Source organism: Centropristis striata, chromosome 11 (assembly GCF_030273125.1).
Source record: "Centropristis striata isolate RG_2023a ecotype Rhode Island chromosome 11, C.striata_1.0, whole genome shotgun sequence".
Classification (NCBI taxonomy): Eukaryota; Metazoa; Chordata; class Actinopteri; order Perciformes; family Serranidae; genus Centropristis; species Centropristis striata.
In genome coordinates, this window is record NC_081527.1 from 24,636,648 (window position 1) to 24,780,826 (window position 144,179).

Sequence of the window (144,179 nt, forward strand, 5' to 3'; positions counted from 1 at the left end):
TAGACATAGTTCTCACTAGCCTACTGTAATAAAAATAATAATAAATAAAAATAATACATTTTATCTATATTGCACTTTTCAGGGTACTCAACAACCCATAAAGTAATATAAGACAAACAATCATGATTTCTTATGTCATCATCAAAATCAATTAGTATTATTATTGTTATTACCTCCAGATGCCCACAAATCTGTCCCGGGACATTTGTTTTGAGAACTGGGTCTTGAAAAGATCTTTTTTGTGTCGCCAGTAGTCTCTGCGAACCGGCGGCACAAGGAGCCCCATACCGATGCACTGCCCAATAAAAGTATTCAGCTCCGGCAAACTCACGTGAGCCCACCTTGCTGTCTTTGCCCCGGATGGAGTGCTTTGGGTCTGGTCGCTATAAATGTTTGTCTCGGTGTTATGCCCAGCACATTAGAGGGCACAACCAAAAAAGGGAGGACCACGCAGCTGCCAGGTAAAGTAATTCACACATTTATTAAAGTTAAGGAAAAACAACCAACTTTAAGTGTACAACAGTGATGAAAATCCTAAGGGAACCAAAAGAACCAAGCAAATATAACCAAAACCAAACAAAGCCATGGGAGCACCAGCCATCCCAGAGGGAGAGAGAGGCCGCCATCTTGGAACCACCAAGCCTATATAGGTGAGCAGCAGGTGAAGTAAATCCCCCCAACGAGGTGGGAGGAGCTGGCCAGCAGCATCTGCAAGAGAGAAACACAGGCAGGGCAAGCAACAGCAGCAGCCCAAGGGCCATCACATCGGTAACGAGATGCGACCAGAGTTCATCGGTGAATATATGTTGAAATACCTCCATCGGTGTTGCATCTGCAGGTATATTGACTTTCACCCATGGGGTGCAGTTGAATTGCCTTTTAGGATTAGGGTGGTAATTATTGGTCCTCCACTCAGTTTCAAAGCCTGCGAAATCATCTTCCTCATCTTCATTGTCTAAAAACATATGCCTCATCCATAAATCCTGGTCGATTGGTTCTGAGGGTTCAAAGTCCGGGTCAGCAAAAAAATCGTGGGTGCTCTTTTCATCAATATCACTTCCGTCACTTACTTCTGAGCTCCTTCTGCTATAGTCGTCTTCCGCCACTATTTCAAAGTTCTGGAAAATACCATGTTGCATTGCGACACTCCCACATGTATTCTTATTTATATACAGTCTATGATTCTGATGCATTTCATTGGCCAAGAAAAAACGACAAATACTACAAAACGACGTATCCGCTTTTATGTTGTTTAACAAGGGAAGACATTGTCGGTTGCCATGGTTCCCATGTTGTTTCCTCCTTGGGTCAGAAGGGTGCACAGTGCCCTCTTGTGGCCAGCAAGGTTGGTGGTATGCGTTGTAGCATGAGTAAGAACTCAAGTTCGAAATGAAGTAAAACTTTAGGGTTGTGCTACAACCCAGTGAAGTACGAGCGTTCTTACTATTTCAGCCTTGCTGTCCCGCTGTTGGGAGCAGGCTGAAGTAAAGCGAATGACATTGGCAGGTGCTCAGGGACTGTTATAGCCTCGGGGGAGGGCCTAGTATGGAAGAATTATCCTATCTTTATTCAAGAGCGTAGATTTTCAGTTTGAGAGCATAATTTGTCTTTCTCGTGCTCAGATTTGTTCTCCTCATGCTCACATTTTGCGCTCGCACTCAGATTTCTGCTGCTTTCTTTCAAAATGTGTGTGTGCACTTAAAAATCACATGCTTGTGCTCACATTTCTTCTTCTTGGACACAAACATTTTGCTCGCACTCAAATATGTCCTGTGCGCACTCAAATCTAAAGTCTACACGCTCAGATCTCAACTCTGCGCTCTCAAAACTTTTGTGCTCGCACCCAGAACACGCACGTCCTCTCAGGTTGAGGTGTCTGCTCAGACTGAACGATGTCCCGCCCTGCGCTTAAACTAGTGTGTTTCACCAGCCAATAGGGAGACAGCTAGATTGTGGCCCGGTCTTAGGTGCGTTCCCTAGCCTTTTTGAGCGATCCGTCGGGGCGGGTATATGGTCTGTTTGTAAAACTGCTTCTCTCTTAAAATACACCAATTTACCATATAAGCCAGCTATTTGAATCGTCACCTATTTAAAACGCAGCATATTTATGTAGAATTAATCTTAAGTAGTCCTAAAAAGAGTTATGGTAGTTTAGATTATATATATATATATTTTTTTTTTTTCTATTATTATTTATATATATATATATATATATATTTTTTTTTCATCTGTACAGTGGTGTCACGATAGTCCAGTGGTGAAGTACACTACCAACCGTTGCATTTTAAACCATGGGACGCCGGTTCGCATCCCGTCCGCCGCATTCTTGCTGCATGTCTTATTATGATTTAAAATTTTAATTGATAAATTAATGTAACAGTAATACAATCCGTGTAACCAGCTGATTCTCTTATTGCAACGTGTATCACCGTCCTATTTACGCGGTCAAAGCCAGGGGGCGCATAATTAGGCTAATGTTGGTAATACTTTCACTTTCACAAGAAGAAGACTTTGAGCAGGATTCGGAGCGCAGCAGCAAATGAATGGGAGACAGATGGATGGCCAAAGACCTCAAGTAAGGTCATTGCTAAATGTTGCTACAACTCAAAACACATCGATCATATACAGTAGTTTCAATAACAGTACAGTAATCATTTTGACACTCGTACTTATCAACATATATAGCGGGCCTTCATTGTAACATGTACAACGAAAGTACAATAATTGGCAACGTATGATCGTACCAGCGGCAGGTCGGCACACATAATGATGCGCAAGCTGAAGGGAATCCCCGCTGACGTCACTTCATTCATAATGAGTTTCTGTCCCTAGTGCCGACAAAGGCCCGCTATATATGTTGATAAGTACAAGTGTTTTGAGTTGTAGCAACATTTAGCAATGAATTTACTTGAGGTCTTTGGCCATCCATCTGTCTCCCATTCATTCGCTGCTGCGCTCCGAATCCTGCTCAAAGTCTTCTTCTTGTGAAAGTGAAAGTATTACCAACATTAGCCTAATTATGCGCCCCCTGGCTTTGACCGCGTAGATAGGACGGTGATACACGTTGCAATAAGAGAATCAGCTGGTTACACGGATTGTATTACTGTTACATTAATTTATCAATTAAAATTTTAAATCATAACAAGACATGCAGCAAGAGTTCGGCGGATGGGATGCGAACCGGCGTCCCATGGTTTAAAATGCAACAGTTGGTAGTGTACCTCACCACTGGACTATCGTGACACCACTGTGCAGATGAAAAGAAATTATATATATATATATATATATATAATCTAAACTACCATAACTCTTTTTAGGACTACTTAAGATTAATTCTACATAAATATGCTGCGTTTTAAATAGGTGACGATTCAAATAGCTGGCTAATATGGTAAATTGGTGTATTTTAAGAGAGAAGCAGTTTTACAAACAGACCATATACCCGCCCCGACGGATCGCTCAAAAAGGCTAGGGAACGCACCTAAGACCGGGCCACAATCTAGCTGTCTCCCTATTGGCTGGTGAAACACACTAGTTTAAGTGCAGGGCGGGACATCGTTCAGTCTGAGCAGACACCTCAACGTGAGAGGACGTGCGTGTTCTGGGTGCGAGCACAAAAGTTTTGAGAGCGCAGAGTTGAGATCTGAGCGCGTAGACTTTAGATTCGAGTGCGCACAGGACATATTTGAGTGTGAGCAAAATTTTTGTGTCCAAGAAGAAGAAATGTGAGCACAAGCATGTGATTTTTAAGTGCACGCATACATTTTGAAAGAAAGCAGCAGAAATCTGAGTGCGAGCGCAAAATGTGAGCATGAGGAGAACAAATCTGAGCATGAGAAAGACAAATTATGCTCTCAAACTGAAAATCTACGCTCTTGAATAAAGATAGGATAATTCTTCCATAGCCTAGGCGCGTAAGGACATGGTGGCCTATCACCTGCCATCCAGGCCAAGACGTCACTTGAATGGTGTTAAAGTTTTATAAATAATTTATTCAGCAGCGCTACCAATGACAGCTTGGTAGCAAGAGTAAGAACTCTAGTTCTTCACTCATAAAACCTGGGTTGTAGCACAACCCTAACGTTTTATGGCTTCATGGTGTAAGTTTAGCCTTTCTTGACAACACAGCAAATAGACTAGCCACTCCTACTTCAAATATCATTTACAGGCCATATGATAGGAGCTGAGGCAAAATAAAAAATAGCTATTGAGAGGAACGAGATTGTTATATTGTATTGTTACATTAAAAGTATTTATTTAATTATCGATAAATCATGATGTTGGCTTTTTTGGAACACACATGTGCTTAGAGTGTACATTTGATGTCCATGCCAGACTTTGGACATATTTCCTTACATTAGATTCTTAAATGATAAAAAAACATTAAAAAGTGGAATTTGGAATTATAAATTTCATTTCATCAATAATGATCTTACTTAAATTGTTGCAGTATATATTGCTAATTTCTGCAAACAGTCTCTACCATTGCTAAAAGAGACAACTGTCATGGCAGATTTATTGTTCAAGGCCTAAGGATGCACACTATTGCATGTGAAGTTCTTTGGCCGAGGACCTCTGCACAAAACTGCATGATGCACCTAATAATATATCTAGTTGTTTTAATTAGAAAATATTTATGGGGAGAACAGGCATCCTTTGGCCTCTGAAAGAAACCACCATAGGTTGAAATAGGGAGGAAGTTGCACTAATAAATATTTCTACAGAAACAATGAGTCAGATGGCTCATCAGTTATAGACTAGTTAGTTTGTTTGATCCAAAATGAAAGTTGCATTCTTTCTGGAAAAGGATGGTGCTCTTGAATCATTCCAGTTGAATTTTTCAGTACTATGAGTGATAGAAAAGAACTCAACTTCATTCTGTTGTGATATTTTAAAGCCTGGACAAATTAAATCAAAGCTATCTACATGGAGAGATACAGCCAGAGTAATACAATATTTCCATTTAATAAACTAGCTAATTACTTTCAACTATTAGTTAGAATGAAAAGTTGTTTCCAGTGAGTGTTTCTTCTGAATCTGTAAGTTAGTGCCTCGTGTGTACGCTGACATTGATCACTCTGTAGAGTTTCCAGGCTGCAGGCAGGGACAAGACAGAGGGCGTATGGCTGCCACCCTCTGACACACAGATGGCAAGACTAATTATTAGAGCACAGGCCTGCAGTGCGCACACACACTCACACAAAGCTAAAAGCATGCAGAGTATGAACACACCACATCCATCCACAAACCCTTTTCCTGGGGCATGGCCACAGAAGAAAGCGGGAAGCTTTAGTAGAGCAAGCAGAGAACACAGGGTCATAGAAATGGTTGTGCAGTCAGTAGTGCAGGAATGTTTAGTTAAGTTATTGATTATGACTTTCAAAAGTTAATCTGTGAAAAATCAAATCCATTTACTGTGGTTGTCATTAACAAGCAAACTGTATGCTCTTACATCTAATTTACAAATATTAGTTGTACTTTTTGTAATTGACATTGGCGGTGATGACATCAGACCACGAGTTGCTCATCAGGAAGAGAAATTTACCCATCAGCCTCTTGCTGACTCTTCGAACTTGGCTCATTACATCAGAGTAAACAGCTGCACGACCATCTCTGTGTTCATGTCTACATCAGAGTGAGCACCGAAGCAAGTGAGGAGGACGTAAACCCCTCCTGGGATCCTGGAGGTGTGGATCTTTTCTGCCTGCCCTTTTTCTCTACACAGTAGCCATGTTTGTTTTCCAGCGAAAATTTTAAATGGGTAATGAATGAATAAAAAAGAGGTGGCTAATCGGTGAAGAAGAAAATATGTCTTTTTTATTTAACCTTTATTTTATTTAACCTTTCTTTTACCAGGAAGTCCCTTGAGATTGCAATCTCTATTTCGAGGGAGACCTGGCCAAGATTGGTTGCCAGTTACAGATTAAAATGACAGTGACAAAACATGGGAACATATTAGCCTGGGTATACCCATCCTGCCTTGCACGCTCAATTTCATTTCGAACCTGCAGACAGTCTGGAATCTTCTTAGCCCTGTTTTAGGGATGCAATCACAGAATGGGGAGGGACGGCAAGACGATGACGCGTACTACTTGGGGGGGTCACAGATGGGGTGCCAACCAGGTCAGGTCAGGTTTTATATTGTTAATTTTTACCCTTCTCTTAGAGAAAGTAAAACCCCACACAATTTTATACCTGCAACACAAACCACACAAAGGTAATACCTCTCAGGGTATTCCTTTTATAATACCCAGAACCTCAACAAACAATAAAAGCACAAAAGCAATCTTTGTTAAAGAAAAATGTATTCACCAACACAAAGTCCAACAGTCCATCACATTATTCATTTATAGTTCATTTCTTTGTTTTTTTCAGTTCAGGTATTCAATAATGGGGAACAAAAAGAGAGAGGAAAAAAACCCTCTGTACCTTTAAATGAAAACCTCCTCAAGAGAAAAAAAAACCGAAACCCTTTTTCCGGAGAAACACAAAACCACCGAAGAAGAAAAAAAACTCTGTCAGCGAAAAGAAAAACAATGCGGTACCTTAAATTAGTGTCAGTCTGTGATTGCAATATGTCAACCAAGGGAAAAACTGCTCCGGGAGTTTTTAAGAATCTTATCCAGTGGACAAGATGCCAGCCACTGAGGAAATCTGCTCTGGGGAACTACCGGTATCCAGGGACAAGGTAACGTAGGTTTCGGCCGTTAGTGGGAGAACGAGGCGCATGAAGATTAAGCTATTCCACTGCCTCTATCCTATTAAGCTTGGGAGCTCCAACGTATTTAACCGGCATTCTCCATGACAGAGAGGGACGGGGATTTAAGAACTTCCGCCATTTTACGCCAGGGCGAATCGGCGCCGCACACATCTCTAGTGGGTGGATATGAGGGTGTGGACAGGCTGGCTGTCACGAGACGCTTATGATAGACATTCATAGCGCCCAATAAATGGCTCTGGAGGATCGTAAACCACGGCTCGTCTACGGAGAAATGAATGGTTGGTTTCCAGACTCGATCTCATTTGTGATATAGTCTGGTGTTAGCCAGGCTAGGAACATATAGTAAAAACAGCAGAAAAGAAAAATACAATGCAATGCAATACACACATTATATATATATATATATATACATATATATATACATACAGAAAGGTACTGAATCCAACTCAGGTAAAATAAGCGCACTTTTCAGTAAAATGGACCGTTTGAATTGCTTTAAATTTTCCCAGGGATACTAGGTTTGTAAAATGTAACAGTTTGCAGATTATTCCAAGACCATGGGGCAAATTAGGAGAAGGCTTTTTTGCCCGCCTCAGTGAGGACTCTTGCAACATGGTTGGTGATCCATTTAGAGGAACGAAGCCGAGCATTGCTGTTGATCTGTGTCATGAGGTTACATAAGTAAGACGGGAGGAGACGCAGTACGGCCTGTAGATGAAGATGTGCAAATGGAGTTTTCTGCCAGTTGACTAAGCTGTACAGCACACAGTGGTGAGTATGAGGACCAGAATTAATGATGAAACGTGGAGCACTTAGCAGCAATTCGATTAAATTGGGCAAATAATAATTGTTCTTTCATGTCAGAGTGGAAACAGCTGATTATGTGAGTTAATGTTGCTACGTCAGAACCTAAAGCAAAAAAAATGTCCATCTCCTTTTTAGTGCCTTTTTTCCCCGAATAAAGACAAAAACCACCTCAAGTGAATGTAAAAAATGTATACACATTTTCGAAAGTTTTATCGAATTTTGGTGTTTCCATCAAACTTTTCTCTTGAGAATCTTCAAAATGTGCATTGAAATTCAGTGATGAAAACAGAACTAGTGATCTTGCAGAATAAAGGACCCCAAAAAAGCAGGACGTGTGTGTTCAATGGTAAATAATGCACAAGCTGAAGGAGCTGTCTGGGTGTATATCAGTGAAGTTGAAGTTGTAAGTTTAACGATTTCATGTGACAAATAAAATGTAATTCCTGCTTTTCTTTGTTTCATATCTTTGCCCTTGATGTAATTGGTGTTGTTGAGCACTACGTCCATCTTCATGACAGTGAAAGACTTTTGCGCAGTCATTTATTACCGTTAGCAGCACTCGGGTCTCGGGGGTCTGGAGCCGATCCCAGCTGACATGTCTCCAGACTATGACACATAGAGACAGACAATCACGCTCTCATTCACACCTACAGACAATTTAGCAGTGGTGGGCCGTCAGGGCCAGCAAGGCCTTCTCTGCTGGCCTAACATAACCAGAAATCATGATCATGATAAAGGTTAATTTAATTTTTAATTTTCTTTCCCTAAATATCTAAAAGTATACATATTCTCTTCATGTCATATTATGCTCCTTCCAGTGCTGTTGTTTTTAGGTTAGAGTTTTTATCCAATCAGAATTCAGCTATCTTATGTTGCCAGGCTGTATGAAATCTGCCCGGGCCTTCAGAATCAACAATGCGGGCGTCTGTGCACTGGAAGTGAACGGGCAAATACAGTTGATAGATAGTTGCGATAGCCAATCAGATCACGAGTTGTGTCAGTAAGGCCCTCTAGCTCATAGACACATATATATATATATACAGTATATATATGTATATGTCTATGCTCTAGCTGGCATCACGTTGAACGTAACATTTACGCGTCCTGTGATTGGATATGGATACTTACTAGTTTGAGCCACGGCAGTGCTATGCAGATCAACAGAGTCACACCCGGGACTATTAACGGTATGTAAATTATCTGGCGCATTGGCGCAGCTGTGTGGTTGTACTCAAAGCAACAGGTCACAGAAAGTCAAGATACGTCACGTTTTGACATGAAAAAGTTTTTTCACAAAGAGACTTGTTTATTGTGTCGCTGTCGCCAAAGTATGGCCGTCTTGTTAGTGTCTTTCTGATATTAAACTGCGATTTTGCAATTTATTGTACAATCTTGTTAAAGCTTGCATATTCTTTGCAGACTCATTTAATAAAACTTTTTGGAAAGATAATTTTAAAGACCCTTTTATTTTTAAGTTTTGACAGTAGCATATCAGCTATGTTTTAATTGCTAATGTGGTATTGTTGATTTTTAAAATGCGCCGGATAATAGCCCATTTTGTACACAACTGAGGTGATGCAATGCCTAGTAGTGCTTAAGTGTGTTTCTAACTACTCTCCAGTCCTGGTGTTATGAATGCTGGCAAAATGAAAGGTATTTATTGACTAAGTTGGACATCACTGAAGGCCTAAGTGTGAAATGCACCGCCTGCCACTGCAATTTAGAGTCACCAATTGAGTGCATGTTTTTGGACTGTGGGAGGAAGCTGGAGGACCAGGTTGAGAACCCACACTGATACGGGGAGAACATCTTTTGCACATATTCACAGATATTTTATTTTAGGTTATATTGGTCAAAACTCCAGCAACACTGTGAATGTATAGATCTACAAGCTGACCATAATCAAGGATGACAGTGGTCTTGCAATAAATCTTTTCTTTATTCTACAAGTGTTACTGGAGTTCGACCTCTTCAAACCTTTTTTAGTGCAACTTGGAAAGAGGTGAAGGTATGCCATGCAGAAATGACTGCATATGATGATGTCCTCTGAAGGTCCACCTGTAGGGTGGCCATTTCCTTCACATCAAAAAGGAGGACACTTTGCATACATGGGACAAGCAAGCAGATATTTGTTTGGTATGATCCGGTTTTAAGCAGAGTTGTACTCCGATTAGCTCGATGCTAGTCAGTGCTAGCATGTCTCTCGATAGCTACAACGCTTCGACATATTGTACAACAAAAATGAAACTCATCCCTCTTACTTCTTGTAACAAACCCATGTTCTCTTGCCCATTATGGGTTAAAGGAGGTCTTTCGCTTTGGCATTTTCAGATTTTCAGTCGCTGAGAACTTGATTGACTGCCTGGTTGTAGCAACTGGCCTGAGTGCATGTTGTGGTGAATCAACACATGGCTCATTTGAATATTCAAATGAGCCATGTGTTGCTAGGTCACAACACGAAAATGTAACCAATGAAATTACTTATTTTGACACAGCTTTTTTGACACACATTTTTAGCCAAGTATTAAACTAACAAGGTAACAAAAGGCGGACCTTTTTTCTTATTTTCTTAAAAGGAGGACAAATGAGTGTCTGGCTTAAGGTATCCGGCTACAGGGCATTTAAAAGCCTAAAGCCGGACGGATGGCCACCCTATCCACCTGTGATGTCTAAAGGACATAGTTCAAAGTGTCCCCATACTTGTGAAGTGCTTCTTACAGCTGTTTACTAAAGACACATTTATGACGGACATTCAACAAAACACTGCTTAAACTGCTAATTAGAAAAACCTGCATCTGTAGTCAGCAAAGTAGTTATTCAGATTTTATCTTAAATTAGTCTGTATAAAGTCTGAAGTGTGTAAAGGATGACTGTCAGTTTTATTGTACCTGCTGAGCTGATAGTAAACCCCCTGTGCATTACTTTTTCTAACACGGACACACACACACACACACACACACACACGAGTCTCCAGAGACACATGACATGAAGGTGCATGATTGTGCTAAAAGTTGACTGGCCCTGTTAATTCATTGTAAATTGCATAGGCACACACACACACACACACACACACACACACGTTCACGTTGCCAAGCAACAAACAGTAATGCTGTTTTTTCGCGTGCTGTTCCAAGCTGCTGCTGCTTTTATTGGTCCTCCATCTGCGCTTCCTGTGATTTGGTTGGTATTTGGATTGATTGATTTCTAAAGTTTGTTTTTGAGTTTTTGACTGAGCAGAGGTAAGACTATTTAGTTGACGCCTCTGCTGGTAGGTAATGGTTAGAAATCGTGTTTGTTCCTTGTAAGCTTGATGACTCACCACTTTATGTAAGGGGGGACAAAGAGTTAGTAATAAGAAAGTAATGAGGAGCTATACGTTCTGGGTTATTTCGTGGCTTAAACAGAGTGAACCAAGAAGGAGTCATTATTGTAACAAAATAAAAGATGGAAATAGTCAGGCAGTTTAGGACCAGATTTGAGAAGAAAGGGGACATGCCGGACAAAAGCACCAATTTTTTTCCACATTCTCTCTATCACCATAGGTTTCAATTTTTGGTAGGAGCCACTTCATCAAGATTGTGGATTGGAGATGGCAACCATATAAAGTCTATGAGAACCAATATATCTTCCAAGCCACTTAGAAGGTCAATCTTGGTGTCAAAATCTACATTTTCTGGGTCAAAGAATCATTTAAAGCTATTGAGAATATCACTAGATGATTATTTGATCAAATAGATATGTTCATTCTCCACATGTTTTTACGCAATTCCAAGGTTCCTAAGTGGTCGGACATATATTGATATAGGTTTTTATTTATGTCATTTTGATCTCAACAAGTTATACAATGTACATCAGTAAAGATTCTCACTGTAAATAATTTGTTGATCAAGATCTGACATGAGATTAAAGCTTTCCCTTGATTTTATTTAGCAGTGTACATGGCAGCTAATCCACACTCCCGTGAATACAGATTCCAAACATTTCCAACTCAGGATTCCTGCTGCAGCACTTGAAGCGAGTTGTCTACCAGTCTGGGTGAAAATGAACATATCTATTTGATCAAATAATCATCTAGTGATATTCTCAATAGCTTTAAATGATTCCTTGACCCAGAAAATGTAGATTTTGACACCAAGATTGACCTTCTAAGTGGCTTAGAAGATATACTGGCTCTCATAGACTTTATATGGCTGACATCTCCCATCCACAATCTTGATGAAGTGGCTCCTACCAAAAATTGAAGCCTTTGGTGATAGAGAGCATATGGAAAAAAATTGGTGCTTTTGTCCGGCGTGTCCCCTTTATTTAGCTAAGCTGCCTGACTAAAAAGAACAACAGCAAACTTTATTACGAAGGTTCATATGAAATGGCACAAAGTCTAGTGTACATACGATCTAATTACAGAGTGCCTCTGTGAAACAGCTTATTACTAAACTACTAAAGCTCAACTGTACACGCTGTACGCTTCTTCTACTTTATTTTGGGTTAATACAGTACGTTATGTTTTATTTTACAGCAACTGACTTACTGTGACTGTTAATATATTTCATTGAAATCTGTGAAGTTTAACTGTCTGTCTGTCTGTCTGTCTGTCTGTCTGTCTGTCAGCATTGTCCTACCCTGATAACTTTTATTCAGACACACACACACACACAAACACACACACACACACACACACATATACCCTCTCCCATCTATTTTACAGAAGTACAGCTTTGAAGAGCTGATATCGAAATGCTGTTGGAAAATTAAATCCACCAGCCCCAAATGTGTGTTTCTGTGTTGATGTGGGTGAACCTAATTAAATGTACTAGCATCAAGTGTGTGTGTATGTGTGTACATATGTGCTTATGTGTGTGTACGTGCGTACTTTTTTAATTAAGTCAGTTGACACCCCTGAGATAGTGTTATTGCAGAGGTGACAGAGACCTCCTGGACAGTGACTGAACATGCTGCATTTTCATTTAGCCGCTCATGCGGCGCCTAAGTGTGTGTTCATTTACCTTGTGTGTGTGTGTGTGTGTGTGTGTGTGTGTGTGTGTAGCTGTTAGTGTGTGCGGGGGTGGGGGATAATGGCTTCAGGTGTCACACCATATCGCCTCGTCTTTTTATTAGACCCTGACTGTAAGGAGTAATTAACTTCCCGTCGAGAACATGTTTGTTCCTCCGTTGATGTCATAAAGAGAGATATTAACAAGCCACGGGTCAGAATTTACTTTTCCATACCAGAGGCAAGGGAAACTAAACTGTGTTACATTGTAAATCCATCAAATGTCTCCGCTGCAATTTCAATACAGATTTGAAGCTACAAACTGTATGCATGTATGCGTATTTGTGTGTGTGTGTGTGTGTGTGTGTGTGTGTCATGCATGCGTGCATTTGTGCCTACGTGTGTGTGTGGGAGTTAGCTGGAAAGACTAACCTGACAAGCGGCTCCTTTTCTTTTGCTTGTTGACTGGCAGGACTTTTAGTTGCGCAGCTCTAAGGTGGGAAGAATGATAGCGAGGTAAAATATAAAGAAACGAAGATTTTGAGACAGGCAAAGACAGAGAGCTGGCTTTCATCATGTTTCTAATCAAGAGGTGAACAAGTCAACCTGTGGAAACAGTCTGAGTCAATCATTCAGAAGACATTACTCATTTGATTATACTCATCGATCAGCTTTACTTACAAACAGGGTACAATGAAAGACACTATTAAGTTGCATACTGAAGCTTTTCCACCCCTGTAAAGGGTCAAGCTGCAGTTTGAAAATCTGTCCATCCCCCAATCAGAGAAGCAAATAATTTGAATAATTTGAATATCACTCCCTAATATATACTCGGTTTAGAGCCCACGCCCCTAGAGTTTGAAGTGCCATTGAAAGACCCTATAGCCGTGTTTCCACTAGGGGGAAAGTGGCCACCGGTAAAGTCTCAGGCCACGCCCTCTCAAAAGTCCTCTCACTCTGCGTGTTTCGACTACAAGTTAGCCCCCAGAGGGGTTTAGAGACTCTGGAGGTGACGTTTGGTTTTCACCGTCGCTAACTGTGCACAACGTCAGCAGCTGAAAGCAGCATGGCTAATTATGCACAGAGTCTCAACTGATCATAAATATAGTGATGGTGAATTAACGGCATCGCTAACTGTGCACAGAGTGTCTGGTGCTTGTTGTAAACAAACAGAGATCACTAAGTGAACACCTCCCACATACACACTGTACTGCTACAGAGCTAACTGTTAGCCTGTTAGCACATACACACTGTACTGCTACAGAGCTAACTGTTAGCCTGTTAGCACATACACACTGTACTGCTACAGAGCTAACTGTAGCTAACTGCCGCTAACGGCGGCTCTTCTTAACAAGCCGGCCTCCAGCTCGTTAGCACCTCGTTAAGAAGAGAGGAAGGAGTCGCTGGATTTCTCCAGTTGCTTTTTTGAAAAATAGTCTCTAAGGGGGTCTGTAAAGTCGCTAAATTTAGCAACAAAGTCGCTAAGTTGGCAACACTGCTTTGCTGGCTTTTACAAATGTGACGTACTACGTCACACCACTAAGAGATCTATCCAATCAGTAACCAGGCTGTTTTCAGGGGAGAAAAAAGACCCTGCTCTTCTACAGTGATGAAAAAAGTCCCAAGAAAAGCCAGCTCCAGACTGCTCGTAATCAAATTAATTGTAATTAGGTGTTTCGGAGAGTGAGACCTGCCTCATTTCGGGTATTGTCCAGATATTGCCTGGTAGTGGAAACAGCCCTAATATGGCCACAAGAGGAATTTGTCAGTGGTGGAATATGAAACAGAACCAACAGGTTTTGTTTGGCAGCCTAGTGGCATCAAAGGGAGACAGAAAAATGTAGAGTGGAAGGAAATCACTGCTGCGATCAATACTGCAGCAGTGGACAATGGAACTATTTCATTTATAAATCCTTGTGTATGCCCACTGTTCTGCAGTATGTTTGTTACATAAATGAGTCCCACTGTGTGGCATTAGTACTGCCTGAGTGGAACTCTGGCAGGAGAAAACACTCATTGACATATACAAGCATCTCCTTGGCTGCTATCATTATCCACTATATAGTACCTGCATCGACTCATCAAGTTCGCCTGAGTGACAATATACATAAAGATCCTCTTTCCACAATTGAGAGCATAAATGTCAACACCCCCACTCGCGCTCACATTGTTATCTTCTTAAACAAAACACAAAACAATTTTCTATCCTGTATCATCATTATTAGGGTGTTATCAACTGCATGGTCTCAACTTAGAGTTTTTTTGCAGGTTATGTCATCACATTTCCTCTGTTGAGCAAATGACCAAATTTATTTTCAAATTCATGGTTGACCTTACAAAATTATACTTTATGTCAGCATGCTTACACCTCTGTATTTCATGTAGAACCTTCTTTACAACATCAACCCATATAATCATGATCACTTCCTCATTTTCATTTGTGTCAACAGAATGCTCAATGCAGTGTCTTGTTCCAATTTCTGCCTGATTGTTTTAGTCAATATATTACCCTTTCTAGCTTATACTCCAATTTTTCATTTGTGCGGTTTTAACCCATAAGAACCTATGGTGACACCCGTGTAACAAACACTTTAAATCTTCTAGAATCTCCCATATTCAGCTTTATGCTTCACATTAACTCATTAAATCCCTAAGCGACGTATACTCAACACCCTGGTGTGGTGGTCACGTGACTTTGACAAGAAGTGACTTCTCCAAAAATGTTGCTGTGACTGGAAACAGAAATGTGAACATTTTCAAAAAGCTTATTTTTTGTTACGAGGCTGAGTTTAAACCCATTTAACAATTCTAATCCTTAAAAGGATGTCCTGTATTGCATTTAACTTGTTCTGACCATATTTCTTGAACAAATTAAAGTCAAAATTTTGATATTTGTTATGGAGATGCAAAAGAAAAAGGCAAATTTGTGTCTCTGTAGGCAGAAAATGTGTCTAGTTTTTTCCCATTTTTAAAATAAGAAATATCATAAACAATAAACTCACAATGTAACGTATATGACACATCACAGATCTTTGACATTTAGGGGTAGTATTTATTCATTTATTTTTTAAATATCAGAAATGTGTTCTATGCGGTTCACTTATAGAACACATCCTTTAAGGATAACTGGGTCTGGGTTCTTATGAGTTAAAATCCATATGATACAAAATCAGGTTTTCCTGTTTTTGTTCTTGCATCAACACTCAACAGAGGTGAGCATGAGAGAATGTCTCCTCATAGTCTGCATCCTGCATATTCTGACTCTATCCTTTGGTTACAAATCGTGCCTTGCATTTGTCTGATCTATCAACATTGTTCTTGATTGCATGAACCCATCTACCCCCCAGTGCTTTCATACCCTCAGGCAAGTTGGTTAGAGAACAGGTGTTTCTCTCAGCGAGTGCAATAGTGACTCACATAGATGTGAGTCTATGGGGAAAAGTCTTTCTGGGCCCAGTGGCTTCATGTGACGAAACCCAGAAATGTTCCAATTCCAAATTCCATTGCTATGTCAAATTGTCATCAACGCCCAGCGCTCTACAGCAGGGGTGTCAAACTCTGGCCCGTGGGCCAAATTTGGCCCGCAGTGTAATTTTATTTGGCCAGCGAGGCAATACCAAATTATTATCTTATTATTGTACTATAAAAGCTGACCCGCCGGTATTATGCGGCGCATTTACAGCTAATACAACAAATCCCACAATGCCCTGCTGTTGTTTTGGCGCGTCAATCAGGACAGGACCCAGAAACGCTCCTCTGTGACAGTCGTCATAGCAACCTCAAGCTAGAGCTGTCTCCGAGCTACCCCTTCCCAAAAATGGAGAAAAGAAAGGCAGAATTTATTAACCTGTTGAAAAAGTTTATTTTGATATTTAAATCAGAAGGATGCAAATAGAAAAGAGGCATACGATTTTTATTTAATTTTTATTTAATAAATTAATGACATTGATGTGTTTTTTATTTGAAATTTGATTTTGCTTGTCTGCACTATTTAGTTATATATTGTATGTTTATAAGCGTTGCTGGTTCCATATTTAATGTTAAAGCTAAACATGTTTGGTAGATATTAAAAGGTTTATTTGTTCAATGTTGGCCCGCGATTTTATTCAAGTTTTACATTTTGGCCCATTGTGTATTTGAGTTTGACACCCCTGCTCTACAGGGACTGATAGAGGTCGCAAATGATGCATAAATTATGGTGCTATCAGAAGCCACAAACTAGTCTTTGCACAGCACACTACTGAACCTTTTTTCTAATGAAGTGACAACGAAGCTTCGTGAACCATTTTCTTTATTTTCTGAGCCCACTAGATGGCGCTCCGTTTACACTTCACTACTTTTTTTCTCTCTAATCTAAATACACATGACATTAATAATGAACTGAAATTCAATTTTTAATTTACTCGCAACTTGAATCCATACTCAAATAAAAAAATTGCATAAATGACAACCCACTTGAATCTTCTGAAATAATTCACAACATAATTCTATTTACAATTTTAAATAAGCTTACTTCCAAACTATACAGACTAATATTAGCTTCAGATGACATAATAACTCTCCCAATAGACCACTGGAACACTGACCTGAATATCTCTCCTTCACGACTTTTGGATAGACATAGATAAAAATATATTTGCCATGACATCCAATACAAACCTTCAGCTAATCCAATACAAAACCATTCATCGAACACATATCACACTATACAAAATGCACAAAATGGAATTAGCAACCACAGACATCTGCACACAATGCACAAGAGGAACAACAGATAATTACCTTCACACATGCTGGGCTTGTCAACCGGTCTACTCTTTTTTTTTTTTTTTTTTTTGGCATTTTAATGCTTTATTGAAAGTGATAGAGTGAAAGGGGGTGATAGAGGGGAAGACATGCGGCAAAGGGAGCTCAGGCCGGATTCGAACCCGGCTCCGCCACAGCAAGGCTTCAGCCTTAGTGGTAAGCGCTCTACCAGTGTGAGCCACCGGGACGCCCCATGTTTACTCTTTTTGGGATTCTGTCACAGAAAACCTCTCCTCCATATTGGACTGCAGAATCTCTTCATCCCCACAGCTCTGCTTACTAGGAGACACGTCAGTAATCACCATACCCAACAAATACAAGAACAGCTTGCTCATTTCTCTAACTGTCGCTAAGAAAACAATTCTCCTAAATTGGAAATAAAAAAAACTCAATGAACATCAATCACTGGATCAACCTTCTCTTGGAACACATATCTATGGAAAAAAAACACTGCCCACAATAACAACAAAATAACAGCTTTCACAGAAAGATGGTCCCCATTCCTCTCCTCTATGGGCCTGTACCTACACCAGTGCCGCACACATTTAAAAAAAAAAAAAAAACATCACAATTTCAAACATGCGCACGCACACACACACACACACACACACACACACACACACATATATACCGTATTTCCTCAAATAGTAGCCGGGGCTTCTATTAATAAAAATCAGTTTGGGACCCGGCTAATAATAGGGGCAGGCTATTATTTGAAGGAGGCATTTATTAAAAAAAGAAAATCAGAGCAGCTCTGACCGGCACTTTTTAGAGTGTTTCACACAGCGCATTGTAGCCAGTTACCCGGATGTCAGCCATATTGGAAGTACTCGGATGTAAACAAACAATGAACAGCACGCTGAATGTTCATTTTAAGCAGGATTTAAAATGTCTAAACTACTAAGAAGCCCAGAAGAACGTGTGTAAACAGCTGGACTTTACAGAGAATGACTAGGACAGCGGGAGAAACAACCATATTTACCTACAGTACTAACTCGTGTGGCCAAACTTCAAAATACAGGTGTTGTGTTGAAATCTGTTACCGTCAAATGATGTTTGGAGTTAGGATTTAAATTTAAGGTTAGGCCTTGTAGAGAGAACTGTTCGGGGTTAAGGTAAACTTGGGCTCATGTTAACAACTTAAAGGAAGACTGGTTGGGGTCAGGGGTCAGGTTGGTGCAGGTTAAGGTAAGGGGGACACATATCGACCAGACGGCAATCTCCGTGTCTGAGCATGGAGGCCACCAGGAAGTGCATAAAACCTGCAATTCACCCAAATTTCCAGTAGGGGGTGCTAAGTTTGGCTCCAAAAGAAATCTGCCCATTCATTTCAGTGCTAAATTTGAAAACTTCTCACTTGATTTATTACCTCAGAAAAAATTTTCAGGGACAACACTATGGTCTCAATCGCTAGTAAAAAATCTTCTTCAATCTTCTTCAAGACAATTTGATGTCAATAGTTCTAATAAAGGCCCCATTTAGAAGAAAATAGAAGATAAAGAATCGTATGATTTGGGGCGGGGCTACCTTTGATTGACAGGTCACTGACAAGGCGAGCCGTCACCAGGAGAGAAGCAGAACAATGCGTATCCATGGAAACGTGTCAATAAAGTTATATATAACGTTATATAGATAGTAAAGAGGACGTTTACCGATTTGGTCTCATAACTTTGACCCTTTCACTGTATTTTCACTTAATGACAGTTTATTTGAACGTTTTGTTCATTAAAATGTCTTGTTCAGCGTTTGGTTGGACTAACAGACACTCCAAGGAGTCGCTCAGTTTTTTTTGAGGTAAGAAAGATACATTTTGTTTTTGTTTTTTGCTAGCCGAAACTAACATCCCAGTTAATGCTCCAGTTAATGCTAACCTGAATTAGCAGCGGCTTCTCTCAGTCAGGTTGAGGTGTAGAGAGGCTGTAGTCAGTGATCAGATCCCTCTCCTCCTCCACAGTCCAGATATGGTCTGCTCCCCGTATCGGAAACAAGATGGCGACGAGTGTAACGCTGAACTCGAGGCTTCCAACGGGCCACAAACCAATGGGTGACGTCACCGTGACTACGTCCATTATTTATATACAGTCTATGATATCGACGGGGGAACAGACACCCTGCTTACTAAAAATTGTTTTTACACCCGGTTACTAAATGAGGCCGGTCATTAATAGGGGCCCGGCTTTAAATTGAGGAAATACGGTATATATATATATATATATATATAATTTCTTCTTCATTTTTGGTTTCTTAATCTTGCAGGAGTTTTATCCATGCTTGATCTGTCAAAGCACTTTGTGAACACTGTTTTTAAAGGGGCTATATAAATAAAGGTATTATTATTATTATTATCAGTTTTATGAACTTTAGCAATTAAAATACAACCAGTCTGCATAGCCTGGGTGAGCCCAGAACAGAGCATAACCTCTGAGAGTGACTGAAAGCTTTATGTAGTAGAATACAGTGTTTCCATAGTGAATAGTCCATAACGGCTCTAAACAGGAGATTCAATCTGCTGCCTCTGCTCATCTCTAGAGCCTCTCTTTCACTCGGAGGCAATTGAAGGTGCATTCATGGCACAGAAGGAAGAAAAATAATGTTGTTCACCTCAATTCACAGTAGTCATGCTTTGCTGCACATGAAATTATTTTTCATTTGTTCCTCGTATGTGTCCTAATAGTCAGTTTTATCGCTGACTGGCCTCTTCACACTTTGTTTACATGCCCTTCAACCCGTCTGTCAGCTGTGAGCAGCAAAGGTGATCAGAGGAAACTCAATTTTCCAAAGAGTAAAATTTCCAAACAAGTAAAATTAACAAATAAGTGCTGTCTTATCAACTCAAAACTGCATGGGTATTTTGGTAACACTTTACAATAACCAATTAAATGATGTTTATAGATGGTTTATAAACCAATTATTAACCATTTACAAAGTGCTATACATATTTAATCTTTAAATGTTTTCAACCAATTTTTAAAGGTGTATGAATCATTTCAAAATCATTAACATACTTAATATGGTGTTAAGAATGTTATAATTTAATTGCAATTGTTTGTTAATGGTAAAGTAACTATACATTTACATTAATTTACCATCTATTTGCCATTTATAAATGATTTAGTTATTTAAAGATTAATAAATTATGTATTTACCATTCTAAATGGTCTATATATGGTTTATAAATGATGATTAAACATTAATAAACTATCTGTTTACCATTTATAAATGATGGTTATTGTAAAGTGTTACCGGTATTTTTAATCTCTGCATACTACCCAGGAGTCGTATAACACAGATTAAGCTGTATATTGAAATAATATTCTTGTATATCTTTCAGAGCATATTTTTAAAAATGTTTTTCTCATTCACTTTGGTACATTTCCCAACTCCTCTTTAGCATTTGCAAAATAATTAGTACTTTTCTCAAACCCATTCATACAAACAGCACCACACAATAGATGAACTGCAAAAGCTTGGAACTCTCAAAATAACAGTTTTTGTTAATGAACATTGTGCCGTCACAATGACGATAGTCCTTGTGCCATTGTTTTCAAATAAGATAGTCAAAAAATAAGATATGTAATAAGATATGTCATGTTGTCAGTATAACAGTGTACTGTAAACTATGGCTGAAGATGTTCTTTTTCACTTTCACCAGTCAAAAAGTTACACATAACTGTATAGTCTAGACGGATTTCAGAAAAAAGGCCTCCTATAAGAAGTGAGGAGCATTTATGCCGGCCTACCTTACATATCTCAAGGGTGCTGAGTCCAAAAAAAATGGTTCCCAAGCAAAATTTTGAGTTTTTGACCTGCTAACTTGTATCAAATGGCCACCAAATTGCCCATCTTGCTCAGTCGTTGGACCATTTCCCCTTAGTTTTTTTGTAAGTAGACAATCAAGATGAGGAAATTAAGTTTCTGGATCTATAGTCTCGGGTCAGAGCAAGGATATAGTGGAGGCTCAGTGTCTTTTTTATGTATGTATATATATGAAAATTACCAACTGAAACATTTAAAAGTGATATTGATTGAATATTTATGTCAGCCTTAAAAAAATGACACAAATAATGCTTAATTTCACCTTAAAAGTTTGTATTTTGCATATATAGATATATCTATACCTATATATATATATAGAAAAAAGACACTGAGCCTCCACTATATTCTTGCTCTGACTCTAGACTATAGATCCAGAAACAAAATTTCCTCATCTTTGATTGCCTACTTACAAAAACACTAAGGGGAAATGACCAATGACCAACGGCCGCCATTTTGATATGCAAATGAGAAGGTCAAAAACTCAAAATTTCGCTTGGGAACCATTTTTTTTTGATTCAGCACCCTTGAAATAAGTAAAGTAGGCCAGTTCCCGACTTGTACCCATAAATGCTCCTCACTTTCACTTTTTGGACAATTCCGTCTAGACTAGTACATGGGAGAGCAAAAGACAGGATTCACGTTTACACCTTTACTGTTTTTACTTTCACTTGTTGGCAGAACTTGTCAAAAGGAAAAAGACAAAACTGTTTCACAGCGCTGATATAACAAATGTAAATAAACCTTAGAAATAACTGTACAGATATGTTCCCATGCAATCCAGCTTTACTGTACTTCTTCCCAACTGTTGATCCTGTTCATTTCCATGTTGTTCTTCCATTGTTAGAAATTGTTACACTTTGTTATTCTAGAGCAGTAGTTCTCAACCTTTTTGAGTCGCGACCCCCAATTTAACATGCATGTTGTCCACGACCCCCGCTCACTGAACACAGTCTCATAAGCACAGTTCAGATCATACACACTCAGTTGATACAACAAATTTTGGACAAATAATGAAGCACAAAATGACACAAAAAAGAAACAAAATGACCAAAAAGACACAAAATGTCTAAAAGAAAAGACACAAATTGACCAAAAAAAGAAACAAAATGACCCAAAAAGACACAAAATGACCAGAAAAGACACAAAATGACTCAAAAAATTACCAAAATAATACACAAAATGACCAAAAAAAGACACAAAGTGACCAGAAAAACACTCAAAACGACCCAAAAAAAGACACTAAATGACTAAAACGCATTAATACATGAACACTTTAACACGATGGAGACAGAGCTGACTTCCAAAATGATTTGGCGACCCCCAGAAATCATCTCGGGACCCCAATTGGGGTCGGGACCCCAAGGTTGAGAATAGCTGTTCTAGAGCACTGTTTTTTGGGCAGAAACTTTGATAAATGTTTTTTAATATATGTCTTTTAATATAATGTAGCCGTTATTTAATCAAATTTGCATTGGGGTCCCTCCCCGAAGGCTAGGCTATATGGGGTTTCTTGGCCAACATTTGGGAAACCCTGTTCTAGATCAGTGGTTCTCAACCTTCTTTCAGTGATGTACCCCCTGTGAAATATTTTTTAAGTAACCCCTAACCAGGGCAAAGGATTTTTGTTTAAAAAAAAAAAAAAAAAAAAAAAACTTAAAAACAAACATTTATTAAACTTTGGAACTGATAAACACATACAAAATTCAAACATTTGAAGAAAAAAACAAACAATTTCAGACATTTTAAATGTTAATAATCCCTGACTAAATGTATTGCAAATATTTCTCGTTACTAAAATGTAGTGATTCAAACTAACAGTGACAGTGTAGTAACAGTGAACATATAACCATTTAAAACTATAACTGCTACGCTTCAACCACGACTCCATCTTTGAGTTTTCTAGTGATTGACAGGTGATGCCAGGTGTCATATGACAGGTTGGGTCGAACCATCCTGGTATGGGGGACACTCTGGGTTTTTAGGATCATGACATTGAATAGCCTACTGAATATAACATTCATTTTATGAACTTATACTGATATTTTCCTAAAATATTTATTAAATAATTATTTTTAAAGGAATTTTGCATGGATGCTACTTTTTAAATGCATATTTTAAAATCCCCAGAGGTACGCGTACCCCATTTGAGAACCACTGTTGTAGACAACTGGTTTCTCATTGGTTTATTTTAATGCTTCATACATTCGTGAAATATTAGATTTACCTGAGATCTTCCATCCATTCAGACACATTCACAAAAACAAGACTAGGTCAAAACCTAGAAAAAGGCTGTAGCCTGTCAGTGGCCCTCATTTATGTAACGAACCTAGAAACGAGGGTAGATCTGAGCGTATATATCATCTTACGACAGGGTTCACATGTGATTTATCAAAAGTTTGTATCTCGCCAATCACAGCGTGAGAATGATCGGATGTTGATAAATGTGCTGGCTGAAAACCAGCATCATATGAATGTCACGACTTAAAGATTACGACACCGAAGGACGCAATACGGCGAAAAAAGAGGATTTTTTATTCCTTTTGTCTTTTTTTTTTTTAAACTCACCTTTATTATCAAACTGCACCTTACAAATAACAACATGCGCTTAATAGACATTTTACAGAAATACGCAGCAATGGGGATTTATGAAAAAAAAAAAAAATTACATTTGGAGCACAGACTTAAATTTTCTACAGCTTTTTGGTTGCAGCCAGGAGGTGAGCAATGTTTTAAAGTAAGTTTTAATTCCAAAAGAAGAGGAATTTCTCAGAGACAGAAAGTGAAATGCTGACGTCCAACAGCTGCAACACAACAAACTGTCTTTTTTGGTCCTGCATAAAAACGATCGAACCTGGTCCCACAGGAATCCGTGAAATAGCCACGGATTTGCTTAACTCAAAATCCGTGGAATAGCCACGGAATCACTCAAATTTCCGTGAAACTGACACGGATTTCGCTACAATGCAAGTTAGTGACAGTCATATCCCGTGGCTATTCCATGGATATTTGTTCCTAAGTCACGTGACTTTCAAGGTCCCGGCGGTCAGAACAAAAAACATGGCGGACAGTTCTGTCATTTTTAGTGAAAAAAATCAATAGTTTGACTTAGTTTCTGCATAAAAATGGATTTTGATCACATTTCTAGCGAGAAATATATGTTTTATTTTCTAAATATTCACTCAGTGAATGTACATAATCACTTTGTATGTTAGAATAGCCACGGGGAGGGGCGTCCCGGTGGCTCACACTGGTAGAGCGCTTACCACTAAGGCTGAGCCCTTGCTGCGGCGGAGCCGGGTTCGAATCCGGCCTGAGCTCCCTTTGCCGCATGTCTTCCCCTCTATCACCCCCTTTCACTCTATCACTTTCAATAAAAGCATAAAAATGCCCAAAAAATAATCTTTAAAAAAAGGAATAGCCACGGGATATGACTGTCATTAACTTGCATTGTAGCAAAATCCGTGTCAGTTTCACGGAAATTTGAGTGATTCCGTGGCTATTTCACGGATTCCTGTGAGACCATGTTGAAATGATCATACACCCACTTTACACTTTCAGTCGTACGCTAGCTGATAAATGTGATAGTTTCAGTGATCGCCAACGGTGGTGTTTATGATGTTTAATTCCAGGATATTAAATGTTCATAGTAATTACAGTAATACTGAAGTTACTTATCACATGAAATTGTTAAGGTAGGTTTGAGACAAATAATTGAGGGTGATTGGCAATCATGGAGGTGAGGACGTTACTCAAAGGGCTCGTTTTCTTATGCCGGCTGCATATAAAATATTCATGACAGATTAAAACAACTTGTTCCACAATTTGGCATGTAATTAAAAAATACCTCAATTTATATTCTACAGAGAACCAGTATAGGAAAATAACAGCAGACAATTGTCCCAAAGCATTTGAAATTTGTTCAAAAGAGAAATACGAAATTGTTTTTATGACATGATGATGTAGAGGTTGAAGGAGTTTTGAGAATTTCATTTTTGATCTGAGAAATGTACAAAAGCATCTGAGAAAGGCTGTAACATTAACAATCAGCCCAAATATATGTCTGCTTTTAGTGAAATGTCCATTCATGCATCAGCAGTCACAAATCACAGTCACTTGCTTGTGGTCATTGCAACATGGTGATGTGCACTGTGCATACCACTCCACTGTTTTGCGGTTGAGTGTGGATGGACAGATGTGGTAACTCCAGCATTTTAGTGGGTGTTCAGTTTGTGGACAAAACCTTTTAGAACATCCATCAGTTTATGGAAGTTGTGGCACCTCTTTCTTTTCTCCAGCTATGGCCACAACAGCTGAGGAAATTGTGTTTGTGAGCTCTTCTACCTGTCTGAATCGGACCAGAGAAACTACTTGTGCATTTAACCCTTTGATGCACAACATAGGTCTAAAGTGACCCGACAGAGTTTTTATGTTCGATATCGTTGCAATAATTCATCATTCAGTATTCCAGGTTTTCCTCAATTAGTTTGTTTTTGATCATCATACATTCTAATTTTTATGTTTTCCTTTATTTATTTTGAATAGAATCCCTTTTTCTGTCACTACTCTTCTAATACACAACATGGGTGAAAAATGAGCCATATCCATTTTTTAGCTAAGTAGCTTGTTAAGCTAACTTCTTAGCTAACTCCTTGGCTAAGTATTTAGCTAAGTAGCTTGCTAAGCTAACTACTTAGCTAACTTCTTGGCTAAGTAGTTAGCTTAGCAAGCTACTTAGCCAAGTAGTTAGCTATGTAATAATACAAAAACTTTTTTTCTTTATAAATTATTAGAAGCAAAATGAAAATAATGATCTGTTTTTATCAAAAACAAGATATTTAAAGAATACTTAGAATATTCAATCATAAAATAAGTTGATATCAAAACAGATAGCACAGAAACACACAGCAAGCATTAAATAACAGGGGAAATAAACGCGGGTCCTTTTTTACCCATGTTGTGCATCAAACGGTTAAAGCAAGACAACTGAGATAATACAAGATTCAGCCATCAGTCCTAACTGTTACTTGGATTATTATTTAAGCTATTCAGTGCTCATGTCATCATTCACATGCTCCAGCTTCCATCTGATAACTGGCATAAACATAATTCCTCATCCTCAGTAGCCTGAGGTAAATCTTAATTTTCAGGAACCCTCCAATATGAAGAAGAGTCCACAGCCTTGTGCTGCACCATCATGTTCCTGCCGTAGTAAGTAAGAGCGAGACAACAGCACCACCATGAGACCGAACAATAAAACACAACATTTCCTTAACACTCTTAAGAACCTCTGGTGTCTAGCAACCGTACAAACATTTTAGAGGAAAACACTGAAAATCAAAGCATTGGATCGTGTTTTGGCCACTGTTTAAAACAAATGGCAAGTTGGAACAATAATTGAAAGAAGACCCTTGGTGTATTACATTTCTTCTAAGTTTTTCTCATTCAAGCCCATTTCCAGGCCTTCTACAGCCATCTCACACACCTCTCTCCATCATTTTTTCTCCCCTTGTCTTTTTCCACTCCAGATGGTTTGTTGCTGCCATCTAGTGTCCCAGTTTTACTACTACAACCAAACCAAATGAATGTAGTTTAGTTTAAAAAACAATTCATATTAAGATTAAGGTTCCCTTATTATTATAAAGTCAATAAATGAAGTCAATAAATGTACAATACTTAAAGTGGAGAACATGTTTGTTCCTCTGTTGATGTCATAAAGAGAGGTGTTTACAAGCCACGGGTCAGAATTTACTTTTCCATACCAGAGGCAAGGGAAACTAAACTCTGTGTGTGTGTGTGTGTGTGTGTGTGTGTGTGTGTGTGTGTGTGTGTGTGCATGTGTTCCTGTGTGTATAATTGTACTTCCCACATAGTGAGGACCAGGAAAAAATAAATTAACCAACAAAGTGAGGACATTTTTGGCAAGAGAGATCATTTGAACCGGTAATCACTTTTTTAAAGGACTGTTTATTTTTTAGGTTAAGGTTAGAGTAAGGGGCTCGGGATCAATGTATAAATTTACATCTGTGTGTTTGTGTGTGTGTGTATGGGTGTGTGTGTGTGTGTGTGTGTGTTTGTGCAATACTAAAAGTATTGCTCAAAAGCAATACTTTTAGCCTGACAAGATGGATTCATGAATCTCACTGGATCTAATGATGTCACAAGGATCAAGCTACCGTGCAAGGTGCTGTGGAGTGACCATGACCTGTTGAGGGACTTTGCTGGTCAAAGTTCACCACAGTTGAACTCCACATGATATAAAGATGCAAATCTAAATCTCTTAGCAACATATTTATTGTAATATTTAAAATGTTCTCAGTCAGTGCTGCAGTGAATATGTTTTTGATCCATCCTATATCACTGCTACATGCTCTCTCTTCCAGACTAAGGGATGGCAATAAAACTGAGCTTTCCACTGACCCAATGGACACGGTATTATGGTGAGCGTAATGATTATTGTACCATCTACAATATATAAAAAACATTTATTGATGACTGAATAAATCTATAAGACTTTGTTCACGTCAGTGATGTGTGTGATAGTTGCAGAGCCGGCCCAAGCCCTCATGGGGCCCTAAGCAGAATTTTTGGGGCCCTCTATTTGTACCAATAATATTGATTGTTGACCATTTACACACCTACTGTAAATTCATTGTGGCTCTGGCAGTGTTATTTACATTATCCTATTGTCAGCCTGATATGTCTTTACACATTTATGGGGGTGGCCCAGTTAATTACATAAATAATACCAATGCATTAATAATACAAATAATACTAATGAATGAATGATGTCCAGGGTGTCACATATGGTTTTTAATCTCAAAATGTATTCAACTACAACTACAACTACAACTACAACTACAAGAGCGACCTGGGGTTGTATTAATTTATGTGTGTATATATATATATATATATATATATACACGGACAACACACACACCAACACTTGCTTTATTATCTTACATGACTTCCTCCTCTTTTCCATTTTGAAAACAGTTCAAATTGTAACCTTATGGGTGAGAATCACAATCCAGAGTCAAGCACACTCAAAATTTCTTTAGAAATGTTCTAGTTCATATTAATGTTTCTATAGTTTGTGTTTTATGTAATATGGATATAAACATCTAAAGAATGTTCACTATACAGGGAAGACAGACATTTATTTAATTTCAGTGCCGCTTACACCTACACTCCTATTTTTATTTTCTTATTTTAGGAGTACAGAAGGATTAACAGCAAATACAATGAGAAAATTTCCTCCGGGGAAATTCTGAAAGGGCCACGGGGCTACTGCCAGTGTGTGTACACTATGATGAGATTTTTCAGAGATTTCAAACAATTAATACTGTTAAAATACTATAGTATTTATTTATACAGCAACCTTTGCCCTTCAACCTCAAAATGTGTGTGATGTGCGCGATTACGCGCTGTGTGTGTGTGTGTGTGTGCGTGCGTGTATCTGTAACGGTAATCACATAAAGTGGCCTGTGTGTGTGTATGTGTGTGTGCGTGCATGTATATGTAACTGTAATCACATAAAGTGACCTGTGTGTGTGTGTGCATGCTTCCGTGCGTGCGTAAGTGAGTGCTTCTATGCGTCTGTCCGTGTGTGTGTGTCTGGTTCTCTCTTTCCGTAAGAGATACATCAAAGGATGAAAGGCTTTGGGGTCGACCAATCAGAGCAGAGCAATCAACGGAATTAACTGCTGCTGTAGAATGTTCCGGCACAGTGACAGCAGCCAGAGGTGGACAGACTGTGGTTTTCCAAACTGGAACTGAAGAATGGATACCATCTGGTGCGCATTTGGGAGGGGGATGAGTGGAAGACGGCTTTCAACACTCCTCAGGGTCATTACAAATACATGGTCATGACTTTTGGACTCACTTATGCCCCTGTAGTTTTCCAGGCCCTAGATAACGACGTACTCAGGGACTTGCTCAATATCTGTGTTCGTTTATCTGGATGACATTCTCATTTTTTCAAAGTCCAGACAGGACCATGTCCAGCCTGTGCGGTGTGTTCTACGGAGGCTCCTGGAGAACAGACTATATGTGAAGGCCAAAAAGTGCCTTTTGCATGTGCAAGAAGTGTCTTTTCTGGGCTTCATCGACAGGGAGGGGAGCATCCGGATGGACCCCAGCAAAGTCAGCGCAGTCCTGGATTGGCCTCTTCCCGCCTTCTGCAAAGAGCTGCAACGCTTCTTGGGCTTTGCCAATTTCTATAGGTGGTTCATCAAGAACTACATCCATGTGGCGGGGCTCTTTGCGGCCCTCACGTCAGTAAACTCCCCCTTTGTGTGGTCCCCTGAGGCAGAGAGGTTGTTTGGTGAAAACATTTGTTTACATCTGCTCCTTTACTCACCTTCCCTGACCACTCACTCCAGTTTTAAGTTGAAGTGGATACTTCTGATTCTGGAGTAGGGGCCGTCCCCTCTCAGCGGTCCGCCAAGGATCAGAAACTTTACCCTTGTGCCTTTTTTCCCCCACAAGTTATCTCCCCCTGAGAGGAACTACGACATAGGCAACCGGGAACTGCTGGCCGTTAAGCTGGCTTTGGAGGAGTGGAGGCACTGGCTGGAAGGGCAGAGCTGCTGTTTGTGGTGTGGACCGACCACAAGAATTTGGAGTAGATCCGTTCTGCCAGACGACTGAACTCTCATCAGGGTAGGTGGGCTTTGTTCTTCAACCGGTTCAACTTCATCCCCTGCTACCGCCCGGGGTCCAAAAATACCAAACCAGATGCCCTCTCACAACAGTTCTAGGCCGTGAGCTCCTGGATTGAACCAGAGGGGATCCTTCTGCCTGCATGGTTGGCGCCATCACCTGGCCTTTGGAGGACAAAGTAATACAGACTAATGCTCAGTTCCCTGCTCCTAGTGCGTGCCCCTATAACTGTCTCTTTGTCCCAGACAACCTTGGCTCCCAAGTTCTTCAGTGGGGACATTCCTCAACCCTAGCCTGTTACCCTGGGGTCACACACACCCTGGCTCTCCTCAAACCGCGGTTCTGGTTGGCCACCATGGGGACGGACACCAGGGAGTTTGTTGCTGGCTGTCAAGTCTGCTCCCAGAATAAGAATCTTTGCCAAGCTCCAGCTGGTCTGCTTCACTCTCTACCAGTTCCTAAGCAACCTTGGTCCCACATCTCCCTGGAATTTGTGACTGGACTTCCTCCCTCAGATGGTAACACGGTCGTACTCACTGTGGTTGACGGGTTCTCCAAAACTGCTCACTTCACACCTTTACCCAAGTTACCCTCTGCCAAACAAACTGCTGAACTCATGTTGCAACATTTATTCTGTCTGTACGGCCTTCCCAGAGACGTTGTTTCTGACCGGACCGCAATTGACCTCTTGTTTTTGGTGTGAGTTTTGAAGTCTCCTTGGTGCCTCCTTCAGCCTATCTTCGGGCTAAACTGAGAGGATGAATCAGGAGATGGAGACTGCTCTGCAGTGCCTCTCGTCCCGCAACCCTTCTTCCTGGTCCAAACAGCTGCTGTGGGTGGAATATGCCCACAACACCCTCCCTAGCTCTGCTACTGGACTGCCCCCCTTCCAGTGCTCCCAGGAGTATCAACCTAGAGGCCAGGGTTCCATGAGTCCAGGCCTTCGTTCGCAGATGTCGCCGCACCTGGCTTCAGGCCCGCTCCACTCTGCTTCGTACCTCTGGCTGGTATCAGAGAGACGCCGATCGTCGTCGCACCCCTGCTCCTCAATACACCCCTGGTCAGAAGGTATGGCTTTCAACCAGAGACCTGCCATTAAGAGTGGAATACAGGAAGCTGGCTCCAGCTTCTCCATCGATAGGGTCATCAACCCAGCTGCTGTCCGCCTCCGCCTACCTCGCTCAACGAGGGTCCATCCCACGTTCAATGTTTCTCGCCTTAAACCTGTTAAGGAGAGTCCTCTACCAAAGTCTAAACTTTTGAAAAGTGATGTGCGTGCATAAAGAAATGTGACGGAACTGTCTTTTGGGGTTCTCATCAGACTAACGAAAGCTATGAAAGCTGCTTGGTCTTTGATACATGAAACTCCAGTGCCAGACTGTCTTCTCACTATCACATGCCATTCATTTATCACCAACCAATATCCACATCACATGTCATCAATAGATCTCCATCCTTTTTTCTCTGTTTCTTATTGGTATATTGCTCTCCACATACTACTGTTGTGATTTATCACCAGTTTTCCTCAAACTTGACTCAGCACTTTCAGACCGCTTGTACCCACAACAGCTGCCATGGGGTTAATTGTTGCTGTCCTCATAGTCTTGCTTGTTCAAGTTTAGAAGTTATGAATATGGTTTATTCACAGGCTTTTCTTCCAAAATTAACACACACACACACACACACACACACACACACACACACACACACACAAACAACAACAACAACAACAACAGACCTTACATGAAAACTGTTGATCATCCTCTTGTGAGTGTGTGTGATAGGCCTGTAGATCCACAGACAGACAGCCACTTGAATTTGATCACAGTTAGCCAGTAAAGTATAAACTGAGTACTGTTTCTGATTTCAAAATAAAAGCACATTTCTTATTTTTGGGCATTAAGATACTGTTGTTAATAGAGAAATTCAGTTAAATTAAGAATTTCATTACCACCAATTAGTTTTTATTAAGTCTTTTTTTGCAGCTGTCGTTCATTGGTGCCCATTTTGCATGTGCAGTTTGGGCAACAGTGAGAACAGCTGTCATTTCTAAATTTAGAAATCAGCCATGTTAACAGCTTTGAACGGGGGAAACCATGGTGCATTTCATTCCTACCCTACATGATTGGTTGCAGACAGCATTTGCCATATTACAGTCCTGCAAAGGTTCTTTTACCAAGACATTTTTTAAAAACCTTGAAAAAGACCATTATTTCCATTATTTATTTCTTTGGAAATTTAGAAACTGGGATAATCATAGTTTGTCCACCAGAGTGTGCTTCGATTTATAATCTGGGGTGAAGCAGCACAGAATAAGATCAAAAACAGCTTTCATCGATGTCAACCCTTCTTTGTCATTAAACACAGGGGACAAGAGCTGAAAGTCACTATGAAAAAAATACAGCTGGTGTCAAGAAAAGTAACATTTACATTTTGGGACATAAAACTGCAAATTTGACAAACCACTGAGCCCAATCTGCTTATATGTTATAACATAATACTATATTGGCCGATTTACCAATATGATTTTTGTTTTTCCTCAGTGTCCTACTGGATTAACAACAGGGCTACAGACCCTCCCGGGCTTGTATTTCCCCTGCAACTCTTCAAGTTGTAGGACTAGTAGCGGGACGAACTTGCGTCCGCAAGAGGAAGAAGAAGAAATCCACAGTATAACAGTAGTGTAGCACTGGTCCCTACAGCTATTGCTGTATGGGACCAGTGCTTGGTGCGATTGCCCCGAGGCCCTAAATAAAAGACTAAATTAAAAAATCACGTAAGTCCTCTCAACTTCTCATACTGAGGTATGGGGCCATGCCTTTAGTGTCTGCAGGGAAGTAGGCAATCTTAACTTTTATGTAATCTGTTTCATTGCTGGATTGGACTCAATTGAACACATTGTTTCTACATAATGTGTTTCAGCTACACTGCCCTACAAAACCTAACTGCAGTAACTACACAAAGGTAAAACTGAGAAAAACTGCTTTAAAGTTTTTTTAAACTTGCCAAGTTGGCTGGTTGGCCAGTCAAATTGGTTATTGGTAGGTTAGTGATATGACACTTCTAACAGTAATGATAAACAGAGTGCAGTAACTACAATGCTGTCGTGTTCTTTTACCTTTTATATTTTGTTTTCAGTAATTTAACATTTTCAAATTGATTTTGTCATAACTGTATTTAAAAGGGTTCAACAACTCTATTCAAAGATTTGTGTATTTTAGACTTAATATTATAACGTAACGTTATATTTTAGTCTTATTATAATTGTATCTCACTTTTTTAATTAATCACTATGGTAAATGGGGTGCACTTATATAGCGCTTTTATCCAAAGCACTTTACACTACACACTACGATCATTCACCCATTCACACACACATTCATACTGGTGGCAAAGGAAACCAGCAACAGCCGCCCTATCTAGATAATACTTTCCCTTTCAAATAAACTTATAATTTCTATTATTTTTATGTTTAAATTAGTATGTATATGCAAAGCAGACCGTAGGAAGTGCAATTACAGCTTGGTTGTGAGTTGGATTTTGTGGTTTTTAAATCATTATTTCTCTGAAATAAAGCAAAATTGAAACCTACAACTTTGTCACAATATCAAACAGACATGAAGGAGTTATTTTTTTTTTTTTTTTTAGTTATAACTCAATTCCAAACAAAAAATGCAGTTGCTGCAGTTAGGCTTTGTGGGGCAGTATATCTGTTGTTGTTTTTCCTCCTGAAGGCAAAGATGAGTCCAGCAAAAACACGTTGAGTGGATGGCTTTTATTATGAAAAGTAAAACAGGAAATGCTTGTCATTTGATCGCATGCATTTCAGCAGACTTCACCTCAGAGTGGGAGAGCAGTGGAGCGTCTCTGGCAGCCGTGGCGGCCGCCTCTCACCCTCCTCTCACCCTCCCACGTCCCGCTCCGACAGCGCTGCTGATGCGCCCAGCCGCTCCACTGCCCGATCCCTTTACGCGTCCGTTTCCTCACCGGGGCTTCGTTGTTGTCACCCCCGCGCATCTGAAAAAAAAAGAAAAAAAAAACTCGCACACTGGACTTGATAAAAAGCCACCGAGTAGTAGTTTCACCCTCCGTTTCTGAATGACGGGCGGGCGCTTCGACTTTGACGATGGTGGCACCTACTGCGGAGGCTGGGAGGACGGCAAAGCCCACGGCCAGGGTGTGTGCACCGGACCCAAGGGCCAGGGCGAGTACTCGGGATCGTGGTCCAACGGTTTCGAGGTGGTGGGCGTCTACACCTGGCCCAGCGGGAACGTGTTCCAGGGCTACTGGGCGCAGGGGAAACGCCACGGACTCGGCGTAGAAACCAAGGGGAGGTGGATTTACAGGGGAGAGTGGACTCACGGGTTCAAGGGTCGGTACGGAGTCCGGCAGAGCCTGAACACACCAGCCAGGTACGAGGGCACCTGGAGTAACGGACTGCAGGACGGATATGGTGTGGAGACGTACGGTGATGGAGGTGAGAGGGGGACACAGCCTATACTGGGGACATGAACTGGGATACAAGTAACATATATGTGTATATATTAGGGCTGGGCGATATTGACCAAAAGTCACATCCCGATATATTTAGGCTGAATGTCGATATACGATATATTAATTAATTATCACCAAATCACATGGTAAATGTACCTTTCTGATATTTGTTGATTAACGTTAGTTATTTTTAGCCATTAGTCTTCTCGCTAGGGCTGGGCGATATGGACCAAAAGTCATATAAGTCTTCTGTAAGATATCGGTTGTCATGATGCAGTGTTTTGAAAGCTAATATAACTCAGAGAATGAAGAGAAGCTTTTATTATTCCAGCTATTTTGCTATAGTTTCACCACTCTATATGACAGTCTCAGATAATGATTAATTATCACCAAATCACATGGTAAATGTACCTTTCTGATATTTGTTGATTAACGTTAGTTATTTTTAGCCATTAGTCTTCTCGCTAGGGCTGGGCGACATGGACCAAAAGTCATATCCCGATATATTAAGGCTGAATATCGATATACGATATATCCTGATATTTTTATCGCCAAGTCAAAGTCGAAGCCAAATATGCATATCCATAAGATAGATATTTGACTTCAACTACCCAGCAGAGGCTGGTGTTCCGGCTTTGTACAGTATTTATACCGGTATATTATACGCTATAAAGAATTTCTATGACATTATCCATAAAGTGCACATTTAAATAAAAAAATATCTTTCATAAAGATAGTCTATGAAGTAAAATAGGCCAATCTTTTTCTGTAATAATTATATTTATATGAGAAAAGAATAATGAACATTACAAAATAACTAAATATGACAAAGCCTAGTAAGCGATATTGACCAAAAGTGATATCCCGATATATTTAGGCTGAATATCGATATACGATATATATCCCGATATTTTTATCGCAAAGTGAGAGCAAGTGTTCAGTCAAAGTCAAAGCCAAATATGACATGTCACAAGTAGTTTTATTGAAACCGTTTATTTAACATCAGGAGTACCTTTTTTTAAAAAAAAATCAAAGCTCCATAAAGTGCACATTTGATAAAAAATATATCTTAACTAAAAATAACCCATGAAATAAAATAGGCCAATCTTTTTCTGAAATAAATACATCTATATGAGAAAAGAATAATATGACAAAATAACTAAATATGACAAATCCTAGTAAGGGCAGCATTTATATATAAAGACTTTTTTTTAAAAACTATATTGATATAGGCGATATGGTCCAATTCCATATCACATTTAAAAATATATCGATTTTTTTTTTTTAATCGATATATCGCCCAGCCCTAATTATATTTCGATATCTACAAGATTGTAGCAAATACGTTACCAGATCAGTTTAGCCCTCCTGGTGATTTTCTTGTTTTTTCAAATTATATAAATGAGCCAACAGTTTGTGAAATAATTGAAGAGATTATTAAACACATTATTATGACAGTATTTCATTTCATAATAATTAGATTTTTTAAGTTATTTTGGTCATTTTAATGTAGAAGGAAACTGAAGGGAATTCCATTTTTTTACCCTCTCATTTTACAGATTTTACACACAAACACACAGACAAACACACACACACACACACACACACAGTCTAGTGTGTGTGTGTGTGTGTGTGTGTGTGTGTGTGTGTCAGTCTTGTACTTGTAAAGTTTTTTTAAAAGTCCAATGCTGACCTCTGAGTCTAAGAGGTCACTATTGGACTTTTTTCTTTTTTTTTAACCACACTACATCTCAAAGCTAAACACCTGTAATGTTTCTCAACTTCATCTTAATTGTTTTATTTTAATTTTAAATGCCATTACCTCTCAAAGTTAAACATTGTACTTTTTTCTTCACATTTGCGTGCCTGCTTTTTAGTTCTATCCTCTTTTTATTATGTCCAGTGTGTGATGTGTTTATTTTACATTTTTGTGTTAAACTGAAGGGTGTTCTTTTGTTTTTAGAAAATTATCCTACTTCTCAAGCAAAATGATTCGTTAAAACTGTCTTGGATTTAGATCAGATAAGATAAGATAACAACTTCATTTTATATGATATTTATGTGACTTTATTAATCCTGCAGTGGGGAAATTTAGTTGTCACAGCAGCTCAAGGTACAGACGCATAGATAGAGGAACAGAATAAGAATATAAAAAATAAGACATATACATACATTCTATACACATTATATGCATTATATAAATACATTTATGCTATTTGGCATTTATTATTAACATATATTTTTTGTGTGTTTGTTTTGCTCTGTACATAGTTATAATGAAGTATGGTTTGAATGTAGGACTTGTACTTGTAGTATTTTTACAGTGTGGTAATAGTACTTTTGCTTCAGTAAAGAAACTGCAGTAGGTTGCAGCAGCTACGCGTCAGCTCAAACGTAGCCTAGTTTGATTGTAATTTCTAAATTAGGTCGCACCACTAACAATTTAAGAGTTGCACCAGCTGAAGTAGTCCCAACGTAGGCAGAAGTTACATTAAGATTTAACACCTACTGGTTAGGAGGTGTAAAGTCTTCCGTAAGATATCGGTTGTCATGATGCAGTGTTTTGAAAGCTAATATAACTCAGAGAATGAAGAGAAGCTTTTATTATTCCAGCTATTTTGCTATAGTTTCACCACTCTATATGACAGTCTTTGTTTTTTGCAGATAATGATTAATTATCACCAAATCACATGGTAAATGTACCTTTCTGATATTTGTTGATGAACGTTAGCTATTTTTAGCCATTAGTCTTCTCGCTAGGGCTGGGCGACATGGACCAAAAGTCATATCTCGATATATTAAGGCTGAATATCGATATACGATATATATCCTGATATTTTTATCGCCAAGTCAAAGTCGAAGCCAAATATGCATATCCATAAGATAGATATTTGACTTCAACTACCCAGCAGAGGCTGGTGTTCCGGCTTTGTACAGTATTTATACCGGTATATTATACGCTATAAAGAATTTCTATGACATTATCCATAAAGTGCACATTTAAATAAAAAAATATCTTTAATAAAGATAGCCTATGAAATAAAATAGGCCAATCTTTTTTCTGTAATAATTATATTTATATGAGAAAAGAATAATGAACATTACAAAATAACTAAATATGACAAAGCCTAGTAAGGGCAGCATTTATATATAAAGAAAGAAAACAATTTTGAACTATATCGCTATATGTGATATGGTCTAAATCCATATCACATTAAAAAATATATCGATATATGTTTTATATCGATATATCGCCCAGCCCTACTTCTCTCTATAGCTTAGTGCTTCTCGCTGATACAACATTATTTTGGTTAATTTGGAATTCACCCCAACGTAACTAGTGGTCGACTGATACAGGTTTTTTAAGGCCGATGCCGATACCGATTATTTTGACATCAGTCTTAACCGATCCCCGATATGTTTTTTTTGGGCTGATTCTTGAAGCCGATATTGCCTTTTCTCCCTCCATTTACATGATAAAAATGACAAATATCTCAATTTAAACAATTTAAATTGAACAAAAACAACATATTTGATGTGTTTTTCTTTTTTCTCCAAAAATGATCATGATCATTGAACAGGGATTGATAAAAAACTATATGACCTATCGAAACGTGGATTAATACACCGATACACAAGACTTGTGTCTACTGTTTAAAGTTTAAATGGAGTCTCTAGGTAAAATTATGCCTGAGAAGTAGACGTTTAAAAATCTCCAATTATTGTTCTTTTTCGCTCATTTTTTGTCGGCCGTCCCATTCATTTCAATGCAAAATTTTGGGCAATTTTTCGCAAATTACGTCGCCAAAAATTCGTATTCTGTAGAGAAAAGTAATAGCACACCAATCCCGATCAAACCCCATGTTTTGATATATAATTTGTCCTGCAACAAGTCATTTAAAAATCACTAAACAAGACGTTTAAAAATCTCCAGTTATTGTTCTTTTTCGCTCATTTTTTGTCGGCCGTCCCATTCATTTCAATGCAAAATTTTGGGCAGATGCCGATACAAGTAAAAAACGCAAATATCGGCCCAATATATCGGTCTACCTCTAAACGTAACTAAGATTGACCTTATGTCTCTGTGGTGCAACCCAACATCAAACTAACTCGTTTCAACGTATGGTTTACTTTGAACTTAGCACCCTTAAATGAAAATAGATCGGGCAAGTGCCACAGGCGATAGAAGTGGAAGAACACATTTTGAGCCAATTGGCATGAGATCTATATGTTCTCCCTTTTTGGCTCCAGTGGATGTTGAAGTCAGAGCAGAGGTCACGGTAGCTCTGCTAAGGTTATTCTCAGACAGCCTGTTGTTACAAGCTGCCATGCTTACGTTAGCGTAAGCTGCCTTAGTTTATGTGAAGAATGTATGATTTCATTTTATTCATTCATCCTTGATTTTTCTGTTTTCTTTGTAAATTATTGTATTTCCTTATGACTATATAGATTTGTAGAAATACCACAGAACAGAAATGTACACTACCGGTCAAAAGTTTTAGAACACCCCAATTTTTCCAGTTTTTTATTGAAATTCAAGCAGTTCAAGTCAAATGAACAGCTTGAAAGGGTCCAAAGGTAAGTGGTGAACTGCCAGAGGTAAATAAAAAAAAGGTAAGCTTAACCAAAACTGAAAGATAATGTACATTTCAGAATTATACAAGTAGGCCTTTTTCAGTGAGTGTAAGTGGGTTAACAACTTAACTCTATGGAGTCTTGGGCTATTTTGTCCATTTTGAATTCTTTTCATGTCTTTGTAAGTCATTTTGTGTCTTTTTTTGTCATTTTGTGTCTTTTTTTAGTCCTTTAGTCCAACATAAAATGTGATTTTGAATCTTTTTTTACTTGCAAAACACTATCATGCTCAATAAAGAATTTTAAATGTTGCAAATGTGCATTAATTTCAGAGTACACTGAGACATTAAACTGCATAATTTTCAATTAAATTCTGGAAAAGTTGGTGTGTTCTAAAACTTTTGACCGGTAGTGTACTTCTTTTACACAAAAGACATTGATGTTTCAGGAGGTAACCTGGGCCTGGCACTGTTAATTCTGGAAACATTACATCAATACAAACATAATCAAATCAAAATCAATCAAATCAAAATTACTTTATTTATCCCCGAGGGTAAATCCAGTTAGTCTGGTAGAATCTCTGTTAGAATGAGACAGTCTGATGGCTGCAACGGAGAGAGAGGAGCCGTCCACTGCTGTTTTTTTGCTCCATAAAGGTTTTGTGTAGCGATAATGTCATTATCTAAAAAGTACATACTTTTTTACACCATACTTAACATTATTCCCCTTCAGTTCAATGTGATTAACAAACTGAACTCTGGCAACTGGCAGCTTCCAGTCAAAGCTTATCCAACCTTTAAACTCATTCAAACTTGGGGCTTCCTCTGCATCATAATGGTGGAGAATGTGTATGTTTGTTAAAATAATTTGTGATACGTGATTTTCTTCATTCAGCTTTACTCTTCATCTCCTGTGTGTAGGTCAATCAAACTATTGTCCTAATCATATTTATCTTTGTTTGTGTGGGCTTGAATGGTTAACAAAATTCAAGTTTCAGTTCATATCATGGTTCGCCTAAACTTATGCTGGGTAAAAACATAAGGAACATAAAACACCCTTCACTTTAAAATAAGCATTTTTCATACAGTTACTTTTCTAATTAGTTCAAACTAGTGGTCGACCGATATAGGTTTTTTACGGCCGATACGGATTATTTTGACATCAGTCTTAACCGATATGTGCTGCCGATTTTTTTGGGCCGATTCTTGAAGCCGATATTGCCTTTTCTCCTCCATTTACATGATAAAAATGACACAATGATAACAAATGTTACGCAAGTCTCAATTTAAACAAAAAAAGAAACATTTATTGTTGAACGCACGCAAGTATCGTCCGATGCCGAAATATCGGCCCGATATGTGTTTTTTATACAGTTGCTTTTCTAATTAGTTTAAACATATATATATATATATATATATATATATATATATATATATATATATATTATAGCTGTTGTTATAGTAGGACCATTCAATGCCAGTTATATAATACAATGATAATATAATACCTAGGGCTGGGTTTAAAAAATGAATAATATATTCTTTTATTTATAAATTCTGAGATCGATTTTTTTGATAAATATGTGTTTATTCCAGCATCTGTGTGAAGCATTTTTGGCCAACCTTTCTTCCTGTAGATGTATGATCTTTAACTCTGTGAGTCTCATGTTGCTCCTGGTTAGTCTCGCGTGACTATGGCTATGTCACACAGTTTTAAAGGCACAGGGAGAACAGATGAACGCACCACAGGATCATTTTTTAAATGTCAACACCATACTGCTTAAAAATGATATACAGAAAAGAGGTGAAACAAGCTTGTCCTTTATCCACTGCACCAACCCCTTATTTTCACCTTGTTTATTTACGACATCACAATTACTGTGCTTTAAAAACACTCAGCTGACGTGACATTTAGCTTTTGTATGCTACTAGCTAACGTTAGTTAGCTGCTCAGACAGAGGGCCCACAGTACCGTTACACTCTGAAGCTCTAAATATTCAGAACTGTGTATTCCATAAAATCAGTGGCAATGCCCATCCCTAAAACCATAACATTGCAATTACACCTCATCAAAGAGCACTGAACTGAATTGTATAGGGCTGCAACTAACGATTATTTTCATTATCAATTAATCTTTAAATATTTAAATGATTAATCGATTAGTTGTTTGGTCAATAAAATATTGAAAAATAACAACCAATGTTTCCCAAACCACAAGATGACGTCCTCAAATCTCTTGTTTTGTCCACAAACCAAAGAGATATTCAGTTAATTGCCATAAAGGAACAAAGAAACCAGAAATATTCACATTGAAGAAGCTGAAATCAGAGAATTTGGACTTTATTTTATTTTTATTATTGGATTATCAAAATAGTTGACGATTAATTTAATAATCGATTATTGTTCGATTAATCAAATAATTGTTGCAGCTCTAGTATTGTATGGGGTTAAATGTGAAGCACCATAGGGCACCACAGGAATGAGGTCTTAAACCTGGAAGTAAGTTAGAATTTTAGCGCCCTGGGGTCTAACTTCTGAAACTCAATCAGGATTTTGAATGTGTTTTTGGTTCGATGCCTGAAATAAGATCTGTGGTTAACCAAGCTGAAGAGATGTTGGCGTTCAACAAGTGGCTAAATGAGACTACAGTTGAGTTGAGTTGCCTGGAATATTAAACGTCATCATGTCGGACACGGACAGGAACTCTCTCACTAGTCTGCTCTACAGCCTGCTTTTGCAAACTCTTGTAGATTGTAAATCATGTTAATAAACAACTCTTTTCCTCCCCACAATATTTTTATTGAATTTTACACATTTATAGACAGCAGTGGAACATGATCACCAAGTTACATTTCTCATAAAAAAAGATACATCGCATTTCACATATTCCACATAACACAAGTAAATTGACAAACAAAGCCAGACAAAACAAAACAAAAGAGATAAAAACAACAACAACAACAACCAAACAAAAAAAACAACAAAAAACAAACAAACTCAGCAACAACTCAGCACCTCACAACCAAGTCAAGGTGAATGCGCACCCTGATTTGCAAGAAAGTTCAATAAGGGTCTCCACACTTTTTCAAATTCCTCCGCCTTTATGGTTATATAAGTCAGTCTTTCCAGTACCTCAGAGGATGCCATCTCCTTCACCCACACATTTATTGAAGGTATATCAATTTTTTTCCAAGATAGAGCTATCATTCTCCTGGCCTGCAGGAGTCCAAAGTCAATCAAAGTTGACTGTTCTGAGCTGACTACACAATTGTCCGGGTATATACCCAGTACACACAGCGATAAACAACTTAAAGCTACAGATTCGCTAGCTTGGCAAAAATGCTGGTTAGCTTGTCGTAGACTTTCTGAAGAAGACCGTCGTGATGCAGAAGTCATGCGACCGTGGTGCAGTTCGCTATAGCACAACGTTAGCTTTTCACTTTGGCTGCATTAACGCTTCAAACATCATAAAAGTGGTGTTAACTTGTGAAGATTATCCTGCTGAACAAAACGTGTGTTGACTACAGAGCTTATTTTCTGCCATGATTCAAAATCCAATGCAAAAATCCCATAGGCCAATTCTCAATAGACCCCATGGAGATGCTACATCCTGGTTGGCCTGCAAAAATCCATCATTTTATTTGCTCGTTATTAGGGCTGGGCGATATATCGATATAAAAAATATATCGATATATTTTTTAAAGTGATGTGGAATTAGACCATATTGCATATATCGATATAGTTTTCAAAAAAAGCATTTCTTAATATATAAATGCTGCCCTTATTTTTATTTAAGATATTTTTCTATTTAAATGTGCACTTTGAGGAGCTTCGATAAAAAAATAAAAGAAGGTACTCCTGTTGTTATACAGTATTTATGTTCACTTAAATAAACGGTTTCAATAAAACTACTTGTGGCATGTCATATTTGGCTTTGACTGAACATTTACTCTCACTTTGTGATAGAAATATCGGGATATATATCGTATATCTATATTCAGCCTAAATATATCAGGATATGACTTTTGGTCCATATCGCCCAGCCCTACTCTCTATTAAAGCAAGGTTATAATAGTTTTGGATTTTTCATTAGTTTTAGTTTTAATTTCGTTGTCAATTTTTGTTTCCAAATTCAGTTAGTTTTAATGAGTCTTTAGAGTGAGTTTGCTAGTTTTGATTAGTTTTATTTTTTGGAAAATGCTTAGTTTTAGTTTAGTTTTTATTAGTTTTAGTTTTTTTGTAATGGGGTATTTGTTGGGTGCCAGATTCAATAAGGTCACAATAAATGTTTCCTTTATTTCCTTTGTCTGATCCATCTCAGCCCCAATAAATTTCCTAAGTCATAAAACCAGATAGATGAAATAGATTTCATATCAACCAAAAAGGTTTATGTATGAAAAAAGTTGTCAAAGACAAAAACTAAGGACATTTTCACTATAATTTTAGTTAGTTTTAGTTAGTTTTGTAACCACAAAATACAGTTTCAGTTAGTTTCCCGTTTTTATTTTTATTTCAGTTAACGAAAATGTTTTTTCAATTCTTGTTTTCGTTATTTCGTTAGTTTTCGTTAACTATAATAACCTTGTATTAAAGCCAAACTGTTGGTTGAAGCACTGTAATACTAGGAAAATTTTGCCTTTGACTTTTTCTCAGTTAAAACCCTGTGCTGTATAGCAGTAAAGCATTTGTGCAGCTACTTTTAACCACTACTGGTTATATGAAACCATCTCTGCCTCCCAGCCAACCACCCTCTCTCTCCTACTCTCTCTATCTTTAGCTCTGGTAGGAATTCATCCATCTTACTTTGTCAGATTGTTCTGAGCCAGTGCATTAGGATTATGTTAATTAGACTTTGTAAGACCGCACTGAACAATGGTTCAACTGCTCATTAAAGAAAAGAACAGTGCTAGTGTAATGTAACCCTGTCGAGATCAGATTAGTCAATGCTGTGGGTAACAACAGATTAAATGACTCTTTAATTTCTATGAATAGCCACAGATTTGACTTGTTTTGGTTTTTTAATTTTAAACCCATATCACTCCCCTTTCACTATTGTTTGTGGTAATTTTCGCCTTAAAGGCAAGGAGAGAAGAACAAAACCAGATCAGATGGACTCTAATGGCTCCTTGTCAGTTCACTAACAGGGTCACAGCTTACTCATCACTCTGTTGCTGCTGTAGATGCATCTCAAAGACTTCCTCCAGTGATTTCAAAATTAAAGCCTTCCATTAAAGATAACTATGAATTCTCTGATATTGAGAATTTGCTGTAATATTATCATGTTGTCGAAGAGTTGGTAGAATATTGAGTCGGTGTTTTCACTTGACTGAAGTTAATATCTTGGTAAACACTCTGTCAGTATCTTGGAATAAAATATTATAGAATATGTATTTGGGACATATGAACAATATGTTAATGGGGACCACATATGATTTATGACATACCATATCAATTTAGACGTGAGTGGAAGTTATGATAGAATCTGATGTATGGTCTCAAGTCGTGTACAAGCTTGAGTCAGTGTGAAGTCCACATGTCTGAGTCGGAGAATTCTTATAAGTCTATTGTATAGGCATCTAAAGGAGAAGCACCGCTGGTGCCTGGCTGTGATTCATCTGAAATAGTTTTTAAATGGTGAGAAACCAAAATGACACAATGATAACAAATGTTCCACAAGTCTCAATTCAAACCAAAAAAATAAACATTTATTAACAAAACCAACAAAACGTGTTAACAGTTGGATATCAAACAATGTGTATGTTGTTCTAGGCCTCGAGGTGGTGGCGCCTCAGATGATCCACATATTTGATGTGTTTTTCTTTTTTCTGGTATCAGCAGCAGCTCACCAGAGAATGGCAGATGTTGCACCGAGCCTTGCCTGCTGTTGGCTCAGTGAAACGGGCTAATTGATCGGCGAACGCACGCACGTATCGGCCGATGCCGAAACAAGTAAAAAAACGCAAATATCAGCCCAATATATCGGCCGGACGATATATCTGTCTACCTCTAATTAAAACATCATTAAAAATCAATAAACCTTGCAACTAGGGTTGTCAAAAAAATTGCCATAGATACAGGTACAGATAAGAGATACAGATAAGATACTCATTTGCAACAGTATCGATAGCAACAGTGCCATCTTCGCTTCTTCCAGTTGACACACAACTTCACACAGACACAACAGCACCGCTGCAGGAGGGACGCATAGCCCCTCCCCTCACTAGCAGCTGAACACAAGAACACTAGTTGATGTTGAAAACAAAAAAACATGGCAAAAAATTTTATATTCAAGCCTCAACGGGAGTTTGTTTTTCCACTGCTACACTGCTGGCCTTGATCCCAATTTAAATCCCAGTTTGAGTCCCAGGACTGACAGGGCAAGGACTGAAGTGCCCTTGAGCAAGGCACCTAAAACCCCCGCTGCTCCCCCGGTACAGATTTGGGCTGCCAACTGCTCCTAGCTGGTGTGTTCACTGGTCTGTAGAGGATGGGTTAAATGCAGAGGGCAAATGTACTGCTCCCTGTTTCTGTACGTGTGTGTGTTTGTTTGTGTGTGTGTGTGTGTGTGCAAAAACATCTAATTTTTTTTATTTAATTAATGACGATTGTTTTTGACGTTTGATTGATTACAAGTGAAATCTGAGGGGGTTGTTAGCATAGAAAATGGACATGAACATACTTCAGATGGATTATTTAATGATAATTGTAGTTTCAAGCCCTTTAAAATGCAGCATATGCAAGAAGTCACAGTGTGATACCATTACTTTTTCGCCAAGGAAACCACCTAATGAATAGCCTGGCTAACACCAGACCAAATCTCATTGGAGATTAGGTCTGGACACCTACAATGCATTTCTCCGTAGAGGAGGTGTGGTTTACGATCCTCCAGAGCCGTTTATTGGACGCTTAGAATGTCTATCAAAGCGTCTGTAGGTAGCTCTTAGCCAATCAGATCAGTTATACCAGATGACGTAGTAGAGCAACAGAGATGGATGTTTGTTGTGTGTGTGTCTGTGAGAGAGTGTTGCTGCTGCTTTGCTTCTCCAGTTCTCGCTTTCTGCAAGATTATTTATTTTCACGCTTTATTCCCCCTCATGTCATTCAGCCACACACATCTACTGATTTTATGGGAAATAAACAAGCTGCTGCGGGTCTCTGGGGGCTCCGCTGTCCCCCGATTCGGAGCGAGATCACCGGCGGTGACCGGCGGTCTCACCGGCTCGGCGCAACGAGCCGCAGAAACCGCCCGTGCGGCGCTAATAGCCCCGCTACCGGTGATCTCGTTACGAGCCGGGGGACAGCGGAGCTGCCGAGAGACCTTTCGCCTTTCAACTTTCGCTCTAAACTATTTAAAACACCATCTACAGCTAAAGAGAGTTTCGCGTCTGCAGCAGCCATGTTGGATCAGGAAAGCTTCCAAGTGCCGAGTAGTACGCGTCATCGTCTCACCGTCCCTCCCCGCTCTGTGATTGGATCCCTAAAACAGGGCTAAGATAATCGCCTCGTTTCCAGACTGGCTGGAGGTTCGAAATCAAATTCGAGCGCGCAAGGCAGTCTGGGTATACCCAGGCTACCTAATGAATGCATTCACTACAAAATGCTGAAGATTATCAAAACCAGTCTGGGATAATCTTACAGCATTTTCTAGAGTCTTTTTCTTCTGTGAAGATACTGGAATATATCAGCCAGGCACTGTGGAGAAGGCTTACTCCACATAGCAAGATAGCTGCTTGGAGTTATGTTTGGCCAGCCAATAGACTTCCCAGTGTCTCAAGTTACTTCCATCTTTTAAAATAGCACATTCTCGCATTCTCCAGTTGAAGCCATCATGGCAAGAGCTGAGCTTTCCAAACCAGGCCAACAAGCCACCTTTTACCACCTAATGACGCTCACTACTGCTGCTTTTTATGTCAAAACTGTCTTTTACAAAATTATGTCCAAATTCAGACTCAAGTGCACTCAGACAAACATACAGGTGCTATGCTCAGTGTGTGTTGTCTTTTTAGTCAGTGATTTTGTTACAAGGTAAGCTCCAAAGATACAGGGCTTCATGCTGACCTTTCCCATGAAGCATTGAGGAGTGCATAAAGAACTTTTGGAAACCATGAAAATGTATCAAACATTTTTTTGCACTTAGTTTTTTAATAATTTCTGCTTCAACTTGTACTTATTTAACAGTTACATCATTATGATCTGAGATCTGAGCGTATAAATCATCTTACGACAGGGTTCACGTGTGATTCATGAAACGCGCGTATCTCTAATCACAGCATAAGAATGATCGGCTGTTGATAAATGTGGTGGCTGGAAACAAGCGTCATTATATACCACGCCCTTTTAGGGGCGTGCCATATTGTATCATTCATGATTATACTGGTATAGTTTTTTTATGAGTTAAAAATGCATATCATGACATTGGCAACATTCCTACTCCTTCATGTAGGATTTCCCATTAATTACCTAGACTGTGGCGGCCCTCTATAGTCTTATGTGCTGCACTAACGTCACATTCAAGCTACTGAAAGTATATCTACACTATTCATAATATAAAGTTATTTTGCGTTGTATTGCTCAGCAGAGTGTCTGTCACCAGTCAGTCAGTCAAAACCCCGCCCCACCTCTCTCCTCCGAGACATGAGGCGCATTCACACTGACACACACACACTGACTATACCGAGCTGTAGTGCCTACCTGTCTGTATCAGTCCTGTCCCCACATCATCTCTCTGTGTGCTTCTGCGTATGCGCGCCAAACTAAACACTATCAACCTGTCCGGGCCGTCACAGGTCCAAACGGTCCGAACACACCGTTGCATTGTGCTGTCCGTTATCTGTGAGCTAACATAAGCTAACAAATAAAGTTGTGTTAATCACAAAAAGCTACTATTACTTCCTGTCGCTAAACACATGCAGCTTTCAAAATAAGAGCACAGTCTGGTGTTAACAGAATCCACCACAGAATTTACAAGAAGACAAATTAAGATGCCTTAAATAAAACATACACGAACCTTTATTTTCCTTAACAATAGGCCTATTTCATTAAAATATGCAATGATAAGATCAGTGTATGATGGAATAGTTGCATTAGAATGTGTGAGAAGCCACCAAATTTGAGTTTTTATGGAAAAAATTCTCCAGGGGGGAATGCCCCCAGACAAACCCCCTAGCCAGCTAAATGTGAGCAAACACCTCACATTACATTTTTCACAAAGTGGACGAGATTGATGCATTTTTCTTAAAAATGTACAAAATTTTCTCCCGGACCCCCTAGATGTTTTTTTTTTTTTTTAATTATTTGCTAATACTCAAAAGTCAAGAGTATTATTTTTAGTTATATCTATTTATACAGACTAAAAAAATATCCAACCAAACGCTGAACAACATTTTTACATTTTAAATGAATCTTTCTATTCTACATCTGATATTCTAAAGGGGATTGGATCTTACGAGAACAACTTGAGACCTTGCTGAGCTGCACCTCAAGAGGGAACAGGTTAAATTGCTTTTATTGTTGTAAGCAACCCTGTGTTGCATAAAAAACAACAAAACAAAAACCTAGTGCCTTCCTGTTCTGTATTTTTGAATTTGCAGCGTCTAAACATGAAACATTTGACATCTCGAAAACCAAGCACCATTGATCATTTATTAACATTTTCCACCAAGGACATTTTGTGTTTTATATCTATGAAAACTTTTTGCATCTCTTTTACCACTTTTTTGTAGATCTAGAAAAATAATAAAACCATAATATTCCAATTCAAAATAGTAGTAATGAACATAAATGAACATTCCTACGTATTTTTACTGCAGTTTCCACATCATTTTAATGTTATCTTGTGATAATGTATAAATTAATATATGAAGTGATTTTTTTCTCATTGACAGGTCTAATTAGTGGTGGAGCAGTTACAACTTTTTAGATTAGATTCTATTTTTAATTATGGCTAACTGTGGGTGTTGCATTTAGGATGGTTCATGTTCGCCCAGCTCCACAATGACATTACAACATTACCAAAAAATATGTGAATATATACATTATCGATAAATATGTGATAATATAATATACCTATATATGTGTGATAATCTGACATAATAATAATAATAATATCTTTGATTCATATAGACCCAAGTACGCTTTACACAGTAGAATAAAAAACAAACAAAAAAATCTGTGGATAGAGCTGTGTGTCATCGGTGAAGGAGTGGAACCTAAAACCGTGTTTGTGGATAATTTGGCCAAGGGGCAACATTACCAGTATATATGTGATAATCCAACATTACCAACCTATCTGTGTTATATTTTTAATAATCTAACATCACAAGTATACATGTAATTAGTAATTATGCAGCCTTACTAGTGTATGTGTAATTATTAGGGCTGTCAATGGGGAAAAAAACCCAAACTAATTAGTCTCATACTTTGAAATTAATAAATTTAGATTAATCAAGATTAAAATATATTTCCCACTTAAAGTTTAGGGTTAGGGTTTTTCACAGTCAGAATATACTGTAATATAGAATCTAATGCCACTATTCCATTATATTCACTGATCTTAATGATGGCACATTTTAATGAATTATTGTAAAGGAAAATAAGGGTTATTGTTTGTTTTATTTAAGGCATCTTATTTTGCCCGCGACCCGGCCCCGGATAAGCGGAAGAAAATGGATGGATAGATGGATTATTTTGACAGTCTTGTAAATTCTGTGGTGGATTCTGTTAACACATTCATGCTCTTATTTTGAAAGCTATATGAGTATAGCGACAGGAAGTAATTCATATGGTTAAAAATGAATACTAACAGTGTATAGAGATTAGCTTTTTGGGATTAAAACAACTTTAATTGTTAGCTAATGTTAGCTCACGGCTCCCGAACGGCATAGTAACAGTGTGTTTGGATCCCCTCTGACCAGCCCGTTTTCACCGTTGCTAATTGTGCACAACGTCAGCAGCTGAAAGAAGCATGGCTAATTATGCACAGAGTCTCCGCTTATCATAAACATAGTGATTGTGAATTAACGACATTGCTTACTGTGTACAGAGTGTCTGGTGCTTGTTGTAAACAAACAGAGATCACTTAGTGAACACCTCCTGTAGCAGCAGCACAAACACACTGTACTGCTACAGAGCTAACTGTATCTAACTGCCGAGGCTGGCTCGTTAAGAAGAGTACAAAGGAGTCGCTGGATTTGTCTCCAGTCGCTTTCTTGAGAAATTGTTACAAAATGTAGTGTCTTTTCAGACCCCCTTAGCGACTAAGGCGCAAAGTTGGGAACACTGCTTTGCCGGCTTTTACAAATGGCGTGTGTTGTTGTCGTGTAGAGTACTATGTCACATCCCGCTTAGCGATCTATCCAATCAGTTATCGGGATTTTTTTCAGGGTAGAAAAAAGATCCTGCTCTTCAACAGGGACTAAAAAGTCCTGACAAAAGCCGCTCCGGACTGCTCGTATTCAAATTAGGGGCGTTTCGTGAGTGAGACCCGCCTCATTCCAGGTACTGTCCGGGTATTGCCCGGTAGTGGAAACAACCCTTATCATGCTGGAATATTTTGAAGCGAGAAGTGGGGTGGGCAGCTTGGTAAATGCACGCGCATGTCTCGGAGGTGGGCGAGAGGTGGGGGTCAGGGTTTGACTGACTGACAGCAACGGCAACACAACACAGAATAACTTTAGGTTATGTAGAGTGTAAATATACTTTCAGTAGCTGGAAATGTGCTGTTGAGGTAACTCTGCTGGTCGCTGCAGGTTTCGTGGTAAGGCAGTAGGTAAACAAATTGTGTTAATTGTGTTAATTTTTTTTTAACGCGTTATGTATTACAAAATGAATCACGGCGATCAACATGTTAATTTTGACAGCCCTAGTAATTATGCAACATTACCAGTATGTGTGAAAATCCAACATTATCATGTGGCCATGCTATGTAAAACTAACTGCAAAACTAACTTAAAGACTTTTCCAAGAACCAGTGTTTACAGTTTGTCCCCCAGTTGACTTCTTTAGCAAGTTTGTTTTTGTTATTATCTGCTCCACAGTAGCTCTTCCAACATTTTTCGTACACAAATATACAAACATACATTTTCTTGGGGAAGAAGCTCCGACCCCCCACCAAATACATGCACCTAAGTTTTCCACAAACATTGAGAAAACACTGAAGATATCTTTACTGTCTATGTACAAGTACAATGAAGTGTTGTAGGAGATCACTTACAGCTGCATAGAAATCTTTACGATAAAGTGTTACTGATTTATTTTCAGTGACTAATTTTTGCAGTTCTTGTTATGTATTAGGTAATAATATGTATTTTTCAATTAGTTTTGATATAATTCATTTCTTGTTGTTCAAGAACACAAACCATAAATCGTGGATTCTTATTTTCCATGGATGCTTCTATTCATTGGCTTCTGTAATCTATTGGTGATTTGTTTTTTTCCTCTGTCAGATTTATTTCTGTATTTTATAGATTACTCACTGTTGGCTCTCCCCCTTCCTCTTCTTGCTGTAGGTACATATCAGGGTCAGTGGACTGGTGGGATGCGCCATGGCTATGGCGTGCGGCAAAGTGTTCCATACGGTATGGCTTCTGTCATCCGCTCACCTCTGAGAACCTCACTGTCTTCCCTCCGCAGTGAGCAGAGTAATGGCACAGTACTGCGTGACAGCCTGTCTGACAGCCCTGCCGGTACACGCGGTGGCTTCGTACTCAACTTCCACTCAGACGGAGAAAGCTCAGAGAAGAAGAAGGGTCTTTTTCGCCGTGGCTCCCTCTTCGGAAGCCTTCAGCGACTGCGCAAATCAGACTCACGCTCGTCAATTTCCAGTAAGCGAAGTTCAGCACATAGTGACACCAACATGAGCCGCATTAGCTCAAGTGACGCCAACTCCACCATCAGCTTTGGAGACGGAGACCCAGGCGATGACTACCTGCCTCTGGAAGACAATGTGGATGCCACCACAACCGAATCCTACATGGGCGAGTGGAAGAACGACAAGCGCAGCGGCTTCGGAGTCTCCGAGCGCTCTAACGGCATGAAGTATGAAGGTGAGTGGTTGAACAATAAGCGCCATGGCTATGGCTGCACCATCTTTCCTGATGGCACCAAGGAAGAAGGGAAGTACAAGAACAACACGCTGGCCCGGGGCATCAGGAAGCAGTTGATCCCATTGAAGAACAACAAGACCAAACAGAAGGTGGATCGAGCCATTGAGGGAGCAGAGAGAGCAGCAGCTATCGCCAGAACCAAAGTAGAGATTGCCAACTCCAGGTAAAATGTCCCATGGTAGATCATCTCAGAAAGCCATAAACTTGCAACCCCCTTTAGACCTGTCTAACAACCAAATTTTGTTGGGCAGTATATTGTCTCAGAATTGATTGAGACAAATGATTTTAATTAGGGCCAGGACTCGATTACAAAAATTAATCTAATTAATTAGAGGCTTTGTAATTAATTAATCGAAATGAATCGCATTTTAATCGCATATAAATATTTGACCTGAGAAAAGTGAGAAGTAATTTATTCACATGGATTTTTAGTATACCATTGAATAATGACTGAATACATAAGTTATGCAACAAAGATAGTCCAACAGACCAGTGCAGCAACAGCATATTTAGAAATATAGTACATTTCGGAAATTCAGGTAGCCTATAGGTAGGTAGACCTTCTGTAAACTATAATACTTTGGTTTTATAAGTAAAACACAATACTTTCAAGTACATTCAGAACATTGGAAACCCTGACTATTAGAAAACATCTCTCTGTTGCTTCAGAGGCCATAACAGACTTTGTGGATTTACCAACAGCTGGTTTAAAAAAATCAAATTAATTTCAGTCCAACTCTCTCAATAACCTCAGCCAAAATAATAAAGAGTTCAACATAAAGTGCCAGCTGCACTAACAAAATGTCCCATCATCCGCGGGGCCAACCAAAGCGTCCCATCAGCTTCTTCCTTCATGTTCACTGTGGTTTGTTGTTATCTGAACTCATGAACGCTAGTTGGTGCTCCAGTATAATTGGTCCGCCTGAAACTCATCCACGCGTTTAAAGTCCCGGCCCTACTTTTAATGCAACTGATATTATAATTATAAGATATAAGTTTGAATGTGAAACTCAGACACTGAGAGCAAACGAGAGGACAGAAGAAGCGCAACCAGAAATGAAGCCAAACGTTTCTATGCATGTTTATTTTTCTGTTCATTCAGCTTAGGTGCTGTGAAAAAGAAGCAATTAGGCACTGCTTGTTGGCTAAAATGTTGGTGATATTGAAAGACATATGGGCATGGTAGCCTTTGCTTTGCTTGATAAGTTGATATTGTAATAACTTTGACAGATCAATCCCCCTTTTTTAGGCAATTTTTTGTCTTAACATTCGATAGGGTGCTGTAGAGAGCTGGCAGCTGTAATGGAGGATATCATGCAAAGGTCCCTGGCTGGACTTAAATAGAAGATGTTGCAATTACATGGTTAGCGCCTAAAACCCAAACCCATCAGGTCACCTTTAAGCCTTGCCATTACTGAAAGGGCAGTCAGATAATCAAACAGATTGGAAACAAGCCTCAGAATTAGTCAAACTTATTTTTGAAAGAAAACAAGGGCATGTTAACACAGTGGAATTGCTTTTTTTTTTTTTTTTTACTGATCTTTCCAAAGTACAAACAACTTTGACTTTGACAGTCAAATCAAGTAGTTTAGATAATCTGAATAGGCTTGTTTCCAACCTGTCAGATCATGCCCTTTTGGATTTAGCCCTTACAATGTCCCTATTTGTCACAAGTTAACTACTTAAGTGTAATATAAAAAAACAGGGGTCAGTCCCAACACTGTAAAATCCCTGCATTTTGAACAGTTGTCAGTTTTGTTTTGGCGGCTGTGGCTCAATTGGTAGAGCGGGCTGCCCCTGATCGGATGGTTGGTGGTTCCATTCCTGACCATGGCAGCCTACATATCAAAGTATCCTTGAGCAAGATACTGAACCCCAAATTGCTCCCAATGCTGTGTTCATCGGTGTGTGAATGAATTCCCAATGGTGGCAGGTGGCACCGTTTAGGGTAGCCTCTGCCACCAGTATGAATGTGTGTGTGAATGGGTGAATAAGCGCAGTCTGTAGTGTAAAGCGCTTTGAGTGGTCGCAAAGCCACTAGAAAAGCGATATACAAGTGCAGGTCCATTTTCCATTTACCAGACAAAATAAAGCAGTTTTCCACTCATCTTAGATTAGGGCCCAGAGAGGTGGGCAGTGTTTATGGATGAAGCTGATATACTGTATGGATTTGACTTTATGTGGGTCGTTATCGCAGGGCTGACATGCACTCTCTCATTCATGACTACATGCAGTTTAAAGTCTTTTGACTGTGGGAGGAAGCCGGATGACCCAGAGGAAAGAAGGAGTGGTTTGTGGTGACACTGATAATATTGAAGAAACATCTTGTATGTGCACATTTTAATTCAAAATTATTATTATTTTTTTGAATAATATTCCTTTAGCCTTTCCAAATGAGTGCTACATTTTGTAGCCGTCATTGTGCGTTCTGCTTTACAGCAATTCCATTTTACTAAACTCAGTTAAGGTGACATTGTAGGCGTTTTCGAATAATTGAACAAACACGTTCAGTACAGTACTGAAAAATGAGGTTGTAAACAAAATGGGTCAACCATTATTAGTAAACAACCAGAAGGCAAAAGCAGGATGTGGCCCTTGTTGTACATAGGATCAGTTGGAGCCCGAACAAGACTGAAATAACATATCACATTTAAAAATTAACTGTTGACTGGACTATTTTCTGTTGGATAATCATGCCCTGTAGTACATACTTCATTTGTCATTATGACAATGCCTTTTGCATTGAAATTTGAAATTGATTTGGCAATTTCTTCTTTTTTTGGCAAAATCTTCCATGACAATTTGTGGGCTGTAAGCCAACACTCCTACTCTCCCATAAGAGAGGTCGAGAGAGTAGGAGTGCCACACAGCCTACAAGTAGACACATTCTTGGCCAGATTGCCAGTTTGTGTGTGTGGTCTGAACACAAGTGCATGTCTTACGTGTGTGTGTGTGTGTGTGTGTGCGTGTGCACGCTGCCTGTGTGTGTGTGTGTGTCAGAAGTAGTGCTTGTCTAAATAAGGCCAAGGAGGATGACGCTTATCAACAGCTGATAGACCCCCACCCCCCACCCACCCACTCCTCTCTCACACACACACACACACACACACACACACACACACAATCAGTCAGTAGTGTGCTTCATCTAGTGCTGTAACTGGTCAGTGTGGAAGAACAGTCTGAACTCCTGTTGATTACATGGCTGACCTTTGGACTGGAGCTTCCCTGGTTTAATGTCTCCTCTGGCTCGAGGCTGATTTTTAATTGATTTCATGAAATCCTTTATGAATAATACCATGGCCAATAATAATGCATAATATTGCCTAAGTCTAATTCCTTGTAACCATCTGGTTTTTAACCATTTCAAAGTCAAGTGGAATGTATGTTTTGTTTTTGTTTATGTGTAGAGACTACAAATGGAGAAAGTTGTATCAAATCATTGCTAACTTGCATATCCTGCCTCATGAAACTGCTCTGTATTTAGAGAATACAGAATCCACATACAGCTTCAAGCTGTAGTTCCAAATTAACAAAATCCTGTATTCAAATTCTCTACTTTTAATCTTGAATTCATCTCTAATATACAGCAGAGGGGTGTGGAGACAATATTCATTATGGCACTAATAGTTCATATACTGTACTGACCGTGCAAGTGTAAAATCAAGAAGAAAATAAAGGGGAAAGAGTGTAAGGAGGGACAAGCAGCATAAAATGGCACAAAGAACAAGCACTGATTTTAAAGTTAAGAAACAGCAATCAGATAATAAGCTTCTGTAGTTCCTCAGTCATGAGTTTTCTTTTAGATTGGTGGATCAGCTGATGTGGGTCAGCTCCTTCTATTTGCTGGCCTTTGTACTGTAAATTAAACAGTTTCACTGTCCCATCAGAGGAAGCTTAGGGGGGTGTTCCATCAAGGCAAATTAAGGAAAAGCCTGGCTCAAATGAATAAGTCTCGCTAATTTAAGTGAGAGATGAGTTCCATTAATGTGGTTTATGTGACTCCCTGCTCAGTAACCATGGTAACTTATACCGCTGACCTAGCCTGCTCAGTGGCAGACTAACTGACGAGCTTGCTTTAGCTGTGTGTCAAATAATTCTAATGAGCTGCATTATTGGTATGGCTTTAGCCTCAAGTGAAAGTTCGTGTTAATTCTTATCAAGCTTTTTCAATTAAGCCGTGGTTTGTTTAGCTGTGTTGATGGAACACCCCCCTGGTGTGTCAGACCAGTAAGTCTTCCTGAGTGAGTCCACCAAGCAAGAACGCTGACTGGTAACCCTTTTTCTACTGTTCTCACTTGTAAACCTCCTCACTTACCTTTGTAAGAAATCCAAAAACACGGAATCTGTCATAGACAATGCACACTCAGAAGAGCATCACCAGCTCACTTTACTTATGGAACTGCCAATCCGCTGTGACTAAGACAGAATTTAGACATTCAGGTACTGTTGTGGCAGATGTTGATGCACAAGTCAGTAGTCACTCAAAGTACAGACAGGCGAAGACCTTACATTTGAGGAGAAAACTTTATTGCAGTAAGAGAAGGACAGCCACAGTTGTGACAGTTTCACATCCTTATATAGGGTTCTCATCTTTGTGTGTGTGTGTCTATGTGCGTGAATGTGTGTGTTCTCTTGGCATCACCTAGGTATTCTGATACAATCTTGTCTTGTGAATAGCTGATCTGTAACATCCTGTTCCGATTCCTTCGACAAACGATTCCAGATGTTATTTCTCAACATTCTGTTCCGTCCAGAACAACAGTTCAGAACATTGATCAATTTCAACTCAGAACTGCAGAATATACTTCATGAAATGAATCCCACAATGCAATCTACAGAAATATACCATAGTACGAGCCCTGACCAAAACCTGGATTTGCCCAGATAACACTGCCACACCAGCTGCATTCGCCATTGTCTCCACTTCTTCCCACTCACCCCGACCTGTTGGGCAGGGTCTCTTTTAAGCAACATCTCCTCCATTGAATACCCCTCAATCATTACTTTTCCAGCTAAACTTATTGTGGTCATCATTTACCGCCCACCAGGGTGTCAACTGGGGAACTTCATAGTCGAGTTAGACATGCTATTCTCTGCCATTTCTTATGATGAAACACCACTGATTGTCATGGGAAACATGGATATCCACACTGAGAGAGCCCAAGCTTCTGACTTCCTGTCTCTTTTTTTCTCCAGGCAATATTTTGGATCTGATTTTGTCTTGCATCTGCTCCACTACAAATCTGACTGTCACCCTCTTACATCTATCAGACCACTTCTTTATTTAAGTCATGGTGTCTTTAAGGGTTGCACATCTCTCTGTGATAAAGGATTCGATATGCATCTAGATACAAAGGTAACGATACGATTCAAAAATGATATACTTTTATTACAGACCAGTTCGATACGAATCGATACAGTGTAAGAACGATACGATTTGATTTTGTTCTACGGTTAATATTTGTTGTATTCATAAAAATGATGAAACCAATTCTATTAAAGTGACTATCTTACAGTACAATACAATATTTTCTTTTCAAATATGTAAAAGACCACTTATCTCCAAGCATTGTTGCTTTATGGCACTGGCAAAAATACAATTTAAAAAAAGAAAAACAACTAAATCGGCTGTGTGCTACTGCTTGCAGTGCGCTCCTGCTTGTTGTACGGGTCTTGAACTCACCGTACTCTTGACCGTGTTTCCTTCTTGCATGCTAGTCCAGATTTGTAGTGCTCCCAGTGTACCTCAAAGATGCTCTACACAGCTTGCAAATAGCATGGCTTCTGTCGAGTTTCCCTTTCTTCTTATAAAACCCAAAAATGGTCCACACTTTGGATTTTTGTTTCCCCGATGCATTGACAATCTTTCAGAGTGCATTATCACCTCCATCGGTCATGCTGTCGCTGTCGTTCTTAACCTCCTCCATTTTACTTGTTGTCACTTATCTATCACTCATGGTAATGCCAGCTAGGCAGCTATGGAGTTGCGTGAGATCCGTTTTGTGGGCAGCTTCAGCCTTTGCATTGTTTTAAAGACGCTGATGCAAACTTCAAGTGTGTGAAGCTGCCAACTGATTCCAAGTCTCGCGATACCCGATCCATGACTCTACAACCGATTCATCTAGGAATTCGTGTCTAATTCGTATCAATTGAGGAGGCTGCTACCGACGCAGCCGTATCTCTCACTTGTGAAACCGAATATCCGGTCGCATTGGTTTATCGTTCACAGCCCCTAGTGTCTTTACTAGAACACCCTCACGTTCCTCCACAAAGGGTTTCCTTTCCCTGAAACCTCTGTTCCCTTACACCAACCCAGCTCTCCAGTGAGGTCATGGCTACCATGCCTCCTCTTCAGGATTTTTCCATACCCCTGCAGAATAAGGTCAGCAAAGCCACTGCTCGAAAAATGTTTTGTGCTTCTAAATCCACCACACTCTCCTGCACCCACTCTGCTAACTCCTGACATGTTCACCTAGCGTTTCTGCCACCAGTTCTCTGAGCCTGACCAACTCTACTCTCCCCAACTTTCCTATAGTCTCCAAATTTCCAACTGGATTCTCGTCCAACCACCTGCCCACTGGACCCGATACCATCCAACCTCCTACAAACCATTTCCTCTGCAATTAATCCTCCAGTTTGTCATATTTTTAACTCCTCACTTACATTGCAAATGCTACTGGATTAGTCTACTGCCTTTGACACAGTTAACTACCAAATTCTCCTCTGTACACTCATTGAGCTTGGTATCTCAGAATCTGTCCTCCTCTGGTCCTACCCGCAGGGAGATCTTTTAAAGTATCTTGGAAGGGAAGGGTGCAAATAGCCCATCTTGTCCACAGGGATGCCTCATGGGTCAGTGCTAGGTCCCCTTCTCTTTTGAATAGACACCTAATCCGTCATCATCGTTTCAACCTTACGTCTCAGCTCGTATCTCTGCTTGCCTTGCCGATATTTTTACATGGATGACAGAACACCACCTTCAGCTCAACCTCTCTAAGACTGAGCTTCTTGTGATCCCAGCCCGTCCCACTATGCTCTCTGTTGTCTGCAGATTTTTCGTCATTACCTATGTTGTTTACCTTTGTTTTGTCAACTTAATTGTTTTGTGCAACATGGAAGTTGACTACTCGCATGCAGTTGTGATTTTATTCATCATTTACGCTGTTATACATGATAATTTCACACAAGTGGCAACAATGGAAGGAGTCAGTACCGGCCTCAAGCCTCTCCACTCGTAACATGCTGGAGGGATTTTCTTCTTGCTCTTAAAGATATGGCAGAACCTGTGGATTTTAACCCAATATCACCTGTCCATCAGGTAAAGTCCATAACAGAGTGAGAAGGCGAGGAAGTTGACACCCATTTCCCATCATAGCTCTGTCAAACGTCAGATCACTAAACAGTAAACTGGATGAGTTAACAACACGCCTCTGTTTTGATGAGGATTTAAGATGGAGTAACTTGATCTGCTTTACTGAGGCATGGCTCCATTAGATTGTGAGATGGCAGGGCGTGCAGCCGCAGCGACCTCTCTCTGTCCAAACCCTGCAGTGTTTTGCTTGTTTAAAAATTCTTTGTCCGAAAGTTTTTCGTGTCTACGTCGGACGAGAAGTATCTCTGCATCTGCAGAAGTAGGATTTGCAGTGTTTTGGATAATGGAACAGCGACGTTAAGGGAGCTCGAATTACTCCGCCAACCTGCGATTACACTGGATGCACCTGCTACTCCTCCCCCAAAAAGGAGGTGTTGGAAGCAGTAGAGGTGCAAGCGCAGAGGTTAGGCTAGGCTAGCGGCAAGTCCAACTCGCCCAGCAATACCATCCATCCTCCTGGCAAATGTATGATCATTGGACAATAAAATGGATCACATACAACTGCTGAAGTCAACAAATGACAGTGAGTAATACCATGTGCTTGTTCTGACTGAAAGCTCTTTAAATGACAACATTCCCTACTCTGCTATACAACTGGAGCAGCTAGTATGCTATTGAGCGGACCAGGCCCTCGTCAACTGAGGAAAGACTCGTGGTGGTGGGGTCTGTGTCTACAACTGTGATGCATGGTGCTGGGACGCTGCGGTGGTATGCAAACACTTTTCACCACTTGCGGAGTTTATGATAATAAAGTGCCGTCCTTTTTTATCTATGGACTTTACGTCGATTACTTTAGTCGTTGTTTACATCCCTCCCATCAACAACAGTGGTGACAGATATGCAGCGCTTTGTGAACTGTACCAGGCCAGTGAACAACAGACAGCACACCCAGACGGTTTCACCATCCTAGATTTAAACCATGCTGATCTCAAGACTGTCCTTCCAAAGCTTCACCAGCATGTTGATTTCCCCACAAGGGGGAATAACATTTTGGATCTAGTATGTGGGTCAATGACGTGACGCCCACATTTTTTGTCCGACTGTATTTTTTACAGTTAAAAAAAGGTTTAAACTCGTAAAAAGAAACCACAGGTATGCAGTATATCTCCCACATATAAACCTACTTTAACCTTTCAAAAACAGTTAGTTGTTGGCAATTTTTGCGCTCTTTAAAGTGTCAAAATATCATGTGGTGCGACTGTCCGGCCTTAATTTTTGTTTCGAAAACGTCTATAAAATTACCCTAAATCTGTTCAAATATATTTTCTTTCCCATTTGGCATGATTTTCAAAGTGTTTTTTGGTCCTGTGCAAATTTTCAAGGCATTTGTAGTTATAGTTCCATTATAACATATGAGCAAACTTTGTCCGAGGATGTCCATTTTATGAAATATCATGTGGTGCGACCATCAAGAAATTACCACTTTGGGACGTTAACTTTGAAATCCAGACCAAGACAGGAAGTTGCATCATCCAACAGTTTGCCAAGAACCCTTGGAGACAGCAAGCAGGTTTGTTAATCTTTCTCAAATTTGATAAAACATATCGCTTTTAACGGTTGGTATGTAGTTGCCATATCTGGATGTCATGTGGTATGACCTCAAAAAAATTATGAATATTAAGCTATTTCTACAAATATATATTTTGATTAGAAAATTTAAACTTGCCTTTTGTGTAAAGCTAGCTTGTTTTGTTAAGGATGCTAATTATTTGCCTGTAAATGTTGACTGAACATGAAAATATCATTTGGTGCGACCAGGTATCATGTGGTGCGACCATTTTGATAATAGATATATGTCCTAGATAGGCAGTTATTGTGCTTTTATATTTAATTTAAGACTAACATACAAAAAATACTTTATGTTAAAATTTTTTTGAATAGTTTTTTGTACAATTTGAGTATTGTTTTCTCAGTATTTCAGAAATGAAATTTAACATTTAGTTTTTTGTACAATATCATGAGAAAAATGTAAAAAAGGATGGAGCATGCAATTTCACTGTGGTAATTATGTATGCATTAGTAATTTTTCATTTATTTACTGTTTTAATCTATTTTACCAGATGCCACTTTCAAGCAAAACAAAAACCGCTCGCCATAGGCAGCGTGTTAATGCTGACCCTGTGGTAAGAGAGGAGTACCTTGCTAGAAGAAAAGAAAGCTATCAGAAAAGAAAACAACAGGGAAAGATTCTACATGTAAAGTCAGATTATCTGCCACAGAGAGAGAAAACTAAACAAAAAGAGAAATGGAGGGCTGCATCTTGTGCTTACAGAGAAAGGAATGAATGTCTGGGCTAAAAACTGCCTGCAGTTAACAATATATCCCCCACTTTGACATATGCATTAAAATACCCAAAAGTAATGTTATGATTTTCAAGTTTGATGAAATCATTATGCGACATCACCAACTGTTTTAATAGAAGCACACATTTGTGGCTTTGTGAATGATTACATGATTTACTATAATACAAGGTTCTGATGAAAATAGTATGATAAACATAATTGACTCATTCTTTTGTCAAGTTACTGCAGTTACTGTATGTTTGATGGATTTATAAAAAAATTAAAATGGTTATGAAGTCTTTGTTTAAAACACATCCAATTTTTGTGCACTTGTGTTTGAGATTGTTTTACTTTTAAAAATGTTATTAAAAAAACATTTCAGGACACCAAGGCAGTGTGGTGCACATTCAGATCTTTATTGTAAAGTATGAAATGTTTGTTCAAAACAAAGTGCGTTTATGTTTGAGATTTTTCATGTTTCTGAAAATGTAATTAAATTGTTTTATTTGTATTGTTATTATTGTAATTTCATAATTATCAGATGTAATTCTGTTTTGTATTAAAAGTATTGTTTATTGACCTGTTTATTGACCTATATTTATTATATAATGTCTTCATGTCATTTGGTGCGACCACTCATCATGTGGTGCGACCAATAAAAGCAGTAACTGTGTTGAATTCAAAATGTAATATCTAGTTTCTGTAGCTGGAATATTAATCACTGATACAGTATACTTAGGTGACTGGTAGATTTTATTTTTTTAAATCAATATAATGAAATTTAGAAGAACTATAGTTGTGTCAGCACAATGAAAAACGGGACTGTAACACTATGGAACAAAAATATGAAATCATTATTGACAAAATATCAAAAGAAATTTAAATACTTGTTTCTAAACACTTTAAATAACTGAGAACTTGTAAAAAAAAAGTTAAGCACATTATGGAAAATAACTAATTTTAAGATAAATCGCGGTCGCACCACATGATGTTTTTTAAGGCCATGGCCGATTCATATAGGTGAAAAAAACACTAAAAACGCTTCATTTCATTTTTTATTTTAATTTCTGTGTGCACAACATTCAGAATGTTTGAACAATTGCAATAGATATGCTATTTTTTTGTGTTTTAAATTTGGCCTGTTGAAAACCCTTATACGTCATTGACCCATACACTAACCACAAAGGACCATACAAAGCCACCGCCCTCCCCCACATCGGACTCTGACCACGTCACTGAGACTCTGTGACCACATCACTGTAATGCTAAGGTCAGCGTACAGACAGAGAGTGAAAGTCACCAAACCAATTAAGAAGCAGCAGCAAAGCTGACTTTGACTTTGACTTTGAGAACACCGTCGACACGGAGGGATATAAGATCATAAGGGCAGACCGCCATAAGCTGTCATCTCATAAGTCCATTGGAGGTGAACTCTGCACGTTTATTGACAATACCTGGGCCATACAATTCTTATTATTCTTGCCTATGTCCCAGAGCCATATCCCAGAGATAATAATGAGGAAGCTGCGGAAAAAATAACCAAGAGCTTTAATGCTGTGTCCTCCCGATCAGCCGGTTTTTGTTTTGGGAGTTCAACACATGTCAGCTGTCACCTCATCTCCCTACTCTGCAGCAGTATGTAACCACGCCCACTCGCTCCACTTGCATACTGGATCAATGTTTCGGTAACATCCCAGAGGAATACAAGGCAGTGAGCCGGCCTCCACTTGGAAAGTCCGATCACAATGTTATCCATCTCCTTCCAACATACAGACAGAAAGTCAGGCGTGAAAAAACGCTCCTAAAAACTGTTCAGCAATGGTCTGATAATGGAGAGGAGGAGCTCAAAGTCTACTTTGACACCACGGTCTGGCACATGTTTTTTGATGCATGCCCTGATCCAAATTAACTGACTGACCAATAACGTTATATAAAATTCTGTGTGGCATGTCATCACAACTACGACAGTTAGGGTGTTCAGCAATAACAAGTCATGGCTCTCAAAAGATCTTGAAATGTGTCTAAATTAGAAAAGGGTGGCATTTTTAAAAGGAGAAATGGATTTAGTAAAGGAAAAAGAAAAGGGAGTTCAGGCGCAGAGTTTTTACAGCAAAACCAGATTTTAAGAATAAGGTGGAGCAAAGGTTCTGTACAGGCAATGCAAAACAAGCATGGGTTTTGCAACAATGGGCAGGGGAAGGAAAAATCAAGGCGTAAACATGTGTATTTAAACACCTTCTATGGAAGGTATGATGTGAGAGACCCTAGAGCAGGCTGCAGTACTGTGATCAGGCAGCTATCTATAAACCTATCCAGCTGTTGGAGAAAGAAGTAGCCATGTGTCTCTCTAAAATCAGACCCAACAAAGCTCCTGGGCCTGATGGTCTTAGAGGAAGGGTGGTGAAGATATGCTCTGAACAGCTTAAGGGGATTGTCACTCAGTTGTTTCAGACCTTGCTTGATTGTTGATTGTTTTCCTAATTCATGGAAGACATCCATAATAATACCTGTGCCTAAAGTCTCTCATGTCACGGCTCCTAAAGATTTCAGACAGTGGCACTCACTCCACTCTTAGCCAAGTGTATGGAGAGAGTGGTCAGCAGGCGGCTGTGGCTCAGTTAGTAGAGTGAGTTGGTGGTTCAATCCCTGACCGTCACAGCCTACATGTCGAAGTATCCTTGAGCAAGATACTGAACCCCAAATTGCTCCTGATGCTGTGTTCATTGGTGTGTGTGAATGAATTCCCAATGGTGGCAGGTGGCACCGTTTAGGGTAGCCTCTGCCACCAGTATGAATGTGTGTGTGAATAGGTGAATGAGCGCAGTCTGTAGTGTAAAGCGCTTTGAGTGGTCGCAAAGATACTAGAAATGCGCTATATAAGTGCAGGTCCATTTACCATTTACCACCTATCTCATCCTCTGTCGGGACTCAACTAGACCCTCTTCAATTTGCTTATATAGCAACTCTTATGCTTGTGGATCAAATAGGTAAACACCTGAAACAACCAAAATCATTTGCTCATGTTTTTTAAAATTGATTTTAGCTCTGCTTATAATTTGATGCAAATTGACACTCTTTTTGAATGGCTTTTTGAGATGAATGTGAATGGTGGGCTAATTCACTGAATTAGAAGTTTTTTAACTGACCGCCCTCAGAGAATTTTAATGAATGGGGTCTATTCACACGAGCTGGTTTTAAATACTGGAGCTCCACAAGGCTGCGTGTTGTCTCCTCTGTTGTTTTCAATTTACATAAATGACATCACAGTGTGCCGCAGCAATATAAAGCTACTCAATTATGCTGATGACACTGCCTCGGTTTCTCCTCACAGAAAGGAATGCAATACATGACGAAGCTTACTTCAGCCAGGTCACCCTTCAAATTAATGTGGTGAAAACCAAAGAACAAATTCTACAAACCAAATCAAGGGGTGTCAGTAACATGACCCCTGTTGTACTAAACAAGCAGCCTGTGGAAATAGTGGAGCATTTTAACTACCTGGGCACGATTTTAGATCAAACTCTTAAGTTTTCATGAAAATTCAGTGAGTATTTTTAAGAGAGCCAACAAGCTTTGGTGTAAGCCAACATATCCTTGAGTTGGCTTACAAGGAACTGGCTGAAAGAATTCTACATTTTGATAACTGTGTAATTGTTGTGGATCGTTGTGGTGTAATTAGTGTGAAGAACAAGAACAAGCACAATTGATAAGACTGCAGGGAAGGTGGTTGGCAAGCCACAAAGAGATCTCAACGACATCTTTAACAGTGCTGTACTCAGGAAGGCAAAATAGATATTTGTGGATTCTTCACATCCACTGAACTTTGAGTTTGAGTTGGTACCGTCTGACCATTGACTCAGGTCCCCGATTGGCAAACCAGAATACATACAACAGGTCTTTTTCCCCCCGTGCCATACAGGCACTGATTGCCAAGTGATGAAGACCTCAGTATTTTAAATGTGTTCACCTGCTGCTGCTGTTTCCTGCCCATTTGAATCTTTCGAGCTGGCATGAAATTAAACCTTTTTTATGTGGATTGTGGATGAAGGCACCAAGAGAACTACTTTCTCAAACATAAACCTTTATCAAATAATATTAAACATTAGTTATACATTATGTAAACAGTGTATTATATTGTCAGTCAATTCTGTAAATGATAACTGAGAAAATAAATAAATAGCTAAAACAACATCATTACTGTTCAGTTTCATTCAATGATGACTAGTAAAAAAATTAGTAAGAAGTTAATAGTTAACACCATTTCTAAATCAGGCCAAGCTACATTTTCTGCATTATATATTGTGTAAAAAAGTTTTCATAACTTAACATATTGGACAGCAAATACACATATACCGAAATGCCTTTGATACGCCAATATCACCCATAATACCTGTCAACCGATATATCTATTATTATTATCTATTATTGTTGCATTTATGCAAGCAGCATTTTACTGCTGTCAATGTAGGGCTAATTTAAACTCCTTAATATACTAATTAATAGTATTAATATACTTAATAATGTGGATTAATTTATGAAAATGCGTAATCATTGTAATTTGATCATATATTTTCATCTTAAATCTTGACCTGAAAGTAACTAAAGCTGGCAGCTAAATGTAGTGGAGTAAAAGTACAATAATTGCCTCTAAAATGTATGAAGTAGAAGTATGAAGTTGCATATGTGGAAATACTCAAGTAAAGTACAAGTACCTCAAAATGTTAACTTCTACCACTGCCGAGGAATATACTATATGTATTAAAATGAGGGCAACTAAATAGTGTGAGTGTATTAGTTACTTTCTGGAAGCTAAACTGATTCTTTGGATTATATATGTGTCTTTTTGCAGGACGTCCCATGCCCGGGCCAAAGCAGAAGCTGCAGACCAGGCAGCACAGTCAGCCTGTCAGGATTCCGATATTGCCAGAGCTGTGGCCAGAGAGCTCTCTCCAAACTTCCATCAGCCAGGTACTGTCACAGCAGCATACAGCAGAGGCCTGTTTTTAAAGCAGTACAGTAAATCCATTCTGCCCCACAGGCGTCACCTGATTTAATGGTAGTATCAAAAACTTCAATGATCAAAAGTCACAGTACTGTAAGCAGTAATGCAAGTAACCATGTAGCTAGTTCCATTGTGTTGTGATTCATGGCAACTGGAAAGGGGGTATGCATTAAAAATGAGCATACAACTACGGCTTAAACGATAACTCACTGGACTCAAGTTATTTGTAGGGAAGCTGACATCACAGTCATGATCAAGAGTTATTTTTCTTAAGATGATTAGATAATAGTGGGTTCATTAAGTCTTAATTTCAGTGAAACAACATTGTTTTCTCTAGATAAAAAAGGGTTTTTAACCTCAGAAGAAAATAACTTTCAGATAATAATTAAGCTGTGATATCAAGATAACAGGGTTTTATGAAGTTATTGCAACGGTGGCTTGAACAGCCATTACTGATGTGATGCTCCAAGAGCTTGTCTTGTGTAGTACCAATGTGATGAAAAGAGAAATTAGAAAAAAGGACAAAGGACAAAGAGGAAAAAGGTAAAAAGTAAGAAAAAGCGAGTTCTAAAGGTTTTGGTGAGGTATTATTTTCCTTTTTTTTTTATATATTATTTGATAAATTTATTAGAAATCCAATTGTGTGTGATATAACAGTGCATGCATCTAATCACTGACACAAATAGCTGTATGTGTTATTCAAATCAGTCATCATATGCCTTTTTACCACTCGGCAAGACTCACTCTTTTTTGGTTTTCCATTGACAACAGTTTTTATATATTATCTAATAATATTTTATGGTACCTGGTATGTTTTTTGGTGTAAACTTCATTAGGATTCCAAGGAGCTATTAAAACCCTTCGGCCCCCCTTATTGATCAGAGATAATCATTACCACAATTATCACTTGTGAGACATGGGGCATCCTGCATAAAACCTATAATAGTTTTTAAGTTACCATCAATAGCGGACACATATTTTTTTTTACTCCTCCCATATTTTAAGGAAGGAAGCCTGGCAGGTCAGTTAATGAAGTGCAGACAGTCATCTGTTTGGTTGCAGGTGCAAGGAGTCAGCAAGGTTATTATAGTTAACGAAAACTAACAAAACAATGAAAACTAGAATTGAAAACACATCTTCGTTAACTGAAATAAAAATAAAAACGAGAGTTTAAAAAAATGATAACTAACTCAAACTGTATTTTGTGGTTACAAAACTAATTAAAACTTAGTTAACTTAGTTAACTTTTATTAAAACTAATTAAAAATTAAAACTAAAACTATAGTGAAAATGTCCTTCGTTTTCGTCTTTGTCAACTTTTTTCATACGTAAACCTTTTTGGTTGATATGAAATATATTTCATCTATCTGATTTTATGACTTAATAAACTTATTGGGGCTGAGATGGATCAGACAAAGGAAATAAAGGCAACATTTATTGTGACTTTTTTGAATCTCGCATCCAACAAATACCCCATTACAAAAAAACTAAAACTAATAAAAACTCAACTTTAACTAAACATTTTCCCAAAAAATAAAAACTAACTAGAAAATTTCCTCTGGGGAAATTTTGAAAGGGCCACGGGGGCTACTGCCGGTGTGTGTACACGATGATCAAACTATGCCCTTTAACCTCAAAATGTGTGTGTGTGTGTGTGTGTGTGTGTAATTAAATCACATAAAGTTACCTGTGTGTGTGTGTGTGTGTGTGTGTGTGTGTGTGTGTATGTGTGTGTGTGTTTGTGTGTGTGTGTGTGCGTGTGTGTGTTTGAAGCATGTGTTTGCATGTATGAGGAGTGTGCACGCTTATGTGCATGTGTGTGTGTATCTGTAACTGTAATCACATCAAAGATCAAAGGCAATCAGATCAAAGCAATCAACAGAATTAACTGAAACCTGTTCCGGCACACTGACAGCAGAGACTAACGACTGGAATTTCTGGGCTCGAACAGAAAGCACTTTTGGCAAAACCATAATACCTATCATTGATCCGACTTCACTTTGAGCGTAATGAGTTCTTACTGAACGTCTACATAAGGGTTTTTTTTTTAGAAAAATGAAAAAAAAAAGCTTTGTTAGAGCGATCTAAAAAAACTGTTCCATCTTCCTTTTTTTAGAAATCTTCCTGCGTTTTTAATATGGGAGCCAATGAGGCTGTTGGTGCGTGTTGGTGGATCATCTGTGCGTCCTACGACCAAACTATAACTCTGACAGCTTTACCAGAAGATTGTGAGGGAGAAGACAAATTTTCCTACGTTTCTATGTATAAATGATTTCTGTAGAGTGGAATTTGCGGCCTGGAGCGCAGTTTTGAAATTTATTTTTTGACAATTTATTCTCTCCCTCTACACTCTGGCGATGATGTCACACACTGTGACACGAACATTCCATGCAATATACACCCATTATAATCTCAGAATTTCTCCAAAAATGATTTTGGTCATTGAACAGGGATTGATAAAAAACTATATGACCTATCGAAACGTGGATTAATACACGGATACACAAGATTCGTGTCTACTGTTTAAAGTTTAAATGGAGTCTCTAGGTGAAATTATGCCGGAGAAGTAGACGTTTAAAAATCTCCAATTATTGTTCTTTTTTGCTCATTTTTTTTCGACCGTCCCATTCATTTCAATGCAAAATTTTGGGCATTCGTATTCTGTAGAGAAAAGTAATAGCACACCCGATCAAACCGCACGTTTTGATATATAATTTGTCCTGCCACTCTTCAAGTTGTAGGGCTAGTAGCGGGATGAAATTGCGCCCGGAAGAGTAAGAAGAAAAAATCCACAGTATAACAGTAGTGCTCGGGGCTTCGAGCACTACTGTTCGAGCACTGGTGCGATTGCCCCGAGGCCCTAATTAAAACTAGCAAACTCACTCTAAAAACTAATAAAAACTAACTGAATTTGAAAACAAAAATTCACAACAAAATTAAAACTAAAACTAATGAAAAATCCAAAACGATTATAACATGTCATGTGGAAGATGATCTGATCAACATACCTGGTACCAAAAGTGAGTCGAGTTGAGTCGAGTCAAGCTGAGCCGTATCATGCAGTGAATATGTGTGGTTTATGCATGCCGGGTTTTGAGTTTTCAATTACATCACTGTAGTCCGGGAGACATGTGATAGAAATATCAGGAGGGACGAAAGAAACAAGCAGGAAAGCTGATCAATCTGAGGCAAAACTACCTACTTATTTATTCAGTCTATCAGATGTTTTCTCCCACTTCATATCTGAGTAGACAATTGTCACTAATGTTGTGTCTGCGCTAAATACAGATTCTCGCTAATGCTCTCTGAGTTAGAATATCAGAGTGATACATGATACAAGCAGGTGATGGGCATTCCAAAGAGCAGTGTATCACAAAATCCACTAGTTTTAAAATGTTGGACTTTAAAACTTTGTTTAAAGTGATGGTGAGTGCAAGCAGGGCAGAGGAAACTTTTAGCAGTAAGTTGTTAATTTGGCAGTCAATAGACTGTGTAGGTTACAGTGTGTATCGACACTGTAGCTTCTTAGGACCGAGAGAAATCTTGTCCTTTATTTCAATTCTACAACCCCAATTCCATAAAATATGGGACGCTGTGTTAAATGTAAATAAAACAGAATTCAGTGATTTGCAAATCTCATAAATCCATATTTTATTCCCAATAGAACATAAACAACATATCAGTTGTTGAAACTGAGACATTTTACCATTTCATAGAAAATATTAGCTAATTTTGAATTTGATGGCAGCAACACATTGGGACAGGGCCATGTTCTTCTTCTAACAACTGTCTTTAAACATGTGGGAAATGAGGAGATGAATGAATGAATAAACCCTTTATTGTCATTGCACAGAGTAACGAAGGTAAACAGGACAGGATGACAGGGTGAAGCTGCTGGGAGAGGAATCTTGTCCCATTCTTGTCTGAAGCAGGATTCTAGCTGCTCAACAGGTGTCTATGGTTTCCAAAAAGGAACCTGGACCTGGACCTTTTTCACACATGGCTTCTTCTTTGCATGATAGAGCGTTAATTATCATTTGTGGATTGCATGGCGAACTGTGATTAACTGTAACTGTGAATGGTTTCTATAAGAGAATCATGCCTGTTTTTATGCAGTGCCGCCTGAAAGATCACCAGCATTCCAGATTTCTCCTGTTTCTGAATCTTCTGTGATATTATAGACTGTAGATCAGGGATCTCAAAGTCAAATTAGCTGGGGGCCGCTGGAGGCAGTATCAAAATGACCAAAAAAAGACCCAAAATGACCAAAAAAGACAAAATTTAAAAAAAAGACCCAAAATGACTGAAAAAACACTACTTAAAAAAGACACAAAATGACAAAATTACCAAAAAAAGACACAAAATTATTAACTTAATTCAACCTCACTCAACCTCTGCCCATCTTTACATCTGAGAGACTCTGCCTCTGCTCCTTTTATACTCAGCCATCTTACTGAACTGTTGCCCTTTAACCTAAAAAGTATTTTTTATTTTTTTATTTGTGCCAATTACTTTTTCAGCCTTTTGTTGCCCCTGTCCCAACCTTTTTGAGATGCGTTGACATCTGATATGTTGTTTATGTTCTACTGGGAATAAAACATGGGTTTATGAGATTCACAAATCATTGCATTCTGTTTTATTTATATTTAACACAGTGTCCCAACTTTTTTGAATTGGGCTTGTACTTGAAAAGAGCAGAGGGTTAGCTGGAACCTGAGCAGGATAGGCCAACAATGTGCTGTTCCAAAACTGACTCTGGTGTGATCACATCTATTTTAAAAGCTTTGTATTCCAGCATTGTGTCTCTTTTGGAGAAAATGCTAAATTAATCCATAATGACAATTTTGATTTTTAACTGTGCATATTGTGAAAGCTCTTATTTCAAATGCATCGTACACTGGAATAACGTGATATAAGACCCCAAGATTATCCTTAAATGTTAGGCTATGTCCCTGTTCAATATAACCTGCTCCAGTGCATATATCTTCATTTATTTTTATGCTTTTTTCAGGACCTGACTACATACGGCAGAAGTATAATGAGCCAATAGAGGTGATCGAGGTTCCTGTGGAGGAGAAGAAGTCTCCATCTGGGAGCCCTCATTTCTACCGGAAAGGGACAACACCGAACCAGTCTCCATCTGAGAGCCCAACTGCCAGCCCCACTCCTTCACCCACAGTTGTTAAAAATACCCTTTTTAGTAGTAAAACTCCTGCTGCCATTGCTTCAGCTAAGCCTGCTGGGAAGGAGGACAAAACCCCAACAGCTGAGTCACTGACAGCAGGTAAACAACCAGCATGTCTTTGTCATGAAGCATCCTTCATCAACAATTAACAGGCTAATTTTTTGTCATTTTACAACAAAGTGTTGCACAATGAAATATAAGGTGTATCCCCTTTACAGTAAATTACATTATTTAAGCAGAGAGAGGAATGTTGGTTTGGAAGGGGGGTGAATAAATATTGGACGATAGCAGTAATTGTTGCAGCAACATGATGAACAGCAGCAGCAATTTTAGCAGCAGTTTGGTGAGCAGCAACAGTGATTTTGGCAGCAAAGTGGTGAACAGCTGTGATTAAAGTAGCAACTTAGTGAGCTGTATTAATGATTTTAGTTGCAACTTGGTGAACAGCAACAGTAATTATAGCAGCAACTTAGTGAGCACTAGCATTGATTTTAATGACAACTAATTGAGTAGCAGCAGTGATTTTTGTAGCAACTTGATGAGCAGTAGTAGTAACTATAGCAGCAACTCGGTGTTCAGCAGCATTGATTTAAGAAGCAACTTGGTAAGCAGCAGCAGTTTATTTAATTAGCAACTTGATGAGCAGTAACAGTAACTATAGTAGCAACTTGGTATTCAGCAGAAGTGTTTTAAGACGCAACTTGGTAAGCAGCAGCAGTTTATTTAATTAGCAACTTGGTGTTGAGCAGCAGTGATTTTAGAGGCACTGTAACTGAGGATAAAAAATGTACGATGTACAAATTACTATCCAGGTACAATACATGAGCTGCATTTATATAACACTTTTATCCAAAGCTCACACAACAACTGCAGCAAATTACCAACGTGCTGGCCTGTCCATCATGAGCAATTTGGGGTTCAGTGCCCAAGGGCACTTTGACATGTGGAAGATGAGGAGGATCAAACCAACCGTTTGATTAGTGGACAACTTGCTCTACCTCCTGAGCTACCTCAGCCCCCAACCAACATATCCGTTGCTTTTTTGATTAACTACATCTCTTGTTTCTTTTCTTCTACTCGGCAGGCATAACAAAGGCAGCATCAAAACTTTCACTCAAACAGGAAGTGAGGCAACAGGAGGCTCCACCAGTAGCCAAACCGGCTGCTACCACAACAATCAGCAGCTACCCCAGCAATGGGCAGATTCACTCCCAGTACCACGGTTACTATGTCAAGGCAGATGTCAAGGTTCCCCCACCAGAGGATCCAATTGGTGTGGAGGACGACTTTCACCCATCAAGTCTTGCACGCTTGCCGCCACCTGCCAAACAGATTTGGGCGCCAGCACTAAAACCCCTGCCAGCCCCTAGCCCTTCACCAGTGCCACCAAAAGAGAGCACCAAAACACCAGATCCTCCCAAACCAAAAAGACAGGAATCAGCCAAACCAAAGAGCCTAGCGGAAACCAAGAAAGCTAGTATGGAAATAGCTCCTGAAATAATTGAGGATGAGTCGGTGAGTTTGAAAAATTTACCAAACATGTTTACATGATTTAGAATCTAATATGCATTTTCGAGTCAGAATCGATATGCCATTGCTGAGCCCCAGCAGGAATTAAACAATCCCACAATTGTGGAATGCTGGTAATGTTTTCAAGATCACATTATGGCTTTTTTTGGCTTAGTACTGAATGAAGGTAAGAGATAAGCAATGCACACGCACTTGGCTGTCAAAATGATATGAAAGAAAATTTGATTCGTCAGACCAGGCCGCCATCTTCCATTACTCCATCGTCCAGTTCTGATGCTCACACGCTTATTGTAGGCTGATCAGAACCAGCATTAACTTTTTTAGCAATTTGTGCTACTTCTGTCAGATCGGACAACATAGCATAGCCTTCGCTCCCCACACACATCAATGAGTCTAGGGTGCATGACCCATGACCCTGTCTCCAGTTCACCGGTTGTCCTTCTTTTGACCACTTTTGGTAGGAACTAGGGCTGGGCGATATGGACCAAAAGTCATATCCCGAAATATTAAGGCTGAATATCAATATACCATATATATCCCGATATTTTTAACGCAAAGTGAGAGCAAATGTTCAGTCAAAGTCTAATATGACATGTCAGAAGTAGTTTTATTAAAACTGTTTATTTAAGTGAACATAAATACTGTATAACAACAGGAGTAGCTTTTTAAAAAAGATCAAAGCTCCATAAAGTGCACATTTGAATAAAAAATTCTTAAATAAAAATAGCCTATGAAATAAAATAGGCCAATCTTTTTCTGAAATAAATATTCATATTAAAAAAGAATAACGAACATTACAAAAGAACTAAATATGACAAACCCTGGTAAGGGCAGCATTTATATATAAAGAAATACATTTTTTTTTAACTGTATCGATATATGCGATATGGTCTAATTCCATATTGCATTTAAAAATATATCGATATATCATTTAAATCGATATATCGGCCAGCCTTAGTAGGAACTAACCTCTGCAGACTGAGAACACCCAACAAGACTTGCAGTTTAAGAGATGCTTTGACACAGTTGTAGCCATCACAGTTTGGCCCTTGTCAAAGACGCTTTAGATCCTTACACTTTCCCATTTTCCTGCCTTCAACATGGCAACTTCAAGGTCAAAATCTTCACTTGTTGCTTAATATACCAACCACTGAAAGGTGCCATTGTAATGACATATTCAATATTATTCACTTCATCTGTCAGTGTTTTTTGTTGAAGAAATTTCTATATCTTGTCACAGACAATTTAGAGTGACCTCTGCCCTATTTAAACTATTGGACACTGACTCGACCTTTCCTCCAATTTACGGGTAGCTCTAATTGTTTGGGTTTACCAGACAATAATTGCTAGTCCCCAAGGTCCATCTGTTGCATTTGTCTCTGTCAGTCTGTGTTCTGTGCAGACAGAAAGGTGTTTCTTGGTCCATGCATATTCAATGACTAATCCAAAGTATGCATAGATTTAGGAGCCAAATTTGGAAATATTTTGACAATCATTCATTATCCTTAACCCTGAAGCTGGAGGCCTGGAAAGAACCCACACTGACACAGGGAGAACATGCAAACTCCATATAGAAGAGCTGCAGGCCGGAGTCGAACCGGCAACTCTCTTGCCTTATAATGTTATGGCTCATCGGCGTATACATATGCTAATGTAGTAGGACTTCAAATAATTAATTCTAAATCTGTGTGGTATGAGAGTAGCAAGCCTTCATTAAGATCACACAATACAACAACAATTCTTGTTGTGTCTTCACAGGGTCCCAACTCTATCTTGGTGGCTCTGGTCATGCTGTTGAACGTAGGTCTAGCAATCATTTTTGTCCATTTCCTCACCTGACCAAATGTGAACTCAGGTAAGAATATCTATTAACTATTAGGTTTTTAAAAAATCCGAAACTGTGTTGTTGATATATTTTTTAAATAACAAAAGGTTATGAAGAAACTCATTATAATGAAGTATTTGTTTGAAACCTGGCAGCTATATTCTTTTTCCTCATGAATGTGTCATTTTTATGGCAACATCACTATCTTCACTTTAACACATATAGTATGGTGTAACTCTTGGGAATCCTCCCAACTGTGAGAGCTTTGTTAATATTCCCACTGTAGATATTAAAGTTGCAATCTTTGGCAGCACCTATGGTGATAAGTGGTAATTGTAAGAGTAATTCAGACTTCTACAGACTGCAGCTGCAAAGATAGCCAACTAATTGATTACTTGAAGCAACAAATAATCAATGCGTTGACTATGTTGTTACTATGCCCATCAAGCTTTCCAGTCTCCACTGGCGCAACAGTGACAGAAAGGAAAAACAGGTTTCTCATTTGTAACTGTTAACTGATGCTGGCAGCTTAATCAGCTGCAGCTAGCTGGCTAATAAAGTTAATGTTAGCTTCCCGAGTTTGTTGAAAACTTTATTTATTACTGACTCACCTGCAGTGTTGGGAAAGTTACTTTAAAGACTAGTTGCTGTACTAAGTAACTCCCCCAAAATAGTAACTAGTTGCGGTAATAAGTTAAACTTTATTAAAAGTAACAAAGTAATTTCAAAGTTACCTATTTAAACTATTTTCAAAATAAATCATGGAAAGCATAATATCTTCAATTTAATGTATTCATTTATCTATTGATCATACAAACCATGATCATCATAACATACAAAGTGCACATTGATAATACTGTTAACTAATTTTTGTGGATGATTGTACGCTTTATTTACAACTACGCTAGTTTGCCTAAGCACTTATATCTCTCTCTTTTTTGTAGCGACTTTATCGCTAACCTCATCTGTTATTCACTTATGTTAGTCTCTTAGCTTATCAGCTAGTGATAGCTTCTCTCTGCTCTCGGTGTGTTAGATGTTTAGCTCCTCCTCGGCCTCCTTCACTGATAAAGTTACATGTAATAACCCGGTGTGGGCCAACCTAGTGCAGCGGCTGGTGGCTGTCTGAAGGAAGCATAAGGGCTGTTTCCACTACCAGGCAATACCTGGAATGAGGCGGGTCTCACTCGCCGAAACGCTCCTAATTTGAATACGAGCAGTCTGGAACCAGCTTTTGTCGGGACTTTTTTTAGTCCCTGTAGAAGAGCAGGGTCTTTTTTCTCCCCTGAAAACAGCCTGGTTACTGATTGGATAGATCACTATTTGTAAAAGCCGGCGAAGCAGTGTTCCCAGCTTAGCAACTTTGTTGATAAATTTCGTGACTTTTCAGACCCCCTTAGCGACTATTTTTCAAGAAAGTGACTGGAGACAAATCCAGCAACTCCTTCTTACTCTTCTTAACGAGACCCTAACGAGCCGGAGGCCTCTTGTTAAGAAGAGCCGCCGTTAGCGGCAGTTAGCTACAGTTAGCTCTGTAGCAGTACAGTGTGTATGTGCTGCTGCTACAGGAGGTGTTCACTTAGCGATCTCTGTTTGTTTACAACAAGCACCAGACACTCTGTGCACAGTTAGGGATGTCGTTAATTCACAACCACTATGTTTATGATCAGTGGAGACTCTGATCAGAGATAATTAGCCATGCTGCTTTCAGCTGCTGATGTTGTGCACAGTTAGCGACGGCGAAAACCAAACGCCACCACCGGAGTCTCTAAATCCCTCTGGAGGCCTTTTTGTAATGGAGACACACAGAGTGAGCGGACTTTCGAGAGGGTGTGGCCTGAGACTTTCCGGTTGACCACTTTCCCCCTAGTCGAAACATGGCTAAAGTCCCAAGCCGAGCCGCCACCGCAGTGAGAGGAGAAGCATTCCATCTATCCCCGAGACTACAAAAGTTATTGAAGAAAATGAACATACATAATAACATAGGAAAGACTAACCAATTACTAACGTCTTATGCACTCATTACAACAAAAAATAATGTTACTTTGTAATGCGTTAACCCCAACACTGCTGACCTGTAAATATTTCCAGCTAGCTTATTTTTATTTTAAAACCAGAATCCTGTAAAAGCATTGTTAATGTGCAAATGATGGCTACATGTATGATATTGTGTTGTAAGTGTGAAGCTAAAGCCAACAGGAAACATTAATTTACTTGTATTTAAACAATTCTGTTAATTTACTTAGTAGTTGCAATAGTTGCAATATAACGGCAAACACATTCCCTGAATGTCATCCAACAGCATCTGTCCATCTAATCTCTCTTCTGACCCGCAGTGGACTCCAAAATAGTCGCCGAAGTCGCTAACTCTCTATCGGCCAAAGGGGCTTTTTGAAAAAAAAAACAGGCAGCCCTCACAGAGGCAGACATGGGCAAAACGCAGGACTGAAAATAGACGAGTGAAGGTGGAGAAGAAGTTGGGGCTGACACACAGAGAGAGAGAGAGAGAGGGGGAAAAGCAGAACGAGAAAGATGAAACCTCCACTACTGCCACTCCTGCACCCCACCCCCCTACCCCCCACCCCTGGATGGACTGAATGACTGTCTTTAGTGCCCGAGTCCAACTTGATTGGACTGGTAATGATTTGTGACTCCACTTAGAGTGCAGTGAAAGCTGAAGCAAGCAGTCGCTGGTTGAAAATTGGCCCCTGAGCCCTAACTATGGATTCTCTATCAAGCTTAGAAATAACAGGGGGCCTGAAGAGTGGAGTGAATGTGAGTGAATGTAAGGGCCTGGCGTCTATGCTGCCTATTAATGCGGTCACAGTGTGTGTGCACCTCACTTCATCCAACTGTTCAGCATATTTTGAAGCTTTCAAACGCTGCAATAAAAAAGTTTGTGTGTTGTTCAGCTGAGTTGAAGAGAATTTGTTTCCTAAATGATCCAGCAGAAGAAGAGAGAGAGCACCTTTACACTGTTCACTAGGGTCGTCATGGTAATAATGGCAAGGCTTTGATTCAACTCAACTCCCATCAGACAGGCTGCTTACACTTTGGATGGACAATATTTCAAGCACATTGCAGGTTGTGGCAGCCAGAACCATTTTGAACTGTAGTGCACTTTAACTGAACTGTTCACCAAGTCCTTTATTATTTTTTCATCAACTTGTTTCTGCTGCCATCTGCTGCATAATGTATTCATTAACAAAATATGTCACTTTGTATATCAAGAAGGTTTTTCAGCGGCCTTTTGTTCAGTTTTACTTCATCTCGACTTGTCTCTTACATAACAATCCAAGCTTGTGCATATCTCACTGTATTTTACACAGTTCTGCTTCTTGTGTGTGTGTGTGTTTGTGTGTGTGTGTGTGTGTGTGTGTGTGTGTGTGTGTGTGTGTGTGTGGGTGGTGGGCGGGTGGTGGACTGGATATGTTCAGAGATGCACTTTGCGCTGATAGAAGCCAACAGCTGCCTTACTATTTTACAGAGTGACGTGTTGGTGGGTGAGAAGGGCCCAGGCAGGAATGTGAAGCGCTCGGCTGCCATGTCCTGAGAGAGTGACTCTATTTCTATCAGTCTGTCTATCGATCTGTTCATATCTGTTTTTATCTGTTCCCTGGATCTCAGTGCCTGCCATTTTATATACCACATCAGGTGCACATTAGACAATCAGAGGTTTTTATAACATTTGTAAAAAATGCAAAAAATAAAAAACACAACCTCATAGTTTTTAAATGGCAAAGGAACAGTATTATTCCACGGTGTTTGGATAAAATGAGTCTTGGTACTGAACCATGGATTTGTAAATGCATTTTGAACTTTCATTCATCATCAGCTCATATGCTTATCATAGAGCTGTATATGCCAGATAGGATTGTAAAAGGACAGTTCAATTAATTTACATGTTTAGTAATGTGTAATCCACTGTTTGAACATGTTTTAGCTGAGTTTAGTTTAGTTTAGTTAGTTAGAGTTTAGTTTATATGTATATATATATACACTACAGGCCAAACGTTTGCAAGCAAGATCAAATTTCCACAAAAAAAGATCATAGTTTCATTGCTTTACTTTGCAAAAAAATAAATGTGACTATTATATGAAGAGTCACGAATTAGAACACATTTTTACTCCTTTTTCTTTACTCAGCTGCTTCAATTTTAGCCATTTCTGTGGTAGTTTGTCAGAGATATGAACACAGTTGAGATTTATTGGAATTTCTTTTTAATCAAAACTCTCAAAAGCCAAAGAGCCAAAGTGAATAATGCAAACTGTTTGTTTTTTACTTTTGCACTGAAGTTGTGACTCTTCCAAATCTTCTCAACCCTAAAACTAAGCCCTTTGTTTCTTGTGTTAACATTAATTCAGCAATAGTCTGCTAACATTAATGTATACCTAAAGGTCAATTGAGGAAAATGGTTCAAATCAATAAACACACACACAGTCTGTTCATGCAGTAAACACATCCAAAAACCCAAATAATCCATACTGGTTTTTGAGAAAGCAATTGTGAACAGAAACTTGGAGTTGCTTCCAAACTTTTGGCCTGTAGTGTGTGTGTGTGTGTGTGTGTGTGTGTGTGGATATATATATATATATATATATATATATATATATATATATATATATATATATGTATGTCAATTGTAATTATAAACTGACCACTGGCACAGGTACAACCTGTTAGCAGCTAGCTGTCACTTTAGCTCATAGCCTGCAGTATTTGCTGAAATACTTGAATAAAGTCAGTGGGCAAAGATGAACTCAGTGTGAAATTAACATGATAAAGGAAAGTCACACTTTATTTGGATTAGTTGATTTGGATTAGAGCCTAGTTCAGCTGCCAGTCAGTGTCTGTATGGTGTGTTCTGGTCTGATTCAGCACATGTTGGTAGTTGGTACAGGATGCTCAGCGTCCAGATCAGCATCAGATCAGTGTGCACATTTCGTCATCAACACACATATTACATTATGAGCAAAGAACAAGACCTTAACCTCCTGAGACCCAAGCTTTTGTTTTGTATGTATTGTTAGTTTCTCCTAGATATTTTGGATTAGTAGGACCTGATTAGTACCAAAACTAAGCATTGTTTTTGAACAGGAAGTCGTTTTTGAAAAAAAAAGATGATGGGTTAATTTTACTGTATAACACAATCAATTCACTAGTTTATAAAGCTGTTTATTTCTTTACATTTACACCCTCTCATTTAAAGAACGATAGTAAAAGTCTATTCGTTCTCAAATGAGTACTTCCTGATTAGCAGTGTCGTAGCTTGATGCTATTGCTAAAAAAATAGTCAAACTACAAACATTATTAAGCACAAATAAACAAGTTTTAACCATAAAATCTGATCAGTTTTTGTACCTGGTCCACTTTTCTGGGGATAAGCTGCTGATTGACTTTACCAAGATGCTGCCATTTGATTTTTATACTGATTAATGTATTGACTACTGAGGACAACAGGTCATAGTTAAGCAAAATTAAGTATAAGGTCCAGCAAACCTAAAATTAAATGGCCACATATGAGGACGCAGGGTCACAGGAGGTTAAGGTGTGTGTTCATTGATTCCTCCTGACAACAAGAAAATACCATGGCAGCAACGTCCTGACTGTCCAGTGACAGACCCTCCAATGGTGTCTGTCAAGTCTACCAGTATACAAAGACGTGATCCATGTCCCACTTAGTGTTAGCTGATACTCGTTTCTATTTGTCCTGCATTTTCTATAGCATTATTTCTATAGCGTTATATATTGGAACATGTAACACACAAAGTTCCAACCATGTTGCCGTCTGTTTTCTCTCCGGGCCGCGCTGCATTTCAGGGTTGTTTGACGTCGTTGAGAGAAGCTTAAGTTGTTAGGAATCCAAGTGTTGTTGTATATTTTTTTTATGTTTGAGTCCATTACTAAACTAGCAGTAAGGAAAGATTATTTAAAGATGTTAAGTTGATGATAACAATTTCTCTTATGTTGTCTTACAGAATTCATGTTAGAGCCTTTGTCTCTATTACACACACACACACACACACACACACACACACACACACACACAAACACACACCCACGCACACACACACACACTGGTTAGCATGCAGTATCAAACATTTGAACTCTTGTGGTCTCAGTCACACAATCCATCCAATAATAACCTCAAAAATAACAACATTGAAGTGACTGAATTTTAGGCCACAATACACAGACCCTGATGACAAATAGATATTTTTTATTATTTTTATTTTTTCACATTTTGATGTGAAAAATGCATTTTTTAGCTTGAACCAATGCAATACTGTGGTTGCTGAATAAGCTGAATCATGTTTGACATGAACATTTAGTGATTTACCTTCTATTTGATGAATTATTATCAGTGGATTCAGTCTTGATAATGTGTAACAATGATTCATTATGAGTTATTGTTCAATAATCAGTCAGTTACAACAGCAAGCCAACATGTATATGTTGGTGTTTTATCTGCTTTATTTTATAGGTTTATAATTTACAAGTCAGAGTTCTCTTCAGGAAGTTTCGGACATTATAATTAAAGTGTTCCCGTGACGGGATCATTTATTAATACATACAGTGGACCTTCAATTAATTAATATTATTATCAGAATATGTATTATTTGCAATCAGTTGCTCATTCTGTAGATTATTTCTGCAGATTAATTAAGTGCTTTGTTACTCATATTGGGATGAAATGACAACATGTGTGCCTGAGTTGAATGATGTTGATCACTTCACTGCACAGATGTGATGTCATCAGCCCTAAAATATGATAAACAATACTTTTGATTGTTTCATTTTGATCTGAGTGGCCATGCCATCGTCTGACCTGTAGGTTTGTGTAACAGCCCAGAGCAAGATGAGCTTTTATTTTGTGTTTGGGAACTGCATTTCTTTGAGACCTTTATGTTCTCATATTTGATGCTTTTCACGTTTTTATTAATTTATTTAAAGCTGCTGGTGTGTGAATGCTGGTTTCAAAATCAAGTTGTTGCCCTTTGAAATGAGCCACTAACACGCACAATGCCGTGTCAAATATATATACATATTGATGTATACATATTAATGTATTTGTATGAAAGGTTTAGTTTGAATATTTGAACTCTTAATGAAGTTTACGTTAGGAGGAGAAAAACTGTTGTCTTAAATCTGTTTCCACCCTGATTACTGGATTTAGCGAAACTCATTTTTGTTATGATCTGATTGTGGTGCCGAGTTTAGCATGCAGATATTGGCTGGTTTAGTTTAGTTATTTTGGATGTCAGAGTGAAATACTGTATAAAGTGTGCAAAAGTTACAGTCAGTGTGCAAACTCAGTCCCAACAAAGATGCCATTTTAGAGTGGTAACTCAGTCAAAAGCTCCATTCCCACTGGTTAGTAGGATCCCACTGGAAGTCCCTTGTAACACCCGCAATGTAATAATGCCCACAAACATAATAAACCACAAACGTAATAAAAATCTGCAGCTTTTAATGCAATAATCCCACAAACGTAATACATTTTCCACAAGCCAACATGATCCCACAGGAATCCGTGAAATAGCCACGGATTCACTTAACTCGAAATCCGAGGAATAGCCACGGAATGACTCAAATTTCCCTGAAACTGACACGGATTTCGCTACAATGCAAGTTAATGACAGTCATATCCCGTGGCTATTCGAACATACAAAGTGATTATCTACATTCACTGAGTGAATATTTAGAAAAGAAAACATATATTTCTCACTAGAAATGTAATCAGAATCAATTTTTATGCAGAAACTAAGTCAAAATATTGATTTTTTTCACAAAAAATTAGATAACTGTCCGCCATGTTTTTTGTTCTGACCGCCGGGACCTTGAAAGTCACGTGACTTGGAACAAACCAATAGGAACAAATATCCATGGAATAGCCACGGGATATGACTGTCATTAACTTGCATTGTAGCCAAAATCTGTGTCAGTTTCACAGAAAATTGAGTGATTCCTTGGCTATTCCACGGATTTTGAGTTAAGCGAATCTGTGGCTATTTCACGGATTCCTGTGAGACCAAGTTCCACAAACGTAATAGCCGCTGCCTACTATAAATGTAACACAAAATACAGTTTCAGTTAGTTATGTTTTTTTTAAAAACTCTTGTTTTTATTTTTATTTCAGTTAACGAAAATGTTTTTTCAATTAAAGTTTTCGTTATTTCGTTAGTTTTCGTTAACTATACTAACCTTGGTGTATAGGCAAACAACAACAACAACAACCATTATTCTTTGTGTTATTACATTTGTGGGAAGTTATTAAAATATTGAAAGTTGAAGATTTTCACTTCCCCACAAACGTAATAATTCCCTGCAAACGTAATAGTTATTACATTTGTGGGAAATTCCCTGTTACGTTTGTAGTAGGCAGCATCTATTACGTTTGTGGAAAATGTATTTCATTTGTGGGATTATTACATTAAAAGCTGCAGATTTTTATTACGTTTGTGGTATATTACGTCTTTTTTTTTTTAATTCTTTCATGATAACACAGATGACTGATTTGTGGTTCGGCACAGGCTGTAAAGTAAGGAAATCACAGAAATCTGCTGTTCGTTGAGGTTATTGTTGTGAAAATGTAAATAAATGAAAACAGAAACTTGAGAGTACACTAGCACCATATCACCAGAATGAGCCAGAGATATAGTTGTGGATACTCGGTGCCTCACGCTGCTGAGAGGAGAAACCTTTATTAGAATTCATAGAACTGTAGTCACATATGTAACAAATTTTAAAAAGTTGATATTTTTGAAAACGCAAACAGGATGTGACATAATACATGAGGTCTTAAATACCATGTGACACAACATACATAATACAAGGAGATTTTTCATTTAGAAAAGTTGTGAATTGGAGCTTTTTGCAAATTGTTCTTGATTTCCTTTGATGTTATAAATCTAAGTTCATCGTTTCTTTTCCCAGTTTGAGAATTCCTAGTTGACAGCCACTCAACAAAGCTGGCTTCCACATTATAGTGACTTATCACCAGGAAGTGACCTTTCAACGAATGAATGAAATGAAAAGCCATTAAGTGGTAAATAGATATTGCTAACAACGTGTATTTCAGGAAATGTATTATAAATGAGGAAGTTTTGTCTTAGAGATGAGCTGCAGACATTCTCACTTGAATTTGTCAACTCTGTGGTGGAAGTGGGAGTGGGAGGGTTGAATGTCTGGCTGTGAATGGTTCTGAGCTGTTGGAACTTAGAGGTATAGTAGGTGAAATGAGCAACAACATTATGGTATTAAAGCACATAGTTCATATTATGTAGAGCTATGACAGTCTGATTTCAAACTGTATTAGACCCACTCTCCAGCATCACATTAACCCTCTGGGCCCACTCTAATTTACTACCCTTTCACACCCTTCGGGCTGAAAATGTCCACTTCCAAAAAAACACGATAAAAACTTCACAGATTGATATTTTTTCTACTGTTTTCTGCATAAACCTCTTAAATAACTTCCGCCCTGCTCAAAACTACCAAATGTTTAAACATTTTTGGCATTTTAACACTTTAAATGCCAGTTTGATTGCATGGTGTCACTAATGTTCTTTATGGAAAAAAAACCACAAGTCAATTGAAAGATTTAACCCAAAAAAGTTGAAAGAAATACATATCAGTAATATTTTTATAGCGTTTTTGGAAGTGGACATGTCGGCCATCAAGTTGCCATGAAGGGGTTTCTACAATTTAAATCTGACACTACACAAAAACTAAAAATGCATCAAAATCTATTTTGTTGCTAATCTTTGACATATCCAAGGCTGTGATAAAAACAAAAACAAATGCCCCAGGAAAAAAATATTAATCTGTAAAGTTTTTATAGTATTTTTTGGAAGAGGACATTTTCAGCCCGAAAGGTCTGAAAGGGAAGTAAATTTGTACACAGTGTATTATAGACCCATTAAAAAAAAATTGAATTTCAAAATATATCAAGAAAAAAAACCTTTTTCCCAAAATCATGCCATTTTCAGTATCACAGCCAAAAATAATTAAACAATAAAACAAAATAAAATAAAACAAAAGTGAAAAATGACAAATATGGCTGAAAATGTCCGGAGTGGTCCCAGAGGGTCAACGGGCTTAGACTCACGGCCATCGCTGCAGACAATACAATCAGTTTAGTAAGTTTAAGTGAAGGTGACTGATATGAAGTGTTCATGCTTTCGTATGAATATACAGTATTGCAAACAGACCTTTGTGTTTTTAATGCAGTGCTCTTTTCAGCCTGAACACTTGCTCGTGTCTGGGCCTTCATTACTGTAGTTGACTGCTGATTCCTGAGGAAGGTCTGTGGTGGGCCCAAACACATAGCTTATCAATATGATGGAGATGATCTTGTTATGATCTTTGGTAACACTTTACAATAACCATCATTTATAAATGGTAAACAGATAGTTTATTAATGTTTAATCATCATTTATAAACCTTATATAGGCCATTTAGAATGGTTGATACATAATTTATTAATGTTTAACGAACTATATCATTTACAAATGGCCAATAGATGGTATATTCATGTAAGTTTATAGTTACTTTACCATTAAAACACAATTCAATTATAATTAATTGTTTGTTAAAAGTTTTAGTTGTACTCATTATAACATTTTTAACACCATATTAAGTATGTTAATGATTTTGAAATTATTCATGAAACCTTTAAGAAATTGGTTGAAAATATTTAAAGATTAAATATGTATAACACTTTGTAAATGGCTAATAATTGGTTAATAAACCATCTATAAACATTACTTAGATGGTTATTGTAAAGTGTTACCTGATCTTTTAGTTCCTTGCTGGAGCGTGGGTGTTGTTCAGTTTTAGGCAGAGAAAATACTAACATCAAGCTTTACTCAGGTCTGATCTTACACAGGAAACAAGGTTGTTGTTAGAGAAAGAGAAGGGAAGGATTGAAACAGCAGTGGTCTGGTGAGAAGAAGAGAAGGGGAGAGTCGGACGTGTCACGGATGTTTGAACCTGGGTGGTACATTTCCTGAGAGCCATCAGTTTGTGTTGACTTCTGTGACAAATCAAAGAGAATCCTTTCATGCTCCTGTGTATGTGTATGGAATGAGTCTAGTTTTCTACCCCATCAGGACAATCTCTTGTGACTGAGACCTGAAATAAAAATGACAACCTTTTATTTTTGTCTCTGTACAGAATTTATATGTCACTGTGTATTGTGTTTGGTGTTTTCGGCCTTTTTAAGAGCCTTTTTTCTAAAACTTTTTATGTCTCTTTTTTTTTTGAATATTTGGCTTTATTGCTGAATGCAACTGTCATCATGACCTCTGCTGGTGATACAGTGCACATATTGTTATCAGTTATTTTACATGACAACAATTTTGTTTGTTTTTTGGCCATTGTTTCTATGGAGAGAAATTAAAAAGCGGGTTCACATTTTTTTGCTTGTGCTTTATTTCCTCACTTTGCTTTCAGGTGTCAACACTCACTTCAAGAACAACAAGAAGTTACTGATCACTATAACATTTTATTGGCTCTGGTAAAATGTAATGATCCTTATGATCCCAGTATGACTGACTGATCCAGTCAGTCACACAATGAGCAGGAAGAAAAGAGTGGCAGTCCCTGTTGCTGAAGTTGTTCTGGCCTCCAGCATGAACCATTTATTCCATTAGAGATGCTCAAACTAAAAAAGTAACTAAAGTGTGAAAGTTGGCCCATCGCTCTAATGACCAAAATAGTTGTGATGGCTGACAGCTGCTGGCCTGCCTGGAGACGGGATAATACTGAAGGTGTGAGAGAGGGGGCGTTCAACATAGGAAGTAAACATGAAATCATCCTGATGGGGGAGCTGGGACCACTAGAAAGAGCTTGTCCAGTCATTTAATTATTTATTTTCACAGAAAACAAATATTGTAAAAAAAATTACGGTGAAAACTGCTAAACCATGACGGTAAAAGACCGTAAAATGATAAATGGGTTAATTCAGTTTCAGTAATAATGAAAGACTAAATGTATCATCCAAAACAGTATTTTTTTAAACATTTTTTTTAATACATTACTCCTATGTAAAATACACTGGCACCATGTTTGTAACAAAAATATACACATATATATATGTGTGTGTGTGTATATATATATATATATATATATACACACACACACAAGACATCACTGTTTTTGCATTTATTTTTTGTAAAAATACCTTTTCTCACTATCTCTAACAAGAATATACTGTAATATTTAATGGTAAAATCTTTAATTTATGCAGCATTTATAAAGTATTTTCTGGTCAATTATATGACAAAACTGTTTACTTTTGACGGGAAAACATTTTATTTTTTATGGTAAAATATGGAATATAATGGCATTCTTAAAAGTGAAATCAACAGTGCTTATATCAATTTACGGTAATATTAGAAAAAGTTGCACCGTATTTATTACGATAAACTTCTGGCAACCACAGCTGCCGTTTTTTACCGGAAAAACAACAGTTCTTTTTTTTTTACAGTGAACATTTAGAGGTAGATAAATAGTAGAAATATAAATGTGACAGAGAGTATATCTATGGGGCTGCTTTTTCTATCGCCACATTAAATGGATTTAATGACCAATAAGAATGTCATCGTTATCATCATTTATAATTCCTCATACATGTGAGTGTGTTTTTAAGCCATGCTATCTGATCTGCTGACGTACCCACTTCACTGGCCATAGACTGTATATAAATGGTCGGGGCCCTTAATCTGAAAGATGACAAACATGGTGGTAAGGGCCCATCAGGATGCTGAGTTACTGACCTACGCTGACATACGCCACCATCTGAACCAGATAACCAGATTGGAGGTGCTGGCTTTTGTCATGGAATTATGTTTGTGCATTATTTTCTAAGCATTTTTTTGCAAGCACATGAAATTATATATATATATATATATATATATATATATATATATATATATATATATATATATATATATATATATATATATATAATATATTGCATAATATATATTATATATTACATAATAAGCCTGCAACCAAGGTTATAATAGTTTTGGATTTTTCATTAGTTTTGGTTTTAATTTTGTTGTCAAGTTTTGTTTTCAAATTCAATTAGTTTTAATGAGTTTTTATAGTGAGTTTGATAGTTTTAATTAGTTTTTATATTTTGGAAAATGCTTAGTTTTTGTTTATTTTTTATTAGTTTTAGTTTTTTAGTAATGGGGTATTTGTTGGGTGGCAGGTTCAATACGGTCACAATAAATGTTTGTCCTTTGTCTGATCCATCTCAGCCCCAATAAGTTTATTAAGTCATAAAACCAGATAGATGAAATAGATTTCATATCAACCAAAAAGGTTTACGTATGAAAAAAGTTGACAAAGACGAAAACGAAGGACATTTTCACTATAATGGTAGTTAGTTTTAGTTTTTTTTTTAGTTTTGTAACCACAAAATACAGTTTCAGTTAGTTATTGTTTTTTTTTAAAAACTCTTGTTTTTATTTTTATTTCAATTCGAGTTTGTCGTTATTTCATTAGTTTTCGTTAACTATAATAACCTTGCCTGCAACTGACCATAATTTCCATTAGAAAATAATCTGTTGATTGATTCTTGAATATTTGTGAAAAGCAATCATAGAGCTCCTGAACTTCTGAAACCACAGCACTACAGATTGCAGATATCATTTTCTGTAGAATAAAAATCCTGACCTACAAAGTACATGGACCAGTCATCCCAAGACATTTGACAGAGGGCTCAAAATGAAAGCTGGACTTCCCTCCCCTCCTTGTAGCTGGACTCTGCTGGTTGATCTGTCCTGTCAGGTGAGGCTGAGGGCGAACTCACTCCATGGTCTGACGGTTTGGGAGGTAGAGTATTTCAGTGTGAGATATGCCGAGGTCCAACACCATTGGTTTCTGTCTGCCTCCGGTATGTAAACGAGAAGTGGTGTCAAACCTCAACCATCTCCAGATGCACACGCCCTCTCCTATTTCACAGGTCATCACTTCTCTGCTGCAGGATACCTCACACGTTAACCAACCAGAGAGCCACTCGTCCACTCGGACTGAGGACATGACATCGAGAATCACAGAGCTGCATTTGGTTTTTGTTTATTAGGCTATGTGTTGTTGTTGTTTACATATTCTAGAACTCAATTAACATTTCCATTCGTTTGAAAAAGTTTTTTTTCCCTCTAACAGACTATATTTTTTATATCATTGCATATAATGTGATGTTTATGTGCACTGCAAAAAATGTGTGTCTAAAACAAGATAAAAACACTAAATCTGAGGGAAATGATCTTGCTGCATGGACAGATAATTTCACTTGACAAGATTTCTTAAATTAAGATTATTAAATCTAGAAATAAGCATGTTGTACGCTTAAAATAAGAAATGAACTGAGATAAATTAATGCTGCAAGCGGCGATGAGCTGGCCCGAGCAGAGTGACCTGACAATTATTTGTTTCTTACGATAAAGATAAAGAAAGATTAAAAAAAACTTTACATTTAGAAGTATTGGATAATTTATCTTGTTTTAAGAGTTAATTTCTTATTTTAAGTGTTCAACATGCTGATTTCTAGATTTAATAATCCTAATTTCAGAAATCTTGTCAAGGTAAATTATCTGTCCATGCAGCAAGATCATTTCCCTCAGATTTAGTGTTTTTATCTTGTTTTTAGACACACCTTTTTGCAGTTTGCGTTATATTTATGCTAAAAACGAAAAGGTTAAATTCATATAAACAACACAATGATGTGGTTGCCAGGTGTCACATGGCTCAGTGATTTCATATTTGCAACACAACTTCTGATTATGGCTTTCGGTTTGTCCTCGAATAAATGCTGCAACTTCTCCACTTCCAAGTAAGGTTCCTGTGTGTTTGGTCCATTCGGCAAGCCTCAATGTATTTAAAATTGGGTGTGGGCTACCACTTCACTAGTTCCTGAAGGGGAACTTCATACAATCATTGCAAAAGAGAAAACTGCATAAACTGCCTTTTATTAATTGATATTTAATTTAATGTGATGTGTTTACTGTAATGCCCAGCAGATGGCAGTATCGGAGCATAAATGGCAACCTGTTGACTTTCTAGTAGATTGGAGGAATAAAGCAATAAATTGGTGTTTTGCAAGCCATCGATTTAACCTGGGGGTCCTGGGGTCCTTTTTTGACCCCAAATCATTTTCAACATATGATTAATATTGGTTAACTTTCATAGAATAGCTTGAAATTTTCAAGTTTTTTCAACTTTCTTCATACATTTTTACATGTTTTATACATTTTAGCACCTGTGGTCCTCAGGGGTCAAAAAGGACCCCATGACATTAGACTGGTTTTAGGACATGTAGAAAAAATTATTAGCAACGTTTTTTTTCACCTTTTAAGGCAACTCATGACCAACAAAATTATATTTAATTTTCTTTCTTTTTTCATTATTATTGGTCAATTTTAGCAAAATTAGACCCCATTTCAAGAGAGAAAAAAGTAATAAAACCTGAATATTTTTTTCAATAGTTATAGTGAAATATAGTGAGATTTTGTGGTTTTTATATCATTATTTATCTGAAATTGAAAATCTAAAAAAAAAAAAAAAAAAAAAAATTAAATAAAAACTTTGTCACAAGATAAAACAGACATCAAGGAGTTAATGTTTACTTATAACTAAATTTTGACCAAAAATGTAATTACTGCAGTTAGACTTTGTAAGGCAGTATAGTCGGCCTATGTTTGTTTGTTTTTGGATATAATAATAATTCATAGATCAGTTCCCATCATCCTTCAGAGGGGGGCGATAATTTACCAAAAGCTGTTTGCCAACCGCTATCAGACAGAGGAAGAGGAAGAAGAAGAAGTAGATCATAATAATAATAATCATCATCATCAAACAACAGCTTTGCTCAGAATGACAGCAGACGGGCCGTGAGCAGTCATCAGTAGAACATGTCCAGGCTGCAGAGTGTGAAGATGTTCGTCCAGCAGCGGCTCTCTGCGGCTGTAGACGAGATCCTCATCCATCTAGAGAGCACCATGAGCCAGTATGAGGAGGAGATGGTCCGCCGTTATCAGCTGGATACGGTTTCTGACCCGAAAGAGAAGCTGCAAAGAGCAGGTTTGTACAATAACACATTTACTGCACCGAGTCATCTTTAGCTTCACTAAACTATCAGCAGCCCGTCTCTTCACTGACAGACTTAACCCTTTGATGCACAACATATAAACACCTTCTAATGCACAACAGGTCCAAAACAAACAGATTCAAGAACAGTTTCTTCCCAAAAGCAATAACAACCCTGAACTCTCATATGCACTGACTTTCCATATGGACTTTATTACTGCGCAATATTCTTGGCAATGTGCAATAATTTGTGCAATAAATTGTCCTTCAATGTGCAATATATTTATGAACACTAAATAGCATCATGGCAAATTAAATTGAAGACTGTGCACCTTACCTCCCTTTCTTGCCTATGTTTTACATTATATCTACATTTACTTGCCTAAGTAGGTGTATGTTTATGTTTATATTGTATATCTTTTATGTATTTTATTTATTGTCGCACTGCTTTCTGGAGTCAGCTCTTAAATCTCATTGTACATGTGTACAGTGACAATAAAGGCATTCTATTCTAAAAATGACCTGCATTCATTTCCCATGTTATTTCGTGCTGGCTGTATGGTTGAATATATATATATTTTTTTATTACAACAGATCATTATATCCATTTTTCCTTTCATACTTTATGAAAAACATTTTTTTTTGTCTTATTAGATCAAGTTTACACACATGGGTCAAAAATGACCTTGTGCATTAGAAGCGTAGTGATACTAAAAAGGGTTTTTATTCAAAAAGTAAGAAATGAAAACAAAAAATAGGATGTATGATGATCAAAAACAAGTTGATTGAGGAAAACTTGGAATACTGAATGATGTAATTAATTTATTGCAAAGATATAGAAAATAAAAACCCTGTCGGGTCACTTTAGACCCATGTTGTGCATCAACTGTGAAATATTGATTTAAATTCTTGTCTGAGAGAATGTGAATTAAGGTGACAAAAACCAACAACAAATCAAATGTGAATTCACCCTGTACACACTGTTTACCTTATTTATGACCAAACAATAATTATACAGAATTAATATTACATAAGCATTACACAGCTTGGGGGACATAAAAAAAATCAAAATCGATTTTACACATTGATAATTAATTCATGTTTGAATTCAAACGTTTTCTCAAAATGTCAGTGGAATTCTTTTCAGAATGATCTGATTATGACCAAATTCAGATTTCAAATTCAGATTTCCTTTATTGTCATTGCACAGAGTAACAAGTACTAGGACAACCGTCCAAACGTATACTTAAAACACACAAACAATATGACAGAGGTGGACAGGCCAGGGAGACAGAGATGGAAGAAAAGGAATATAGCACAACATGAGGAGAGGAAAGGAGGACAAAAAAATGAAAAAAACCTCAGCAACAAAAATACATACACCATACACTTCACAACATGAACAGACTTATGACTTATGACATGCCACAGGGGAGGGGGGCAGCATAGTCAAGCAGCCAACCATCTAAACTTTAGATGTTCTATGTTCTCTTTAAAACCACCAAACAATAATTTTACCTTGAATCAGCGCTGGGTGGGTGGGGGCAGGTATGTATGCGTATCTGTGTATGTGTAAGTTTGAGTGTGTAAGCCTGAGACCCGCCTTGGTCCAGTACCTAATCAGTCCAGTCTCAGCTCACCAGAATGACAAAAAGCGATTACATAGCCGTTGCTATGGAGACAACCTTCCTAGGCCCCCGGCCAGCAGCATACAGTCAACAGGTGTCTGTGGGAGGTTGAGAGATGGGGGGCAGGGGGGGAGAGTCTCGCAGCAAAATTTGAAGGCTAATGAATATAAAACTTCTCACAAAGGTCCCATTACACAGCAAAATACAACCATACACATTCTGAATTCAAGTTTCTCTCTTTTCTGAACTAAGACTAGCTTAATTGCCACGTCATTCAAACTTGACATAAACAAAAAAAAAAAACGAACCTAAACTGTTTTGATTAGTTTCTTAGTTACTTTATCTGTTTTTCAGTTTTTTCTCCAGAAGTCCAGCATCAGTGGCTGATTAAAGAGGAGCAGCAGGAGGAGCCAGAGCAGCCGGACATTAAAGAGGAACAGGAGGATTTTTGGAGCAGTCAGGAGGTCAGGAGCCATCTGCAAGGCCTGCAGGAGGAGGAGCACATCTTAGGGTTCTCATTCACTCCTGTCCTTGTGAAGAGTGAAGATAATGAAGACGAAGCTCATTCTTCACCGCTTCATCAAAGACACAGTGAGGAGGAGAGAAAGGCAGAGCCTCCAACCAGCAGCTCCACTCAGCAGATGAAAAGAGAAGCTGGAGGAGAGGAGTGTGGAGGATCAGACCCTGACAGGGTTTTAGTGTCGCATTTTAAATGTCTATCTGGATCTGATGACAAAACTTCACACAATGAAGAAAGTGTTGATGGCATGGCGACCAGGAAACCACAGACACATTTAAATACTATGAAAAATAAAGTTCCTGTAAGAGATATGGGAGGTTACACTGGCAAGAAATTGTTTAGCTGCTCAAAGTGTGATAAAAGATTTGGCCAGAAGCACCATCTCCAGACACACATGAGATGCCACACTGGAGAGAAACCCTTTAGTTGTTCTCTTTGTGGTAAGAAATTTACTCAGAAAGGAAATCTGACTCAACACCTGACAGTCCACACACGGGAGAAACCATGTAGCTGTCCTGTTTGTGGTGAAAGATTTGCACAAAAGGGAAATCTGACACAACACATGACCGTTCACACAAGGGAGAAAGTTTGTGAGAGATTGACTAACCCGGGTCAGACAAAGCTAAGTTATTAAGAGTGGACACATGCATCCAGGGCTCAGGAGGTAATAATTATAAATACACTTTATTTATATAAGGCTGTGCATTCTAAATGCTACACGATTATTATTTTTTTAAATGCATGTTTATTCATTCTGTTTAACCCTAGTGTACTCCTCCCGTCGACTATACACCTTACTTCTTTTTTTAATAATCCAAAAATGAACAATGCTTTCAAAACATAAGTTTCACTAAAAGTTGACATAACCTACAATGTACATTCTCATCAAGAAATTATTATTTCAACTACTTGAACTATTGGAGAAAAAAAATCAGGTTTTATTACTTTTTCTCTTGAAACGAGGCCTCATTTTGTATATTTGACTAAAATTGACCGATAATAATGAAAAAAATATGAAAATTAAATATCAATTTGTTGGTCATGAGTTGCATGAGTTGATCATGGGTGCTATAAAAATTTATAAAACACGTAAAATGTATGAAGACGATATGATCTATGAAGGATGCAGAGGTACACATATGCTGAATGAATTTTAAGCAATTCTGTGAAAGATAACCTATATTAATCGTATGTTGAAAATGATTTGGGGTGAAAAAGGAGCCCAGGACTACAGGAGGGTTATACCTAGTATTCCTGCACTAATTATGTTACTGTTACACTATTTGTAGAATTAGATTCCAGTGGTGGTTGCTTAGGATTGGTTCCGACAGTGATCCAAACATTTTCTTAAAAAACTCCAGAGTATTGGAGTCCTAATGTCAAAATGTATTGAGAAAAGATAGATGTACTCATTTTCAAAAAACATAACATCTTTTTCTCAAACCAAATATCCTGCTTCCATCTATTTTTGTTGCCATTTATCCTTTCAAAAACATTTTCACTGTGGTCAAAAAACAGTGTGATGTACACACAACATAGTGGGGCGGATTAGCTGAACAATCGTTCATTTTGTGATAAAAGCATCAAATTTGGTACACTCATTGCTGAATACATGTTTAATGAATCTGGATATTGGGCCAGCGCAAAAAAAAATTCTGATGGCTGTGGCGGCCATTTTTAAAAATGGCCGCCGGTGGTTACTGGCGTGGAATGCTTTGCCTACCCTACAGCTGCTGTTTCATGTTTTCAGCACCACAAATATAATTTAGAGACATGTTAAAGTGACAAAAGCTTTATTACAGTCTAATAGAAAATAACATTAACTTTGTATAACATTTTATTAGGTCTTGATATTCCCATTCACAGGCTACGGCCTCCTCTTTGGCTTGTATTCTTCTGTTAGTGGAGTGGCTAAGTGATATAATCTTTCAGCTTATGATACAAGCGTGTAAATTGGCATGAACACTCTCCATGGGTCACTTGACAAGAAAATTGTCCGAGACATTTAAAAATTTTAAGATGGCGGCCATTTTTCAAGATGGCCGACACCCAAGTGGAGCAGTTAAGTGATATAATGGTTTATTTGGTGATACAAGCATACAAATTGGCATTAGCAGTCTTTGTTGGTCATTTGACAATAACCCACCCACAGTTACTTGAAATTCCAAGATGGCGGCCATTTTTCAAGATGGCCGACACCTTAGTGGAGCAATTGAATGATATAATGGTTTATTTGGTGATACAAGCATAAAAATTGGCATGAGCAGTCTCCATGGGTCACTTAACAAGAAAATTGTCCAAGACATTTGAAATTGTAAGATGGCGGCCATTTTTCAAGATGGCCGACACCTTAGTGGAGCAGTTAAGTGATATAATGGTTTATTGGGTGATATACGCATAAAAACTGGCATGAGCAGTATCTGTGGGTCACTTGACAATAAGCCAGCCACAGCTACTGGAAATTTCAACGCGGCAATTTTTTTTTTCAGGATGACTGCCGCCTGCCATGTGGACCTTTAAATTATGAATTTCCTCATAGAAATGTATTGGGTTCCTCAAGAGAGGTTGTTTGACTGTGCTTTGTCTGACTCCTTGCCCACGACCTGTCCAGTTTGGTAAAACCTGACAGGAGTTCCCTCCCACAGGCGTAGCTCTCCGGGTTCACCGAGGTACACAAGCTCCCTTACCATGAGGGCTTTTTTAAATACTTTAAATACTTTTTTAAATACTTTAAATTACTTTTTTCATAACTAACCATTACTACTGCCATTAAACATGCCAAATAAATACTCAGGGGTGGGGAAACACAGTTGTGGTGCTGAACGGACAGTGCTCCATAATAATAATTGAGCAATGGTTAATACTGAATGGCAATAATGACAGATCCAGAGGCAACAGCAGCTCTGGCTGACACGGAACCATGACAAACAGTATCTGAAACTATACTAGGGAACTAAACTGAAAATGTGAAAGCAATGTCACAAAGTAAAAACTGAACATGTCACAGTAATAGACTGGTGACAAAATAGAACATAATGCGCCGATGTGGCGAGGGGAAGCCGAGCCATAGGCCTACACTTGAAAACACAAAGGACAACAAGGAATAACACTGGCAAAAGAAACAAGCAAATAAGTTCTAGCAGGGGCAACTGAGTCCATATCTGTAGCACTTACACTTTCCAGTACAAGCCTTGGTGCACCCACATTTTGTCAACTCCCAACAACTCTCCGCAATAGGTGGAAGTGGAGTCCAGAAGACTTTCCACTCCTTGTCCTGTTTAACCCATCCCCAGTCGGACGGGCTCGGCATTTGTGGATGTCTCTCTTCAATGCCTGTCCCCACACATATCCAGCCTCATAAGAAGTCTGGGACCTTCTTGACCTCTTGACATGGATATCTTTGGTATTTTTAGTGTCTTTAGCAGCAGTAGATGCTCTCTTTTGGGCCCTTTCCAGCTGTGTGTTGTTGAACATAAGTTTACAGCTTGAATGATATTTTGCTCTGTTTCTTGTCAATGTGCTTTCTATGGCATCACCTTCATCTAGTCAGGTTGGACTACGTAAGATAGGCAGAGCATTTATTATATGAAATAATGGAACATTTCTTGCAATGGTATCATAACCAGTATGATCTTGGTGTCCTGCTGTTTGTTTTCTCAACTGTTATGATGGCTTCTGCAATGTCTGCAGCAAATTCAAAGGCAGAGGCCGAGGGTTTAGCCTTTTACCACCTTTTAATAAGCACTTTGATGTATGGGATACAACTAAGTTCATGCCTTAACCCTACACTTAGTCCAATCGTTCATCCAATGCCATTTTTACCCTGTACGATCTGTACACCACCCGGTTAACTCAAACTACTCAGAGAGTTGTCGTCTCTTCTTTGACTAACTTTACAATTGGCTGACATTGAACCCCACTCTGAGTATAACAGCAGTCATATATCACCAGTGTGCCCTGGTAGTGCAGATACTCAATCTTGTCTAATCTGTCTATGATCAACAAATCAACACAACTGTATTATGATGTTTTAAAACTTGTTTTCCAGAATAATCTAAATTCCAATACATTTCTATGAGAAAATTGATCTTTTGAGGATCCAGGGCCATCTTGAAAATAGACATTTCAAGTGGCTGGGAGTGTTTTTTTGTCAACCCCAGAAACTGTGGGTGGCTTATTGTCAAGTGACCCATGGAGACTGCTCATGCCAATTTTTATGCTTGTATCACCAAATAAACCATTATATAATTTAATTGCTCCACTAAGGTGCCGGCCATCTTGAAAAATGGCCGCCATCTTGGAATTTCAAGTAACTGTGGGTGGAATAAACAATTCTTGTGATTTATTGAGGTAATCCGCCCCACAGGGGATGCACATTTTTGGGGGGTGCTACCCACACGTTTAGCCCCGTTGCTCATTCCATGAATGCACGATCCTTACAAGCTGTACCTCGTTGTAAAGGTGACTAATCAGGCTTTCCAAAAATATACAATTCATCACCAGTTGGTATTATTAAAAGGGCAGTTTTTATTCATCATTGATTTATTCGTATAACAAATGCCTGCCACGGCCACTAGGGGGCGCTTTTGAGGTGGCCCAATATCCAGATTTGTTTCAAACATATTCACCAACACATCTACCAAATTTCATGCTTTTATCACAAAGTGAACGATTGGTGTAAAATATTGAGCTAATCCGCCCCACTAACAGGAATATAACCATGTATAACCACAGTCAGCCCCTACTTTCTGGTCATGCTGGAAGCTGACAGGGTTCTGGAAGAGCTTTTTCAAGATCATGTCAGAGGTTCTGGGTGTAGCGATCACTCTCTGTCAGCTCATTTTGCTATTTTTGGAGTTCCCTCAAACTATTCAGAATTCACTAAGCAGACATTAAATGTTTTGCCTCTCTAATTGTCCACAGGTGTATCCTTCTACAATGGAAGTTGCCTAAACCCCCAGCAGAACAATCCTTGTAGACTGACCTGATGTCATTCCTTAAATTAGAAAAAATCTAATTTTCACTCCGAGAAATTCTATACTACATGGCAGCCTCTTATCTCATATTTCGCTAATATAGCTGCAACTCCTACAGTGTAGGAGTTAACAACACTTTCTGTTTTTTTTTGTTTTTCTTTGTTTTTGTCCAGCTGTGCTCTTACATCAATATGAATGTACAAATGTAAAGTGGTTGATGAGATATTCTGTTTGAAAAGATAATGTAGATAATGTTTTGTATGTTTTCTACTTGTTTGTTTGTATGTTTTGTTTATTTGAGGAATAAAAAAATCATGCATCTATTTGTAAAGGTCATGTAACATGATGGGATGTGTTTCAATAAACATTTATTTAAAATATCGTTATCAATAAAAGGCTCATTTTATATATCTGCATTTGGCACTTTAATCTATAAGTCATCACTTGATACCATCAACTAAAAGCTATAGTTCCCCAACTCCATTGGTCAGCACTTTGCCTGCATTTGTATGTTGCAGTGAAATACAAAGCCACAGTGAGTAAAATGTAAAAAGAGCAGGAGTCACTGGGGTTCAGAGGGTAAAATAACTCTTCTTTTTTTTTTAGACAAAGTTGGGAAATTTTCGTGGCATGTGTTATAAGACTTTTTTAGAGTGACTCTTCAAAAACGACGATTGGATTCAGAGTATCAAGGTTAAGTTGAATTTAATATTCTTGTACAAGAAGGAGCGTTTAACAGTGCAACACAGCAAGTGAGGTTACAGACAAAAAGGCTCCAACTAAAGAGCCTGGACACTTGGTTTATATGCATCAACCCTGCCATGGATTCTGTTGTTCTTTTTCCCTTACAATGGGCCGTTTCTGACGTGACTCTAGATCAGCTATTCTCAACCTTGGGGTCCCGACCCCAATTGGGGTCGCGAGATGATTTCTGGGGGTCGCCAGTTGCACTGATTATAACATTTTAACACCATATTAAGTATGTTAATGATTTTGAAATTATTAATATACCTTTAAGAAATTGGTTGAAAACATTTCAAGATTAAATTTGTATAGCACTTTGTAAATGGTTAATAATTGGTTTATAAACCATCTATAAACATCACTTAGATGGTTATTGTAAAGTGTTACCTATAATTTTTACAACAGCATGCACGGTGTACAATGTTTGTGTGCACCCTCAACATGAATATGAAAGAAGTCAACATGATCTGAGGGACTGTGTCTTCTGCAGAGGACACAACATCCAATCAGATGTGTTCATGAGCCAGCTGGGGTTTTTGGCCCTAGTGGGTCAAAGCCACTCGCTCTGTGCTGACTGTTAAATATGAAAAAGAACAAAAAGAACAATGACAATATAATAAGTAATAAACCATGAATTTTATCCAAAAGTACTACAGACCTGTCTATTCAGGGATCACTCTTAAAGTGCGTCATGTTTGATCCAGAGAGCCGCTCAGCCCAGCCTGAAGTAGAGAGAGACTCTTTATAGCCTCTGGGGAGCTTTTTATGAAGCAACGCTGCACCGAGCAGCTATTAAATGCATAAAGTTTTATATGACACCCTCGTTGCCTCATCACCCGGGTCCCTGATGTAACACTTGTGTTATGTGTGTGTGTGTGTGTGTGTGTGTGTGTGAGTATCAAAACAGTTCCTGATAAAAGGCAAAGTAGTTCTGTCGTTTAAGCCTTTTGTTTTGTCTGATGTTTTCTTTTTCTTTTTATTGAACATTTTAACAAACATTTTGCATCTGGTATACATAAATCAAACCCCTCCAATAATACATCTTCAGATTACACTTGCCATCTTTCATGTTGAATCAGATATAAATAAACTTTACATTTTTATTCACTCCAATAAAATTATGCAACTGAAATAGTAGTCATCCAATGTCATCCAAAAATTATGACTAATCAAACAGCAATTTGTTCCAGTGTAGCAAAATTTGAGAAATAAAAAAAACATAACTTTTCAACTTCTGTAGCTACGAACCAGGGTATTCTGGTGTTTTCTACAAGGTGCTGGTCAAACAAAAATGTATTGCATGTTTTTTGTATTTTAATGTTTACATATGCAAATGAGGCCATATCTCATCAAATATGCGCTCATTTGCATACAGACAAATGCTGTATAGTTATTTTGCATGGGGCACTTCATTTTTTATTCCATCCGTCCATAGGTCAACACTGACTCCTGACCAGGTTCCCTAAAGGTTTTCACCAACTCAGACCACCAAGTATACATGTTTACTCTTGGAAAAAATATTTTGAGCATGACTTTATGCTTTATACTTTAACGATCTGATTTTGTCTGTATGCAAATGAGCGCATATTTGATGAGATATGGCCTCATTTGCATATGTAAACATTAAAATACAAAAAGCATGCAATACATTTTTTCTCATCTTAATATAAGTAATCAACTGAGAAAGTTTCATGGTGATATCTATTATTTAATTTTTTTACCCTATTCACCTGTGGTGTCTTGACTTTATTGGCTTATTATGCTAATTATGCAAATTGCCCAAAGTGCAACTTTTAGCAACCAAGTTAAATTCCATCCATTAGGCCTATAGATGACATTTCTGCAATAAAACTTTAGGGTACTCAACATTTCTGGGTTCAAGAAATTACGACTAGACTAGTATTAATGGTTTAAGCCACAGAAATTACAACAGAATATTAGTATTACAGATTGTAAAAGGAGATTTCAAGAACAAAGGTGAAATATTTTGAGAAAGAAAAGTTGCAGTGTATTGGTATAACAGTTATGAGGTAGGGGGACATGATGCAGCATGTATATGGACAGTCATCAGCACTGTCAGCCTGCCAGCAGCAGAATTTCCAGGCGAAGTCTCCAGCCAGATGCTTGGAAGAGATTGATCAATAAAGTTTTGAGATTATATACACTTTATCTGTCAAGAATTAATCACAATAATTTCATGGAAATATTTTATTCCATCTCTACACTGCCCTACAAAGTGCAGTAACTACATTTTTGGTCGAAATTGAGTTATAACTAAAAATGAACTCCTTGATGTCTGTTTTATCTTGTGACAAAGTTTTAGATTTCAATTTTACTTTATTTCAGATAAATAATGATATAAAACTTCAGTAACTACAAAATCCAACTTGAAACCAAAGCAAACTGCAGTAATTGCATTTAACACGTTCTGCTTTGCATATTTATACGCATTTAAACATAAAACAAAAGGAGTGTAGTCTTTTATTTCTTCATTGTGTTGAATAGTTATTAGAAATTAGTGAGTAGAATTGGTGAATATTAGAAATTTTAAGTTTATTACATAGGGAAATTATTATCTACATAGTGATTAAGTAAAAAAGTGAGATAAAATATTAAGTCCAAAACACACACATCTTTGAATAGAGTTGTTAAACACTTTTAAATACATTTATAACAAAATCAATTTGAAATAATAATTATTTACTAAAAACAAAATATAAAAGCTGAAAGAAGACAACAACATTGTAGTTACTGCACTGTTTTGCTGTAAAACGTTCTAACAGTAATGCAAAACCAGAGTGCAGTAACTACATTTTTGGGGTCAAAGGTCAAATAAATTGTCATGATTTTTTAGCATAAAAATGACATAATTAATACATGTAGAAATACGTGTCACATCACTGACCTACCTATAACACATTTGGCTGGCCAGTTAGAAAACTTTAAAGCAGTTTTTCTCAGTTTTACCCTTTGTGTAGTTACTGTAGTTAGTCTTTTAAGGGCAGTAGGTGTCTGTGTCTTCCAATAATAATAATAATAATAATAATTATCAAACAAATAAGTAAACACGAGTCCAGAAAAATTACCACAGTGTACTTTATTAAATGAATTTTGGTAGTTCGTGTTGCATTAGATTCAAATAAAAATTTACAAAAATCCCATATATACAAAAAAGTTTTTTTGATCATGTTTATCACTCTTGATTTATTTTTACAATAATATACTTCAGACTTTCATCACACAATGAAACTTACTGAAAGACAATCTATTGTCTTTTAAACAGTTGTATCTTTTTTTAAATACACCACATACACCACATTTGTCATTTTTTTCTCTGTTGTATATCGTCATAGTTACAACCATGATGGTGGCATCAAACCTCTAAACACACCCTTCACAGTCAGAACTGCAAAAGAGAGGAATGTTCTTTTTTAGCGTGTACACTTCATATATTTATTTACAGATGAGCTTTTATTCACCACTATCTGTGGCACTCATTGTTCAACCACCTCTTTAAACAGACATCTGTACAGAATGATTATACAAGTGTGACTGCAATCCTATCATTATTCACCTGCTGGTTACTGTGCTTGTACTAAAGCTGAATGATCTCTTCTGCTGCTCCATACATCTTGTCTTCACCAGCTAAACTAAATAGTCATTTTCTGGTTCCACAGCAACGCGCTATGAGTTCAGGGTCCACTGTTACATATCCAGACCAAGGTTATAATAGTTTTGGATTTTTCATTAACACTAAAACTATTTTAATTTCGTTGTGAATTTTTGTTTTCAAATTCAGTTAGTTTTAATTAGCTTTTAGAGTGAGTTTGCTACTTTTACTTTAGTTTTTAGAGTGAGTTTGCTACTTTTAATTTAGTTTTTAGAGTGAGTTTGCTACTTTTAATTTAGTTTTTAGAGTGAGTTTGCTAGTTTTAATTAGCTTTTAGAGTGAGTTTGGTAGTTTTAATCAGTTTTTAGAGTGAGTTTGCTAGTTTTAATTAGCTTTTAGAGTGAGTTTGCTAGTTTAAATCAGTTTTTAGAGTGAGTTTGCTACTTTTAATTCGTTTTTAGAGTGAGTTTGCTAGTTTAAATTAGCTTTCAGAGGGAGTTTGCTAGTTTTAATTAACTATTAGAGTGAGTTTGCTAGTTTTAATTAGTTTTTAGAGTGAGTTTGCTAATTTTAATTCGTTTTTAGAGTGAGTTTGCTAGTTCTAATTAGTTTTTAGAGTGAGTTCGCTACTTTTAGTTTAGTTTTTAGAGTGAGTTTGGTACTTTTAGTTTAGTTTTTGAAAATGCTTAGTTTTAGTTTAGTTTTTATTAGTTTTACTTTTGTTGTAATGGGCTATGTGGGTGTGAGATTTAATGAGGTCATAATAAATTTTGCCTTTATTTCCTTTGGTTTATCCATCTCAGCCCCAATAAGATTATTAACTCTTACAGTTCCAGGTGTTTTGAAATCCCAGTCTATATATATATATATATATATATATATATATATATATACCCCCATATTTTCCTGCATGTTCAAATAGAAACACTGGATTACGTATGAAAAAAGTTGACGAAGACGAAAACTAAGGACATTTTCACTATAATTTTAGTTCGTTCTGTAACCACAAAATATAGTTTCAGTAAGTTATCGTTTAAAAAAACAAAAAACTTTTTTTATTTTTATTTTAGTTAATGAAAATGTGTTTTCAATTATATTTTTTCCGTTTTTTCTAGTTTTTGTTAACTATAATAACCTTGGTCCAGACCTCTAGAACGGCTCTATTACAGCTGGGGACCAGAGACAGCCTGGTTCATTTTAAACCCTCTGGATCTGACCCCCTTCTGTATGAGGAACCCAAATGACTAGTAAAACTACAGCAATAAGGACACTGGCTTCCCACAATCAGACAATTGATCCTCCACCTGTGATTGCTATGCCACCAGTCCTCCATGCACATAGGGGGAATTCCAGAGGTAGGATTTAAAAAAAAATCTCTGCTCTTATCAGTAGCTTTTGGAAAAAAAAAAAAAGATCACTGACACTAAGGCATACTATGATAAATGTTTGTTATAAATGTTCATGTGTATGATTATCATATGTATAACTATATCCCTGATGTTTTTATAATATCCCTGGCGTTTGTAATTGTATTAACTCCTGTTAACAACTGAACGTGACATGTTCAGGAATTTATGATTAACCTGTCACTGTTTTTTTTTTTCATAGACTGAAAGCAGTAAAACAGAAAAGCTTTTCCTACAGTGACTGTGAAACAAAGGGAAATGTGTTTTTGAGATCCACTACATAGTTTATTTATACCTTTACAGCTACAGTACTGTCATAGCTGATGTCATAGCCTTCAATTACAACCAAAGTCAATTAGCAGTCAGTCACGTTTCTTACAGCTGGATACGAAGCTGTTCTGGCTCGGGGATGGAGGCCCGAGGTCTCTACAGCCTCCCTGTTGGACAATGACTCAGTCCTAGTATAAGCACAGTAACTGCTGTTGACACATTATTATTGAATAGTGTAAAAAGAACACACACACAAATCACAACCCCCCGCACATACACAAACAAACTCTAACACGCCATGGCCTAACCAGAAAATCAAACTGTGCTGCTAGAACAGCCTCAAACAACGTCCTGGGTGATAAGGCTAAAATAAAGACTAAATTAGAAATATATTCTCTTTAAGGCAAACAAAACAGAGTAAGCAGCTTTTGAGATTTATGACCAGAGTGAGTGAGGGAGTCTGTTAATGCGCCGTGTCCCCTTTAAGATACACATCCTGCAGTAAGCAGGATACCCACCACCATCAACAACTTCAGCACCTGTGGATCATTTATGGACAATTCCCCTATTTTATGACAGCACCTAACTTTTTTTAAACAGTGAGATTAAGCAAATCTCAAGGCAGACCAACCCTTTCTGCTGAAATGGCTCTTTTCAATAAACATTGCTTTACTAACAAGATATTTTAATCCAAGGACCAGATGCATAAAAACTATGCATTTGTGTCCAGTTCTACCACGCATAATGTAGCCTATGAAAAATAAAAATCCAGAAATCCAATTTTTACTGACAGGTTTTAAACTCCAATTATGGAAGTGACCGTTTTCAATGCCATCTGAAGAAAACAGTATATAAATCAAATTTGAATAAAAACACACATTGCTGTGTTCATTGTGTCTTACTTTTTGGGGAAAAACTCAATAAATTAAGTTTTGAAAAAAAAAAACACTTTGCAATTTTAGTTTGACACATTGTCTGCAAATTTGGAAATAATTTGTCATTTTACATTCAGTATTATTATAACTATGCCAGTATTATGCTTTTGATTACACTGAATATTGAATATTCCATTTTGGGAAATTGTCTTTTCAGTCTGATTGAATTATTTACAGTAACAGGGAGCCTGTGATGTCTGTTACACAAGAAAATATATATTTGATGAGAAGGTGGAGGGTATTCTGCCCATGAAACAAACTGAGGTAGTGTTATGTTTAGTATATCAGTACACATACTTATATCAGTAGAAACGTAAGTTTGTGAAATGAAAAGGCGTAAACAAAGGCTACACTAGATCTAAGAGAGAGTGAAAATTATACTTCGACATCACTGACAATATTAGGAGGCTGCATTTACAGAGAAAAAATGTGCTTTTTTAGCCTTCAATCACGTTTTTTCACAAGTCAACAATGATTTTGTCCGCTTATTGTTTCATTTTAGCAACTGGTCAAATAAAATCTTGTCCAATTAGATAAAATAATGGCAATGCTTTCAGAGTGACTGTATATTTATTGCATGAACTTTTGAACTTTTGATTTTCACAATCCCAGTGCTGGCATTTAGGGCCGGTCAATTAGAACAAGAAGACAAGTCTGTCCAGTGTTATAGCTCAGACACAGTCAGCTGTCCTTTGTGTTCTTCACCTCCTCTAATCTGCAGCACTAATATTATGCCAAAATCAATGGTGACACTGTATATTAGGGAACACATATTCAACATTAATTAGTTGCTTATTAGCATGGAAATAAGTAACATATTGGCTTTTAATTATTCATTATTAAGTAGTTATTAATGCCTTATTCTGCATGGCCTTATTATACAACCAGTCAGCCATTAACTAAGAGTTTTCCCTCAATAATTTATTGCTTATTAGTAGTAAGTAAGGAAGTTGTTGTATATGCGTTATGATCTTAATATGCTTTACTTTGTATTAACAGACCTGAACATTACTCTACAAAGTGAGCCACTTTTTAGAGTAATGATTGACATTACAATCTACCAATCCTCATCCAATCATCCAAAAGGAGCGACCAGTCACGTCAAAGGTCTGGAGAAAGTGGCTATTAGCCGTTTCCATGGTTTCACTCACTGCTATGTAGAGACTTATACAACAACTTCCTTACTAATTACTAATAAGCAATAATTCTGAGGATATTGAGGTTATTTACTGGTTGTATAATAAGGCCATGCAGAATAAGGCATTAATAACTACTTAATAATGACTCATTAAGAGCCAATATGTTACTTATTTGCATGCTAATAAGTAACTAATTAATGTTGAATATGTGTTCCATAATCTAAAGTGTTACCAAAACAATTTATTATTCAAAATGAATAGATTCTTGTGTGTGGATTCTGGTTTAATGTCTTGCTGCACCAGCCTGGTGCAGTGTGTGCCGTGCTCTTAGTCTAACAGTACTGTGTCATTCTGAAACCTGTGCTTTTTTGCTAATTAGACAGGTAAAAAAAACTGTCTATATTATCCACATTGCATCTCAACGACTCTCTGTTTAGTCAGAAATTCAGCTGTGTTAATAGAAGTTGCTAATCTTGTAAATTGTGTTTATTTGTCATACTTGTAGTCTTCAGCCCCAGCCAAAACTGACTCAAGTGACATCAAATGACGCAATTATTTAATTTCACATAGCTTCCTCTGGACTTTAAAGACTTCACACAATGTGTATGCAACTCACTATTGCCTACTCCAAAAATCCTGTGGACAGATTTTGACAATTTTAAATGAACCAAAATGTCAAAATTAAGTAAAAGGCAAAATAAAATGAAACAATAAGACACTTGAAAATATGTTTTAAAAAGCTGACTAATAAAACCTAAAGAACCATACCACTGTGTTTGCACATGTTAACTCCAACGACACATTATTTATACTGTATTGTTACAGATAATTTCTGCACGGTGAGTAATGTCGTTGACATGGAGATAGATTCTGAAGTCTGCACTGCATTATTTAACAAAAATACATTGAAAATTGATGATGTTAAGTTAAACAACCTAAACTAGAAGTTTACCACACCATACCATATTGGCAATGCAAGATAATGCCCTTTTAAATCAAAGCAGCATGGATTCAAAGTGTTTGGCTGTGATGTCAAGTAAATATGACACTGCTCAAACATGCAGAACATCAGTATGGAACTTGAGAGTCTCTGACAGAACAGCAGATTATACACACAAAAACTCTTACTCTCTCAATAAAAAAATAACATAAGCCATTTAAATGTATTTCTCGTGAGAAAACAGTAAATATTGCAATATTTGCTGGGAAAGTGGATCACAGAACCACATCTTTCTGTTGGTGTGTATATGTTAAACCTATGAATCCTTCGTTTGGTGCTGCAACAGAATTCAGATTTCACACACAAAATAAGAACAGCTCGGTTTGGATAGGCAGGAAAAAATGGTGACAGTTTCAAGCCATGATTATCGCATTGACTCATTTTGTGCTTTTCTATCCTCGTGCCATCGGTAATGTTAATCAAGAACTTCTTTTGTGGACTCTCACATCACTGGGACCGTTTGAGGGCTTTGTTTTTCAGTAAGTTTAAGTGAGAATTTGACAGCCACTGGTATCAATGGGGCCTAAATGACAGACAGTCTGGTTCTCAATGGTTGGCAGAGAACTTCTTGCAGCTCAACGCTTAGAAGACAGAGAATCTGGTTGTTGCTCCATGTGCCCATAATCTTACAGTGCATTGGGCCCCTTTCCTCTGCTGTCCACCCCCACTTGCGTAACTTAGGGGTAATATTTGATAAATCATCGTTGTTTGACACCCATGTTCAGCAGCTGTCTTGTTCCTGCTTTTTCCACCTGAGAAATATCAGCAAACTGAGATCAGTAGTTTCAAATGGTGAACTTGACATGCTTCTACATGCCTCCATCTCATCCTGTATCCACTACTGTAACTCACTGTTCTCCTCACCAAGTATGTCCGCTTTAAACCGTCTACAGTCCATTCAAAATGCTGCAGCAAGGCTCCTCACTAAGACAAACAGATGATCTCACATCACCCCCGTACTCAGATCTCTTCACTGGCTCCCTGTTGCATACAGCAGGGATGGGCAACTGGAGGCCTGGGGGCCACATACGGCCCGCACCCTCACTTGAAGTGGCCCTCAGTACAACTACATGCATTCGAGCATGAAATCTTAAAAGTGCAGTGCAAAAATGCACATAATTACTTCTTGCAATTAATGTTGGTCTGCTGTTCTTGCACTGAAATCACAGTAAGTGGTTATTTTTTATTTGCTTCAAACCTTTTGTATTCCTATTTATACTGTAATATATGGATTTGAGCATGAAATATGTTACTGCACTGTAAACATATTAAAAATTGCAGTTTCACTGTCCTATATGTGGCCCTGTGATAGTGGCCCCCTCCAGCATTTAAGTTGCCCATCCCTGTATACAGGATCCAGTTTAAGATTCTCACTCTGACCTACAGAGCTCTGCAGGATCTGGCCCCAGCATATGTCACTGAACTACTTCACCCATATCTCTCCGCTCGCTCCCTCCGATCAAACACCTTCAATTTATTGTCTGTCCCTCCACCCTCCTTAAGACTCGGGGTGATGGAGCTTTTGAATCACTAGCTCCCAAACTGTGGAACGCTCTGCCTGCACCCTTACAGTATGCAGTATCTGTGGATTCGTTTAAATGTCAATTTAAGACATATCTGTTTCGACCAGGGGTCTGCAACCTTTACTAACAAAAGAGCCATTGTCGGCCAAAATAAGTCGAAATGGAGCCGCATACCTTATTTTAAGCCTTAGAATGAAGATAATAAGGCCTACTAGGTCTAAATTAGCCTACCAATATTAATAATAGGTCATAATGAGCATTTATTTTTATGATTTTGTGTGATTTTTGCATGAAATATCTCAGGAGATTTGGAATCGAAAGCTAGCCTAGCGAGGGAAACTCAAAACTAGACTTGAAGTTGGCAAAATTTAGAGGTTAAGGTGCCGACCGGTAGACTTTTTATAAGCTATAATGCACATTTTAGTTGATTAAAATGTTTTAAAAATATTTTTACAGCCATGTATAATCTACACATTTTTACAATGTAAGAGTACAAATTGCTTTGGGCCTACACCAATGAAAAATAACATTTTAAATGTAAAGAAATAAACGTTTCATTTTGTATAATTCTTTTTGTCACAGCAACAGGGAGTCACTGCAGACGGCCTGAAGGGCCACATGTGGCCCCGGACTGCAGGTTGCCTACCCCTGGTTTAGACAGGCATTTAGTTGACTATATGTACCTGGTCAACTAAACATCCAGGCTTTAACTATGTTTTCTTGATGTCTTGTGTTTTTCTGTGTTTGCCTGTATGTTGTTTTATACCCTTGTAAAGCACTTTGTGTTCTTTTTTCCTGTGAAAAGCGCTTCCTGAATAAAATTTACTTACTTACAGTCTGTTCCATCTAATCAAAACTCCAGAGCCCTCTTTTATAACTGTGAGTATGCACAAAAAAGGGTTTGAATTTTGTGTATGCCACTTTCTGAGTATGAATTGGAATTGAAACACTTAGAAATGTGGCTTAATTGATGGAAACCGACATAGGTACGCACATTATGAAGACGGGGAAACTGGTGATGCAAATGGTCAGGTGGTGAATTGAAGCCAGATTATAGAAACCAAATGTAAAAGGAATCATTATACAGTATGTAAATGATGTCTCTCACACATTAAATTTCACTCAACCAGCAGTGTTGTTTGTAAAAATATAGGCCAAGTCAAATATGGGATCAAAGTCCCAAATTCTCCACAGCACAGAGGAAAGGGTCACTCACGGTAACGGATTAAATTATCATCATTGGTTGTAGAAATCACATCAAGTAACATTAAAGAATGGCAAAGAGTGTCAAACGTTCAATTATATATTCTATTACTGTGCATATATCACCAAGTACAGTGTTAGTTTTTCATAAAGTTTTTTGGTATAAAATCGCTGCAGTGATCATGACTTTGCTGAGATGCTGCAGTGGCTTCCAGAAACATTTTGCCCTGTCCAGACAGCACACCTTCACCTGCACATATGGTTTGTGTAAGTATGAAAGTCTGGGAATAAAGTCATTGAAAGCTCTCACACAGTCACTACACTCCATAACATAACAAAACCTACATTATTAAATACATTGTGCCTTAAGTTCTTCAAATAATATCCCAACACTGCAGAAAAGGTGTGTCTAAAACAAGATAAAAACACTAAATCTGAGGGAAATTACCTTTCTGCATGGACAGATAATTTCACTTGACAGATTTCTTAAATTAAAATGATTAAATCTAGAAATAAGCATTATCTGTCCATGCAGCAAGATTCTCTTGTTTTTAGACACACCTTTTTTGCAGTGAGGTTGGGGGACACCACTGACTGCTGCGGTTGTTTTGGTGAGGTGTGAAGCAATCAACCTGAGTGCTGTAAACAAATTAATGCTAAAATGACACTCTTATGTAATGCTGCATGGTGGATGCCTGTTGTATCATTAGTATTAACATTACTGTTGAATTATACCATGATTCACCGCAAAGAACCACTGATCAAGGCTCATTTCTAATCATCAACAGTCAATAGGTGCTTAACATTGACCATTTCTGCTTAAATGTGGGTATATAGGGAGCAGGCTCAAGTTGATTTAACATTTATAAAAAGAATTTAGACTAGTTTATAAATGAGGACCCTGGTAAAGATAGTCATGAGCCTTGGAAGATGATTCGGCAACCCCTTTTCCCTTGTTTTAACGCCACCATTCAGTCAGAACTCTGGAGTCCACAAAAGCAGCGGAGCATTATTTCTTCATGATGTCACAAGTTAAAAACGAAGCAGTGTCATGCCCTGCCATCAACTTCCCTTGAAAGTCCTGGCTTGAAACTACATGCCAGTTTTTGTTTGATGATAATAGGTAAAACCGGAGATAATGTGAAACATATTTAGTATAAAAACAGAGAACTAGATATTTTCCTAATTGTATCTCTTATGTTATTTTTGCGACCTGTGTTCACATTTGCAACATTAAAAATTCTTAATTGGACATGATTATGTTTAGAAAGTTAAAAAAAACAAAAACATTTTAGATATCTGATTTGATGTTTTTTGTTTCTTTTGGGTTTTCAAATGTTGATCCAGTAAATTTAAGAAAAAAGAATAGTTTTCAAGTCATATAGGTGAGGTTGTGCTGAAAAAATTATACCAACACGGCATGGTAAACATTAGTAAAGTGGCAAAATGAAAAATATTAAAAAACTGATCACCCAAGTCAGTTTAGGGTTAACTAACATTTTGACCTAACTAGAAAACTAGAAAACTTGAGTTCAGATTTTAAATAAAACTTGTCATTGATTTTAATGTCTATAATCTTATTTTTAAGGATCCCAAGACCACCATGAGGACAAGTCTTACATTTTCAGCACCACTGTCTGAATGCCGTTTAATGACCTCATAACGTTACTTTGTCCGTAGGGGCCACTAGAAGGCCCTCGACCTTTAGGCCTCGTTCAGACTGCCAGCAAAAATCTGATTTTTAGCCCATCCAGATTGGAACTGGATGGCTCTTTTGAAGTCTGAACAGTCACAAATCACATGGAATCCGATTTTTGCAGACCGGATCGAAACCACCTTCATGAGGTAGTTTCAAATCGCATTTGGACAGATGCGTCTCAGTCTGAACCGCTCCAAACACTCAGATCGGTTTTGACTGTCCGTGACGTCCACCGGCAGCCGCGCCCGACTCATGCGGGCCCGACGGGGTCCATCCACCCGGTTTCTCCCCTGGTGCGTCTGAGATGTTCTGCACCTCTACTGGACAGCGATAAGGCCAATATACTGAGGTGACATGCCTCCATCATGTTTGTTGTTGTTGTTCTTGTCGATGTCGCAATTATATGACGTCAGACGATCTGACGCCGTTACTACAGCAACCTGTCAGATCAGTCAATAATGTGGCCCAGTCTGAACAGAGCCATATCCGATTTGGACACTTGCTAAAAACAGTGTGGACAGTCAGCCCTAAAAATCGGATTTGAGTTGGAATCTGATTTAAATCAGATTCGCCTGCAGTCTGAACGCGGCCTTAGTCTGGTCTGATCAACAGCTACATATCAACTCACTGGATGACAGGATGGTTCAAATTTGATTATTACCTTGAAAAGGCTTTGTGCCAGAATCACAGCGTAGCTTAAGTCCAAGGCACTCCTTTTAAGTCCTCTCCCCTCCAGCTCTCTCTGGAGACTTTAACAGCTGTCTTGACCTATTTCTCCATTGACCTTTTGAATCCAAATATAGCATTTTTTCTGTGTTCCCTTTGCCGTGTTGATTATGAATGCAAACTCGTTGGGATGAATGTTTGTGTCTATTTTGTTACAGTAATATTCAAGCAGTGTCCACACAGATTTTTAAAAAAGTGGCAAAAACGATGAATGTGACAGAGAGAGAGAGAGAGGTGTGTCGTGTCATTTATAGTCAGTGCTGTGACTGGCCACCAGTGCAAGGAAGAACATTGTGCCATATTTGATATTGCACCGTTTTTAAGTTTAGTGAAATAAATCTATATCTGTTGGAATTTATCTTGTTTTTTGGGATCTACACCCAACTGCAAACATTGTTTTTTGTTTGTTTCCTGTATTAGAGGTCCCCCACTGAAAATATATGGATGTAATAGTTACCTTCCCCAGACCATGATATGTGATAAAACAGGGGGTCTTGTATCAAGCTTACACCACAAAAAAAAAACAAAAAAAACACAGACAGTAAGTCCAGTACCCTCTACAACAACTCTGAGTTAAAACTAACTGTATCTTGTAGACCTGGTGGTTGGTTTAGTTTGGCTGAGTCGGCTGCTTGTCTGGTTTTTCTCTTCTCCATCCTCAACTCATTTCCATTTCCTGTTCATTCTGTCTTGTCCTTGTCTTTGCTGCTTTGAACTTTGCTGCCCCACCTGCACACCATATTACTCCAAGCAAAGATCAGTATCATTTCCAGTTTTAGGATGTTTGACTGCACATTTTTGAGTTGAGCTGCCAGGAAGATGTTTCTTGGCATTGTGTGTGTTTGACTTACTTCCATAATGGAGAAAGATAGTGGGGTTGTTTGGGTCCAGCTCCCCCCTTCTTTGCTGCTTCCTATCATTCCTTCCTGCCAGGTTTAGTTTATTTATCTAAACAAAACACAATGACTGAGTATAGATGCTACTTTTACCACTATCTTCATGTAGTTCACTTGCTGTCTGACCTTCCAGTGTAGACCACAATAATCCCAGAGGAATGAAATGTCTTGGTAAGGGAAGAAGGTTTTGGACTCCCCAGGCATCTCTAATGCCGGGTTCAGACTACACCATATTGTTGTCCGTTGCAATGGTCAACGTTTGAGAGAAGGTGATTATAGAGTCATAACTTCTTGCTGTGACTTGGCCAAGAGACACGAAATTAGTCCCAAGCAATCCAACCATGTCGTCTTTCTTGACACCTGTGATGTCATCCGGAAGGTGGTGCTACGAAAACCAATGAAAACAAACAATGGCGGTGTTTATGATGCAGGCCGTCTATTGTTCGCAAAAGCCTTAAAAATGGCAGTGACTGTCCTGTTTCACAGTGCCACTTGCAGCACCAGCATCATTACTCTGGTACTTCACCAGTTTACAGTTGTGCATGAAAGAGCACTCTGTACTCATATTGGTCAAAGTCATGGACATAAGAGAACATTGTGAAGAAAAAGGTGACATGCGGCATCAGTTGTTGTCCTTCATGACACTTAATGGGATGATCGATTGTCATGTCACCTACACATCTGAGCCCATGCCCTACATGTGCTGGCTCTGGCAATACTCAGGCTTATATCATGTAGTCTGAACCTGGCATATTGTGTCCCAACTCCTCAGAATCTAGAGAACATTTCCAAGGAAACTTTTTGGCACTAAGAACAGGAGCAATAAGTGTGATGGAGTATTGATGGAAGTAGCCACCGAGTTGTGGCTGCTATGCGACCACTTCATCAGAACTTCCGTTTACGTTGGACGTTCCTAATGATGCTGAAGGAGGAATTGTTTCCTGGTGTCCGGCGACTTGTCTGGGTGGATGTGAATATTTGCTTATTTTATCCGTAACTTTCCCAACCGTAACCAAACAGTGCATCAGCTTCCTGTTTGGTCTGAGCAGAATTTCAAAGCACTCTGTTCATTTGCATTCAGGTTTTACCAGACAGAATTTCCCTGATGAGCGGAAGTAAAAATAACAGCAAAAACCTTACAAAGAACCTCAACACATCCGGTGATTTCAACTGCACTTGTGACAAATTGCTCCTCCAATCACCACCAACAAGGTTGATGCTCCTGGGTGAGTGTTGATGCTGAGGAATACAAAAAGTGATATGAGAGTGGAATTGTTGGTAGTAACAAATTCTTATTGCCACAGTCCCTGTTTCTGTTTCTGTGATAGCAGGATAATCCTCTAATGGCTGCACCCTCCATGGGTTCTGAGAGCAGGGTGGGACTATAGTGTGGTCTCGTATTCCAACCTCTCTTGCACCAGAGCGTCATCTTTATACTGCAGCCGTGGAGGAGTCAGTGAGCAGTCTATAGCCAGGATGGCTCTGCGTATACTGCGGTCGAGGACATGACGCTCCCAAGCTGGGTAGCGGTTCCTACAGAGGTCGATCTTGATGACAGTCTCATCAATGCGTGGAGCACGAGACGATGGCGTAGATGGCATTGTGGGTCGGACCTGAAAAATTGGCATGCAGCCATCCCGCTCAGAATACTTCCCCATGTCCCGCTCCAAGGTTGTGGTGGCACCTCGGTTGGAACGTAGTGAGTTGGTGGCTCCTTCTGATGGTAGTGTGGAGAACTGAGCAGTGGGATCCAGGTCGAGACCCTGGCCACTCGGCGAGCGGCTAAAGCGTGGCCCATTGGGGTGAAAAAAGGCATAATACATAAGCATGAAAACCACACCGGTGAGGAAACTGCTGAAGATGACGCAGAGTGCTGGCACTGCAAAGGCGTCAGTGGTGGGAGGCGAGCGGTAGAGATACCACAACGCACTGAGAGCTGCATTCTCCACAAGAATCACCAGGTAGTAGATGAACAGCCGACACCTGCACAAAGACATAGTAAAATGAAATACATCAGACCGATTGAACCAGATCAGAATAGCAAAGCATATAGCAGTGCTGTATTATTTAGCAGGACGATACACAGCAGTAGGTCCAACGCCGACATCTGCACAACTCCACAAAGATTTAAATCACCAGAGGAAAATTCTTAATGTCTTTGGACATTAAACTGCAAAAAAGGTGTCTAAAAAGAAGATAAAATCACTAAATCTGAGGGAAATGATCTTGCTGCATGGACAGATAATTTTACTTGACAAGCTTTCTTGAATTAAGATTATTAAATCTAGAAATAAGCATGTTGAAAAATATAAATTTTTTCTTAAAATAAGAAATTAACTCTTAAAACAAGATAAATTAAAGCTGCAAGCAGCGATGAAATGGCCGGAGCAGAGTGCACTGCAAATTATTTGTTTCTTACCAAGATAAAAAAAACTTTAGATTATAAGTGTTACATAATTTATCTTGTTTTAAGAGGTAAATATCATACCCTTTTACCTCCTACCAAGCCCTCCTTTTATCCTTTATTTATATAATTTATTATGAGCAATGTTTTTTTAAGTGTGGAGAATAATAATTTAAAATCAAAAGATTTGTGGGGAGATATCTCGCTTCCTATGGTTTTATTTTCTCCTATATTTAAAGTCTTTGCTCCTTGTTCTTTTTTTGTTTTTTATTGATGACTTATGCTTTGAATATGATTAATTCCACATACAATTTTAATGACCATCATTATTATGAATATTTGTATATAACAACTCTGACTCTTGTTTTTTTGTATATTGTCTTTTCACTTGACATTTTTCATTTAAATTGTACTGTATTATCTGTATGTGTTCTCTATGACATTTTGTATGTTGTAAATGTGTGAAGGAGGAGAAGAAAGGGGGTCAAATGACGTCATATTCTTGGTGTACAACACATGCGCAGTCTAATTGGAGCTGTAATGTTGGAGGGTTACAGCAGAGAAATAAAGGGATGGCTTCCATCCAGGTGCTCATGGGGTCTACTTGGCCCGACACATCCAAGGTGTTCTGATTGTGCGCCGCCTGTTGAGCCTTTTGGCAGGTGAAGGCCAGATTTTATATTGTACCCCAGGAAAATGTTGTCTTATGACCCTGTGTCTTCTGCTCCTTCTTCTTTACTCCTTTCAACAGATGCGGGAGGTCCAGGTATTTTTATGCACAGAAGACAAACTTTTTTGGCTTCATGCACCACTGAGCAACTTTCATAGGGAATAAGAATAACTAGAAAATTTCCTCTGGGGAAATTTTGAAAGGGCCACGGGGGCTACTGCCGGTGTGTGTACACTATGATGAGATTCTTCAGAGATTTCAAACTATGCCCTTTAACCTCAAAATGTGTGTGTGTGTGTGTGTGTGTGTAATTAAAATCACATAAAGTGACTTACGTCGCGAAAAAATTGTATTCTGTAGAGAAAAGTAATAGCACACCGATCCCGATGTATAATTTGTCCTGCAACTCTTGAAGTTGTAGGACTAGTATCGGGACGAAATTGCGTCCGGAAGAGGAAGAAGAAGAAATCCACAGTATAACAGTAGTCGCCTCGATTGCGATTGCCCCGAGGCCCTAATAACACTGTTTCCAGTTCTCTTTATACACCCAATAGGGTGATTCTCAAGAAGCCAGTCTAAGCTATAACTGTGAAGATTATAAGGACATATTTAATTAAACTAAATATATTTCACTTTTATATGAATAAACAATATAGCCATACTGGGGCACAATTCATTCTTTTGTGCTTAAATAATATTTTCTATATTTTTAAACATATTTTTTATTCACAAATTCATTACTGTAATGCGTCCAGATAAAAATGTCATGGTTTTCCCACACTGATATACAATAAGTATTTAATAAACTTTATAAAATGAAATATACATTGGTTTAAAAATGTATAATTTAACAGAATATAATCAAACATAATGGTTTTTAACGACGTATAAAGAACAAAATCTGAATGAAAATTGATGAGAAAAAATTATTAAATGTTACGGTAATGATAGAATTGTTTGCATTAAAATATGTGTATATTTTAATAACATACATTTTGGGGATACCAGCAAGTTGAGCATATTTAGGCGCTTGTTTTTTTTAATTTAAAAATGTGTTACGGGAATGAATTGTGCTCACAGTGTCTCTAAAAATGTCAGAAAATACCTTAACATTTTCAAATAGATTATACATTCATATTAAACAGTGACTTTAGATTGTATATGTTCTAAAGGGCCAAAGAAAATATGTATTCAATTTTCTTGGATTTTTACTATGAGCTGTACCATGTTCATGAGAATCATCCATGCAGTGCACTGTGCAGGCTCAGACAACAGCCTCTCTCCATACAAGGGACGTCTCTCTCTGTCTATCTCCAACAAGAATCCATGGAAATCATGGAAAACAGGATAAAAACCAGATATCATGGATTGCTCAGTGCACTGATGATGGTCCGCCTGCTATTTGTAACACTATTTACAACACATGTTGCAAAAGCCTCTTTAAGATATTGAACGCTGTTATGACAAGTACGCACAGCCACAGGCTAGCTATGGTTCGTGGATAATCCGGTGGCTACAGCTAACAGCTAACATCAAAAACAACATCATGGATTTATGGATCTTTAGGGGATTTATTGGTTTTATAACGTCTCCAAAATGACATTGTTGTTATATGCTGGATTACAAGGATTATAAAATGTGTTTGTCAGCCTCTTAAGCTATCAAATTTTTTTGTCTCCTTCAAGTGAGGGTTTAAAGAGGCACTAATTCAACTTTTTTTACAATAAAAAATAAAGCAATTGCATAATAAAAAAATAATTGATAACTTCAATTAAATAAACATTCATTTTAAAAGAATCAAGCCACTGAAGCAGATGTTTGAGCATTGAGCATCCTCACCTTGTCCGTCCCTCCTTGACGTTAAACCAGGAGAAGATGTAGATTATGCCCACTACCATGTCAAACACGATCTCCTCCCACTTGCTGATGCAGAAGTCTGTCTCACAGTGGACAATCCAGAAGGTCATGATGCACCAGTGCAAGACAATAAAGATGCCAAAGTAAAGTTGAAACACAGAGGCAAACAGGGCAAAAGTGATGACCCTCGCAGCAATAGTGAAAAAGTGCCAGCAGAATTGGATGATGACAGCCAGGTAGCTGATGGGCTTCTTGTCATCTCGAGACTCCCGCAAGGCCTTCTGGTAAGAGGCCAGGGCCCAGGCCAGAGACACAAGGGAGGCTGCAGCAGTCATACCTGCAACAGTCAAGCACACACCATGCAATGATTTCAGTGCCACATAATGGGACCAACACAGACACCAAGACAATTTGGAAAATATGCTTTTCAAATTTGGTACTTTTATCACAAAATGAACCAGTTTTATGATACATTAAACATCTTCTGAAAGCCCTTCATGATGCTGTGATTATCCCAGAGGTCACAGTAAAGCTCATTTATTACAATGAGGTCAAGATTCAAGAAATTCCCTCATGGGCTCTTATGGGAACTGACATCATCCGACATGAATTAAAGTGGGCTCACTGGAACCAGAAGGAGGTCAGCTTTCTAGTGATAGCCAATTTATGTAATTTAAAGCCTGTTTAAGGTTGGGGAAAAAATAAAAATTTTATGCATGAGAAAAACAATGTGGTTTTTGCCTTAAACTGTATGTTATCAGCATAAAGTAGACATGTCTGTAAAGAGGAGACTCGTGGGAACCCAGAGGGCCCATTCGTTGAGATAACATGATGCCAGACGTCAAATGACCACTTTGAAAATCGCAATGCCAAACTGCCCTAGCAAAAAAAAAAATGGCATGCTTTTTACCAATGTATTCCTTATACCTTCTAGTTTCATTAGATATATATGATGTGAAAATTAAGCCCGCTACAACTCTGTGCGGAACATAGGAATGCCAAGGGGTTCCATTTATTATTGTAACATGCAGAGGCAATCTCACCATTTTGTTTCATTTTCTTGAATTTTTTATTGTTTTACATTGTCATAAAATATATTTTCACTTTTATGTAATTAATATTTGTGGTGTTGAAAACCTGTAAACAGTAGCTTGGAGGCGGCCCAGGTTCTATCTACTCGTAACAGCTGGCCGCCATTTTCCAAAATGGCCGCCATGGTCATCAGATTGCGAATATGCGATGGTCCAATATCCAGTCTTTTACTTATTAAGCTATATATGTACCGAATTTGGTGCTTTAATCACAAAATGAACAATAGGTTAGCTATGCTGCCCAACTATTTCTGCCCGCCCATAGCTACCAATGCTGACATAGCACTAAGTAGTTCTTCTTAGATCCCAAATATACATCACTGATGTGTCAAATCATGGAACTGGAAGCATGAAAAACAACAGATAGTGATCAGGTATATTACCATAACACTGAATCTGCCTTCAAAGAAAAAGGTATATATTATATTGCTGTCTGTGTATAATAATGTGTTACACTACTTCAGTGTTAACTTTCATTGAAATAACTTCAGAAATAAAACTAGGCATTCTCAAATGGACATGGGTAATCATGTTATCAACGCAGAGAAGCTCAAGTTCCTTGCAGTTCATTACTAATCCACTCCAGAGGACAGTATTGTATTGTTCTTTGGCAGTAAAAGGGCTGACATGGTGCAGAGGTAGTGCTTCATATGCTGGGTTTTTATGACAATATCTGTACAACAATTTAATCTATTTGATCTGTTTGACAGTTTTTTTCACCAGGAGCAACGGCCAGGGGATGTTTGTGAAATGTATGGCTGTATAAATGATCTTGTCACTGCTCATTCTGACAGCAGTAGAGCAAGGAGGATGTGGGTGCATGACGTGCAGTTGTTAGGACCACATTAGTAATCATCAAAAACTAATGGACAACATTGCAACATAACAAGCCAGCTAATAACAATGGTAATTTCTTACTTTATCTAATAGATGGTAGAGTTGGCCCTTACTTGCCCATACTTATTGGTAAACGCCCATTCAACCGGCTGACAATGTTGAAATCGTCTACTCCCCGCAAGTATTCCCGCTAGTTCATAAAAACCTTCTCAAAGCAAACTTGCATTATAAAATAATGCACATAAAAACTTGGTTTGGTAATTCATGTATTTATTGAACTATTCCAATTATAATATATAATATTTAGGGAATATCTAAAGATATCCATCCATCCATCCACCCATCCATCCATCCATCGATTTTCTTCTGCTGATCTGGGACCCAGGGCAGTAGGCTAAGCAAAGTATTCCAGGCATCCCTCTCACCCAGCCGCATCGTCCATCTCCTCCTGGTGCACCCCAAGGCATTCCCAGGCCAAACGAGAGATATAATCCCTCCACCGTGATCTGGGTCTTCCCGGGGCCTCCTTCCAGGTGGCCATGCCGGTAACACCTCTAACTAGAGGTGCCCAGGAGGCATGATTAACAGATGCCTGAGCCACTTCAGCTGTTCGACACAAAGGAGCAGGCTCTACTCAAAGCTCCCTCCGGATGTCTGAGCTCCTTACCCTATCTCTAAGGCTGAGCCCAGCCACCTCACGGAAAATACTAATTTCAGCCGCTTCTATCCGTGACCTCATTCTTTTTTGTGCACTACCCAAAACTCATGACCATAGGTGTTGGTTGAATCATTGATTAACCAGTAAATCAAGAGCTTTGCCTTCTGTCTCAGTTCATTTTTCACGGTCTGGTACAATTGCACTTAGCATCACTGCTGACGCTGCACCAAAATGCCTGGTAAACTCACGCCCTGTTCTCCCCTCACCCGTGAACAAGACGCTGAGATACTTGAGTCCACAAAACACATGTACGTAGACTAGATCAGCAAACTCCTATGACCCCTTCAGCAGTCAAGGGTAAAGAGCTGCTCCACTGTTCACGGCCAAGACGAAAGCCATTGTTCCTCCTGAATCTGAGGTTCAATAATTGGTCGAAGCCTCCTTTCCAGCATCATGGAGTAAACTTTTCTGAGGAGGCTGAGCAGTGTTATTCCTTTGTAATTGGAGAACAACCTCTAATCCCCTTTTTTGAAAATGGGAACCACCACCCCGGTCAGCCACTCCACAGGCACTGTCCCAATGAAATACCCAACAATGTCCAGAGCCTTCAGCATCTCAGGACAAATCCCTTCCTGTCAGAGAGATGGAGATGGCAGCTTTTTAACGACCTTGCCGACTTCTGCCAGGGATATTGATGAGTCTTCCCCTGAGTCTTCAGACCCTGCCTCCTCCCCTCCACTGAGGGTGTGTCTGTTGGATTAAAGTGTTCCACCGTCCGACAATATCCCCAGGTCGGGTCAGCAGGTCTCCTCTGCTGCTGAGCACAGCTTGAGCCTAGCCCTGCTTTCCCTTCCTGAGTAGTACGACGGTTTTCCAGAACCTCCTTGAGGCCAACCGAAAGTCTTCCTTAATAGCCTCCCCGAATTCCTCCCACACTGCTACAGCTACAGCCCTTCTGGCAGAACGGTACCTATCTGCTTCTTCCAGAGAGCCCTGGGACAGCCAAGCCCTAAAGGCCTCCTTCTTCAGCTTGATGGCCTCCCTCACCACCAGCTGATTCTTAGGTTGCAACCACGACAGGCACCAACAACCTTCCGACGGAAGCTCCTGCCATCCACATCCACAATGAAACATGGCCCACCTGGACTCCATGTCCCCTGCCTCACCTGGAATGCATTGTTCCGGAGGTGGGAGTTGAAGACCCTGCAGACAAGGGCCTCCTTGATACCTCTACATTCACACTGGTGGTCGAGGCTTCCTTCAAATGGTTGCATTCACAGCCATGGTGAGACTTTGCTTTTTGCTGATCCAGGAACTGAGGCTACCAAAAAGGACTTTTTGACCTTACAAGCTGGTGTATTTGTCAGTTGCATAGTCTTTTGCAGGAGGAGCAAGGGGGGGTTAGTGGCTCATGCATGTTGATCAATCAATTTCACGTTGATTGAGATGTATCAAAAAAACGTGAGCATAACCAGGCATGAGAATGGTTTGATGCATGTGTGATGTCTTTGCCTATGCACTTTTGATTTTTGTGAGTATGCCATCTTTTAGTATGAAAGCCCCTCAGGAAGGGGAGTCACTGCTGTGCCTTCTTTACTACTGCGGTGGTAGACCAAGCCCCAATGGGAAAGCTAGCTTACCACATAGGCCAAGCTTTGGCGAGTCTCATTTTCAGTTGATTTGGTTACCAAAAAAAATTCAACTAGTTTCCCAGCATAAGTTGCGTAACTTAGCTTGAACTATGTTGAATATGATAATGGAACAGAATCAACTGGATAGAATAACTTATTTTGTACTTGGAGATACTTGGACCCTGGAGTCCCCATTTGTGTTTTGTGGATCTGTATCTGCAGTGTTCTTTCTTACTGTCTTTTATGAGTTATTTAGTTTTTTAGGGGGGTTTGGGATGAGAGTGCTTCCGGACACAGTCTTTGGACTCCATTCCTGTAGGCTTTCTCCTCTCCTCTTGAAATAAGTCTAACCACAGTTGTGTTGTCCTGTCACACTTGTTGTGGATTATTAACCAAAAAGTAGTTATTGATCTCCCTCATATAGGTTGCTTTAGCATCATTGATGCCTTTGTTGGCTCCAGCAGCACTGCCAGTGTTATGGACCTTGAGAGGAGTTTTGACCTCTTTTGGTATCAATGCATTCTGATTGGTGTACACCTGGATGTACCTGTCGAACATTGTTAATACAGTTCTATGTGTAACAGATTACAGTAGATGTGTACTCCTTCAAGTCCTTATCCACAAATGTCCCAAATAGTCCCTTTAAAACAATACTGCAGTTAGGAAGTTTCTCTAGGCCATGTCTCTTTGGACAGGGGTTGTGGTTTCTTCAGGGGGGTGTGTTGGGGTCAAGAGCATGGGTAGGTTATCTGACTGGCCTTGCCGTGACAGTATTGAGGACCTACAACCGTTCCACATTTTTGAATAAGTCTTGTCTATTGCACCCCCCAAGTAGCACATTTAATGTGTTGTTGAAATTTGGACAGGGAGCAGCATTCAAATCTGCATGGTAAGAATCATCAACTATGATATGGGTTGCTTTAGGATAAGTGCCTTGTTGTCAATCTATAGCAATGAGCAGGTAAAACTATTCTAACCTGTGGCATAACATTAAACTCGGTGGATCTGGACATGGTAATATGACTGGGCATAGTATAAGCACAGCATTAGCTCATGGCTAAGCATAGGACTGCTTAACTTTAACAGTACACCTTTAATCAGTCAATCAATCAATTGATAGCAAACCCCATTTGGGACTCTCATTGGTTGGATTGGGGTTAGGCCTTTAGTTGTAATGGCTCAGCTTAGGTTTGAGGGCTTGGGAATGTATCACATCAATGAGAATCCTCTCAAGGATAGTAAGTTGTGTGTGTTGATTAGCGTGCTTTTGACTGAGTGTGTTACCTTGCACAGGCTGGAGCTTGTGTGTCTGTATAATGATGCACAGCTGCAAAACCAGTTGTGGAGCACTCTCCAGAAAGGTGGCGAGTAGGTGCAGCATGCTCACATCTGCAAATTCAAAGACCATCCTCCAATAGTAACGCCAGCGATCGGTCTCCACACTCTGACGACTCCGAACGCCCAGGTAGATGGTATGAAAATACCTGGAGGAAATGGGGGACGGACATCAACCAGACATAATAAAACATTGCATATAACAAATCATCAAAAAGGAGAAAGGCACATACACTGAACTGAAATTTTCTGAACTTAACTCTTCTCCTCACCTTCTTTTCTTTTTAGCATACCTGAGAGATAATCAATAATAAGGTATTCTTATCAGGTTGATCACCACATACCAAATATACCTGCCTCTTTAACAGCGTTCAACTTAAATTGATTTATGCAACACAGCTGGGTTCAGTGAGAGGGACTTGAGAGCAATTGTTGCCAAAATACAAAATTAACAACAACAAATGCAATGGCCCTGAAGGTTAAAAGGACTGAAAATTAGGACTTCAACAATTTGAATATAGCATTTAGAAAACTTCACCATCACCTTTATAATTCACGAGTTGATTAATTTAAATTATTAAGTGACTGTTAAATTGATTAAGTTACTATTATCATTCCTTTAATTGTTTGGTTTCTTTTGCTTATTATTTACTATCTTACTTATTTTCCTCACTCTATTCCAACCCATCTTAAAACCACATCAGTGAAACATTTTCTTAGATTTTTTGAGTGATTTTTTTTTTAATATTGTAAATGGACAGCACTTGTATTGCTCTTTTCTAGACTTAGTGACAACCAAGGTTATAAGTATAATAACCTTGGTGCCCACTCAAAACACAACAGACAGCGTTCATTCACCCATTCACACACACATTCATACTGGTGGCAGAGGCTACCCTACATGGTGCCACCTGAAGCAGGAATTCATTCACTGTGGCAGTGTTGTTCAATTGATACTAAAGCAGTATCAGTGCAGTTCAAGGATACTTCGACATGTAGGCTGCCATGGTCAGGGATCGAACCACCGACCTTCCGATCAGTGGGCGACATTCAGCTGCCCCTCATCACTTCCTTGTTGCTGATCTCACAGTCTCACAAGTTCAAGTACACCAGCAACATCTATATCTGAAGGAGACAGCAATGGTCTCCATCAGATATATCTGAGCATTGCCTATGTGCCTAACAGCAGCTCAGAGTACCTGGTACCAATATCCAGTCTCTACTCGAGGACTTTAACACTCATGTGTGTAACAATAAAGAAACTGGGAAGGCTGTGATTGGGAGGAACGGCCTTCTTGATCTGAAGCCAAGTGGTGTTCTGTTATTAGATTTCCAATGAACACCATGTTTGAGTATAAAGTTGTTCAGTGTACTTTGCACTCTATGGCAAAGATTAATCATCAAATTTATTATTGTTTCATCAGATCTGTAGTGGTATGTCTTGGACATTCAGGTACAGAGAGAAGAGCTGTCAACTGATCTCCACTTGATAGTGAGTTGGAAGCCTAAACATGTAGTGAGGGTTTACTGGGAACGTCTAGCAGGGGCCCATGTCTGCAAGGTCTTCAACTCCCACCTCCACAACAATCTTTCCTGCTACTTTGGAGAGGTTGGGGATATGGAGTACATATGGGCCATGTTTAAAGTCTCCATTGTTGAAGTGGCTGGTTGGAAGTTGGAAGGCAGTCAGTGCCTATTGTGGCAGCAACCTAAGAAGCCCCTGGTGAGGGAGGGCTTCCAGGCTTGGCTGTCTCAGGGGTCCCCCTAAAGCAGCAGATAAGTGCCATTTGGCCAAGTATTACAGTACAGTAAGTACATTATTACAGTAACATTAGATGATGATGAGCTCTATACATGTTAGCTGCTAGCTAAGTTAGCAAACCGCCTAGTGATACCTGCAATTAAATCGACAGCTAACCCTGCCAGCTAGCTAAACACTCTCAACATTCTCTCTCTTGCTCTCTCTCTCTCTGCCTGTGTGTTAGTCAGCCTAGTGAAGACAGTTTAACCAGCCCCTGTCCACACAGCTTCAGAGTGAAACTCACAGACACACCGGGAGTTCTTATGTGTACTATTTTATCTGCAGATTTGCGTTGAAAAATGTTAAGGTTTTTGGCAGTAAGTCATTGCCCACCCGGAAGAGACAGACCACCATTTTCGGGCAGAGATCCATGGCCTCAGACTTGGAGGTGCTGACTCTCATCCCAACTGCTTCACAGTGCAAACCACCCGAATGTATGCTGGGGGTCCCAGCCTGATGAAGCCAAAAGAACCACATGATCTGCAAAAAGCAGAGATGTAATTCTCCAAACTGAAACCCTTCCTCCCCCTGGTTGTGCCTTAAAATCCTGTCCATGAAGACTACAAAAAGATTCTGAGACAAGGAACAGCCCTGCCGGTGGCCAACACCCACTGGGAATGTTTTTGACGTCGAGTTTACGGACATAGCTATTACTTTGGTTATATAGGGACCGGGCAGTTCATAGCAACAATCGCAGTCATAAGACTTATTTACATTACATTACATGTCATTTGCATGCACATTTGTCCAAAGCGATTTACAATAACTGCATTCAAACTTCTCTAAGTCTTGCGAGGGTAAAGAGCTGCTCCACTGTTCCACGGCCAGGACGGAAGCAGCATTGTTCCTCCTGACTCTGAAGTTCGACAACCAGCCAGAACCTCCTTTACAGCACCCTGGAATAAGCTTTTCCAGGGAACCAGAGTAGTGTGATTCCTGAGTAACTGGAACACACTCTCCGGGCCCCTTTCTTGAAAATGTGGACAACCACCCTGGCCAGCCACTCCACAGGCAATGTCCTGAAATTCCCGGAATTTTACAACCCTAATTACCATCCTCAAAAGCCTTCTTCTTCAGGTTATGGAGGTCCTTGATGTTGCTGGTGATCCAGGGCTTGTGATGTGCAAAGCAGCGCTTTCAACTAAAGAAGTTGAGGTAGTCAGTAATGCAGTTTGTAGTCCCCTCAAAGTCCTCACCAAATGACTCCTGCAGCATTTCCCAGTCTGTAAAATTGAAGCAGTCCCTCAGAGCCTCCTCTTCCTCTGAAGGACCGTGTGGTGGTGGGTCGCCTTAAAACAAGAGTCATGTCGTGAGGCTGGAGAAAGTCAAGATTATGATTGGTGACAAGGGGGTGACACTGTAAGCATCCCTGAGACTGTCATGAGGTCGACGGTCCTGATCCTCCAGGTGAGACAATCCACACACTGAAAAAATGCAGGGGGTGTGGAGTCCAGTGTGACATGGTTAAAGTCTATGTAGATCAAGATGCAGGCTTCAGGGTGCAGTGTTTGCAGTCTTGTGATAGTTGAATGGATGATGTCACATGCTGTCTCTGCATGCACCCACGGCTGGTAAGCAAGGACAACAATGGCATGTAAAATTTCATATTGCAAGTGGTAGCGACAAAGTCTGACACCTAAAAGTTTTACATCCTTGCTGCTGGTGGTTATTTAAACCATCCAACCACCACCTTTGTGTTTTCCACATGCCTGCTTGTGGGTGATTGAGGTCTGTTTGCTCTGACTGTAGGGAAGCCAGGTAAATCCAAGTTAGCATCTGGGGTGTTAGTAGTTAGCCACATGTCTGTGAAACACAGCATACTACACTCCATAGGTTAGAATTAAATCTACACAGTGCACGTATAATGTCAAAATGATAGAGGTAATTAATAAGGGAAAAACGCGAAAGAAAGAACTATACATTAGGAGCTACTGGAAAGGCCGCCACTTGTGACAGCGTCTAACAATGCAAAGCAAGTCACCACAAAATGAGTAAGCGGCAGGTGTGAGTCTACTGATCCCAACTTTTGTTTTACCAGTAGTTAAAAAATGTAATTGAGAGCGTGTGAATTGTTACATCCTTATTACAATACTTCACATCTTGATAGTAATTTAATATATGCCATTTGAAAAAGAAACAGTGAATAAAGAATCTAATCAACAGCATAAGATATAAATGTTTCACAAAAAACAGTGCTTGGAAATGGATACAGAACATGTATCCCAACACTTATGTTAGTTATTAGTTATTGTCAGGATGCAGGTTTGGAAAAGTAAAATATCAAACAAAAGAAGATGTTCATTCATTATCCTTAACCGCTTATCTGCACTCGGGTTGCAGAGGGCTGGAGCCGATCCCAGCTGACATTGGGTGAGAGGCAGGTACACCCTGGACAGGTCTCAAGACACATAGAGACGGACAATCAGGCTCTCATTCACTCCTATGGGCAATTTAGAGTCGCCAATTAAACTTAAGTGCATGTTTTTGGACTTGTTTTATTTCTGGGAAAAAGACAATAATTAAACAAACTAAAGAAATAAAAAAACATTGCAGCAAGTGGCATTTATGCCACACTAACATTACGCTCTGCTGATCTGAGAGTGTGGTGCTCTGAATAACAAAACAGTTTCAACAGAGCCTTGGAGCTTGGAGCGACTATTTACCAGCGTACAGAGCCGACCCATACCATGGCTGAAGTCAGCTCGACCACGAGGTCATGCATGAAGGATCAAGACTACACAATAACTCATTTATATAGACAGGGTTGTGAATAACTTTATATTATAGTAGATATCTGATATGTCAACATGACAACTTCCGATGTTTCCATCATTTTTAAAAATCTGTCACTGTCTGAACATTTCTAAGTCATGGCCTGTTTCCTACTAAGTCTTGCACTTATACTTTTTAATTGATTGGGACATTTCTTTTGACCAAGCTGGCTAATTTACTGTATGAATGTGTATCTCAGTCCGGCAGTGCAGTATACCAAATTTGGTGCGGACAGTCCAAAGTACGGTCAAAATCCAAAAAATCAATCATGTTGGCTTTTATTGATCAAGAGGCTTTTTTGTTAAGCACATGTATGCATTGTTTCAAATTTCAAGTAATTCAAAGTATGTAAGTAAAACTTGGGCTTTAAGGGGCATTTTAAAGTTTTCACTTTTACATTAACTATAGCACTGTTACCAGTTAACATGACACTTAATGATCTTGGTTAATGTTTCTTTCATCTAGGTATTGAGATTGGATTCACGAAATTTGGGAAAATCATCATGTTTTTCGAACACCCTTGCTCATTTTCTTCCAAGCTGTGTGCTACATTTGGTGACGATAGTAAAAATCAGTAAGTCACATCAACTGCATGGATTTTTGTATGTACTTATTTTGAATTTGAAGCCAGCAACACATTTTGAAAAAAGTGTAAACCTGGGCAACAAAAGACTGGGAAAGTTGTCAAATGCTCAAAAAACACCTGTTTGGAACATTCCTTGGGTAAACAGGTGAATAGTTAACAGGTGATAGTATCATGACTTTGTTTGAAAGGGGCATCCTCAAAAGGCTCAGTTGTTGGGGGGGTAGGGTAACTGTATGAAAAACTGCGTGGGCAAATAATCAGTAAACAGTTTAAGAGCAATGTTTCTCACTGCACAATTGCAAGGAATTTAAATATTTCTCTTTCTACAATCCATAACATCATTAAAAGCCTGTGGTGTACCACAAGGTTCGACTTTAATTTCAATATACATGCTCCCTCTTGGACACGTTATCCAGCGCCCTAAAGCTACACAGATGACACACAAATATACTAGAGGTGGGAATCACTAGAGGTCTAGTTAAGACCGTTACCAGCATCTATGATGGTATGGGGGTTTGTTGGTATGCATGGCACAGGTATGCACCCTTAATACTGTAAGGTACTACTAGTTTTGGAGCAACATATGTCACCGTCTAGATGTCAAATATGACAACAGAGACCGTTAAGCAACTGAAATCGTCTTTCAAGCAGGAATAGGAAAGAATGTAACTTTCAAAACTTCAACATTGGGTATCCTCAGTTCTTAAACGCTTACTGACTTTTGTGGAAAGAAAAGGTGATGAGATCCTGTGGTAAACATGGCCCTGGCTACAGTTTGAGCTGTGGCAGAAGAATAACAATGAACCAGCACAAACACAATAGGGTTCAGCCGCTTTGGGTCCTGAACCCTGATAAAGTGGCACAATAACAATAGAGTGCTATCCCTTTGTTGTTTGAACCCTACTCTACCCTGCTCTTGCTTGGTTGAAACAAAAACCTGCAGCCACATGGCCTTTTCATGGATCAGTTTCACATCACTGATCTAGGAAGATTTTCAAAAAAGTACTTAGTGCATAGTTAGCGCTAATGGGTACATTAACATATCTGTACAATGTTGAAGGCCAAAAAGAGAGATACATGTTCCTTAACCAAAGTCAAAGGTACAAAAGCTGTACTTGTACTGCCCCAATGACAGGCCCTTGTACCCCTAGAGGTTCAAATGCAGCACATTATTTTTGAGAGTGTAACCTGCTTTCTTCTATTACTCTTTCCAATCCAGAACACACACAAGTCTGCTTATCAAAGGCAATAACACACAGACAGGAAACTGGTTCTCATAACTGCACAGAATTGCTCTGTGAACAGCACAAGTCACACTTACTTACTGATAACTGTAACTATATCACACAAAGCACATATCTCACATGTCAATTTTGACATATCTGACCGAGAGACAGACATAGAAGAAGAAGAAGAAACATTTTGACTGATCGGTCACACGATTGTCATTATTAATGGAACATCATGCACTTCACATGGTAAAGAGCATTGCATTTACTAATGAGATACCAAACAGTTTCACCAAAATTAAACAAAAATGGTAACAAAAAAACCCCAAAAACAAACAGTTTTGGAATCACTTGGCCAGGACCCTGTACTAGAAAGACAGATTAAATATACCCAGTGACTCTTTTCATTCTGTCTTCATTTAAGCTAATCAATGCAATCAGGCTTATCATTCCTACAATGCTGATTATCAATGACAGCCAAGGTTTCCCAATCTAGTCACAAGAAATCTAGTCACTGTGTCTTGCCCCCACCAGGGTGGGGAGAAACTTAGGGTTGATGATTGATGACCAACTCACCTTTTCCAGTCATGTTGTCTCAGTTACCTGGTCATGCCGCTTTGCACTTTACAACATCAGGAAAATAAGACCTTACCTAACTCAACATGCCACTCAACTCCTGACACAAGCTGTCATCATCTCTAAACTTGACTACTGTAACGCCCTCCTGACAGGCCTGCCAGTCTGCACAGTAAAGCCCCTTCAGATGATCCAGAACGCAGCAGTGCTCCTGGTCTACAACCAGCCAAAAAGGTCACATGTCACACCGCTGCTCATTGAGCTCCACTGGCTACCTGTTGCAGCCCGCATCAAATTCAAATCTCTAATGCTCGCCTACAAAGTTGTCTCGAGCACCCTCCTATACGCTATACCTCACAACCGTTGTGCTCTTCCAATGAGCGGCGCCTGGTTCTGCTGCCTGTTCCTTCAAGGCAATCCAAACTCTTTACGTTTCTTGTTCCCCATTGGTGGAACGTACTACCACTACCAGTTCCTACCAGAGCAGGGACGTCCCTCTCTACCTTTAAAAACCTCCTGAAGACCCAGCTCTTCAGAGAGCATCTTCTCTCCTAGCACCACACGATAATTCTGCTCCTTAAAGAATTGTCACTAGCACTTATTGCTGCACTAACAGCTCTTATCACACTATACCTTGATTGTTCCCCTTTTTTCTTGTAAGTCGCTTTGGATAAAAGCGTCTGCTAAATGACTAAATGTAATGTAAATGTAAATGAAAAGGGTGGTGTTTGCAGGAAATGGCCAAGCCCAAACATGGAGAAGCCTACGGTCTTCACAAATGAAAAACAAACTATAATATTACTGAATATAATATATGTTGAAAGCATAATTCAGCCTAAGAGCAACACAATCACAGCTCCTAAATGCAGGAAGGACAGCTGGCAAAAAAATTGCGAACTGTGTGAATGCATATATTATCATTGCAAAAAGGTCAACAAAGCTGCACATCCAGAAGTTGCTGGACAGAAGAAGATGTAAAAGACGTGAAAACTATGTGGTAACTAAATTAAATACATGGGAGCATTATCTATTGTCCAGACTGAGGATATGTTCCTGACTGATCTGTGACAGTTCTGATCTGGAAATGATGCTCTACAGAATAACATGATACTGACCTTTGCAGTGTTGACAGTAATGAGCTCTAACATCACAGACCTAATTTAGAGGCAGTGCGATTGCATACAAAGTTAAAAGAAGATTAATGCATATCCTTTGAACTTTGTCTCTACTCACAAACTCAAAAAAAACGAAAACGTTTTTGACATTTATCAAACTAGAACAGGTCAGCAAAGATGGACAAATTACCTGAAAGTGTTGTCCTTAAATCATCATATAATATTGTCCTTAAATCACATTAATAATCAATAAAACATAAAATGGACTTCCTCTTTTTGATATCACCCAAAATCCCAGAAGAAACGCCGCTTTTCTTTTCAGGAAGGCAACTAAAATAACCATTTCTATAGCTGTTAGTAGTAGAACTGGTCATAGCTGTGCAAAGAGAAATCTTAAGTCGATGAGTGTTTCATCTGTCAATTTTTTTAAAAATTAATCTTTATGTCCTTTGTCTAAAAATAGTGAAAAATGCAGACCAAGTTCATATCTTCAATTGTATTGTTTTGTCCAAACCAAAGAAAGCTGAAAGACATTTGGTTAACAGTGACAGAAAACAGAAAGAAGCAGCAAAGCCTCACATTGTAGGATCTGCAACCAGTTTTACGTAAACTATTAATAATCAAACATTATCAAAATATTTTATGACTGATCTACTAATTTGTTCAACAAGTTCTACACCAGCCAGATGTTTGTTAGGTATTTATCCTGTTGTTGTTAAGATGTACAGATGAGCCAAAGTCTTATTATCTAGTGTGATTCTGTCTGACATATCACCACCAATAGACAAAATGGGTCCAACTTATGAACAAAAACAAACAAACAAATGATTCTATAACAAATTGTATTACAGATTCACAGGTTAATCTTTGTTCAAAATACCAGAAGAATTCTGAACTCTTAACCTGTTTATTCAGGGCTGCTGGGGTCTAAACCCAGTATGAATTATGTGAAAGAAAGGACACGTGGTATGATATAAAAATGTCACCCAGTATATTGCCACAAGGCAGACTTGTCCCGAGTCCTGATATACTACTATACACACTATGGCCCTCATTTATCAAACGAGCGCAGATCTGAGCGTATATTTCGTCTTATGAAAGGGTTCACGTGTGATTTATCAAACGATCGTATCTCTCCAATCACAGCGTGAGAATGATCGGCTGTTGATAAGTGTGGCGGCTCGAAACAAGCGTCATTTGAATACCACGCCCTAATATATAATATATAATATATACCTGATTCAGATGGCTCGCCTTGAGAGTTTACCACACCGAAGGACGCAATACGGCCAAAAAGAGTATATTTTTCCCCCCTAAAGTCATCATTATTAGTTACGTGCACCATTACAAATAACAACAGGAGCAAAATAGACATTTTACAGAAATACGCAGCGACGGAGGTTTATGAAATAAAAGTACTTATAGTTATAAACTCAAACAAGTTCGGTGAATATTTTACTTTTGGAGCACAGACATAAACGTTTCACAGCTTTTCGGTTGCAGCCAGGAGGTAAACAATGTTTTAAAGTAAGTTTTAACAACAAACTGGTTTTGTTTGGCAGCATAAAAAGTGAAAAGGAAGGAAATCAGTGGTGCTGTCAGCAGAGTAGCAGTGGACCATTCAACTCCTGGTGAGGTTGGCATATTTCATTTATACATCTTGATATATAAAGCCTAATAGCAAATATAATATGCTAATATTATTATTATTATTATTATTATTATTATGAAGGAGAGATATTATTCTCTTCTTTACATTTATCAATAATTCTGTCCCAGTCAGAAGTGTGTGGCAGCACTGATTGGAAATGTTTCTATTGGGTCAGAACCGCTGATGAAGGAGACACCGACGCTCGAAGACAACAACATTTAATATCCTCGGCTAGTATTCTGGTTGAAGAATTTCACGGTTGCAGGGTGTATTTATTTTAAATGATGTTTTAATGATAAATGATGTAGCCTAAAATGTATTGCTTTGTCACCATAAAAAAAAAACCCAAAGAGTTTTATCCAGGCCTCGATGCAATAGTCTTAGATCAATTCTCAGACTCAGACGGTAAATGGGGTGCACTTATATCGCTTTTATCCAAAGCGCTCTACACTACACACTATGCTCATTCACCCATTCACACACACATTCATACTGGTGGCCAAGGCTACCAGGGCACACTGGTGCCACCTGCCACTATTGGGAATTCATTCACACATTTGTGGTTCAGTATCTTGCTCAAGGATATTTTGACATGTAGCTGCCATGGTGGGTGATCGAACCACCAACCTTCTGGTTACTGGACGAACGCTCTGCCAACTGAGCCTCAGACGCCCCAGACGTGTGGACTTCACGCTGACTCAGATTTGCGTACACGAGCTGAGAGCAGACTGAGATCTGATCGTACCCTCCGCTCACGTCCACATTGATAAATGCAGAGGTAGAAATGATCGTATGCCCACTTTACGCTCACTTTCTGTCGTATGCTTATTTGATAAATGAGGGCCCTCGTGTGCAGATCAGGATAGAGCAAAGAGTAATTGTTGGTGTTGTGTATTTTTTCATTTTATCCCTGTTGTTTCTCACTAATTCCCATAAAATTCTTCTTCCCAAGAAAAGTTACCATCTTAAACATTTCCCGAATTTAGCAGGTAACTCTATATTGTGAGACTAAATTGTGATGGGCATTTTCTCACATTTGTGGCTCAAATGATAAATCAATAAAATATTTAGCAGATTAATAAAATATATGAAGCCCCATTCTACTCCATTACCTTTCAGAGGGAAAAATTGTTGTAGCCGTAATAATTAGCTAGATTAAGATTTTATAAATGATCACTGTTGGCGTGCAATGCACTGTTATATATAATGATCACCTAACAGCTGGTAAAATGATCTCCACCTCGACCAGCCATGGAAGTGAAATGCTTCTAATTAAGGACAGTACAATTCAATTACATCTTACCATGTAACACTGTCTTAAAGAATAATTTATGCACCCATCACTTCAAGTATGTCTTACTGATAAATATTTATTATATAGGCTGCTTCTTTTTTTTCTCTTTGTCCTGTATCGGGCAAGGATCTATATATGGTAATTTCGGCTGACATCCAAAATGGCCAACCGGTGCCTCTATGTGAGGTCGTAGAATCACATGGATTCAGTGGAAATCCAGCTACGTTACAGACGATATCACCATTGCATCTGACCAATCGGCAGTGGACCGGAGCACATGAAACTTCAGCGTGCTTTCAGAGCAGGCGGCAACCTCCGGGTCTGAGCAGTGAGGCCAACCGGAAGTGCCTTAAGCTGAATTCTACCAAAGATTCCAACAGGGGTCGTTGACGGCGGCTGCAGAAGCATTTGGGTCCATCAATCTCAATATAAACTGAGTCAACTTCTCACTTGATTTACCACCTCAGAGAAAAATTATGAGGACAAAACTATGGTCTCAATCGCTAGTAAAAAATCTTATTCAAGACAATAGGATGTTAATTGTGCAAATAATGGCCCCATTTAGAAGAAAATAGAAGATAAAGAATCGTATTTGGGGCGTGGCTACCTTTGATTGACAGGTCACTAACAAGGCGAGCCACCATCAGAAGAGAAGAGAAGCAATGTGTATCCACGGCAACGTGTCAATAAAGTTTTTTTTTTTTAAAGGACATATACCTGTATTCTCACTTAATGACTGTTTTATTTGAACATTTTGTTCATAAAAAATGCCTTTTTTGCCTCCTTCAGCCAACTGTCTGTGAAATACAACCTACCAAAAACCAACTTTTTTCGATATTTACAGGTTAGACAGTACACTCACTCCCACCTACCTACCTAGCTTTCCCTCAAAACCATGACATTAACCCGATAGATTCCTTTCTTTCTTTTGACCTGTTATCTAAAGGTTCAATGTCTAAATTATACAGAAACATATCCATATTGTCGTGCCCGTCCCTGGATAGGATTAGATCATCCTGGGAACAGGATTTGGGACCCCATATCTGGGACTATATGACGGGCAATACACAAAACTTCACTTTGTGTAAGACATTGTTTGCTTCAGTTCAAAATTGTCCACCAGGCTCACATGTCTAAGACTCAGCTGTTTAGTTTTTAGCCTAGCTTAAGTCCAATCTGTGACAAATGCAAAATGTTATGTTATGTGCGGGATTGTTAATTGTACTTGTTAAACCCTGCACTTCTTGTTTGTTAAAAATAAGGATCTACTGTCTCCTTTGTGATCAACATGAACATGTGTCTGAAAAATCCAAATAAAAAATATTTGAACATCTTTTAACACTGTTACTGTTTTCCTTTTACAAATAACTCAAAAATATACTCTTTTCTCTTGCGGCTGTCAGATAAGCCACCGACCTGCAAGTACTGTGGCAGAAAGGGAAACATTTTGAGGTTGAAAGTGGTCTGAGCTGGACTTGTGTTTTATTTCTTTGTCTGTATATTTGGTATAATTGCCAGTATCGGTACCTCATGAAAAATGAAAGAATGTTACAAATGTCACAGTGAATTAAATGTAAAATTAACAAAACATAAACATCATATTGCTATATACAGACTGACTGAATTTCCCCTAGGGGATAAATAAAGTAATTTTGATTTGATTGATTTTGATTTCTGATATGTGAAATTAACCGTAAAATGTTGTGTATAGATTGTAAAATATAACTGTAAAAAAAACACTTAAACATATTAGTTATTCTAAAATCATTTCTCAAAAACATTCCTTTAATTGTATATGTGTATATCCAATATTGTTCGTCAATACATTTTTATATGTGTTTTTCTTATATTCTCTCCATATACATTATTTATTTATTTATTTATTTATTTTTTACCCTAGAGTGGCCTGGAACTGGTTACTTCATTGACCTAGATTTGCAACATGAAAATGATTTTTTTTTTTAAATGTTCAAGTCACATAAGATATAGATTTAATATCCTCCAAGAAAACTCTAGGGTTGAAATTTTGGATTTCAAAGTATTTTGAGGAGAGCCCTATAAAGAACAGGTGCTAAGGCTGGGTGATAAATCAATATAAAAGATATATTGATGTATTTTAAAGTGTGATATGGTATTAGACCATATTGCATATGTCTATATAGTTGACATTTGCACTGTGATCCTTGCTCCAGACAAGCTGCGGCTTTTATTAAAGATATTTTTTTTATTTAAATGTGCACTTTGATTTCAAAAAAGGTACTCCTGTTGTTACACAGTATTTATGTTCATTTAAACGGTTTCAATAAAACTACTTGTGACATTGACTGAACATTTGCTCTCACTTTGTGATAAAGAGGATATATATCGTATATCGAAATTTAGCCTAAATATATCGGGATATGACTTTTGGTCCATATCTCCCAGCCCTACTGTGCTTCTAATAAAAGACGGGAAATGTTACTTCACGTTTAGCTTAGCTTTCAGGGGCCATTGTTAGGCATACACAGGATACGTCACTTAGCAGTATATCAATATTCAGCCTAAATATATCGGGATATGACTTTTGGTCCATATCGCCCAGCCCTACTGTGTTTCTAATAAAAGACAGGAAATGTTGCTTCACGTTTAGCTTAGCTTTCAGGGGCCATTGTTAGACATACACAGGATACGTCACTTAGCAGTATATCGATATTCAGCCTTAATATATCGTGATATGAGTTTTGGTCCATATCGCCCAGCCCTACTGTGTTTCTAATGAAAGATGGGAAGAGTTGCTTCATGTTTAGCTTAGCATTCAGGGGCCATTGTTAGGCATACAGAGGAGAAGTCACCTAGCAATATACCGATATTCAGCCTAAATATATCGTGATATGACTTTTGGTCCATATCGCCCAGCCCTACTGTGTTTCTAATAAAAGACGGGAAGGGTTGCTTCACTTTAGTTTAGCTTTCAGGGGCCATTGTTAGGCATAGAGAGGATCAGTCACCCAGCAGCCTCGTACAGTATCATGTGTGTTGGCCCTGTAGAGGAGCATGCTGTATGCCAGCTGGTAGCCACGCTGGAAGACTTGGCATCATCTAGGCCACCGTGGTCTAAGCGTGCCAACTACTGATCAGCCCTCTGCTCATTCATTAATTTATTCCACACACATAACTAATGATACACACACCATTATTGTTACCTATCATCCCAAGGCCTGCATCCTACCTCCATATCTGTCCCAACTGGAGGATGTGGATGATGGACTGGCCGAACCAGACGCAGAAGGAGTAGTAGGCCGATCGTTTCCTGCTCCTGCTGCCCGCTGCGGTGCTCGCCGTGCTGTTGGTGGTGGTGTTCTTGCTGGCGGTCGACGCCTGTCTCTGCGGCGTGGTCGGGTGGTGCTGAGCGGTAACGTCGCCGTGTGAGGCCGATCCGCTCAGCAGCTTATTTCCATCCATGTGTGAGCAATCGGCGGCGGTCTCCGCTCCGTCCTCGGTGCTCAGGTCGTGCACGAACCATCTGAAGCTGAAGAGCTGGACCGAGAAGGAGCCCAGCACCACGAAGAAGAGCGTCAGGCCGAACCACCAGTAGTCGCGGCGGAGGTAGTAGTCGATTGACAGCCACACGTCGGTGCCCACATCTGCCAGATACACGGCCACTGCGGCTACGATCCACAGGCAGTCCCACACCGTGTATTTCTGCTGCTCCCTGCCCAGGCGAAGGCACGTCGAGTTGGAGCCTCCCCCGCCGCAGCACCGCGACTCCCCGTTGGCGAAGTCCCCATCCCCGGTTCCTGCGGAGTCGGTCTGGGCTCCCGGGTGAAGCCCCTGCACCGAGCCCGAGTGCTCCGAGTTCTGCAGGGGGGTGAAGGCCACGTCGCTCTTCTTCATTTTCAGGACCCCGTCCGATTTAGCCGCCATTATTGGAAGCTTGTGATATTACTCTATTATTTTTCCCACGTTCCTTCCTTCCTCCTCTGCTCCTCTACACCTGCCTCTCTCCGTCGACACCCTTCTGTGTGTCTCTCATACTCCTCCTCCTCCTCCTCTCTGGGTCGAATCAGCTCCTTCACTCAGCCTCCTGCTCATCCTACAGATAAAGACAGAAAGAGGAGCGAGCAGTGGTTGCTCTGCTATTCTGGCCCATGTCACGTCTTTATTGGACTTCTCCTTCGCTCAGTGTTCGCTCACATCCAGCCAACTGGAGGATGTTCGGCTTTGTCTCCTCCACCTGCAGACACGAACCGAACCGAACCGAACCAAACCGGTTTAAATCCTCGGGTTGTCCCTCTTTGTCCTCGATGAGTCCTGATGCTGAGGCTGATGTTGGGGATGGAAATGAAGATGGAAAAGGAAGAAGGCTGCATCCATCTGCTTCTTCTATGGCACAGACTGATAGCCTAACTATGACATCATCCTCCCCTCCCATCCTCTCTCTCTCTCTCTCTCTCTCTCTCTCTCTCTCTCTCTCTCTCTCTCTCTCTCTGTCTCTCAATTCAATTCAATTCAATTCAATTGGCTTTATTGGCATGACATAACACTGTACATATTGCCAAAGCAAGCGTCAGAAAAAAAGATAACAGTAAGGAAAGCAATATTTACAATAAATTATTATAATTCTATTATTCATTTTAAAGGAATTAAGAAAAGAAAAACTAATAACAATAAAAGAAAGCAATATTTACAATCATTGAATTACAATCAATTGATCATTCATACAATCTAATCGTCCCAGCAAAGAAGAAGAAAGAAAAAAACAAACAGACAACAGCTGTGTGTCACTCGCTGTCCCTCTCTCTCTCTTTCGAAACTGTTACTGTTTTCCTTTTACAAATAACTTTTACAAGTCACTCTTAGTATTCTATCTGATTTTTACATTTAAATTTACAGTAGAAAACCCACTCACTGTATTTTTCACGGTGAAATGTCAGTTTTTATTATACCTAAATGGCATATATTGGTGTTTATTTTTACTGTGAGCCCTATTACTTCTACAATTGATTTAGTAATTCATTATGATTTATTTAGCTTTTCAGATTAAATTATAAGAAAAAAAAAAGTAGAACCAATAGTACTTGCTATCTTTCCACTCTTATTATTGTTAACAATTTATGTCAATCATATTTCATATTTACAATTTATATGTCAATATTCTTTGTTTTCTGTGGATCTACAGTTCACTGTTACTGTTTTCCTTTTACAAATAACTCAAAAATATACTCTTTTTGATTGCGGCTGTCAGTTAAGCCACCAACCTGCAAGTACTGTCGCAGAAAGGGAAACATTTTGAGGTTGAAAGTGGTCTGCAGAATCTGCAAGGTCCACCTGTGTCTCAATGCAGAGCGAAACTGCTTTGTAAAGTTCCATTAAGCACTGGCATAAGTGGCTATAGTGGACTGAGCTGGACTTGTGTTTTATATATTTGTCTGTATATTTGTTATAATTGCCAGTATCAGTACCTCATGAAAATGAATTAATGTTACAAATGTCACAGTGAATTATATGTAAGATTAACAAAGCGTTAACATCATATTGCTATATACAGACTAACTGAATTTCCCCTTAAATTCAGTTCACTTGGCTTTATTGCCATAAAATTTCAAAAATTGGCAAAAGAACATTGACACATGAACATTGCCAATATAATTAAATTTATCCATGAACAGATGAATTGTGGCCATTGTTCTAATTTAAGGGACCACTGTTTGTTGTGATTTTTTTTCTATGTCCCTCTTGGGAAACACATGATATCATTGCAGCAATCTCAGCTTTGTATGGATATCATTTTCTTCTATCCCTCCATTTTTACAATGTTGTTGTAGTGGAATTACTACCTCTCTGAGTGAGAAAATGAATCAAAGATCACGTTGAAGTTCCTTTTAGTTTTCTTTATTATCAGACCTCAAATTACACTGCCCAGGTACAGCGGGGAGAACACTTGTCAATTTTGAAGTGCCGCTGAAAAAAGTAGTCCCGACTCCAATAAAGCCCTGAGTTCTCCCTCCTTTCTGTCTGTGTCAGGGCATTTAAACAATTCTGTAAACCACAATTGTAACATCCCACACCGCCAACGTATGGGGCACGTTTTTCGTGAACGCGCACGCTGCTAGGTCTACTTTTAACCTTACAAGGATACAATTTATATGTTAATATTCTGCTTCCAAACGCCTCTAATATCTGACAAATCCCAGATCCTACAGCACATTATTTCTGGTTTAAACCGGCTGTTCCATGATCAGGAGGTCATACTGGGGCCTTTTAGTAAAGCAGAGGACCTATGTTAAAAGTAACAGAAAATATACGACATTGTCATGTTTTTTTGTTGTTGCCATTTTAGCTATAGCTAAATCCTTTACTGTTACCTGCATAGAATCATGAAGTCGTACATCACTGTAAAGCTTAGACAATATCTTCCATACACATTATCATGTCGCTGAGGAAAACAGAATTGGACCCTTGCCCTCTAACACTGTGATAAGGACGATTGTTAATGCCTCTGTAAATGCCATATATCTAACTTCATATTGATCAGATGTAGCTATAGATTGTATTATAGACCATCTTATGGTCGTTTCTGGATTTAAGAACATTGCTTAGCCAAGACATTTGTAGAGATCATCTCCCGGAATTATAATTATTATTTATTAATAGACAAGCTTGTTTTTGTGCTTTTTATGAACTGCAAAATAATTTTGAATTATAAGGTTAAAATATAGTATTTGTCAGTACTTAGCATTCGTTAAAACAGAATACATTACAACTGCTATCATTGAATTTACTAGACCTGGAAAGATGCATTTATACTAACTCAGTGTAAGATATTTTTTTGGTCCTTATACTTGAATATTTCCATTTTCTTCTATGTTATACTAATACTCCTCAATATTTCAGAAGGAAAAAATGTAACTCCCGATGGACATATGAATGTATGAATAATTAAAATATAATATGTGTTGTAAATTATTGTGCAAAATAACTGCCCTAATTTAGTTTTGGTACTTTAATTACATTTTGATGGAAAATTTGAGTATTTGAGTAACATTAAGTATGATTTTGCTTGACTTAGCTGGTGTGTTGCTGATGACGCAAGGGAGTATAGGGCTAAAAGATTGTTAATAGTTATTATGTGGTGCTGAACAATGGAATCAAAACCTACCAGATAGCACAGAGCAACGCTTGGCCAATGGTAGGCCTACGTTTTACTAAATGGACACTATCTTCAGTGAATACTGTTCCACCTTCTGTTTGAATATTTAACGTTAGTCTGCCAAGTTTCTGAATGAACGTAAGCTAACCATTGTTCACCAAAGTCAGATAAAATCTCTTGCTTCAAAGCTCATTTGTCCACCTAAGTTAGCCCTTAGTGTGCTGTATTATACTGTTGAAAACTGCATTCTGGGCAAAATTTGTAGGTAGCTTGCCGTTTCCCATAAAATATATGATATATATATATGATATTGTCTAAGTCTCTTCTTGTATACATTTTTTTAATGGCAGTATTTTACTTAACTAACTCATTCAGTATATGGTATATTAAAATTACTGAGGTTACAGTGAAGACAGCGCTTAATTCATTTAATTGGCTTTCAGACAGTAACAGGTTCTATTTACAAAAAAATGACTGCATTGTATACTGCAACAATATTGCAACTAGCTTCAGCACTATACTGTGTTTTAGTCTACTGTAAAAATCAATGAAATGCAGGTTTTTACTGTAATTCAATATTTGGTTTTATCACAGTACCATAGTGTAAAGTAGATAACAGTAAGGGAACTTTAAAATTAACAGTAGAATGCTGGCAACCCTGCTGCCAGTACTTTACTGTTAATGTACAAGACAATTGTTTACAGTGTTAACGTTAGTGAAGTTAGTCTGCCGAGCTACTGCGAGCTTACATCAGTCAGCTAAACATCGTTAACAAAAGTCAGATGACATCACTCTGCCAGGATGAACAGAATCAATCAATCAGAAATTAAAATCAAAATGACTTTATTTATCCCCAAGGGTAAATTCAGTTAGTCTGGTAGAATGTCTGTTAGAATGAGACAGCCTGATGGCTGTAGGAGAGAAGGATCATTAGTATCTCTCCGTCCTGCAACAGAGAGAGAGGAGCCGTCCACTGCTGTTTTTTTGCTCCATAAAGGTTTTGTGTAGCAGATGATCTGGTATTTCAGGATGGCCTGGAACATGTTGACAGGTCATCTCTCCACCACCTCCTCCAGTGTGTCCAACCTGGCTCCAACCACAGAACCAGCTCTTTAGACCAGTCTGTCCAACCGCCTTCATCTCTGTGTGTGATGCTGCCTCCCCAGCAGACTGCAGCATAAAACAACACACTACTACCACAGACTGATAAAACATCTGCAGCATCTTACTACAGATGTGCAGAGATCTGAGCTTCCTTAATCCTCTGGGGTCTATGATCACTCTGGTGTGATCAGATAATGTGGCTTTTTTTCAAAGCGCCTTAACAAAAAACAAATCACGTGGAGCGATGCGGTCGACTTCACTCCAAATTACAGACTTGAAACTTTCTCCAGTTTTTGTTTGATGTTCCGAGGTCATGTAAAACCAAAGATATGATCTTTTTATTTTGATCGTACAAAAATATTTATTCAAGTTTAAAAGTAGGATGGAACAAGGCAGGCATGGCATTCTGTAAAAATGGAAAAAAGGACTCTAATCATCTAACACTGTTCTTATAAATAAACTTGTTTTATGGTTATTTTTTCTGTATAGTTTAATTATATTTGAATTTTACCTTTATATGTTCATATTTGCAACCTATGTTTACATTTTTCAGTTCCAAAACAGTTCACTGAGCATATTTGTGGTTTTTATCGTAATAAATAGTATAATTTTATTTCAGATTTCACGATTTTTTAAATGTATTGGAAAAGTGGAAAAAATAATTGTCAGATCATGTTGAAGTTGTGCTGAGAAAATACCGAACACCAAACATGGGTATATAAAGGGCAAATAGGCTCAGACCACAGAGGGTTAAGAAAAAGAGGTGGCTCTGCCCCTTTTTGTAGAGAGCGTCAGTGTTTAGGGACCAGTCCAAATAATTATCCAGGTATACACCTAGATACTTCGAACTTGGCACCACCTCCATGTCCACCCCACAGGTATTCACTGGCT

General features: G+C 38.6%; 3 protein-coding genes across 5 annotated transcripts; 2 read left to right on the forward strand and 1 right to left on the reverse strand.

Moving 5' to 3' along the window:
* Window positions 1–33,801: 33,801 nt before the first annotated feature.
* Window positions 33,802–78,527, forward strand: LOC131979867 (junctophilin-1-like). Its single transcript, XM_059343930.1, has 7 exons — window positions 33,802–34,278; window positions 51,376–52,135; window positions 66,476–66,594; window positions 71,640–71,912; window positions 72,898–73,328; window positions 75,102–75,198; window positions 77,505–78,527. Exons 1-6 carry the CDS (start codon window positions 33,900–33,902, stop codon window positions 75,180–75,182), a joined length of 2,043 nt encoding a protein of 680 aa, XP_059199913.1. The 5' UTR covers window positions 33,802–33,899; the 3' UTR covers window positions 75,183–75,198; window positions 77,505–78,527.
* A 12,297-nt stretch (window positions 78,528–90,824) lies between these two features.
* Window positions 90,825–94,951, forward strand: LOC131979871 (zinc finger protein 260-like). 2 transcript variants are annotated; one of them, XM_059343936.1, is made up of 2 exons: window positions 90,825–91,267; window positions 93,256–94,951. In XM_059343936.1, the coding sequence occupies exons 1-2, from the start codon at window positions 91,099–91,101 to the stop codon at window positions 94,053–94,055; spliced, it is 969 nt and encodes a 322-aa protein (XP_059199919.1). In that variant the 5' UTR covers window positions 90,825–91,098; the 3' UTR covers window positions 94,056–94,951. The 2 variants fall into 2 exon arrangements, with proteins under 2 accessions (XP_059199919.1, XP_059199920.1); XM_059343937.1 differs by having other exon boundaries at window positions 93,268–94,951.
* A 16,285-nt stretch (window positions 94,952–111,236) lies between these two features.
* On the reverse strand, window positions 111,237–138,958 carry xkr4 (XK related 4). 2 transcript variants are annotated; one of them, XM_059343931.1, is made up of 4 exons: window positions 138,264–138,958; window positions 123,981–124,180; window positions 118,462–118,816; window positions 111,237–115,531 (listed from the first exon to the last, which is right to left on the reverse strand). In XM_059343931.1, the coding sequence occupies exons 1-4, from the start codon at window positions 138,956–138,958 to the stop codon at window positions 114,931–114,933; spliced, it is 1,851 nt and encodes a 616-aa protein (XP_059199914.1). In that variant the 3' UTR covers window positions 111,237–114,930. The 2 variants fall into 2 exon arrangements, with proteins under 2 accessions (XP_059199914.1, XP_059199915.1); XM_059343932.1 differs by having other exon boundaries at window positions 138,238–138,344.
* Between the last annotated feature and the right edge of the window lie 5,221 nt (window positions 138,959–144,179).

Excerpts from the sequence above, each read along its gene's own strand:
- LOC131979871 (XM_059343936.1), top strand. The coding sequence starts at position 91,099 with ATGTCCAGGCTGCAGAGTGTGAAGATGTTCGTCCAGCAGCGGCTCTCT. Across the intron at positions 91,268-93,255 it reads AGAGAAGCTGCAAAGAGCAG|TTTTTTCTCCAGAAGTCCAG; the intron begins GTTTGTACAATA and ends TCTGTTTTTCAG.
- LOC131979867 (XM_059343930.1), top strand. The coding sequence starts at position 33,900 with ATGACGGGCGGGCGCTTCGACTTTGACGATGGTGGCACCTACTGCGGA. Across the intron at positions 34,279-51,375 it reads GGAGACGTACGGTGATGGAG|GTACATATCAGGGTCAGTGG; the intron begins GTGAGAGGGGGA and ends TTCTTGCTGTAG. Across the intron at positions 66,595-71,639 it reads TCCAAACTTCCATCAGCCAG|GACCTGACTACATACGGCAG; the intron begins GTACTGTCACAG and ends TGCTTTTTTCAG.
- xkr4 (XM_059343931.1), bottom strand. The coding sequence starts at position 138,958 with ATGGCGGCTAAATCGGACGGGGTCCTGAAAATGAAGAAGAGCGACGTG. Across the intron at positions 124,181-138,263 it reads CAGTTGGGACAGATATGGAG|GTATTTTCATACCATCTACC; the intron begins GTAGGATGCAGG and ends CATTTCCTCCAG. Across the intron at positions 115,532-118,461 it reads GTCAAGGAGGGACGGACAAG|GTGTCGGCTGTTCATCTACT; the intron begins GTGAGGATGCTC and ends GTCTTTGTGCAG.